The sequence below is a fragment of the Oncorhynchus nerka genome, linkage group LG18, assembly GCF_034236695.1.
Source record: "Oncorhynchus nerka isolate Pitt River linkage group LG18, Oner_Uvic_2.0, whole genome shotgun sequence".
NCBI classification, from domain to species: Eukaryota; Metazoa; Chordata; class Actinopteri; order Salmoniformes; family Salmonidae; genus Oncorhynchus; species Oncorhynchus nerka.
Genome location: NC_088413.1, coordinates 17,515,770 through 17,642,723, shown reverse-complemented (window position 1 = coordinate 17,642,723; position 126,954 = coordinate 17,515,770). Strand labels below are relative to the sequence as shown.

Here is a 126,954-nt window from a genome sequence, read left to right as displayed (position 1 = left end):
TAACACTATGTAACCCTAATCCTATAACACTGTGTAACCCTAAACCTAAACACTATGTAACCTATAACACTGTGTAAACCCTAATCCTATAACACTAATAACCCTAATCCTAAACACTGTGTAACCCTAAACCTATAACACTGTGTAACCCTAATCCTATAACACTATGTAACCCTAAACCTATAACACTATGTAACCCTAAACCTATAACACTATGTAACCCTAAACCTATAACACTATGTAACCCTAATCCTATAACACTGTGTAACCCTAATCCTATAACACTGTGTAACCCTAATCCTATAACACTGTGTTACCCTTAGCCTATAACACTATGTAACCCTAATCCTATAACACTATGTAACCCTAATCCTATAACACTGTGTAACCCTAAACCTATAACACTGTGTAACCCTAAACCTATAACACTGTGTTACCCTTAGCCTATAACACTATGTAACCCTAATCCTATAACACTATGTAACCCTAATCCTATAACACTGTGTAACCCTAAACCTATAACACTGTGTAACCCTAATCCTATAACACTATGTAACCCTAATCCTATAACACTGTGTAACCCTAATCCTATAACACTGTGTAACCCTAAACCTATAACACTATGTAACCCTAATCCTATAACACTGTGTAACCCTAATCCTATAACACTGTGTAACCCTAAACCTATAACACTGTGTAACCCTAATCCTATAACACTGTGTAACCCTAAACCTATAACACTGTGTAACCCTAAACCTATAAACCTATAACACTGTGTAACCCTAATCCTATAACACTGTGTAACCCTAAACCTATAACACTGTGTAACCCTAATCCTAACCCTAACACTGTGTAACCCTAATCCTATAACACTGTGTAACCCTAAACCTAACACTAACCCTAATCCTAAAACACTGTGTAACCCTAATCCTATAACACTGTGTAACGCTAAACCTATAACACTGTGTAACCCTAATCCTATAACACTGTGTAACCCTAAACCTATAACACTGTGTAACCCTAATCCTATAACACTGTGTAACCCTAAACCTATAACACTGTGTAACCCTAAACCTATAACACTGTGTAACCCTAATCCTATAACACTATGTAACCCTAATCCTATAACACTGTGTAACCCTAATCCTATAACACTGTGTAACCCTAATCCTATAACACTGTGTAACCCTAAACCTATAACACTGTGTAACCCTAAACCTATAACACTGTGTAACCCTAATCCTATAACACTGTGGGACCCTAATCCTATAACACTGTGTTACCCTAATCCTATAACACTGTGTAACCCTAATCCTATAACACTGTGGGACCCTGAGCCTATAATGGGGAGGCAGGTAGCCTAGATGTTAGAGTGTTGAACCTGTAACCGAAAGGTTGCTAGATCGAATCCCTGAGCTGACAAGGTAAAAATCTGTCGTTCTGCCCCTGAACAAGGCAGGTAAACCCACTGTTCCTACGCTGTCATTGAAAATAAGAATTTGTGTAACATTAACTCTAATCATATAACACTGTGTTACTTGAACCTGCTTACTTTACACGTGTGGCATTAAAAAGATCACGTTTTGACCACGTGCTTTAAGACCCGATCGGCGTTCCATAGCATTAAGCATTATCTGACCCTGAACTGATCAAGTGGTTCTGTTTTTCTAATGTTAAAGCATGGCCCTCATTCAACTGTCTGCACTAGTAATCTGCATCATCTCAATTAGTTCAGTAGCAGACCTTGAGTCCTCAGAGTTCTCATGTGGTGATGTCACAATATTTATTTTATTTTCTGGAGGGAAAACTATTTTACTTCAACTTTTTTTACTGAAACTATTTAACTGAAACACATTCTCTTGTCTGTTCACACTGTGAACTGTGTCACGCCCTGACCTTAGAGATCCTTTTTATCGTCAGTTGGGGTGGGCATTCTATGTTTTTGTTCTATGTTGTCTATTTCTATGTGTTTGGCCGGGTGTGGTTCTCAATCAGAGGCAGCTGTCTATCGTTGTCTCTGATTGAGAACCATACTTAGGTAGCCTTTTCCCACCTGTGTTTTGTGGGTAGTTGTTTTCTGTTATGTGTCTACAGCAGACAGGACTGTTTCTTTTGTTCTTTTTTTGTGCTGGTGTTAAGTGTTATTGAAAGTCATGAACACGTACCACACTGGACCTTGGTCCTCTCCTTCTTCCTCAGATGAACGTCGTTACAAACTGATACCATCCCTTGTTCCACTCACTTTTTGTAGGGAAAACTATTTTACTGAAAGATTCTGTTTGTAAATGCTAACAGGAAGAACATCAATGTTATACTCATCCAACAGAACATGAGGTATGGATTGTTCTGATGGGGGAGACTGGAGTTGGAAAGAGTTTAGCAGGAAACACCATTCTGGGGAGGAAAGATTTTGAATCAAATGTAGTTCTACATCAGGTTTACATCAGGCTGTGAAAAGGCCAAAGGAGAGGTGGATGGGCAAAGTTTAGCTGTTATATACTGAACAAATATATAAATGCTACATGCACAATTTCAATTATTTGATTGAGTTACAGTTAATATAAACAAATTAGTCAATTGAAATAAATAGCTTAGGCCCTAATCTATGGATTTCACATGACTTGGCAGGGGCACATCCATGGGAGGGCATAAGATCTCCCACTTGGGAGCCAGGCCCACCCCTGGGAAGCTCGGCCCAGCCAATCAGAATGAGTTTTTCCCCACAAAAGGGCTTTATTACAGACGTAAATTACTCCTCAGTTTCATCAGGTGTCCGGGTGGCTGGTCTCTGAAGATCCATATAGATGAAGAAGCCGGATGTGGAGGTCCTGGGCTGGCGTGGTTACACGTGGTCTGCGGTTGTGATGCAGGTTGGGCGCACTGCCAAATTCTCTAAAACAACATTAGAGAAGGCTTATGGTAGAGAAATTAACATTAAATTATCTGGACTCAGCATGCCAATTGCTTGCTCCCTGGGGCTGCAGGTAGCCTAGTGGTTAGAGTGTTGTGCCAGTAACCAAAAGCTTGCTGGGTTGAATCCTGGAGCTGACAAGGTACAAATCTGTAATTCTGCCCCTGAGCAAGGCCCACTGTTCCCCGGCCGAAGACGTGGATGTCGATTATGGCAGTCCCCCCGTACCTCTCTGATTCAGAGGGGTTGGGTTAAATGCAGAAGACACATTTCAGTTGAATGCATTCAGTTGTACTGTCTCAACTTGAGACATCTGTGGCATTGTGTTGTGTGCCAAAACTGCACATTTTATTGTCCCAGCACAAAGTGCACCTGTGTAATGATCATGCTGTTTAATCAGCTTCTTGATATGCTCATTTTATTGGAACTCATTAAACATAGGACCAACACTTTACATGTTGCGGTTATACATTCTGGATAATTATCATTCAGCTCTTTAGCATTTTACTCAGACATAAGGGATCAGATTCCCTCTCAGGTCGCTGAGCTACTTGAGAAGATAAACAACGTAGTCATGATAAATGAAGGAAGATACTACACCAATGAGTTCCAGGAGGCTGAGAGAGAGATTGAAGAAGAGAGGAAGAGATGATCCTGAGAGAGAATGAAGAGGAGGAAGAAGGGATCCTGAGAGAGAATGAAGAGGAGGAAGAAGGGATCCTGAGAGAGAATGAAGAGGAGGAAGAGAGGATCCTAAAAGAGAATGAAGAGGAAGAGAGGATCCAGAGAGAGAATGAAGAGGAGGAAGAGAGGATCCTGAGAAAGAATGAAGAGGAGGAAGAGGAGGAAGAGAGGGAATTACAGTGGAGGCAGTAGAAGGAATTACAGTGGAGACAGTAGAGGGAATTACAGTGGAGGCAGTAGAGGGAATTACAGTGGAGGCAGTAGAGGGAATTACAGTGGAGGCAGTAGAGGGAATTACAGTGGAGGCAGTAGAGGGAATTACAGTGGAGACAGTAGAGGGAATTACAGTGGAGGCAGTAGAGGGAATTACAGTGGAGGCAGTAGAGGGAATTACAGTGGAGACAGTAGAGGGAATTACAGTGGAGACAGTAGAGGGAATTACAGTGGAGACAGTAGAGGGAATTACAGTGGAGGCAGTAGAGGGAATTACAGTGGAGGCAGTAGAGGGGAATTACAGTGGAGACAGTAGAGGGAATTACAGTGGAGACAGTAGAGGGAATTACAGTGAGACAGTAGAGGGAATTACAGTGGAGGCAGTAGAGGGAATTACAGTGGAGACAGTAGAGGAATTACAGTGGAGGCAGTAGAGGGAATTACAGTGGAGGCAGTAGAGGGAATTACAGTGGAGACAGTAGAGGGAATTACAGTGGAGGCAGTAGAGGGAATTACAGTGGAGGCAGTAGAGGGAATTACAGTGGAGACAGTAGAGGGAATTACAGTGGAGACAGTAGAGGGAATTACAGTGGAGACAGTAGATGGAATTACAGTGGAGACAGTAGAGGGAATTACAGTGGAGACAGTAGAGGGAATTACAGTGGAGACAGTAGAGGGAATTACAGTGGAGGCAGTAGAGGGAATTACAGTGGAGTCAGTAGAGGGAATTACAGTGGAGGCAGTAGAGGGAATTACAGTGGAGGCAGTAGAGGGAATTACAGTGGAGGCAGTAGAGGGAATTACAGTGGAGACAGTAGAGGGAATTACAGTGGAGTCAGTAGAGGGAATTACAGTGGAGGCAGTAGAGGGAATTACAGTGGAGTCAGTAGTAAATAGATGCAGGACTCAATGAGAGTCCATAATTAACAGTGCTGTAATTCTACAAGTTGTTTGGCTTCATTACTAGATATCTATAGACTACAAACACTGAGTGTACAAAACATTAATGACACCTGCTCTTTCCATGACATAGACTAACCAGGTGAATCCAGGTGAAAGCTATGATCCCCTTATTGATGTCACTTGTTAAATCCACTTCAATCAGTGTAGATGAAGGGGAGGAGACAGGTTTAGGCTTGAGACAATTGAGACATGGATTATGTATGAGTGCCATTCAGAGAGTGAATGGGCAAGACAACATATGTAAGTGCCTTTGAACAGGGTATGGTTGCAGATGCGAGGTGCACCGGTTTGTGTCAAGTTATTTATGCTAAACAGTTTCCCGTGTGTATCGAGATCCACTATCCAAAGGACATCCAGCCAACTTGACAGAACTGTGGGAAGCATTGGAGACAACATGGGCCAGCTTCCCTGTGGAACGCTTTCAACACCATGCCCAGACGAATTGAGGCTGGGGGGGCAACTCAATATTAGGAATTTGTCCTTAATGTTTTGTACACTGTATATCAGGCAATGTTCTGACTTTGATTCGTGTCTCTGCTTTGCCTGTACCTGTTTAATGCTAGTTAAATAAAGGTTAAATAAAAAATAAAACATGTAACGCTTTAGAACAAGCCACTACACCAATGAGGTGTTTCAAGAGGCTGAGAGAGGGAAGTAGTAAACAAGGTGAATGCTGTGTACAATGAGAGTCTGTAACATTACCATCTGTCATTGTTTTGACTGGTTGGTTGGTTGATTTACAGTTCGTCTAAGGACTATCTAATGGACACATTCTAATGGTTTACACACTTTAGAGGAATTATAAACCAACCTCAACAATATAAAATTAATGTATGTTAAATAACTAAATTCCATATTTTGTTCAGTTTCTTTGTGTCTATTCCTGTAAACCACTCCCCGCACCCACCCGGGGAAACATCGCAGCACCCCCACCCCCAAACTACTTCCGGTGGCTATGGTCTCTAACTCTGAAAGCGTCTTTTCACTCCTTTCATTTCTGCTGTCTCTGCTATAACGGCTCAGGACCCATCAGCTCTACAAAGTCCTATGTCGTCACCTAGAGGAACAAATGAGTAATTACAACTGTAACAGGAACGTCAAAAACCCGATAAGAATACTGTATGTTTTCTGAGCTACGTTTGTTTGTATTTTCACTGATTTTAATAACCACGAGCTGAAGACACATTCCCACATCATTAAATAATTTGAATGAACAATAAATATTTTATTAATAGAGTTTGCGGCGTATGCCGATGCCAAGATGTATCAGATGTTTAGTGTTATTTACATGTTTTTAATACATTTGACCCTATCAATATTTTGACACGACAAACATTTCAAATATTAGAACTACACATTCTGCCTTTATAAAAAAACAGGTCTACGTTTTCTAAGCGGGAGTCGTTTGTCGAAGTTCTTTCCTGTTAGAAACTGAAAGTAAATTCGACAACTTTTCTCTCTTTCTGTGGCTTCACCCAGGTTGTTCGACTTGCAAGACAGCAGGAGAAATGGTAGGTTCATGTTTTTATTATTAAAGTCAGGTGTAAGATTCTTTGATAATCAATTATTATTTAACTCAACGAAACTTGCTTTTAATAAAGACCTGATTTTTCAACTTCTTTCTAATAAATGGCAAGTAAATAAATCTAGTACCCCACTAGGCCAACTAGCATAATGGCGAAGTGCGCACAAGGAAGACCACGAAAAGTGTTTTCTTTTACACAGCTACCTGACGCAGAGATGTAAGCAATTGAGCAGATATATTAATATATGTATCCTAAAATAAGACATACTTATGTAGAAAGAAACAATATACAATATTTCTGCACACTTTTGAGGAAGTAACACTGTACCCAAATGAACGGTGAGTCTAGTATGTTGGTATTTGTTGCTTACTGCATACATTTGTTGTAAACAGTACCTTTCTAAATAGTATATAGTACGATTAGTAGTACCCATTACGTAGTTTTAGTAAGTAGTAGGCAATATGGATTTCGGGCGAGGCCGATGGCTCCCTGGTGGAGCTGCTAACCGTCAAACCTGACCAAATAGATGCGTAAAAAGCGTTTGGGGACATAGAGATAGATAGAGGGCTCATTTTTGTATCTGTGCCATTCATTATAGCGTTTGTTCCAAAATGGGCAAGGACTTGGCTAGAAGGCATACATCTTTTGTCAAATTAACGTTTTGGCTAACCCCTTTTCTAACTGTAACCTAATTATTCTAACCTGCTATGTTAATTCTCCTAACCTGCTATGAAAAGTCAAATCTGATGGTAATTTGACAAAAGCTGGATTGTCAAGCAACGCCATTATATCAAATGTTATTGGTCACATACACATATTTAGCAGATGTTATTGCGGATGTAGTGAAATGCTTGTGTTCCTAGCTCCAACAGTGCAGTAATATCTAACAATACACAGAAATGTAAAAGTAAATGAATGGAATTAAGAAATATTAGGACGGGCAATTAGGTCTGAGTCCAGAATATAAATATATATGGGATGTATTGACATTATGGACAGTATACTACATATTCTATCCATATGTCTGAAGAATAGGTAGGACAGCATAGTATATGTACAGCAATAGTTGAATAGGATAGACTTGACTAGATTACAGTATATACATAGTAGAGGTCGACCGATTATGATTTTTCAACGCCGATACCAATTATTGGAGGACCAAAAAAGCCAATACCGTTTAATCGGCCGATTTTTATTTTTTATTTGTAATAATGACAATTAGAACAATACTGAATTAACACTTATTGTAACTTAATATAAAACATCAATAAAATCAATTTAGCCTCAAATAAATAATGAAATATGTTCAATTTGGTTTAAATAATGCAAAAACAAAGTGTTGGAGAAGAAAGTAATATGTGCCATGTAAAATATGTGCCATGTAAGAAAGCTAACGTTTCAGTTCCTTGCTCAGAACATGAGAACATATGAAAGTTGGTGGTTCCTTTTAACATGAGACTTCAATATTCCAAGGTAAGAGGTTTTAAGTTGTAGTTATTATAGGAATTATAGGACTATTTCTCTCTATACCATTTGTATTTCATATACCTTTGATTATTGGATGTTCTTATAGGCACTTTAGTATTGCCAGTGTAACAGTATAGCTTCCGTCCCTCTCCTCGCCCCTACCTGGGCTCGAACCAGGAACACATCGACAACAGCCACACTCGAAGCATCGTTACCCATCGCTCCACAAAAGCCGTGGCCCTTGCAGCCCAAGGGGAATAACTACTCCAAATCTAAAAGCGAGTGACATTTGAAACAGTATTAGCGCACACCCAGCTAACTTGCTAGCCATTTCACATTGGTTACACCAGCCATTAGGCTGATAGGCTTGAAGTCATAAACAGCGCTGTGCTTGCGAAGCGCTGCTGGCAAAACGCACGAAAGTGCTGTTTGAATGAATGATTACGGGCCTGCTGCTGTTCAGTGAGACTGCTCTATCAAATCAGACTTAATTATAACACAATAACACACATAAATACGAGCCTTTGGTCATTAATATGATAGAATCCGGAAACTATAATTTAGAAAACAAAACGTTTATTATATTATATATTATGAAATACGGAACCGTTCGGTATTTTATCTAACGGGTGGCATCCCTAAGTCTAAATATTCTTGTTACATTGCACAACCTTCAATGCATTACATTTAACATTTAAGTCATTTAGCAGACGCTCTTATCCAGAGCGACTTACAACATTAACAGGAGAGGTCTAGATACTACAATGTTAACAGATTAACAGGAGAGGTCTAGATAATACAATGTTAACAGATTAACAGGAGAGGTCTAGATACTACAATGTTAACAGATTAACAGGAGAGGTCTAGATACTACAATGTTAACAGATGAACAGGAGAGGTCTAGATACTACAATGTTAACAGGATTAACAGGAGAGGTCTAGATACTACAATGTTAACAGATTAACAGGAGAGGTCTAGATACTACAATATTAACAGGAGAGGTCTAGATACTACAATGTTAACAGATTAACAGGAGAGGTCTAGATAATACAATGTTAACAGATTAAGAGGAGAGGTCTAGATACTACAATATTAACAGGAGAGGTCTAGATACTACAATGTTAACAGATTAACAGGAGAGGTCTAGATACTACAATGTTAACAGATTAACAGGAGAGGTCTAGATAATACATTGTTAACAGATTAACAGGAGAGGTCTAGATAATACAATGTTAACAGATTAAGAGGAGAGGTCTAGATAATACAATGTTAACAGATTAACAGGAGAGGTCTAGATAATACAATGTTAACAGATTAAGAGGAGAGGTCTAGATACTACAATATTAACAGGAGAGGTCTAGATACTACAATGTTAACAGATTAACAGGAGAGGTCTAGATACTACAATGTTAACAGATTAACAGGAGAGGTCTAGATAATACAATGTTAACAGATTAAGAGGAGAGGTCTAGATACTACAATGTTAACAGATTAACAGGAGAGGTCTAGATAATACAATGTTAACAGATTAACAGGAGAGGTCTAGATACTACAATATTAACAGGAGAGGTCTAGATACTACAATATTAACAGATTAAGAGGAGAGGTCTAGATACTACAATATTAACAGGAGAGGTCTAGATACTACAATGTTAACAGATTAAGAGGAGAGGTCTAGATACTACAATGTTAACAGATTAACAGGAGAGGTCTAGATAATACAATGTTAACAGATTAACAGGAGAGGTCTAGATAATACAATGTTAACAGATTAAGAGGAGAGGTCTAGATACTACAATGTTAACAGATTAACAGGAGAGGTCTAGATACTACAATGTTAACAGATTAAGAGGAGAGGTCTAGATACTACAATGTTAACAGATTAACAGGAGAGGTCTAGATACTACAATGTTAACAGATTAACAGGAGAGGTCTAGATACTACAATGTTAACAGATTAACAGGAGAGGTCTAGATACTACAATGTTAACAGATTAACAGGAGAGGTCTAGATACTACAATGTTAACAGATTAACAGGAGAGGTCTAGATACTACAATGTTAACAGATTAACAGGAGAGGTCTAGATAATACAATGTTAACAGATTAACAGGAGAGGTCTAGATACTACAATGTTAACAGATTAACAGGAGAGGTCTAGATACTACAATGTTAACAGATTAACAGGAGAGGTCTAGATACTACAATGTTAACAGATTAACAGGAGAGGTCTAGATACTACAATGTTAACAGATTAAGAGGAGAGGTCTAGATAATACAATGTTAACAGATTAAGAGGAGAGGTCTAGATACTACAATGTTAACAGATTAACAGGAGAGGTCTAGATAATACAATGTTAACAGATTAAGAGGAGAGGTCTAGATACTACAATGTTAACAGATTAACAGGAGAGGTCTAGATACTACAATGTTAACAGATTAACAGGAGAGGTCTAGATAATACATTGTTAACAGATTAACAGGAGAGGTCTAGATAATACAATGTTAACAGATTAAGAGGAGAGGTCTAGATAATACAATGTTAACAGATTAACAGGAGAGGTCTAGATACTACAATATTAACAGATTAAGAGGAGAGGTCTAGATAATACATTGTTAACAGATTAACAGGAGAGGTCTAGATAATACAATGTTAACAGATTAAGAGGAGAGGTCTAGATAATACAATGTTAACAGATTAACAGGAGAGGTCTAGATAATACATTGTTAACAGATTAACAGGAGAGGTCTAGATAATACAATGTTAACAGATTAAGAGGAGAGGTCTAGATAATACAATGTTAACAGATTAACAGGAGAGGTCTAGATACTACAATGTTAACAGATTAACAGGAGAGGTCTAGATACTACAATGTTAACAGATTAACAGGAGAGGTCTAGATAATACAATGTTAACAGATTAACAGGAGAGGTCTAGATACTACAATATTAACAGATTAACAGGAGAGGTCTAGATACTACAATGTTAACAGATTAACAGGAGAGGTCTAGATACTACATTGTTAACAGATTAACAGGAGAGGTCTAGATACTACAATGTTAACATATTGTAGTATCTAGACCTCTCCTGCCAATCCGCCAACACCGTAGTATCTAGACCTCTCCTGCCAATATTAACAGATTAACAGGAGAGGTCTAGATACTACAACATCAACAGATCAACAGGAGAGGTCCAGATACCACAATATTAACAGATTAACAGGAGAGGTCTAGATACTACAATATTAACAGATTAACAGGAGAGGTCTAGATACTACAATGTTAACAGATTAACAGGAGAGGTCTAGATACTACAATGTTAACAGATTAACAGGAGAGGTCTAGATAATACAATGTTAACAGATTAACATTACATTTAAGTCATTTAGCAGACGCTCTCATCCAGAGCGACTCACAACATTAACAGGAGAGGTCTAGATACTACAATGTTAACAGATTAACAGGAGAGGTCTAGATACTACAATGTTAACAGATTAACAGGAGAGGTCTAGATACTACAATGTTAACAGATTAACAGGAGAGGTCTAGATAATACAATGTTAACAGATTAACAGGAGAGGTCTAGATACTACAATGTTAAGTTAGAGAAGTGCTTCCGCTGTGGGAATAAAATCAGCGGACATTTCAAGTGCACCACGTATAGTTTTTGATAAAACTCAAACTTTCATTAAAATTTACATACAATATACTGAATTAAAGCTACACTCGTTGTGAATCTATTCACCAAGTCAGATTTGTAAAATGCTTTTCGGGGAAAGCATGTGAAGCTTTTATCTGGTACCATGCACCCTCAAAAAATACTTCAACTTCACCTAACGACAGATTTTGCGTTAGCGTCACAAACGAAAAGGCTGGAATAAAATATAAAACATTTATTACCTTTGACGAGCTTCTTTCTTGACACTCCTAGATGTCCCATAAACATCATTTAGGGTCTTTTTTTCGATTAAATCGGTCCATATATAGCCTAGATATCGAGCTAGGAATACTTGTCTCTGTAGGATGTCATAATTACGTAAAATTCTGGCAAATTAGTTCGCAATGAGCCAGGCAGCCCAAACTGTTGCATAAACCATGACTCTGCGTGCAATGAACGCAAGATAAATGACACAATTTCACCTGGTTAATATTGCCTGCTAAACTGGATTAGTAGTTATAACTAGTGATTATGATTGATTGTTTTTTATAAGATAAGTTTAATGCTGGCTAGCAATTTACCTTGGCTTCTACTACATTCACGTAACAGGCAGGCTACTCGTGGAGTGCAATGTTTAGAGCGTTGGACTAGTTAACTGTGCGGTTGCAAGATTGAAACCCCTAAGCTGACAAGGTGAAAATCTGTCGTTCTGCCCCTGAACAAGGCAGTTAACCCACCGTTACTAGGCAGTCGTTGAATAAATAATAAATATTTTATTAATAGAGTTTGCGGCATATGCCGATGCCAAGATGTATCAGATGTTTAGTGTTATTTACATATGTTTTTAATACATTTGACCCTATCAATATTTTGACACCACAAACATTTCAAATATTAGAACTACACATTCTGCCTTTATAAAAAAACAGGTCTACGTTTTCTAAGCGGGAGTCGTTTGTCGAAGTTCTTTCCTGTTAGAAACTGAAAGTAAATTAGACAACTTTTCTCTCTTTCTGTGGCTTCACCCAGGTTGTTCGACTTGCAAGACAGCAGGAGAAATGGTAGGTTCATGTTTTTATTATTAAAGTCAGGTGTAAGATTCTTTGGGAATCAATTATTATTTAACTCAACGAAACTTGTTACATTGTACAACCTTCAATGTATGTCATAATTACGTAAAATTCTGGCAAATTAGTTCGCAATGAGCCAGGCAGCCCAAACTGTTGCATAAACCATGACTCTTGTTGATGATGGGATATGTAGATAGGGCGAGTCGGTCAAGGATCGATTCGGACAAGGTGGTAAATTGTATGACAAGCGACAGTTTATTCAGAGTAAAGATATCTGGTACAACGTATACGGGCTCATTCATTTGGCTCACAAGGAACCAGCAGAAAAAAAGCCCCGATAACAGATTGCAAGCATGTTATGTACAGTAAAGAAAGTGGGTTGAGTCTGGAAGTCCCGGTCTTTTGGTTGGCCACAGTTGAGGTGTTGTCTTCTTGGATTGGTCCTGTTGAGCCGTCCGTCGTTCCTCCGGGTCTCGTCGTGTCGTTCTCAGTCACACAATGTTCGGCTAGGAAGGAGATTGTGTGTGTGTGCTTGTGTCTGCAAGTCAAGGCTGTCTCTTCCTCCCAATGTGTGGGTGTATGTCTTATCTGTGTGTCCTCGGCAGTTAGTGTGTGTATGTGTGTGTGCTGTGTGTGTGGGTGTGGGAGATATCCTGTATGGGACCTAACATGTTTTACTGTGAAAATACGTTGTCTCAGTTATAGCAATGTGATAGCAGTAAGCTGGTCATTTGCATAAGAAATAGCACTTCCTTACAAATCCCTCTCTTCACATCTCCCCAGAGATGTGACACAACCTAACCAGATCCAGACACAAAAAGAAAACTTTTCCCAGAAGGAAAAGTTTTGTGATTCCCTCTCTTCACATCTCCTAAGAGATGTGACATAAACTAGGCAAGTCAGGCGGAATGGTCCACATGCCCCCTCTTCCCAATTCAGAAGAGGCACGACATAGAATGGAGAAGCTCAAAAAGCAGTAAAAGCAACGGGATCCTCCTCCTCATATTCGGGTTCCGTATCCCCTAAAAGGGGAAACATCTGGGAAGGGCTTGCTGGGTCAATGGCCTTAGATATAACTCTAGTAGTGAGTGAGCGAATACACGGAATGCAACAGCAGCCGCACAACACTAAAATGGCTGCAAAAACTGAAAGATGGGTCTCATGCTCCATACCGTTATCTCGCACCTGGCTCCTGTTATCTAACAAAAGACTGCTTGTTCTCGCAACCCCACGCTCTGAATGTGCCCTCCCTTCTGTATTTTTCCAGCATGAGAAAGTCCCCTGGCCCTGACACTTTTAACAATGTTTCAAGTCAGCTATGTTGCATAACACTTACATACATCAACACAAGCCAACAGCAGATAATATTCAATCATATATATGGTAATGGCTATAATGTAAAACACAGGATCCAACAATCCCTCTTTTGACACCCGCTAGGGTGTGAACAAAAATTCAGCAATGAATCATATAACAGTTACAAAGTTTAAAATACCTTCATGTCCTCCATTCGATCCCACTATGTACTAGATTGGCTACCAGCCACCTAGGAACTTACAACCCTCATGTCAAAAGAGAACAACAGCTCATTCAAAAACAGGACAAAAGAAAATGGTGTGAAATTTAAGTCCCCCTTTTGACACCCGCTAGGGTGTCACTCATTATCCTTTATTTTAGCAGTCCCAACATAGTAATATGTTAATAGCATTTCATGAAAATAATAAAAAGTTTATTATTAATAAAACATAATTATTATTATTTTTTTTTTTTTTACAGAAAAACAGAAAATAAAAATCAACCAAGAAAAAATAAAAATCAAGTGATATATGCTTATGTCTCCCCCTGTTGACAAAAACAGGATAAGACTTTATTGTTTATTGACATGTAAGATGTAGGATAAAACTTTGGTCATGGAAAACAGAGTAAAGAATTATTATAAACCATCTGGTCCTCTCAGCTACTCCTATCCTGTACCAGGTGGGCTCCTTGCCACCCAGGGACTCTAAACCTTCACAACAGGGAGAACAAACATACTGGAAAGAAAACCTATCATAAAAATGTATAACAAGGAACTGTGGTGGTGTAAATTTTATTCTACTACCTCACCCACAGCATACCATGTGTCATCCTCAGTCAGTCCCATCCTCCCCTGAAAGCATGCTTCAGTATCAGCATCTCCAACTGGAGCATCAAGCAACGGCATCATGCCTGAAGCCTTCACCACATCTGTAACAGACTTCTTAAAACACGGTATGATGCAAGCAGCACATCACATCAATAACAAATAATACAAGAATTAGGGTCAGAAATCCAGTAACCACCATACCAGTGTACTTACCTAACCAGGCTCCCAACTCATTTGAACAGTCAGACTCCTCCACCCCCGCCACGGTCCTCATCTTAGCAGATAGTGCATCAAGCCCATTAACAATTGGATGACGGATCATCACCCAACTGAACTCTGGCAATGCAAATGCGCTCACTAAATGCTAATAGTATTAGTTAAAACTCAAAAGTTCATTAAAATACACATGCAGGGTTGACAAAGCTCCATTGTGAATCCAGGCAACAAGTCAGATTTTTAAAATGCTTTTCGGTGAAAGCATGAGAAGCTATTATCTGATAGCATGTAACACCCTCAAAAACCAAGCGGGGACCGTTCCAAAATAATTAGCATTCATGCTCACAAACCGCACAATAAAATAGAAAACATTCATTACCTTTCACCATCTTCTTTGTTGGCACTCCTAGATGTCCCATAAACACTATTTGGGTCTTTATTTCAAAATCATCCATATAAAGCCTAGATATCGTTATATGTAGACTGTGTGATAAACCTTCATAGTTTCAAAACGTAACGTCATTTTTTTAAATTCAAAAAGTCCACTAAACTTTCACAAAACACTTGAAGCTACGTTTGTAATGCAACTTTAGGTATTAGTAAACGCTAATAAGCCTAAAATTCATCAGGAGGCGATGTAAAGATCATTAGCTGTCCGTCTGGAAAAATGTCCGGCTAGAAACTCAAACAAAATATCCGGTCCTAGACCTGAGGAGATACGGTGCCCTGCATGTGTTTGACCAGAAAAAAACTCGAAGGGTGACAAGACTCTAGACACTGTGTGGAAGCTGTAGGTACTGCAACCTCAGTCAATTAATTGTGGTTCACCTTTATCAATGGGTTCAAGTAGCGCATGGATATATTTTCCCATTTTCAGTGATCAGTTTTTCCTGTGCTTTTCGACCCCAATGCTCTTCTGGAAAGCCACAGCAGATGATTTAACCAGTTTTATAAACGTCTGAGTGTTTTCTATCCACACAGACTAAGCAAATGCATATACTATATTCCTGGCATGAGTAGCAGGGCGCTGAAATGTTGCGCGATTTTTAACAGAATGTTCAAAAAAGTAGAGGGTCGACTTAAGAGGTTAAGGGCCTTAGATATACTACCATCTGGACTGGTATTATTAGGAATATACGTGCAACATTGTTTACCGAACATCTTGCAGACGCCCCCCTGACTGGCAAGAAGCATATCCAAGGCAAGTCTATTCTGTCTGGAAACCCCAGATGTGGCCTCAAGCTGTTCAGACATACCAGTGAGTGCATCACGGGAGTAATTCACAAAACGCTGTTGATTATAGTAGATATAATTAATCCATGCAGTCTGTCTAGCATCCACTATGGCTGGACCCATAATAGGTAGTAAGTGCCAGAGTCCATCATTCCTACCCAAGGCCTGAAACTCATGAGGAACCCCCACTGGCACTCCCAACAGGTTAGTGTGTATGTCAACTACATCCTCTGTCCATGGAGCACTACGTCTATGTCTCCCATGGGATGGAATGTTTTCAGGCCCCCTGGATACAGAACCCAACAGCTGTTCAGCAGTAACATCAACAATGGTCAGTGGAATTATCAAACTGGTCAGACCACACGTACCTTGCCATTCTCCTCTAAGAATGGGTCTCAGCACTCTTTTGGCTCCACACATCCACCACACATCAGCCAGACCACTAGTTTGGTTTAGGCCTGTAACTGGCCAAGTGGAATTAATGGTTATGTTACTACTGCAATCAGCTTCAGGCAATCTCCCATAATCAATGCCATTACCTGTACCCGTGATGCAACTGTAATTGCCCTCATATGCCTCAACACCCCAAGAGGCCCGATGAGGAGGTACTGCAGGAAACACAAGGCTCAAAGAGGAACAGAGGGTTGAATTGGGCTTAACCTGGTAAAAACTTCTCAGAATACACAACCACCCCTCTCCTTCTCCTACAGCAAATGGGTGTGTAGCCAGAACAGGTCTAGCATGACTACAAATAATGCAGTCCTTTCTTCTCAGGGTTTTAGCTGTGTACCTCATATAAGACAGCCACAAATTGTCCCTACCATCAAAACCAGTCTCAGTGCCTAATTGATCAATAGCCGAATAGTCCCTAACATTAATTACCTGAATGGTATTTTTAACACAGTGGTGGTAGGTGGCAGGTTCGGTCCAGGGGTGGTAGAGGAGTGTGTCTGGTTCGTCTGGGACCTCTGGTTTTGGCAGCACCTTAATAGAAAACACACCCATCATGTCTGTCCTCGTCCTTTGTAGTCCGAGGGTGTAAGTGCCTGCATCAGAGAGCTTAATAGTTTTGATGGTTAGTAGGATTTCATCACCTTTACAAAGTTCAACAGTGCTCCCAGGTTTTCCCCATATCATGGAAAACCTATCCACCTTTGTGGGATCCCCTATGCTATAAGGATACCCTCTTCTCCAATCCTAGAACTGTCCGAAGTCGGTTATCATGTAATCTCTACTCTAACTTCCTGTCTACCCAGATCTAGGGATCTCTTATGCTTATTTTGGAACAAAATCCTCATCGTCTAAACCATGGGTCAAATTACCACTCTCCGCATACTCAAGTAGGAAGTGCTGTATCAGGAATATGTCACCCACGATAAGACAGCTCAGACGAACAGCTTCCATTTGAAGCCCCACCCTTTCCCCAAGAACACATCACTTAGCAAGAGCCAGACACATCTTCACTTCTATGAACAAAAACAGGGGTGACAGGACAGGGAGGGTTACTTCATTCGAGAGATGGCCCCCGGAATTCTGTTAATTCCAGTTCTCCTCCCGAACACTGTTTATTGTTCGACAGCGGAAGTGTCTTACCCTCCCGCCGTGCGATATGAATCTGGGTAGCTCTTTCAGCTAGCTGTCACCAGGAGCCCTTGGTATGGTCCCCAAGCCTCTGGGACTGGATTGAGTGACTTCACCTGTAGTTCACCTGTAATGCATAAAATCCTGGACATACAGGCTTGGTTAACAAACAATTTCTCATATGTTTTATCTGATTATATCTTTAACTTCTATGTCCATTTGTTAGCTACATTTTTAAAAAATGATTAGTTTCTTATCCAATAGGCCCCATCCTATCCTAGACCACAATTTACCCATCCCCCTTTTGATACCTGGCTCTGCCCAGGTAACAACCTTACCTACTCTAAATAATGACTTAGGTAAGATTAGTATATTATCCTTCTGTTCTGACATTATCATGTAGGAGCGCCCCCATCATTTTCCACATGTCCAACTCTCTCCCCTGTCTCCACTCAGCAACTGCTATCTTTGCCTGTCCTGGCTCCCCTTCCAAAACCTCTCCTCTGCTCTCCAACCTTCAAGGCCTCTGCAGTGCGGGGGAGGGCCCCTCCGCCTGCCTTTTCCCCTATCTGTCTTAAATACCCAGCCATTAGACACACACACACAACTGTGATAAACGTGCACTGTCCCTTTAACATAAAATCCTCAGCCTGCAATCCCCTCTGCGGGCCTTTCATTGTTCCCCATAATGAAAACAGATTCTAATGTTAGTATACCTTAACCTCCTGTTTAATTTCAGTGGTGTTATCTGAACAATCAAAACAAAATCAATAATCGGGAAGTACTTGTGTCAATTAATTAAAAGAACAAAATAAATCTACCTTATTTCTCAGCACTTGGTTAGAACACCACTCCCGTCTTACATCGACCACACCCGTCGCCCCGTACCTAGTGTATATCTTATCTATTACTCAGTGGCTCAATTAATGTTTAACGTAAGTATGTTCAGATGTTGATTATGTAATTCTACAATATTAGTATAGTTCAAACCTCATAATATAAATCTACACACAGAATTTTACGTTAATAGAGTTTAACACCTTTTCCAACAGTCATGCACACCCCCTCAATATTCTATGATATAACTCTCATCAGCCAGCCTGCGACTTTTTCAACATTCTCACCGGTACCGGCTCCAACTGAAATACCTAATGTACCACACTCGCTTGGTCCCCGACCTCATTCATACCGATATTAGTCCCCGACTGAATATCAAGCGTATTTCATGCACACGATTTGAGTCTCACAAATCTTCATTTACGCCAGTAAGCTTCAATTTACACCATACACACACAAATCTTCATTCTCCCCAGCAAGCAGACCAGTAGGAGATGCAATGGCCCCGCCTTCTGTCCATTCTCTGTACAGCTTCTCACCCCGTCTCCTCCACTCCTTGCCCTCTCTGCCTTCATTTAATTCTAGAGTGGACTTCAGCGTTCTCAACACCTTTTCCATTTCCAACGACATTCCATGTACACTACAATACTGCCAACAACCCACGCCTTTACTAAAACCCAAGGGGTACCCCTTCCCTACGGCCAAATCGGCCCCCAATTAGGTCTAAAGTAAGAACTCAATTATGCACTGTGGGTCCCCTAGGGTATTAAGAAGTCTAGTGTCCCCCGGATTATCACCTTTACTTCACTACCCCATGTACTTCACACACACCTATGCTTTGTTAGGACCTTAGAGAGACCCTTTCCCGAAGGCTAAATCGGTCTCAAGTCCGAGTAATCAATTTAAATATCCGTCATTCACACTTGGCCCTGCTTAATACATCACGTTCGCATCATATGGCTTTCTATTCGCACTTTGGTGATCACTCGTTACCCACCACTCATACATGTAGTCCCAGACTATCCAGTCACACTTTTATAATCAACTAGAATGAATCATACATGTAGTCACAGACTATCCATTCAAGCTTTGGTGGCCACCCGTTACCCACCATTCATACATGTAGTAAGTGTTCTCTGTCACCACCTACCAGCCAGGCATACTAGTACATCCCATACACAATGCACCATTAAGTATGGTTGATCAATAATAAAATTGCAGTTGCCAATGGAGATATTACTTTCTCAACTATTTTCCAATCTCACACATCATAATAGTTTAAATTTAGTAACTTACATCAAACAGGTGTCTCACAAAACTACATTTGGATAACTCCAATGTGCAGAACTTTAGTTTTTCACAACAGGTGTCTGCTTACCCTTTTTAGTTGACCGGTCAGGATTTGTGAGACACACCGTCCGACGACAGTACTGGCCAATCGGCTGGCACACCAATGTCCAGCGATGTCCTTTTACCAGATCACGTCGGGGTCACCATTTGTCATGTATTGTATGTTTTAGTAAATATATATGTATATTTTGACCAATTGAAATATATATTCAGACTAGTTGGATCTTTCGGTGAGGTATCCATTACTTCTTCCTCCTCCGTGGGGGTGGCCACTCCCATCATTTCTGTTTTTTTGTTCAGTTGTACCCTGCGTGTCTCTTCGATAGCCCAAGTTCCTATTTTTAGTTCAGCTTCTGCCCTTTCTCTCTGTTTAGTCCCTTCTTTCTTAAATAAGTGATTTTTGTTCTTTTCTGCCTCTTTATCTCTAGCTTCCTGCAGCGTCTCTCTTAACCCACATTCCATCGTACTCAGCTGAACCCCGGTTGGCGGCCCCCCTCCTAGATAACCTGCCTGTGTCCATTTTAACCTTAACCCCTCTCAAACCTTCTTTATAGACTTCCACTGTTCTTTTCCCCCTCAGATATTGTTCTCAATCTATCCCCTACTGTACTCAGACAGACCGGCCGCTACCGGTTTTAATGGATAGATTTACACAATAGAAATACAAATTAAATCTATCCCCTACTGTACTCAGACAGACCGCCTACGGTTTTAATGGATAGATTTACACAATAGAAATACAAATTAAATCTATCCCCTACTGTACACAGACAGACCGGCCGCTACCGGTTTTAATGGATAGATTTACACAATAGAAATACAAATTAAATCTATCCCCTACTGTACACAGACAGACCGGCCGCTACCGGTTTTAATGGATAGATTTACACAATAGAAATACAAATTAAATCTATCCCCTACTGTACACAGACAGACCGGCCTACGGTTTTAATGGATAGATTTACACAATAGAAATACAAATTAAATCTATCCCCTACTGTACTCAGACAGACCGCTACCGGTTTTAATGGATAGATTTACACAATAGAAATACAAATTAAATCTATCCCCTACTGTACACAGACAGACCGGCCGCTACCGGTTTTAATGGATAGATTTACACAATAGAAATACAAATTAAATCTATCCCCTACTGTACTCAGACAGACCGGTCGCTACCGGTTTTAATGGATAGATTTACACAATAGAAATACAAATTAAATCTATCCCCTACTGTACATAGACAGACCGGCCGCTACCGGTTTTAATGGATAGATTTAATACCACATATTTTTACTTCACTATCGTTAACTTGTCATTCGTATATATACATTTAGTCAAGAATTCATACTCACTCGGTCATACTGATCAAAATTTGGATAGACTATACGACAATATGCAAAGTTTGATTTAACAGGTTTTGCTTACCTTGTTTAAGGTCGACCCTTGTGATCAGTTTCCCGAGTTGAGCAGAATTGTTGTCCTCCCCCGAATGTCTTCACCTGTCCTCCGCGAACCGTCCTTTCACCAATTCGCCCCCTCACACCCACATCAACCACTCTGGACTGGGTTGTTAGTTAAACATCACTCTGCTACCATTTCTGTTGATGATGGGATATGTAGATAGGGCGAGTCGGTCAAGGATCGATTCGGACAAGGTGGTAAATTGTATGACAAGCGACAGTTTATTCAGAGTAAAGATATCTGGTACAACGTATACGGGCTCATTCATTTGGCTCACAAGGAACCAGCAGAAAAAAAGCCCCGATAACAGATTGCAAGCATGTTATGTACAGTAAAGAAAGTGGGTTGAGTCTGGAAGTCCCGGTCTTTTGGTTGGCCACAGTTGAGGTGTTGTCTTCTTGGATTGGTCCTGTTGAGCCGTCCGTCGTTCCTCCGGGTCTCGTTGTGTCGTTCTCAGTCACACAATGTTCGGCTAGGAAGGAGATTGTGTGTGTGTGCTTGTGTCTGCAAGTCAAGGCTGTCTCTTCCTCCCAATGTGTGGGTGTATGTCTTATCTGTGTGTCCTCGGCAGTTAGTGTGTGTAATGTGTGTGTGCTGTGTGTGTGGGTGTGGGAGCTATCCTGTATGGGACCTAACATGTTTTACTGTGAAAATATGTTGTCTCAGTTATAGCAATGTGATAGCAGTAAGCTGGTTATTTGCATAAGAAATAGCACTTCCTTACACTCTGCGTGCAATGAACGCAAGATAAATGACACAATTTCACCTGGTTAATATTGCCTGCTAAACTGGATTAGTTGTTATAACTTGTGATTACGATTGATTGTTTTTTATAAGATAAGTTTAATGCTAGCTAGCAATTTACCTTGGCTTCTACTGCATTTGCATAACAGGCAGGCTACTCGTGGAGTGCAATGTTTAGAGCGTTGGACTAGTTAACTGTGCGGTTGCAAGATTGAAACCCCTGAGCTGACAAGGTGAAAATCTGTCGTTCTGCCCCTGAACAAGGCAGTTAACCCACCGTTACTAGGCAGTCGTTGAAAATAAGAATGTGTTCTTAACTGACTTGCCTAGTTAAATAAAAAATATATATAAAAAAAAAGAAATCGGCGCCCAAAAGTACAGATTTCCGATTGTAATGAAAACTTGAAATCGGCCCCAATTAATCGGCCATTCCGATTAATTGGTCGACCTCTAATACGTATGAAATGGGTAAAACAGTATGTAAACATTATTAAAGTGTTCCATGTCTATGTACATCGGGCAGCATAAGTAACCAGGTGGTAGCCGGCTAGTGACGGTGACTAAGTTCAGGGCAGGGTACTGGGTGGAGGCTGGCTAGTGATGGCTATTTAAGTCTGATGGCCTTGAGATTGAAAAACAGCTTCTGTCTCTTGGTCCCAGTTTTGATGCACCTGTACTGACTGACTTCTCCTTCTGGATGATAGCACAGTGAACAGACCGTGGCACGGGTGGCTGAGGTCCTTGATGATCTTCTTGTAGATGTCCTGAAGGGCAGGTAGTTTGCTCCCAGTGATTTGTTGAACTGACCACACCACCATCTGGAGATCCCTGCGGTTGCGGACGGTGTAGTTGCCATAGCAGGTGGTGATACAGCTCAATAATGGTGCATCTGTAAAAGTTTGTGAGGGTCTTAAGGGCCAAGCCTAATTTCTTTAGGCTCTTGAGCATGAAGAGGTGATGTTGCGTCTCTGTGGGTGGACCATTTCAGATTGTCAGTAATGTGTACGCAGAGGAACTTGAAGATGTTCAACTTCTGCACCGTAGCCCCGTCGATGTGGATGGGGGCGTGCTACCCCCGCTGTTTCCTGAAGTCCACGATCAGCTCCTTTGTTTTGTTGACGTTGAGGTCATTTTCCTTGCACCACTCCACCAGGGCCCTCACCTCCTCCCTGTAGGCTGTCTCATCATTGTTGGTAATCAGGCCTACCACTTTCGTGCAATCTGCCAACTTTATAAATAGTTGTAGGCATGCGTGGCCACACAGTCATGGGTGAACAGGGAGTTTAGGAGGGGTCTGAGCATGCACCATTGTGTGCCCCTTGGTTTGAGGATCAGTGTGGTGGAGGTATTGTTGCCTGCCTTCACCACCTGGGGTGCGGCCCGTCAGGAAATTCAGTACCCAGGTGCAGAGGGCAGGATTCAGACCCAGGGCCCCCTTCACTTTTTCCACATTTTGTTACGTTCCAGCCTTATCCTAAAATTGATTAAATAGTTGTTTTCCTTTCATCAATCAACACACAATATACCACAAAGGTGAAGCAAAAACAGGTTTTTAGATTTTTTTGTGGATTTATTACAAATAAAAACTGAAATATTACATTTACATAAGTATTCATACCCTTTACTCAGTACTTTGTTGAAACACCTTTGGCAGCAATTACAGCATTTAGTCTTCTTCTTGGGTAAGACGCTACAAGCTTGGCACACCTGTATTTGGGGAGTTTCTCCCATTCTTCTCTGCAGATCCTCTCAATCTCTTGTCAGGTCGATGGGAATCGTCGCTGGTCTAGAGTTGTTGAAGGCAATCTCCATGTTGACGTAGTCAATTGGCTGACCCCTCCTGATGATCCGGTTGGACATGACTCCAACAGGGTCAACAGGAGGGATCAGCCAATGAAGTTGGAAGTCCCACCCAGTTGACTACATTAAAATGGTGGAAGACCTCAATGGTGCTGCACATGCTAATGTATCCTTTTGGCTTCTAGAGGCCTCTATCAAATCAAATGTTATTAGTCACATGCTCTGAATACCAGAGGTGTAGACCTTACAGTGAAATGCTTACTTACAAGCCCTAACCAACAGTTTAAAACAGCTTAAAAAATACAAGAATAAGAAATAAACGTAACAAGTAATTAAAGAGCAGCATTAAAATAACAATAGCAAGACTATATACAGGGGGTACCGGTTAGTTGAGGTAATTTAGGTAATATGTACATGTAGGTAGAGTTATTAACGTGACTATGCATAGATAACAGTATCAGTGGAATAAAAGAGGAGGGGCAATGAAAATAGTCTGGGTAGCCATTTGATTAGATGTTCAAGAGTCTTATAGCTTGGGGAAGCTGTTTAGAAGCCTCTTGGACCGGTACCGGTGCTGTTTGCTTATGGTGGAATACAGCTCATTGAGTGCGGTCTTAGTGCCAGCATTGGTCTGTGGTGGTATGTAGACAGCTACGAAAAATACAAGATGGAAACTCTAGGTATATAGTGTGGTCTACATCTTATCATGAGATGCTCTACCCCAGGTGAGCAAAACCTAGAGACTTCCTTACATATCGTGCAACAGCTGTTTACAAATATACATAGTCCGCCACCCCTTGTCTTTCCAGACGCCGCTGTTCTATCCTGCTGATACGGCTTATAACCAGCCAGTTGTATGTTGATAATGTCGTCGTTCAGCCACGACTCTGTGAAGCATAAGATATTACCGTTTTTAATGTCCCATTGATAGTTGAATCTTCCTCGTAGGTAATCATTTTTATTTTCTAATGATTGCACGTTAGCTAGTAGAACGGAAGGCAGAATGGGTTTATTCGATTGTCTATGAATTCTCAGAAGGCAGCCCGGCCTCCGCCCTCTTTTTCTCTGTCTTCTCTTCACGCAAATTACTGGGATTTGGGCCTGTTCACGGGAAAGCAGTATGTCCTTCATGTTGGGCTCATCAGACTCAAAGGAGAAAAAAAAGCTTCTGCTAGTTTGTGTTGCGTAATCCCAGTTCTGATGTCCAGAAGTTATTTTCGGTCATAAGAGACGGTAGCAACAACATTATGTACAAAATAAGTTACAAACAACGCAAAAAAAATAAAATAAACATAGTTGGTTAGGAACACGTAAAACGTCAGCCATCTTCTCCGGCGCCATCTTAGCACTGCTATAGTTGTCAGGTTTGGGTGTTGTGTCTAGAAGGGATACAGTTTATGTCAGAATTTACCATGATTTACATTTTTTGTAATAGGTTAGGAGAAATTACACAGCTGGTTAGGTAGTATAATTCATTTAGTAGGTTAGGACAAGTCAGGGGTAAGCCAAATAAAAATGTGATTCACATTAAAAAACAAGTATATATTTTATATATATAGAGTGGGGTAAAAAAGTATTTAGTCAGCCACCAATTGTGCAAGTTCTCCCACTTAAAAAGATGAGAGAGGCCTGTCATTTTCATCATAGGTACACTTCAACTATGACAGACAAAATGAGAAAAAAAATCCAGAAAATCACATTGTAGGATTTTTAATGAATTTATTTGCAAATTATGGTGAATAAAATAAAAACATTTATGTAGTTCTGTCATTGAGCTGTTGTCTATTAATGTTCTGTATTATGTTATGTTTCTTGTTTTGTGTGGACCCCAGGAATGGTCACAGCTAATGGGGATCCTAATAAAATACCAGGATGAGGTGTCTTGTTGAAAAGAATTTAAAGGGAAAAAAAACCTGCAGATACTATGCCATCCATTGAATGAGTTTGACACCCCTTCTATAGCCTGGGTGCCAGTTTGTTACTCGTTATGGAATTGTCATGCCAAACATTAGCAATGACACGGTGTACAATGAATAAAATGTTAACTAAATAGACTGGTACCCAGGCTACCAACAGGCAGCATCTTATGATAGTATTTTGGCATTGTATCTACCTCGATACAGTACATTGATTTGTTTTTATTTGTGTCATGTTTTTCACTCATTCATAATTTGTATGCTATTTGTGTATAAACCTTCTGGTTGTGTCAATATCTGGTACTTTTTTTATTTACAGATTGATATGGGACCAGACCAGTCCTCTTCAGGATTGTGAGGCCTCCTCTCTGAGAGTTATAATGAGTTATCATCAGATTGATATGGGACTAGACCAGTCCTCTTCAGGATTGTGAGGCCTCCTCTCTGAGTGTTAAAATGAGTTATCCACTGCCGGGACCTAAGAGGGGTGCCATTCCTAAAGAAAGACATAAGGACGAGTCTCCAAACAAGGGTCTTGGTAAAACCTTGGACCCTGATATTAAAAGGTTTGTGTGTGTGTGCGAGAGAGATAAACAGTGCTTATAGAAAGTCGACACCCCTTGAACTTTTTTCACAATTTGTTGCTTTACAAAGTAGGATTGAAATAAATCAAATCAAATGTTATTGGTCACATACATGTGGTTAGCAGATGTTAATGTGAGTGTAGCGAAATGCTTGTGCTTCTAGTTCCGACAGTGCAGTAACATCTAACAAGTAATCTAACAATTTCACAACTACTACCTTATACACACAAGTGTAAAAGGAAGAATAAGGATATGTACATATAAATATATGGACGAGCGCAGGCAAGATGTAGTAGATGGTATAGAGTACAGTATTTACATATGAGATGAGTAATGTAGGGTATGTAAACATTATATAAAGTGGCATTGTTTAAAGTGACTAGTGATACATTTATTACATCTAATTATGAATTATTAAAGTGGCTGGAGATTTGAGTCTGTATGTTGGCAGCAGCCACTCAATGTAAGTGCTGGCTGTTTAATAGTCTGATGGCCTTGAGATAGAAGCTGTTTTTCAGTCTTTCTGGATGATAGCAAGGTGTACAGGCAGTGGCTCGGGTGGTTGTTGTCCTTGATGATCTTTATGGCCTTCCTGTGACATCGGGTGGTGTAGGTGACCTGGAGGGCAGGTAGTTTTCCCCCGGTGATGTGTTGTGCTGACCTCACTACCCTCTGGAGAGCCTTACGGTTGTGGGCGGAGCAGTTGCCGTACCAGGCTGTGATACAGCCCGACAGGATGCTCTCGATTGTGCATCTGTAAAGGTTTGTGAGTGTTTTCGGTGACAAGCCACATTTCTTCAGCCTCCTGAGGTTGAAGAGGCGCTGTTGCACCTTCTGTGGGTGGACAATTGTGGGTGGACAATTTCTGTGTGGGTGGACAATTTCAGTTTGTCTGTGATGTGTACGCCAGGGAACTTAAAACTTTCCACCTTCCACTACTGTCCAGTCGATGTGGATATGGGGGTGCTCCCTCTGTTGTTTCCTGAAGTCCACAATCATCTCCTTTGTTTTGTTAACGTTGCGTGTGAGGTTATTTTCCTGACACCACACTCCGAGGGCCCTCACCTCCTCCCTTTAGGCCATCTCGTCGTTGTTGGTAATCAAGCCTATCACTGTAGTGTCGATTGCAAACTTGATGATTGGGTTGGAGGCATGCATGGCCATGCAGTCATGGGTGAACAGGCAGTACAGGAGAGGGCTGAGAACACACCCTTGTGGGGCTCCAGTGTTGAGGATCAGCGGGGTGGAGATATTTTTTCCTACCCTCACCACCTGGGGGCGGCCCTTCAGAAAGTCCAGGACCCAGTTGCACAGGGCGGGGTCGAGACCCAGTGTCTTAATGAAGAGTTTGGAGGGTATTATGGTGTTAAATGCTGAGCTGTAGTCGATTAACAGCATTCTTACATAGGTATTCCTCATGTCCAGATGGATTAGGGCAGTGTGCAGTGTGATTGCGATTGCATCGTCTGTGGACCTATTGGGTGATAAGCAGATTGGAGTGGGTCTAGGATATCAGGTAGGGTGTAGGTGATATGATCCTTGACTAGTCTCTCAAAGCACTTCATGATGACAGAAGTCATTGCTACGGGGCGATAGTCATTTAGCTCAGTTACTTTAGCTTTCTTGGGAATAGGAACAAGCCACATTTCTTGAAGCATGTGGGCACAGCAGACTGGGATAGGGATTGATTGAATATGTCCGTAAACACACCAGCCAGCTGGTCTGCGCATGCTCTGAGGACGCGGCTAGGGATGACGTCTGGGCCGGCAGCCTTGCGAGGGTTGACACGTTTAAATGTTTTACTCACGTTGGCCACGGTGAAGGAGAGCCTATAGGTTTTTGGTAGCGGGCTGTGTCAGTGGCACCGTATTGTTCTCAAAGCGACCAAAGAAGTTGTTTAATTTGTCTGGGAGCAAGACGTAGATTTTTTTGTTGTCATTGCTCTACACAAAGTACTCTAATGTCAAAGTGAAAATATGTATTTATTTTTATTAATAAATGTTTTATTAATAAAATATAGGTATTGGGTAAGTATTCACCAAATTTGTTTCGGCAAGCCTAAATGAGTTCAAAAGTCAAATTTGATTGACTAACCCTTCCTCTGTCCCTCATACTTACAACATTTTTAAGGTCCCTCAGTCAAGTATTGCATTTCAAGCACAGATTCAACTACAAAGCATCATGAAGAAGGGTAGTGATTGGTATATGGGTAACAGTAACAAATCAGACATCGAATATATATTTAACCATGGTCAAGTTAATAATTATGCTGTGGATGATGTATTAACACCCAGACACATCAAATATGCAGTCGTGATTCTGAACTGATCTGCAGGGATACTGAAAGGATACTGCTCAGGGATGTCATCATGAGGCGATTGGTGATTGTAAAACACCTACAGATGGTTCAACAACATTGTAGTGACTCACAATAACAACATAAAAAAAGAAACGTTCTCTCACTGCAACTGCGTTTATTTTCAGCAAACTTAACATGTGTAAATATTTGTATGAACATAAGATTCAACAAAAACTGAACAAGTTCCATAGACATGTGACTAACAGAAATTGAATAATGTGTCCCTGAACAAAGGGGCGTGGTCAAAACAAAAGTAACAGTCAGTATCTGGTGTGGCCACCAGCTGCAATAAGTACTGCAGTGCATCTCCTCCTCATGGACTGCATCAGATTTGCCAGTTCTTGCTGTGAGATGTTATCCCATTCTTCCAACAAGGCACCTGCAAGTTCCCGGACATTTCTGGGGGGAATGTCACCCATTGATCCAACAGGTCCCAGACATGCTCGATGGTATTGAGATCTGGGCTCTTCGCTGGCCATGGCAGAACCCTGACATTCCTGTCTTGCAGGAAATCACGCACAGAACGAGCAGTAAGGCTGGTGGCATTGTCATGCTGGAGGGTCATGTCAGGATGAGCCTGCAGGATGGGTACCACATGAGGGAGGATGATGTCTTCCCTGTAAAGCACTAAGTTGAGATAACCTGCAATGACAACAAGCTCAGTCCGATGATGCTGTGACACACTGCCCCAGACCAAGACGGACCCTCCACCTCCAAATCGATCCCGCTTCAGAGTACAGGCCTCGGTGTAACGCTCATTCCTTCGACGATAAACGCAAATCCGACCATCACCCCTGGTGGGACAAAATTGTGACTCACACTTTTTGCCAGTTCTGTCTGGTCCAGGACGGTGGGTTTGTGACGTTGTTGCAGGTGATGTCTGGTGAGGACCTGCCTTACAACAGGCCTACAAGCCCTCAGTCCAGCCTCTCTCAGCCTATTGCGGACAGTCTGAGCACTGATGGAGGGATTGTGCGTTCCTGGTGTAAATCGGGCAGTTGTTGTTGCCATCCTGTACCTGTTCCGCAGGTGTGATGTTCGAATGTACCGATCCTGTGTAGGTGTGGTTACACGTGGTCTGCCACTACGAAGATGATCAGCTGTCCGTCCTGTTTCCCTGTAGTGCTGTCTTAGGCATCTCACAGTACGTACATTGCAATTTATTGCCCTGGCCACATCTGCAGTCCTCATGCCTCCTTGCAGCATGCCTAAGGCCCGTTCACGCAGATGAGCAGGGACCCTGGGCATCTTTCTTTTGGTGTTTTTCAGATTCAGTAGAAAGGCCTCTTTAGTGTCCTAAGTTTTCATAACTGTGACCTTAATTGCCTACCGTCTGTAATCTGTTAGTGTCTTAACGACCGTTCTACAGGTGCATGTTCATTAATTGTGTATGGTTCACTGAACATGCATGGGAAACAGAGTTTAACCTCTAGCGTCGAGCAATCCTGTATCCGGGAGCGTAATCATAGCCTCAAGCTCATTACCATAACGCAACATTAACTATTCATGAAAATCGCAAATGAAATGAAATAAATATATTGGCTCACAAGCTTAGCCTTTTGTTAACAACACTGTCATCTCAGATTTTCAAAATATGCTTTTCAACCATAGCTACACAAGCATTTGTGTAAGAGTATTGATAGCTAGCATAGCATTAAGCCTAGCATTCAGCAGGCAACATTTTCACAAAAACAAGAAAAGCATTCAAATAAAATAATTTACCTTTGAAGAACTTCGGATGTTTTCACTGAGGAGACTCTCAGTTAGATAGCAAATGTTTAGTTTTTCCAAAAATATTATTTGTGTAGGAGAAATCGCTCCGTTTTGTTCATCGTTTGGCTAAGAAAAACCCCCGAAAATTCAGTCATTCCAACGCCAAACTTTTTTCAAAATTAACTCGTAGACAGAAACATGGCAAACGTTGTTTAGAATCAATCCTCGTGGTGTTTTTCACATATCTATTCGATGATAAGTCATTCCTGGCAGTTGGGTTTCTCCTCTGAAGAAAATGGAAAAATACACGCAGGTGGAGATAATACGCAATAATTGCAACGGAGGACACCAAGCGAGCACCTGGTAAATGTAGTCTCTTATGGTCAATCTTCCAATGATATGCCTACAAATACGTCACAATGCTGCAGACACCTTGGGGAAACGACAGAAAGTGTAAGCTCATTCCTTGCGCATTCACAGCCATATAAGGACACATTGGAAAACAGCGCCTTCAAAATCTGGGGCATTTCCGGTTTGAAATTTCATCTTGGTTTCGCCTGTAGCATCAGTTCTGTGGCACTCACAGATAATATCTTTGCAGATTTGGAAACGTCAAGAGAGTTTTCTTTCCAAAGCTGTCAATTATATGCATAGTCGAGCATCATTTCGTGACAAAATATCGCGCTTAAAACGGGAATGTTTTTTTATCCAAAAATTAAAAGAGCCCCCCCCTATATCAAAGAAGTTAACCTCACTAGGGTATGTGGGACTCTAGCATCCCATCTGGCCAACATCCAGTGAGATTGCAGAGCGCCAAATTCAAATACAGAAATGGTCATTATAATAATTCAGAACACAAAACATATTTTACATAGGTTTAAAGATGAACTTCTTGTTAATCCAACCACGGTGTCAGATTTATAAAATGCTTTTCGGCGAAAGCATACCTAGCCCAGAACATACCTAGCCCAGAACATAGCCCAGTTGACAAATTGTTACAAACAGTAACCAGCCAAGCAGAAGCGTTACAAAACTCAGAAATAGAGATAAAATTAATCCCTTACATTTACATTACATTTAAGTATTTAGCAGACGCTCTTATCCAGAGCGACTTACCTTTGATGATCTTCATATGGTGGCAATCAGAAGACATTCATTTACTCAAATGTTCCTTTTGTTCGATAAAAAGTATCTTTATATCCAAAAACCTCAGTTTTGTTTGCACGTTTTCTTCAGTAATCCACAGGCTCAAACGCAGTCAAAACAGGCAGACAAAAAAATCCAAATTGTATTCGTAAAGTTCATAGAAACATGTCAAAATATGTTTATATTCAATCCTCAGGTTGATTTTAGCCTAAATGATCTATAATATTTCAACTGGACAATAACGTTGTCAATATAAAAGGTAAACAAGAAATGCACTCTCTCGGGACTGCGCATGAAAAAGCTCTGCGACCACGGTAGGGTCCACTCATTCAGACTGGTCTTACTCCCTCATTTATAAGAATACAAGCCTGAAACAATTTCCAAAGACTGTTGACATCTAGCGGAAGGCATAGGAACTGCAAATTGAGTCCTAAGTCAATGGATACTGTAATGGCATTGAATAGAAATCTACAAATCCCCCCCAAAAACGACTTCCTGAATGGATTTTTCTCAGGTTTTCGCCTGCCAAATCATTTCTGTTATACTCACATACACTATTTTAACACTTTTGGAAACTTTAGGGTGTTTTCTATCCAAATCTACCAGTTATATGCATATCATATCTTCTGGGCCCGAGTAGCAGGCCGTTTAATTTGGGCACGCTTTTCATCCAAAAAACACTGGAGTTGCTTACCAAGAAGAAAGCGGCTCTTGAGTGGCCAAATTCCAGTTTTGACTTAACTATGATTTTTTTTTTTTTTTTTAACCTTTATTTAACTAGGCAAGTCAGTTAAGAACAAATTCTTATTTTCAATGATGGCCTAGGAACAGTGGGTTAACTGCCTGTTCAGGAGCAGAACGACAGAACGTCAACTCGGGGATTTGAACTTGTGACCTTCCGGTTATTAGTCCAACACTCTAACCACTAGGCTACCCTACCAACAACCTAAAAAAAAATGAACCACGGCGGAGTTAGTGCCTACAAAAAAATGCCATTCTTATTTCTCTATAGCGATTCTCACTGAAAAATAGTTGGTAATACTGCACGAGCTCTTGCTCTAGTTCTCTCATACTAGTCTTTTGAAAAAGAGAGATGCAACCATGAAGAACCATCGGACAAATATGATTTAAAAAACTTTATTTCTAAGGTGAGCGAGGTGAAAAGCACATGTAATGAAACAAAGTTATTCAGAGTCCAGATCTGTTATTGTTGTTCTGTTACATATTCATAGGTTAATTTGTTTTTCATATTGCTGCTAGCATCATCTAAAGCCTTGTTTCTAAATTTTAGTTACAGTTCAAAAGGAAAACTATTAACATTCCACCCATGAGGCCACTAGAGGGCGCCTTGGTCATTCAACTGCAGGATAGGGGTACCTGACACCTGGCCCAGAAAGACCATTTCCATACACAGCCACATAGAGAAGTCAGATTTAAAAATTCCTAATAAGACACTTTAGTCATTACCTTTGCACAAAACATCCATTGAATTATTCAAATAATTGTTACTAAAGTCAATTTTTCATAACTCATAGCCGACGATATACATGTTTTATATTCATCCAATATCTGCCATGATTTTGGATGATGTGATGATGGTGTTTCTTCAGACCCCTTCCCCTTTTCCACATTTCGTTACCTCTTAAGACTCTAGGGGCAGTATTTCATTTTTGGATAAAAAGACGTGCCCGTTATAAGCGCAATATTTTGTCACGAAAAGATGCTCGACTATGCATGGAATTGATAGCTTTGGAAAGAAAACACTCTGACGTTTCCAGAACTGCAAAGATTTTCACTGTGAGTGCCCTAGAACAAAAGCTTCAGGCAAAACCAAGATGTTTCTGCAACCAGGAAATGAACAGGATTTCTGAGGCTACGTTTTCCAATATCTCCTTATATGGCTGTGAATGTGACAGGAATGAGCCTGCCCTTTCTATCGTTTCCCCAAGGGGTCTGGAGCATGGTGACGTATTTGCAGGCATATCATTGGAAGATTGACCATAAGAGACTACATTTGCCAAGTGTCCGCACGGTGTCCTGCGTGGAAATTGGTGCGCAAAACTCAGCTGCTGGTATTTTTCCATGGGATTCTGAGAAAAAGCATGCTTCCACGAACGGCATATCAATGAAGAGATATGTGACAAAACACCTTGAGGATTGATTCAAACAACCTTTGCCATGTTTCGGTCGATATTATGGAGTTAATTCGGAAAAAAGTTCGACGTTTAGGTGACTGAATTTTCGGTTAGTTTCGGTAGCCAAATGCTTAGTAACAAAACGGAGCGATTTGTCCTACACAAAGAATCTTTCAGGAAAAACTGGACATCTGCTATGTAACTGAGAGTCTCCTCATTGAAACATCTGAAGTTCTTCAAAGGTAAATTATTTTATTTGATTCCTTTGCTGGTTTTTGTGAATAGCTAAATGCTAAGCTAGCCATCAACACTCTTACACAAATGATTGATTTTCTATGGTTCAAAAGCATATTTTGAAAATCTGAGATGACAGTGTTGTTAAGAAAAGGCTAAGCTTGAGAGCAGGCATATTTATTTCATTTCATTTGCGATTTTTAGAAATCGTTAACGTTGCGTTATGGTAATGAGCTTGAGGCTGTAATCACGATACCGAATCCGGGATGGATTGGACTATGAGGTTAAAGCCTGATTCTAAAATGGATTAAATAAAAAAAATGTCTTGTCAATCTACACACAATACCCCATAATGACAAAGCAAAAACAGTTTTTCAGAAATGTTTGCTTTTCTTTATTATACAGAAATATCTTATTTACATAAGTATTCAGACCCCTTTACTATGAGACTTGAAATTGAGCTCAGGTGCATCCTGTTTCCATTGATCATCCTTGAGATGTTTCTACAACTTGATTGGAGTCCAATTCAAATGGTTGGACATGATTTGGAAAGGCACACGTATCTATATAAGGTTCCACAGTTGACGGTGCACGTCAGAGCAAAACCAAGCCATGAGGTCGAAGGAATTGGCCGTAGAGTTCAGAGACAGGATTGTGTCAAGGCACAGATCTGGGGAAGGGTACCTAAAAATGTTTGCAGCATTGAAGGTCACCAAAACACAGTGGCCTTCATCATTCTTAAATGGAAGAAGTTTGGAACCACCAAGACTCTTCCTAGAGCTGTCTGCCCAGCCAGACTGAGCAATCAGGGGACAAGGGCCTTGGTCAGGGAGGTGACCAGAACCCGATGGTCACTCTGACAAACCTCCAGAGTTCCTCTGTGGAGATGGGAGAACCTTCCAGAAGGACAACCATCTCTGCAGCACTCCACCAATCAGGCCTATATGGTATAGTGGCCAGACGGAAGCCACTCCTCAGTAAAAGGCACATGACAGCCCACTTGGAGTTTGCCAAAACACCCCCAAAGGACTTTCAGACCATGAAAAACAAGATTCTCTGGTCTGATGAAACTAAGATGAAACTATTTGGCCTGAATGCCAAGCGTCACGTCTGGAGGAAACCTGGCACCATCCCTACGGTGAAGCATGGTGGTGGCAGCATCATCCTGTGGGGATGTTTTTCAGCGGCAGGGACTGGGAGACTAGTCAGGATCGAGGGAAAGATGAAAGGAGCAGAGTACAGAGAGATTCTTGATGAAAACCTGCTCCAGAGCGCTCAGGACCTCAGACTGGGTTTGAAAATTCACCTAAGCATACAGCCAACGCAGAGGGTAGGTAGCAACACATCTGCCACGCTGATCCTCAACACTTGAGCTCCCCACTGTTGCGTGCTTAGTCCCCCCCTGTACTCCCTGTTCACCCACGACTGCATGGCCAAGCACGACTCCAACACCATCATTAAGTTTGCTGACGACCCAACAGTGGAAGGCCTGATCACCGACAACGACGAGACAGCCTATAGGGAGGAGGTCAGAGACCTGGCAGTGTGGTGCCAGAATAACAACTTATCCCTCAACGTAACCAAGACTAAGGAGATGATTGTGGACTACAGGAAAAGGAGCACCGTGCACGTCCCCATTCTCATCAACGGGGCTGTAGTGGAGCAGGTTGAGAGCTTCAAATTCCTTGGTGTCCACATCAACAACAAACTAGAATGGTCCAAACACACAAAGACATTCGTGAAGAGGGCACGACAAAGCCTTTCCCCCTCAGGAAACGAAAAAGATTTGGCATGGGTCCTGAGATCCTCAAAAGGTTCTACAGCAGCAACATCGAGAGCATCCTGACCGATTGCATCACTGCCTTGTACGGCAATTGCTCGACCTCCGACCGCAAGGCACTTCAGAGGGTAGTGCGTACCCCCAGTACATCACTGGGGCAAAGCTGCCTGCCATCCAGGAGCTCTACACCAGGCGGTGTCAGAGGAAGGCCCTGAAAATTGTCAAAGACCCCAGCCACCCCAGTCATAGACTGTTCTCTCTACTACCGCATGGCAAGCGGTACCGGAGTGCCAAGTCTAGGACAAAAAGGCTTCTCAACAGTTTTTACCCCCAAGCCATAAGACTCCTGAACAGGTAACCAAATGGTTACTCAGACTATTTGCATTGTGTGCCCCCCCCCCCCCAACCCATCTTTTACACTGCTGCTACTCTCTGTTTATCTTATATGCATAGTCACTTTAACTATACATTCATATACATACTACCTCAATTGGCCCGACCAACCAGTGCTCCCACACATTGGCTAACCGGGCTATCTGCATTGTGTCCCACCACCTGCCAACCCCTCTTTTTACGCTACTGCTACTCTCTGTTCATCATATATGCATAGTCACTTTAACCATATCTACATGTACATACTACCTCAATAAGCCTGACTAACAGGTGTCTGTATATAGCCTTGCTACTCTTATTTTCAAATGTCTTTTTACTGTTGTTTTATTTATTTACTTACCTACACACACACACACACACACACACACATAGCTTTTTTTCCCACACTATTAGTAAGTAAGCATTTCACTGTAAGGTCTACACCTGTTGTATTCAGCGCACCTCACAAATAAACTTTGATTTGATTTGACAATGCAGGAGTGGCCCAGCCAGAGCTCGGACTTGAAGCCGATGTAACATCTCTGTAGAGGCCTGGAAATAACTGTGCAACGACGCTGCTCATCCAACTTGACAGAGCTTGAGAGGATCTGCACAGAAGAATGGGAAAACTCCCCAAATTCAATTGTGCCAAGCTTGTGGAGTCATACCCAAGAAGACTCAAGGTTGTAATCGCTGCCAAAGGTGCTTCAACAAAGCACTGAGTAAACGGTCTGAATACTTATGTAAATGTGATATTTCAGTTTTTATTTAATTTTTATAAATGTGCAAAAATGTGAAAAAAAATGATTTTGCTTCGTCATTATGGGGGAAAAACCTATTTAATAAATATTAGGACAAGGCTGTAACATAACAAAATGTGGAAAAAGTCAAGGGGTCTTCAGTACTTTCTGAATGCACTGCAGACAGTGCATGAATCGGCGTGAGTTGATTATCTTCAAAACAAGGCACGGACATCTTGGACACAGTTTCCAGTTCTTATTATATACTGAACAAAAATATAAACTCAATATGCAACAATTTCAAGAATTTTACTGAGTTACAGTTCATATAATAAAATCAGTCAATTGAAATACATTAGGCCCTAATCTATGGATTTCACATGACTGGGCAGGGGCGCAGCCATGGGTGGGCCTGGGAGGACATAGACCCACCCACTTGAGAGCCAGGACCTGCAAATCAGAATATGTTTTTTTCCCCACAAAAGGGCTTTATTACATACAGAAATGCTCCTCAGTTTCATCCAATGTCTGGGTGGCAGGTAAAGAAGGCAATCAGAATACGTTTGAGTGGCGTTTTATTGTCCCCAGCACAAGATGCACCTGTGTAATGATCATACTGTTTTTTGAGCTTCTTGATATGCCAGACATGTCAGGTGGAATGATTATCTTGGCAAAAGGAGAAATGCCCACCAGCAGTGATTAAAACCAATTTGTGCACAAAATTTAAGAGAAATCTTGTCGTATGGAACATTTCTGGGCTCTTTTATTTCAGCTCATGAAACATGGGGCCGACACTTTACATGTTGCGTTTATTTATTTTCTGCACCTCAGTGGTCCAGCCATAGCTCATCGAAAAACAGGAAGGTACCAAACCACAGAAGAAGATGAAAATAATGGTTTTATGTGATAGCTTGCAACTTGGAAACAATTGTAGTGCCTTCAGAAAGTATTCATACCCCTTGACTTATTCCACATTTGGTATTGTTACAGCTTGAATTCAAAATGGATTAAATATGATTTTTCTTTCACCCATCTACACGCAGTACCCCATAATGACAAAGTGAAAAACATGCTGATAGAAATGTTTGCGAATGTATTGAAAATTAAATACAAAAATATCTCATTTACATAAGTATTCACACCCCTGAGTCAATACATGTTAGAATCAACGTTAGCAGCTATTAGAGCTGTGAGTCTTTCTGGGTAAGTTTCTAAGTACTTTGCAAAATATTTCTACATTATTATTTAAAAAATGATTCTAGCTCTTTCAAGTTGGTTGTTGATCATTGCTAGCCATAGATTTTCCAGCTGACTTAAGTCAAAACTGTAACTAGGCCACTCAGGAAAATTCAATGTCATCTTGTTAAGCAACTCCAGTGTTAATTTGGCCTTGGTTTTAGGTTCTAGTCCTGCTGAAAGGTGAATTTGTCTCCCAGTGTCCGTTGGAAAGATGACGGAACCATGTTTTCATCCAGGATTTTGCCTGTACTTAGCTCTATTCTGTTTATTTGAACCTTGCCGTTGACAAGTATACACATAATATGGTGCAGCCACCACCACGCTTAAAAATATAAAGTGGTACTCCGTGATGTGTTGTGTTGGATCTGCCAATTTTTGGGCCGTTTTACATTAGTGCGTTATTACAAACAGGATGAATGTTTTAGAATATTTGTATTATCTACAGGCTTCCTTCTTTTCACTCTGTCAGTTAGGTTAGTATTGTGGAGTAACAACAATGTTTTTGGTCCATCCTCCAGTTTTCTATTATCACAGCCATTAAACTCTTTTAACTGTTTTAAATGCACCATTGGCCTCATGGTGAAATCCCTGCGTGGTTTCCTGTCTCTCCAGCAACAGATTTAGGAGGGATGCCTGTATCTTTGTAGTGACGGTGTATTGCTAAACCATCCAAAGTGTAATTAATAACTTCACCATGCAAAAAGGGATTTCAATGTCAATGTCTGCTTTTTATATTGTTACCCATCTACTAATAGGTGTCCTTCTTTGCGAGGCATTAGAATCCCTCCCTGGTCTTTGTGGTTGAATCTGTGTTTGAAATTCACTGTTCGACAGAGGGACTTTACAGATAATTGTATGTGTGGGGTACAGAGATGAAGTAGTCATTCAAAAATCATGTGAAACACTATTATTGCACAGTGAGTCCATGCAACTTATTATGTAACCTGATGATCAAATGTTCACTCCTGAACATACTTAGGCTTGCCATAACAAAGGGATTGAATACATTCGGCTATACATTTTTGAAATAAATTTGTAAACATTTCTAAAACATAATTACACTTTTGTCACAGATACCCTGGTACTGCTGCTCTTTCCATGCACCAGCTCTGGAGGTCTAATTCACTGGCCGCTAGGTGTCACTGAAATGTCTCATCACGCACACCTGATTCCCATTCCCCCGATTTGGTAATTGTATGTGCATTTGAAGTCGGAAGTTTACATACACCTTAGCCAAATACGTTTAAACTCAGTTTCACATTAAGAATGTGAAATGTCAGAATAATAGCAGAGAGAATGCTTTATTTCAGCTTTTATTTATTTCATCACATTCCCAGTGTGTCAGAAGTTTACATACACTCAATTAGTATTTGGTAGCATTGCTTTTGAATTGTTTAACTTGGGACAAACGTTTTGGGTAGCCTTCCACAAGCTTCCCACAATAAGTTGGGTGAATTTTGGCCCATTCCTCCTGACACAGCTGATGTAACTGAGTCAGGTTTTTAGGCCTCCTTGCTCGCACACGCTTTTTCAGTTCTGCCCACAAATTTTCTATGGGATTGAGGTCATTGATTTGGAATGGCCACTCCAATACCTTGACTTTGTTGTCCTTAAGCCATTTTGCCACAAGTTTGGAAGTATGCTTGGGGTCATTGTCCATTTGGAAGACCCATTTGCGACCAAGCATTAGCTTCCTGACTGATGACTTGAGATGTTGCTTCAATATATCCACATTATTTTCCATCCTCATGATGCCATCTATAATGTGAAGTGCACAAGTCCCTCCTGCAGCAAAGCACCCCCACAACAGGAAGCTACCACCCCTGTGCTTTACGGTTGGGATGATGTGTCTTCGGCTTGCAAGCCTCCCCCTTTTTCCTCCAAACATAACGGTGGTCATTACTCGTTTTACTGTGGATATAAATACTGTTGTATTTGTTTCCTCCAGCATCTTCACAAGGTCCTTTGCTGTTGTTCTGGGATTGATTTGCACTTTTCGCACCAAAGTATCTTCATCTCTAAGACAGAGTGCGTCTTCTTCCTGAGCAGTATTACAGCTGCGTGGTCCAATGGTGTTTATACTTGCAAACTATTGTTTGTACAGATGAATGTGGTACCTTCAGGCGTTTGGAAATTGCTCCCAAGGATGAACCAGACTTGTGGAGGTCTACAAAAAAATGTCTGAGGTCTTGGCTGATTTCTTTTGATTTACCAATGATGTCAAGCAAAGAGGCACTGAGTTTGAAGGTAGGCCTTGAAATACATCCACAGGTACACTTCCAATTGACTCAAATTATGTCAATTAGCCTATCAGAAGCTTCTAAAGCCATGACATAATTTTCTGCAATTTTCCCAGCTGTAAAGGCACAGTCATCTTAGTGTATGTAAACTTCTGACCCACTGGAATTGTGATAGAGTGAATTATAAGTGAAATAATCTGTCTGTAAACAGTTTTTGGAAAAATTACTTGTGTCATACACAAAGTAGATGTCCTAACCGACTTGCCAGAACTATAGTTTGTTAACAAGAAATTTGTGGAGTGGTTTTAATGACTCCAACGTAAGTGTATGTAAACTTCCGACTTCAACTGTATATGCCCTCTGTCCACCAGCGTATTGTCGGTTATTGTTCCCATGTCCATTGGTCTTGTGAGTAGCTGTGCTTTGTTGTTGTGGAGTGTACGGCTTAAAGTGGTCTTATGGACAGATACTCCAATCTCGCAAATGAATTACTTAAAAATCATACAATGTGATTTTCTGGATTTTTGTTTTAGATTCCATCTCTCACAGTTGAAGTGTACCTATGATAAAAAATTACAGACCTCTACATGCTTTGTATGTAGGAAAACCTGCAAAATCGGCAGTGTATCAAATACTTGTTCTCCCCACTGTATATATATATATGTTTTCTCATCAAAAATGAGTGAAAATGCCTTCTGGAACATATGAACTTTCATGTACCGTAATTTCCGGACTATAAGTCGCTACTTTATTCCCACACTTTGAACCTCGCGGTTTATACAATGACGCGGCTAATTTATGGATTTTTCCCTCTTTCACAAGATTCATGCTGCCAAAAAACTGAGCACCGTCACATAATGTGACGTAAATTGAGCGAGCTCAAACTTCCCATCATTCTGATTACGGTAGTAATTTTGTCACCCTCATCATGGCAAAGACACGGAGAAATGCATATGATGCAGCTTTCAAGTTGAAGGCGATCGATCTGGCTGTTGGAAAAGGAAATAGAGCTGCTGCATGGGAGCTTGGCCTTAATGAGTCGATTATAAGACTTTGTAAACAGCAGCGTGAGGAACTGACTCAGTGCAAAAAGACAACAAAAGCTTTCAGAGGGAAGAAAAGCAGATGGCCCAAAGTATTTGCAGCCACTCGACATCAGTGTAAATCGTGCATTTAAGGTGGCGCTCCTTGTTCAGTGGGAGGCTTGGATGACAAGTGGGGAGAAATCCTTCACTAAAACGGGCCGCATGCGAAGAGCAACTTATGGTCAAGTCTGCCAGTGGGTCCTGACAGCGTGGAGCATTGTCAAAAAATCCACTATCATCAACGGGTTTCGAAAGGCTGGACTGCTGCGTGTTGAAGGGGAAGCATGAGCTCAGCGGGGTATTTGCCTCCGGATGAAAGTGACGAGAGCGACAATGAAAACGATCCAACATCGGATGAAGCAATTCTGAGGCTATTCAACTCCGACACCGAAGGAGATGACTTCAGTGGTTTCAGTGCACAGGAGGAGGAAGATAGTGACCAATGACTTTCTTGGTAGGCTACTGTTTTAATTTTTGTTACAAGCCGTGTTTCGTTAAAGCCTATTTATTTTTGTTACAAGCCGTGTTTCGTTTAAAGGCTGTGTAAAGTTCATTTGTTTCAATGTACCGGTAGGCACCTGCGGCTTATAGACATGTGTGGCTTATTTATGTACAAAATACATATTTTTTAATAATTCAGTGGGTGCGGTTTATATTCAGGTGAGCTTAATAGTCCAGCAATTACGGTAATAGCAAACTTGTATGCCATCTGTAAATATGAATACAATTGTTAAATTACGAGCCTTTTTGGTTAAGCCACAGAAGAAGGCAGCAACCTTCCCACTAGCCATGATTGGCTGAGATAATGAGGGGGCTGGATATGCCGAGAGAGGAGTTCGGATTGGTCTGCCGTTTAGGCTTCTGTCTATTTTAGCTGGTCAGTCTCTGTTTGTAATCTTGTCGAATGCGGCTTTAAAAAAAATGTATTGTGTAGTGGAGCTGCATAAGTGCTGCTCTCCACTTTCTGGAGGATCAAGTTTTGAAATCAGTGGAATTAGAGTATTATAAAGAGATGGAGAAAACACCTATCTCCGGATTACATCTTCAAACTTGCACACTCTTGGCATTTTCTCAACCAACTTCACCTAGAATGCTTTTTCAACAGTCTTCAAGGAGTTTCCACATATGCTGAGCACTTGTTGGCTGCTTTTCCTTCACTCTGCAGTCCAATTCATCCCAAACCATCTCAATTGAGTTGAAGTCGGGTGATTGTAGCGGCCAGGTCATCTGATGCAGCAGTCCATTACTCTCCTTCTTGGTCAAATAGCCCTTACACAGCCTGGAGGTGTGTTAGGTCATTGTCCTGTTGAAAAACAAATGATAGTCCCACTAAGCGCAAACCAGATGGGTTGGCGTACCGCTGAAGAATGCTGTGGTTGCCATGCTGGTTAAGTGTGCTTTGAATTCTAAATATATCACTGACAGTGTCACCAGCAAAGAACCCCCCCACCATTACACCTCCTCCTCCATGCTTTGCTCCTGTTTCTTGGCTCAAGCAAGTCTCTTCTTATTATTAGTGTCCTTTGGTAGTGGTTTCTTTGCAGCAATTCGACCAAGAAGTGCTGATTCTCGCATTCTTCTCTGAACAGTTGATGTTGAGATGTGTCTGTTACTTGAACTCTGAAGCAATTCTTTGCAATTTCTGAGGATGGTAACTCGAATGAACACATCCTCTGTAGCAGAGGTAACTCGGGGTCTTCCTTTCTTGTGGCAGTCCGCATGAGAGCCAGTTTCATCATAGCGCTTGATGGTTTTTGTGACTGCACTTGAAGAAATTTGAAGATATTCATGCCTTAAAGTAATGATGGACTGTCATTTTCTCTTTGATTATTTGAGCTGTTCTTGCCATAATATGGACTTGGTCTTTTACTAAATAGGGCTATCTTCTGTATGCCACCCCTACTTTGTCACAACACAACTGATTGGCTCAAACGCATTAAGAAGGATAGAAATTCCACAAATAAGCTTTTAACAAGGCACGCCTGTTAGTTTAAATGGATACCAGGTGACTACCTCATGAAGCTGGTTGAGAGAATGCCAAGAGTGTGCAAAGCTGTCACCAAGGCAAAGGGTGGCTACTTTGAAGAATCTCAAATATAAAATATAATTTAATTTGTTTAAATTTTTTTTGGTTACTACATGATTCAATTTGTGTTTTTCATAGTTTTTATGTCTTCACTATTATTCTACAATGTAGAAAATAGTAAAAATCAAGGAAAACCCTGGATTTTATTTAACTAGGCAAGTCAGTTATGAACAAATTCTTATTTACAAAGCCTAGGAACAGTGGGTTAAGTGCCTTGTGCAGGGGCAGAACAACAGATTTTTACCTTGTCAGCTCAGGGATTCGATCTAGCAACCTTTCGGTTACTAGCCCAACACTTTTGACTGGTACTGTATAATATATATTATGTATTTTACACAGGTCTGTCTAACACCTCTCAATGTTTTGCATCACTGTACTTGTAGGGTTCATCCAGAGAGAGCAGAGTCACAAACTCAAAGTTTTGTATCAGCAAAGACTCACCAGTCAATGGATCTCCCTTACTCTTTCAAAGAGGAGACCTCTACTCAACAAGAAAAGTAAGATCATACACTGTGCTCTACATGTGTCTAACATGACAATACACTTCACAACAGTTTATGTACATGTCTCCATGAAGGTGTTTTAGCTACTTTGACCCCTTAACATTTTGCATTACTGGAACTTGTAGGGTCCATCTGGAGAGAGCAGAGTCACAGAATTAATTTAAAATGTGTGAATAGGATAACTTTGGTAATAAAGTCAGTATTTTCCAAAATAAGAATGTCAGAGATTTAAGGAATCGATGCCGTCTCCGTTTTCCTTGGGATATTTGAGGGTTGGGTTTGATTTCAAATAATGCCCTCTAACATGTGGATGTTCATTCGTAAATTATCTTAGAACACACGCTGAACCTGGTAAAGTTAGTCTGATATCTCCATGGGGCTAGTTAAGGACCATCAATAAATTACACAGTGTGGATGGAACAATATTTTTTACATTAGCTTCAAATTTCAATGACTTAACCACAAACCAACTATAAATTGTAATAATTCATATAAAAAATGTTAAGTATTTAATGAGAACTAACAGTTGTGCAACATGACAATATGGTCCCATGAACATTGTGTGATTTTGTGACGGTCCCTTACTAGCCCCATAGAGATATCCAACATTGAACCATCTTCACCACAGTCGCACACCGGCTGAAGCTAAATGGTTAACTTACAAGGAGTTGAACTGGCTGATTTCACCTTGTTATCCTCCTCCTCATTAAGACATTTGACTGAAAAGACAAGATTTGGGGTCAATTTCATTTCAATTCTATTCAATTGAGGAAGTACACTGAAATTCATATTGCATTTTCTTTCCTTCTTTTTTAATTTTTTAATATCACCTTTATTTAACCAGGTAGGCTAGTTGAGAACAGGTTCTCATTTACAACTGCGACCTGGCCTAGATAAAGCATAGCAGTGTAAACAGACAACAACCCAGAGTTACACATGGAGTAAACAATAAACAATAAACAAGTCAATAACATAGTAGAAAAAAAGAATCTATATACATAAATAAACAGGCCATAGGAGTGAATAATTACAATTTAGTAGATAACTACTGGAGTGATAAATGATCAGATGAACATGTGCAGGTAGAGATAGCGGTGTGCAAAAGGGCAGAAAAGTAAATAAAATAAAAACAGTATGGGGATGAGGTAGGTAAATTGGGTGGGCTATATACCGATGGACTATGTACAGCTGCAGCGATAAATTAGCTGCTCAGATAGCAGATGTTTAAAGTTGGTGAGGGAGATAAAAGTCTTCAACTTCAGAGATTTTTGCAATTCGTTCCAGTCGCAGGCAGCAGAGAACTGGAAGGAAAGGCGGCCAAATTAGGTTTTGGCTTTAGGGATGATCAGTGAGATACACCTGCTGGAGCGCGTGCTACAGGTGGGTGTTGCCATCGTGACCAGTGAACTGAGATAAGGCGGAGCTTTACCTAGCATGGACTTGTAGATGACCTGGAGTCAGTGGGTCTGGCGACGAACCTTTAGCGAGGGCCAGCCGACTAGAGCATACAGGTCGCAGTGGTGGGTGGTATAAGTTGCTTTAGTAACAAAACGGATGGCACTGTGATAAACTGCATCCAGTTTGCTGAGTAGAGTATTGGAAGCTATTTTGTAGATGACATCGCCGAAGTCGAGGATCGGCAGGATAGTCAGTTTTACTAGGGTAAGTTTGGCGGCGTGAGTGAAGGAGGCTTTGTTGCGGAATACAAAGCCGACTCTAGATTTGATTTTAGATTGTTTCATATGAGTCTGGAAGGAGAGTTTGCAGTCTAGCCAGACACCTACGTACTTATAGATGTCCACATATTCTAGGTCGGAACCATCCAGGGTGGTGATGCTAGTCGGGTGTGAGTGCGGGTGAAGGCAGCGAACGGTTGAAAAGCATGCATTTTGTTTAAGAGCAGTTGGAGGCCACGGAAGGAGTGTTGTATGGCATTGAAGCTCATTTGGAGGTTAGATAGCACAGTGTCCAAGGAGGGGCCAGAAGTATACAGAATGGTGTCGTCTGCGTAGAGGTGGATCAGGGAATCGCCCGCAGCAAGAGCAACATCATTGATATATATACAGAGAAAAGAGTCGGCCCGAGAATTGAACCCTGTGGTACCCCCATAGAGACTGTCAGAGGACCGGACAACATGCCCTCCGATTTGACACACTGAACTCTGTCTGCAAAGTAGTTGGTGAACCAGGCAAGGGAGTCATTAGAAAAACCGAGGCTACTGAGGCTGCCGATAAGAATATGGTGATTGACAGAGCCGAAAGCCTTGGCCAGGTCGATGAAGACGGCTGCACAGTACTGCCTTTTATCGATGGCGGTTCTGATATTGTTTAGTACCTTGAGCGTGGCCGAGGTGCACCCGTGACCGTCTCGGAAACCGGATTGCACAGCGGAGAAGGTACGGTGGGATTCGAGATGGTCAATGATCTGTTTGTTGACTTGGCTTTCGAAGACCTTAGATAGGCAGGGCAGGATGGATATAGGTCTGTAACAGTTTGGGTCCAGGGTGTCTCCCCATTTTGAAGAGGGGGATGACCGCGGCAGCTTTCCAATCCTTGGGGATCTCAGATGATACGAAGGAGATGTTGAACAGGCTGGTAATAGGGGTTGCGACAATGGCGGAGGACAGTATGCTTTTAAACAAGAAACATTTTGAATTGGAATTTGAGTGTACTTCCACAACTGACTGGAATTTAAATGAAATTGACCCCAAATCTTATCTTTTCAGTTGTTAGGTTCTAATTTTAAGAGTAAATGACTCCACGGACACTAGGAAAGCTTGACCAAGTTTAATTCTTCCCAAAGGGTGAATACAGCTGCAGTCAGACAAAAAAACATTTTCACACAAGCACTGGTATTTAACCGTTCCTCATTGGCTGAGTCTCCTCCTACCCATCTGTACAAACAACGTTCTTTACTGCTAGGCAGGACACTAGTGATACGGGCCATAAACTTCTACAACACAGTCAGTCACATGTCTTAATGAGGAGGAAAACAAGGTGAAATCAGCCAGTTCAACCCCTCTGCTTTCATGGTTTACCACATTGTCTATTTTTTTGTATTGTTTTATGTCAGGCTACTCAGTAAATCTATCAACATATCAAGTCATTTTTAAATAGCTTTTACTTGTACTGTGTTGTTTCTTACTCTTATACGTAACAGAATGCAACCAGGAGAGGTGGTCTGTGATATCTGCTCTGAAGTCAAAGCTGTGAAGTTCTGTCAAACCTGCAGTGTGTCCTACTGTGAGACCGATGTCAAGCAGCACTACACAGTAGCAGCATTGAAAAAACACTCACTGGTGGAGGTGACTACAGACCTTGAACGAAAGTTCTGTCTGTTATTTAATTTATTTAGATATAACATTTATATTTCACAGGAAGTCACAAAGATAGGGTATATTCAGCAGAACAGACTAGACACTCATTTGCATTCTGTATGGATTAACAACAAAGTCTAAATATTTTACAAAAAAATCAACAATGTACTTGACATTGACAATTTTAGCTATAAAATACCTCTTTAACGATAAGCTGATTAGTTAAGTAAATTATTGCAAATTATGAAGTACACTAAGTAGTACAACCTTTTTGCACGATCAACTAATAATCAGCTTTGTATTTTAATGACTTGTTTATTTGACAATTTATTCAATAAAGATTCCAGATGAAGACCAATACCAGAGACAGACTTCAGTTGAAGGTATAGGTTTAAAAAAATATATGATTGTTATTTTACTCAGTTTAAAAAAACAGAAACAAATGACATACCAAAGTTAATATACCATATCGAAATCTGTCAATGTTGTGATTCATGATTATTTCAAAGTTGGTGCAAGATGAATCAGGATTCAATATTGACAACTTCTACATAACAGCGGTTACTGAATAATAATTCACAATTAATTTCTGTATCAGTAATGTACACTTATTCACTCCTGTACCAGAGCTGCCCTCTCCTAGTGAGATCCAGTTCCTGTCGGTGACGTCAGACTCTGTGTCTCTGAGCTGGAGTTCTCTTCAGGGGGTTAAAGTACCACAGAAGTTCAGAGTGACCTGGGAATGTGATGGTGAAGCGAGCAGCCTAGAGGTGAAATACGCATATCAAATTGAAATAGATGGACTTAAACCTGGTGAAAACTATGAGTTCAGCGTTACCACAGAGGGAGAAGATGACAGCGAAAACAGAACAGTCTCAGCATCTGTATTCACAGGTACAGTGACTTGTGTTTGTCTTAAACAGCCAATCTAGGATTTACAAAATAACAAAGCCGTCACCCCGCCACTTGTTTTGGTAAACAGCTGAGGGATGGGGCTAGAGAAATGTAACTATTTTCAAAATCATAGACAGAGCTATGGATGAAAGAACTGACCACAAGATCAAAACGATAGGTTTAACCATGTTTTAAAGCTATACACTGTTTGTTTCCAATTACATTCTTTACAAATAATGGAGTAAAACAAAAGTATATTTTGGGTTCTGATGACGTACAGCAGTTTGTGAAACTAAGCTCATAAGTTGTATTCTTCAAGAATCAATGGCTATATATATTAATTTAAAGGTTCAAACATGTGATTCATACATAATATTATGTCTGTTATTATCTGCAAAAATGTTAATGAGCTATGCATCCTATTCTAGCTGTCCCAGCACCCAGAGAATTAAAGATAGACCAGACAGCAATTTCCTTCACACTCTACTGGTCCAAGGCTGAAGGGATGGAGAAAGTTCCACAACGCTTCCTCATATCCTACTGCAGCCCAGGAACAGAGCTCAAGGCAGCATATACTGACAACTGCTACAAAACATTTCCCAACCTTCAACTGGGCACTGAGTACACTATCAGTGTCTCAACTGTGCTGAACAATGGGAAACAGAGTGAACCAGTCTCTACAACCATCTGCACGAGTAAGAGATCTACCTCATCCAAGTTCCAAAATAATAATTTCTCATTTATATTAGTAATTTATTCCTGAAGAAATGTTTCACTCCTGTACACACACACCAGTGCCACCTTTGAGTACTGTAGTTATGCTAATAACAATACATCTTTCCCATAGTACTTCCTGCTCCAGACCAGCTGACTGTTGACTCAGTGGACACCACATCAGCTGCTGTTAGCTGGAACCAGCCACCAGGATTGGACCAAACCCAACATCATTACCAGATCTCCTACCAGTGTCCAAGAACAAAACCACACATCACTACCACATCTTCACACAGCATCACTCTCTCTGACCTGAAACCTGCTACTCAGTACTCTGTCACTGTCTGCACTGTGCTGGAAAATGAAGAACAAAGTCCACCTGTGTCAACAACCTTAACCACACGTAAGGAAGTACCCATCAGTTTTTTTTAAACTACCATGAGTTTCCAGCTAAGGTAGAACGTTTTATCTGTCCGTGCCACAAATTAATATTTTTTGATCTTGTAGATTCAATGGCATGGAGGTAAATTCTACACTACATTAATTCCAACTAAATTTGAATTTTGCTGCCTGTGGGGTCCAATTCCAATTAATGTCAATTCATTCAAAACTTTGGGTTGTTCTTGATTTAAGGTGGCATTTGGGCATTTCAATAAAAATCAATTGTTTCAGTAAATTTATTTGGGTACATCTTCCCATTCTAAGTGAACTGATATGGCAGCTTATTGATAAAAAAACCCATTATAATAAGATTGTGCTACCAGTAGGAGTAGTAACACCAATGACAAATTTAAGATAACTGAGAATTTTCTTAAAAGGAAACCACAAATGCTCAAATCTAAGGTCATTAACCATTTAAAAATAATTTCCTCAATAACAGTTTGCCACTGGAGGGAATGCTCAAGGTCCTTGTATATCTTTGTAATGAGTGATTTTAATAGCCTTTGTTTTTATTGATCTATACAATATATTACATACTTTTGTTTACTTTATAGTATTTAAAATAGGTAGGTATATCTAAATCCCCAAAACATGTCACCACAACTCTACTCATCACTACTACAATTATATTTTATACAATCCTTTCATTCACTTGAGAATTATGGGTAATGTAGGAATTCAAAATTGGCCTACAAATGCTTAATCATTTTAGTAATTTAGCAGATGCTCTTATCCAGAGAAATGTACAGTAGTGAGAGCATACATTTTTACTTGTTCCCTGTGGGAAACAAACCCAGAACCCTGGTGTTGCAAGTGCCATGCTCTACTAACTGAGCCACACGGATCACACATTAAATACATTATGACAGCATGGTATCCCAGGGATACTGGACATTCCAAAAAACAGGAAAATAAACAGCAGAAAATAATGTGGACAGCTCGAGTGCTTCTTTTGAGCCTGAAATGAATAAAATTGTCACAAAACGTTAGGAGTAGACCCTCCTGCAGCTGAGAGACTATATTATAATATAGATGGTCCAGAGGGCCAAATTTCACAGATCAATACCATCTGGGGTGGCAAAGTCAAATGATCATTTTCATAAATGTCCATGTCTGTGGATTATATTTTGGTATTATAAACACTTATCGGAGGTAACTGCATTCATTTCATGACCCCTATGAGGTTAGTTGGGGCAACTGGATTGATGGTATGAAATCTTCTCAAAATAAGGTATTGATATGTTATTAATCTTGGCCACACAGAACAAAAATCTTGTGTAATTGCCTTAGATGCTTACATTCTGTGGGGAGACGTGTTAGAAAATGTACTAACGGTAAGTTTATGGGCCAAATGTTCCTTCCCCGTCCGGAATTTGAAAGACGCAAGCACCTACGAAATCGTGATTTTCACATGCTGCATCAGGAAATTCAAACGAGCCTCGTGAGTCCCAGAAAATGAGCAGTTCTCTGTCTCTCCATGTGGGGGCAGTGTTTGGGATCAGGGCTTTCTCTCAAAATAATGTTCTCTCTTGCTTGCTCAAACGCTAGGCCATGGTCGATTAATGCAACATTCAAATGTAGAAAAATGTATCTGAAATGCAGCATTAACAACCGTTATATATAGCTTAATAACACAAGGTAGATATTGATCTCCACTAGGCTACGACATACAGTACAAGTGTCAAGTCAAATCAAACTTTGTCACATGCATCGAAGAGTGTAGACCTTACTGTGAAATGCTTACTTACAAGCCTTTTAAAAATGTATTTTATTTTTATTTCACCATTATTTAACCAGGTAGGCTAGTTGAGAACAAGTTCTCATTTACAACTGCTACCTGTCCAAGATAAAGCAAAGCAGTGCGACACAAACAACAACACAGAGTTACACATGGAATAAACAAACATACAGTCAATAGCACAATAGAACAAGTCTATATAAAGTGTCTGCAAATGAGGTAAGATAAGGGAGGTAAGGCAATAAATAGGCCATAGTGGCGAAATAATTACAATTTAGCAATTAAACACTGGAGTGATAGATATGCTATTTACAGATGGGCTATGTACAGGTGCAGGAATCTGTAAGCTGCTCTGACAGCTGGTGATTAAAGTTAGTGAGGGAGATATGAGTCTCCAGCTTCAGTGATTTTTGCAATTCGTTCCAGTCATTGGCAGCAGAGAACAGGAAGGAAAGATGGACAAAGGAGGAATTGGCTTCGGGGGCGACCAGTGAAATATACCTGCTGGAGCGCGTGCTACGGGTGGGTGCTGCTATGGTGACCAGTGAGCTGAGATAAGGCGGGGCTTTACCTAGCAAATACAAATAGATGACCTGGAGCCAGTGGGTTTGGCGACAAATATGAAGCAAGGGCCAGCCAACGAGAGCATACAGGTCGCAGTGGTGGGTAGTATATGGGGCTTTGGTGACAAAACGGATGGCACTGTGAGAGACGGCATCCAATTTTCCATTTTATAAATGACATTGTCGAAGCCAAGGATCGGTAGGATATTCAGTTTTACGAGGGTATGTTTGGCAGCATGAGTGAAGGATGCTTTGTTGCGAAATAGGAAGCCGATTCTAGATTTAATTTTGGATTGGAGATGCTTAATGTGAGTCTGGAAGGAGAGTTTACAGTCTAACCAGACACCTAGGTATTTGTAGTTTTCCACATATTCTAAGTCAGAACCGTCCAGAGTAGACGGGCGGGCAGGTGCGGGCAGCTATCGGTTGAAGAGCATGCATTTAGTTGTACTTGCATTTAAGAGCAGTTGGAGGCCACAGAAGTAGAGTTGTATGGCATTGATGCTCGTCTGGAGGTTATTTAACCAACAATGCAGTTCAAGAAGTGTTAAGAAAATATTTATCAAATAAACTAAAGTATAAAATAAAAAAATAATACAATTGTTACGCCCTGACCTTAGAGATCCTTATTATTCTCTATGTTTGGTTAGGTCAGGGTGTGACTCGGGCGGGAAAGTCTATGTTTTCTATTTCTTTGTTTTTGGCCGAGTGTGGTTCCCAATCAGAGGCAGCTGTCTATCATTGTCTCTGATTGGGGATCATATATAAGTTGTCATTTTCCTTTTGGGTTTTGTGGGATCTTGTCCTCTGTATAGTTTCTTAGCCTTACTGTACTGTGCGCTTTCGTTTTTTTGTCTTTGTTATTTTGTTTTGGTGTCATCAATAAAAAGACAAATGTACGCATACGACGCTGCACCTTGGTCTAACAACGGACGTAACAGAAGATCACACCACCAAAGGACCAAGCAGCGTGGCCAGGAGGAGCAGACATCTTGGACATGGGAGGATATACTAGACGGTAAAGGATCCTGGATGTGGGAGGAGATCCAGGCCAGAAAGGATTGCCTTCCATGGAAGCAGGTGGAGGCAGCGAGACTGGAACGCCGGCGAAACCAGGAGTCCAGGAGACAACGGAAGCCTGAGAGTCAGCCTCAAATTTTTGGGTGGAGGCACACGGGGCACCGAGCGGAGCAAAGGTGGGAACAAGAACCAACTCCCTGTAATTATGATGAGGAGTTGGTCACGGTTCAGATACCATGTTTTCCGGTTCTGCGCACTGTGCCTCCAGTGCTCACCCTTAGCCCGGTGCGTTCTGTGCCTACTTGTCGGGCTAAAGTGAGCATCCAGCCAGGACGGGTTGTGCCGGCTCAGCGCTCCTGGTCTCCAGTACGCCTCCGCGGTCCAGGATATCCTGAGCCGGCTCTACGCACTGTGTCGCCAGTGGCCTTCACAGCCCAGTGCGACCTGTGCCAGCGCCCCGCACTTGCCGGGCTAAAGTGAGCATCCAGCCAGGACGGGTTGTGCCAGATCTACGCTCCAGACCTCCAGTGTGCCTCCACGGCCTAGTATATCCTGCGCCAGCTCTATGCAGGGTATCTCCAGTGTGCCTGCACAGCCCAGTGTGCGTTCTGCACTTGCCGGGCTAAAGTGAGCATCCAGCCAGGACGGGTTGTGCCAGCTCTACGCTCCAGACCTCCAGAGCGCCTCCACAGTCCGGTCTATCCTGTGCCAGCTCCATGCACCCGGCCTCCAGTATGTGTCTCCAGCCTAGTACATCCTGTTGCTCCACGCACAAAGCCTGTAGTGGTGATCCATGGCCCGAAGCCTCTAGTGATGATCCATGACCCGAAGCCTCCAGTGATGATCCATGACCCGAAGCCTCCAGTGACGATCCATGGCCCGAAGCCTCCAGTGATGATCCATGGCACGAAGCCTCCAGTGATGATCCATGGCACGAAGCCTGCAGTGATGATCTATGGCACGAAGCCTGCAGTGATGATCCATGGCACGAAGCCTGCAGTGAAGGTCCACGGTCCGGAACCTCCTGAGACGGTCCGCAGTCCGGAACCTCCTGCGATGGTCCGCATTCCAGAATCTCCGGTGCAGACGAGCCACAGTCCGGTTCCAAGGAAGCGGCGGGATCAGCGTACGGAGCGGGGGCTACGTCCCGAACCGGAGCCGCCACAGAGGATAGATGCCCACCCGGACCCTCCCCTATAGAGTCAGGTTTTGCGGCCGGAGTCCGCACTTTTGGGGGGGGGGGGGATACTGTCACGCTGACATTAGAGCCTTTTTATTTCTCTATTTGCTTAGGTCAGGGTGTTATTTGGGTGGGCATTCTAGTTTGTATATTTCTTTTTTTCGCCGGGTATGGTTCCCAATCAGAGGCAGCTGTCTATCGTTGTCTCTGATTGGGGATCATACTTAGGCAGTGGGATCTTGTTTTTGCACAGTTACTTTACGTTCATTTATATTTTGTTGTTTTTTGGTGTCATTTTTAATGAAAGAAAAATGTATGCCTACCACGCTGCACCTTGGTCTCATTCTAACGACGGACGTAACAACAATAACATAACAATAACGAGGCTATATACAGGGGGGACCGGAGCCGAGTCAGTGTGAGGTGGTACAGGTTAGTTGAGGTCATTTGTACATGTAGGTAGGGGTGAAGTGACTATGCATATATAATAAACAGTGAGTAGCAGCAGCGTACAAAACAAATGGGGGTCAATTTAATAGTCCGCTGGCCATTTGATTAATTGTTCAGCAGTCTTATGGGTTGGGGGTAGAAGCTGTTAAGGAGCCTTTTGGTCCTAGACTTGGCGCTCCGGTACTGCTTGCCGTGCGGTAGCAGAGAAAACAGTCTATGACTTGGGTGACTGGAGTCTCTGACAATTTTATGGGCTTTCCTGTGACACGCCTATTATATATGTCCTGGATGGCAGGAAGCTTGGCCCCAGTGTCCTGGGCCATACGCACCACCCTCTGTAGCGCCTTACGGTCAGATTGCCATACCAGGCAGTGATGCAACCGGTCAGGATGCTGTCAATGGTGCAGCTGTAGAACTTTTTGAGGATCTGGGGACCCATGCCAAATCTTTTCAGTCTCCTGAGGGGGAGAAGGTGTTGTCATGCCCTCTTCATGACTGTCTTGGTGTGTCTGGATGATGTGGACACTAAGGAACTTGAAACTTTCGGCCTGCTCCACTACAGCCCCGTCGATATTAAATTAAAATTTCACAGATCCGCTTGTTGCAATTTCAATGAGGCTCTCTTGTTCCGATATCAGTAAGTGGAATGGAAGCAGGGCATGAAAGTGGTAACGAATCCAGTTGTTCGTGTCATCCGTTTCGGGAAATTAACTGTGTAATTGCGCAATTCACTCAGGTGCATTGCTATATCGCATTTGACCTTGTCCGTAAGCTTGAGTTCATTTGCACACTAAAAAAATCATACAACGATGGAAAGCTGGTCAACTAGATAAATCGCCTTAGTCTGTTAAAAAAGGACTAAGTTGTTCTGATGACAATACCAACCAGAGGGTGAACATATCTTGAAAGACTTTGGTTGTGTAGCCATCTCTTCTGAGGGACCTGAGTTCATATCAGTTTGGATCTAGTATTTCAATGTGTGGCAACAGGGGCGCAACTTTGGTTTTAGAAGTGTGGGGGTACATAATATATATTTATTTTTTCCTGCTGGATGAACACTCAAAACAGCCTACCCAACCGCTCGGAGGCGTCCACATGGTCCTAAAGGTGGGGTTACCTAGTCAGTTGCACAACTGAATGCATTCAACTGAAATGTGTCTTCCACATTTAATCCAATCCCTCTAAAGGACACCGTTGCCTCATTTTGTATCACATTCCAATGATAATACTGGATAATAATGCAGTTTCAAAATGTGGAGTGTCCCCGTGCCCCGTCCCCAGTGAAAGTTGCACCCCTGTGTGGCAATAATAGACTATGTGGTCTGTAAGCAGGCAGAATGTGAAAATGAGTGTGTGGACTGGGTGGGCTCAACCATATATAAAATAGTGCAGTGCTTCCACCTAGTGGGTAAGATATCCCTGACAAAAAAATATATAAATTCAGCAAAAAAAGAAACATCCCTTTTTCAGGACCCTGTCTTTCATTCGTAAAAATACAAATAACTCACAGATCTTCATTGTAAAGGGCTTGAACACTGTTTCCCATGCTTGTTCAGTGAACCATAAACAAATAATGAACATGCACCTGTGGAACGGTCGTTAAGACACTAACAGCTTACAGAGAGTAGGCAATTAAGGTGACTGTTATGAAAACTAAAGAGGCCTTTCTACTGACTCTGAAAAACACCAAAAGAAAGATGCCCAGGGTCCCTGCTCATCTGTGTGAACGTGCCTTAGGAATGCTGCAAGGAGGCATGAGGACTGCAGATGTGGCCAGGGCAATAAATTGCAATGTCCGTACTGTGAGACGCCTAAGACAGCACTACAGGGAGACAGGACGGACAGCTGATCGTCCTCGTAGTGGCAGACCACATGTAACAACACCTGCGCAGGATCGGTACATCCGAACATCACACCTGCGGGACAGGTACAGGATGGCAACAACTGCCGAGTTACACCAGGAACGCACAATCCCTCGATCAGTGCTCAGACTGTCTGCAATTGGCTGAGAAAGGCTGGACGGACTGAGGGCTTGTAGGTCTGTTGTAAGGGGGGTCCTCACCAGACAAACACCGGCAACAACGGTTTGTGCTATGGGCACAAACCCAGCATCCCTGGACCAGACAGGACTGGCAAAAAGTGCTCTTCACTGATGAGTCGCGGTGTTGTCTCACCAGGGGTGATGGTCGGATTTGCTTTTAACGTCGTAGGAATGAGTTTACACTGAGGCCTGTATTCTGGAGTGGGATCGATTTGGAGGTGGAGGGTCCGTCATGGTCTGGGGCGGTATGTCACAGCATCATCGGTCTGAGCTTGTTGTAATTGCAGGCAATTTCAACGCTGTGCTTTACAAGACATCCTCCTCCCTCATGTGGTGCCCTTCCTGCAGGCTCATCCTGACATGACCCTCCAGCATGACAATGCCACCAGCCATACTGCTTGTTCTGTGCGTGATTTCCTGAAAGACAGGAATATCAGTGTTCTGCCATGGCCAGCAAAGAGCCCGGATCTCAATCCCATTGAGCACGTCTGGGACCTGTTGGATCGGAGGGTGAGGGCTAGGGCCATTCCACACAGAAATGTCAGAGAACATGCATTTGCCTTGGTGGAAGAGTGGGGTAACATCTCACAGCAAGAACTGGCAAATCTGGTGCAGTCCATGAGGAGGAGATGCACTGCAGTACTTAATGCAGCTGGTGGCCACACCAGATACTGACTGTTACTTTCAATTTTGACCCCCCCCCTTTGTTCAGAGACACATTGTCTGTGGAACTTGTTCAGTGTATGTCTCATTTGTTAAATCTTGTTATGTTCATACAAATATTTACACATTAAGTTTGCTGAAAGTAAACGCAGTTGACAGTGAGAGGACGTTTCTTTTTTTGCTGAATTGATTTAGTTACCCACTAGGAAATATAATATAATATGCCAACACAGTATTGAAATGCACACCAATTAGATATCCCTTGAGTTATGCTAAAGAATAATCCCAAACAAACAATGTACAGTTATAAATTATTACTAAAAGGCAAACATGTCAGTTTCAATAAACAACTCAAGTTTAAACATGTTATACACCTATAAATATGATCAGCCCCTTTGAATCGCTAGATCAATCACAGATATATACACATTAATTAGTAAAGACCTGGTACCATGGTTTAACGCCATAGAGTGCTCAAAGATACTTTAAAATTGGGATCCACCCCCTTCAACACAATAAAAGAAACAAGAAAAATGGGTCATCCCAAGTAAACTCACCGCCCAGTTTTCAAGAATCCATTCCACGCTTTATTGGCGCTTCACCCGAGGCGCAGCTCGTGAATGGAAATCACTTGCGTCTGTCCCAATAAAGTTCAAACACTGGAGTGTGAGATATAATCTACACCTCGATTAGGGTGATAGAAATCCTTATTTTGATTAATGACAACATGCAACCATTTTAAATATTTTTTTTAGTTATAAGGAAGTCAGTCAATTGAAATAAATTCATTAGGCCCTAATCTATGGCTTTCACATGACTGGGAATGCAGATATGCATTTGTTGGTCACAGATACCTTTAAAAGAAAAGGTAAGGGCATGGATTAGAAAACCAGTCAGTATTGTCATGGAGAATCGTTTCAAAATATAACACTTACAAGAACTTGTGAATTCAACATAGGCTTTTAATACAAACATATCAGAAGCCTAGATGGTCTGCGGAACACACACTTTTCCAAAGCACTGGCTCTGTATTTATACACATACAACATATGAGTCCATCCCACATGCAAATTAAGTTACTTCCCTCAGTCCATCTGCCACCATTATCTTTCAATCTGTGCTTCCTGCTTGTTCACGCCCAATAACGCCCATATCTGCTTTTAGTTAAGTTATAATGGTGGCAGGACCTCTTCATGTCCCAAAAATAATACATGCCCATCTTATCCTATGGGCCCCTTATGTTTAGCTTGGTGTGTTCTTTGGTATGTATGTCCTTATTAGAACTCGTAGACTATGTGTCTCTTCTGACATTCCTTCAGCATCTTCATGTCCTAAAAGTAATATATTTACTATGTCTATAGTCCATCCGTTGGTCATTTGGCTGACCCCCTCCTCTGTGTGTCCCTCTGACCTCGGTATGTCCAGCTGTCCTATGCTCTCATGCTTTGGTTTCCTGTCCTCTACAATAGACAATGCATTTTACCCTAAACATTTATGCATTTTATGGCTTTGGCCATAACGTCTGTTATTTCTTGGTTTCCTGTTTTTACCAGAATGGCAAATGCACTCTAAGTGTATCCTCTTCCTCTTGTGGTCTAATGTACACCTTTGCTCTACAGTATTATGTTTGTCCCTATATGTACCGCTTGCTCCCACAGTATCTGGTATGACCACCATTTGCCTCAAGCAGCACGACACATCTCCTTTGTATAAAGTTGATTGTGGCCTGTGGAATGTTGTCCCACTCCTCTTTAATGGCTGTGCGAAGTTGCTGATTATTGGAAGGAACTGGAACACTGTTGTGCATGTCAATCCAGTACATTCCAAACATGCTCAATGGGTGACATGTCTGTTGAGAATACAGTCCATGGAATTGTGTACAGATCCTTGCAACATGGGGCTGTCCAGGTGAACATGAGGTGATGGTGGCGGATGAATTGCACGACAATGGGCCTCAGGGTCTCTTCACGGTATCTCTGTGCATTCAAATTGCCATCGATAAAATGCAATTGTGTTCGTTGTCTGTAGCTTACGCCTACCCATACTATATCCCCACTGCCACCAGTGGGCACATAATGTTGACATCAGCAAACCGCTCGCCCACATGACGCCATGCACGCTGTCTGCCATTTCCAGTACAGTTGAAATCGGGATTCATCCGTGAAGAGCACACTTCTCCAGCATGCCAGTGGCCATCGAAGGTGAACATTTGCCCACTGAAGTTAGTTACCACTCCAAACTGCAGTCAGGTCAAGACCATGGTGAAGAGGACGAGCACGCAGATGAGCTTCTATGAGACGGCTTCTGACAGTTTGTGCAAACCCACAGTTTCATCAGCTGTCCAGGTGGTTGGTCTCAGATGTTCCCGCAGGTGAACAAGCCGGATGTGGAGCTCCTGGGCTGGCACGGTTACATGTGGTCAGTGGTTGTGAGGCCGGTTGGATGTACTGCCAAATTCTCTAAAACGACGTTGGACGCGGCTTTTGGTAGAGAGATTAAAATTAAATTATCTGGCACCAGCTCTGGTCGACATTGCTGCAGTCAGCATGCCAATTGCACAGTCCCTCAACTTGAGACATCTGTGGGATTGTGATGTGTGACAAAACTGCACATTTTAGACTGGCCTTTTATTGTCCCCAGCACAAGGTGCACCCGTGTGATGATCATGGTTTTTAATCAGCTTCTTGATATGCCACACCTGTTAGGTGGATGGATTATCTTGGCAAAGGAGAAATTTGCACTAACAGGGAGGTAAACAAATGTGTGAACAACATTTGAGAGAAATAAGATTTTTGTGCGTATGGAACATTTCTTGCATATTTTATTTCAGCTCATGAAACATGGGACCAACACTTTACATGTTGCGTTCATATTTCTGTTCACTATATATTCAACTGAATTTCTAACCCGAGTGGGGCGGTGTGTCTTGTGAAAATGATCAAGAGCAGGTTGTCTGAATTTGACACCTCCAAAGCAGTTACACCACTGACACCGCCAAAACATCAGCTGTTGGTGTCATCACCGGTTAACACTTGATCTGATTGAATCTAGGCCACCAACTTGCGATAGTTTAGTCTATTGCCATCGTTGGTTGCAATAGGTCTCTTGTTATTTGATTATATTCCAACAGGCTACATTCTATAGGTTACCCTTTAGCCTATCCATTGTGACGTAATGAAAGGTGTGAACCGACAATAGGCTACTTTTTGAGTTTCCCTGGCTGACTTCAAATCAAATTTTATAGGTCACATGGTTAGCAGATGTTATTCAGAGTGTAGCGATTTGATGAGCTGATTGACAGATATAGGCTTTCCGATAAACTTTCCTCTAGTGTGGGTGCTCACCCCTTTTTTTTAGGTTAGGAACAATGTAGGTGTAATATGCGGGATATGAAGCTCGTGAATTCTGTAAAACATTGTTAAACATACAATGTTGTCTTGGTAAGCAACTCCATTGCAGATTTGGCCTTGTATTTTAGGTTATTGTCCTGCTGAGTTGTGAATTTGTCTCCCAGTGTCTGTTGGAAAGCAAACGAAACCAGGTTTTCCTCTAGGATTTTAGCTTAGCTCTATTCCATTTATCTTCATCTTATAAAAAAATCCCTTTTCCTTGCCGTTGAAAAGCATACAGTGCATTGGGAAAGTATTCAGACCCCTTCACTTTTCCACATTTTGTTACGTTACAGCTTTATTCTAAAATGCATTTTTTCCCTCAATCTACACACAATACCTCATAATGACAAAGCGAAAACAGGTTTTTAGAGTTTTTAGCTGCCCATAACATGATGCATCCACCAAAACCATGTTTTCCTCCAGGATTTTGCCTGTACTTAGCTCTATTCTGTTTATTTTATCCTTGCCGTTGACAAGTATACGCATAATATGGTGCAGCCACCACCACGCTTGAAAATATAAAGTGATGTGTTGTGTTGGATCTGCCCCAAACATAACACTTCCTATTCATGACATTACGTTAATTTCTTTGCCACATTTTCGCAGTTTTACTTTAGTGTGTTATTGCAAACAGGATGCATCTTGTGGAATATTTTTATCCTGTAGCGATATCCTTCTTTTCACTCTGTCATTTAGGTTAGTATTGTGGAGTAACGACAATGTTGTTGATCCATTGGCCTCATAGTGAAATCCCTTACTAGTTTCCTTTCTCTTGTCGTGGTAATTTCCTGTATTACTAAGTGAAAGGAGAGTTTACAAACCACACACAAGTCAGAGTTATACTTTAAACTTGAGCTTCACCATAGCCCTGTGACTCTCAGATCAATTCATTGTCTATAAATGCATTCTGAGAGTTTCATAATGGCATAATTGCAACTGAGATCTTTTATAGCAAAGATCCACCCCTCTCAGCTCACAATGACGAACCACAGGTCTTGGGAAAACTGCACAAAGGAAGACTTTTACTTGAGAGAGGAGTATCCCATAGCCAGATAGCATTAGCTATAAATTATTGTTCAGTTTTGTCTCCTAAACCAAGATTGTAATCTCGTTCCTGGTACTTCTTAGTACCAAAATATTACCTCATCCAATGGCATATATCAATTGTCAATTCTAGATACTCCCATCTCAAATACACTCCCTCCTGGATAAACTCACAGAGGGGAGTGACTGGCACACAGACATTGTGGAGCCCTTCACATGGTTTAACTGATACATTGGAAGTCACTGTTCAATTCTGACTTCTCCCTTTCTGATATTCTGCATATTACCAGACAGATAAAAGACAAGCCTGACCTCTCCCCTCTCTGGGCCCCAAGTGACTTTCCATGGAGAAGAAAGAGCAAAATGCAACTGCCAACAGTATTATCCAAAAGAAGATATTCTAATGACAAATATCTCACATAAGCATTATTATGTAAATAAAACATCTTATTTATCAATGTTACCTAACTAATTCTGATTCATCCCCAACACTCTCCAGCAACTGAGTTAGGAAGGATGCCTTTATCTTTGTAGTGAGTGGGTCTATTGATACACCATCCAAAATGTAATTAATAACTTCACCATGCTCAAAGGGATATTCAGTGAAGGTTTTTGTGTGTTTTTCACCTATTTGCCAATCGGTGCCCTCCTTTGTGAGGCATTGAAAAACCTCCCAGTTTTTGTGGTTGAATCTGTGCCTGAAATTCACTGCTCAATTGAGGGACCTTACAGATAATTGTTTTTGTGGGGTACAGAGATGGGGTAGTCATTAAAAATCATGTTAATAATTATCATTGAACACGGAATGAGTCCTTGCAACTTATTATCCGATGACATTTTTATTCCTGATCTTATTTAGGCTTGCCATAAAAAAGGGGTTGAATACTTATTCACTCAAGACATTCCAGCTTTTAATATTTTATTAATTAGTAAAAATATCCAAAACCATTATTCTTCTTTGACATTATGGGGTGTAGGTCAGTGACAAAATACCTTTGTAAAAAATAATTAATTTCCGTCCTCAATTAAACCCTAATAACTCAACTTGTCTTCGCTCTTTCAAATTGAAACTTGTAACATGTGGGGGATGATGTACAATCCTTTCATGATTATTTTCAGTCTTCTCATAAGCCAGCCATTTTATTGTTACTTGCAGCTAAACGTATTATTCTATTTCATGATTCCAGTTCAGTTTTAATGACAATGACTGATGATTGGCTGAGAGAAATTGGTGATAAAAAGATTGTGGGGGCTGTTTTGTTAGAATTCAGTGCAGCTTTTGATATTATCGAATATTTGGTAGTCTGCTGCTGGAAAAATGTATGTGTTATGGTGCTACACCCTCTGCTATATTGTGGAAAAAAGTTATTTGTCAAACAGAACATGGGGTGTTTTTTAATGGAAGCCTCTCCAACATAATCTAGGTAGAATCAGGAATTCCCCAGGGCAGCTGTCTAGGCCCCTTACATTTTTCAATCTTTTCTAATGACATGCCACTGGCTTTGGATAAAGTGAGTCTGTCTATGTATGCAGATGACTCAACACTTTACACGTCAGCTACTACAGCGACTGAAATGACTGCAACACTTAACAAAGAGCTGCAGTTAGTTTCAGAATGGGTGACAAGGAATACGTTAGTCCTAAATATTTCTAAAACTAAAAGCATTGTATTTGGGACAAATCATTCACTAAACCTCAACTAAAACTTGTAAAAAAAACAATGTGGAAATTGAGCAAGTTGAGGTGACTAAACTGCTTGGAGTAACCCTGGATGGAAACTGTCATTGTCAAAACATTTTCATACAACAGTAGCTAAGGTTGGGAGAAGTATGTCCATAATAATGCGCTGCTCTGCCTACTTAATACCGTAACATCAAACCATTGCCAACCCAGATGGTACCAATTTTCATTCTGGTCCATGGACTATTATAGGTAAAGTAGTCATTCTATAGTTTACACGTGGCCTACAAATGGAACATTATAAAGTCCTCTCACTGTCAACTGCATTTATTTTCAGCAAACTTAACATGTGTAAATATTTGTATGAACATAGCAAGATTCAACAACTGAGACAAACACTGAACAAGTTCCACAGACATGTGACTAACATAAATGGAATAATGTGTCCTTGAACAAAGGGGGGGTCAAAAGTAACAGTCAATATCTGGTGTGGCCACCAGCTGCATTAAGTACTGCAGTGCATCTCCTCCTCGTGGACTGCACCAGATTTGCCAGTTCTTGCTGTGAGATGTTACCCCACTCTTCCAACAAGGCACCTGCAAGTTCCTGGACCTTTCTGTGGGGAATGGCCCTAGCCCTCACCCTCCGATCCAACAGGTCCCAAACGGGCTCAATGGGATTGAGATCCGGGCTCTTAACTGGCCATGGCAGAACACTGACATTCCTGTCAGTGTTCACACACAGAACGAGAAGTACGGCTGGTGGCATTGTCATGCTGGAGGGTCATGTCAGGGTGAGCCTCCAGGAAGGGTACCACATGAGGGAGGAGGATGTCTTCCCTGTAGCGCACAGCTTTGAGATTTCCTGCAATGACAACAAGCTCAGTCCGATGATGCTGTGACACACCGCCCCAGACCATGACGGACCCTCCACCTCCAAATCGATCCCGCTCCAGAGTACAGGGCTCGGTCTAACACTCATTCCTTCGACGATAAACGCAAATCCGACCATCACCTCTGGTGAGACAAAACCGCTTCTCGTCAGTGAAGAGTACATTTTGCCAATCCTGTCTGGTCCAGCGATGGTGGGTTTGTGGTTTGTGCCCATAGGCGACGTTGTTGCCGGTGATGTCTGGTGAGGAACTGCCTTACAACAGGCCTACAAGCCCTCAGTCCAGTCTCTCTCAGCCTATTGCGGACAGTCTGAGCACTGATGGATGGGTTGTGCGTTTGTGGTGTAACTCAGGCAGTTGTTGTTGCCATCCTGTACCTGTCCCGCAGGTGTGATGATCGGATGTACCGATCCTGTGCAGGTGCTGTTACACGTGGTCTGCCACTGCGAGGATGTCAGCTGTCTGTCCTGTCTCCCTGTAGCGCTGTCTTAGGCGTCTCTCAGTACGAACATTGCAATTTATTGCCCTGGCCACATCTGCAGTCCTCATGCCTCCTTGCAGCATGCCTAATGCACGTTCACGCAGATGAGCAGGGATCCTGGGTATCTTTCTTTTGGCATTTTTCAGAGTCAGTAGAAAGGCCTCTTTAGTGTCCTACGTTTTCATAACAGTGACCTTAATTGCCTACCGTCTGTAAGCTGTTAGTGTCTTAGCGACCGTTCCACAGGTGCATGTTCATTGTTTGTTTATGGTTCATTGAACAAGCATGGGAAACAGTGTTTAATCTGTTTACAATGAAGATCTGTGAATTTATTTGGATTTTTACAAATTATCTTTAAAAGACAGGGTCCTGAAAAGGTACGTTTCCTGTTTTGTGATGTCGTTGTTGCTCTGGGTTATGAAGAGTCCGAAAAATCACAGAACTGGAAAATAAACACAAATATTAGCACTGTTGAATATAAAGTGGCCAGTGGCTCGTAACAAGACGGTTTCTTTTGAGCCTAAAATGAAGAATATTGGTGCCAAATTGTAGAATTAGATCTCGCCTCAGTTTTTAGGCTTATTATATTATAATATAGATAAATGCCTCATGAGCTTAGTTCAACTGTCATTACACCCTCAAAACCTAAAATGTAATCTTGTTTTACTTCTTTGGTTGTAAACAATGTAATTGTAAACATACAGGTGCCATTTTTGCGAACATTAGAAAATGCTTAAATTTGAAGTTAATGTTTAAGCATCAGCCAATTTATAAACGTTGATGTAGTGTCACGTGATAGAACGACATCACAACTTCCCTGAGATCTTAAGCCAACTGTCGTTCATGCAAAGAATAATCCTTTTTCACTTGGATAAAAAAATGCAATCCCCTTTCAACCCTTTCATCTATACTAATAATTCCTGTGATAATAGGTTTATAAGGTAAAATAAATATAAAGTACAATGCTACCTTGATTGATCAGCCAATGACAATGGTGGTCACAAAAATACACTAACCATCTACATTTTTTTTACCACAGGCCTAACTCTGCAAATCATGATAGACACATTGGGACTTGGAAGACACCTGATTAATAAACTAACACCAGAGATTCTGCGAGAGATTGATGAAGATTCTGGGACAGACAAACCTTTAACCAGTCTTGTATTAAGGAGGTTATTGAAAGCGAGAAGTCTCAAGTGTGACAATGGACAAGTTTCCGATAGTTCACAAGAGGTAAACCCTCTAGACCTAATCACTGCCCTGTTTCTGTGCTCAGATGGCTTACTGCAGCAGGAAATGGCTTTAAAAATGTCCATGTGTCAGTTTGCTGTTCCTCTCCTGCTGCCCAACTGTGATACAGAACAAACCACGTTGATGCTGTGGGCCATGAGGGACATTGTGAAGCAGTTTAGACCCTGCTCTTCTGATGACCGAAGTGAGTTTGTTGAGAACAGTATTGTACTCACTGACCTCCCTATGGTGTCATTTGTTAGACTAGGCAACAGCACCTTGTCAAAATCTCAACTTTTGAATGAGGTTCTAAGCAATTCTCAGAACTATAACACCTTTGTCCACAAGAACATGCCAGCTGGCAACATACCAAGGATGATCTCGGATGGCTTTGTGGAAATGAGCTGGTACCTGCCCAGTGGCAACCCAAACATTGACGTCTTTATTGAACCTGTGGCTGTAGCTAATCTTCATGGGGATATTCGGGATTTTCAGACCCAGTTTGCTTTCCTCTGCCAGACGTCAGCTGCAGTGTTTGTGTTCTGGGATGATTTGGACTCTGACAGCAGTATTCTGAACCTCCAGAAGATGAAAGATCAACTCTTTATTGTATGCAACTCTGAGGCTAAGAGCTATGATGCAGTCAGTTTTGAGAAGCTTTCGCATGGGCTCCAGAAACACTCGCACCACATACTAATGAAAAACAGGCACATGAATGATGCACAGCTTGTGAAGAAGCTCCACTCAACAATCACAGATGTAATTAAGGCAAACCCACCCAAAAAAGTGGAGGGAATGTCTGTTGATGCACGTAAGTTGGGTATCCATGTAGATGAAGATTATGATCCCTGTCTAAGAGCCAAGACAAGGGCAGCTTTGATTACAGATGAAATATGTTGCATACCAAGCTACAAGGACAGCCAGCTACCATTACAGGGGGAGATATGGAAAATACTAACTACACTGGAGAAAGAGGAGTGTAAGCTACAAAAAGGAGGTGATAAGGATATTGAAATGTACAAGAAAGGACTCAAGCAAAATAAACGTGAACTCAGGAAGAAGCAGTTGGCTCATGGCCTGAAAAAGAACATGTCCATTTTCATTGATGGTTTGAAGAGTTCCAGAGAGGAGCGCAACTACTTCCTTAAGTGGATGAAGCTCAATCTGGACAACCTGTCAAGAACACACCTATCTGAACTTAGGAAGATGTACAAAGAACGGTATCAGCATTCCCCAGAGAGGAAAGACCTCATTGGCGATTTAAACAAACAGATTTCAGACAGTTCCTTAGGAACTGAACATTTCCTAAGGGAAGTTGGTCAGCTATATGAGTCGTCCTGGTACTCAGATGAAAGCGGTGCGATTGAAAAGCACGTACAAGAACTGCCAAGAATCTGTGCCCAGTTAATGTTGGATGGGTTTCCATTGGAGCTGATGGATGGTGATGCATCAAACATCCCAATGATGTGGATATCAGATGTTCTGCAGGAGCTCCACTCCTTGACAAAGTCTGACTGTAAAATCCGGGTGGTTTCTGTGCTAGGAGTACAAAGCTCAGGGAAGTCCACTCTCCTCAACACCATGTTTGGGGTCCAGTTTGCTGTCAGCAGTGGAAGATGCACCAGAGGGGCCTTCATGCTACTGATTAATGTCAAAGAGGAATTTAAAAACAAACTACAGTGTGACTTCATCATGGTCATTGACACAGAAGGCTTAAAAGCACTTCAGTCAACCCAGCCTACTGACAATTTTGAGTATGATAATGAACTAGCCACACTTTTGGTAGGACTGAGTGACATCTCAATTGTGAATATTGCTATGGAGAACACCACAGATATGAAAGACACCCTGCAGATTGTAGCCCATGCCTTCCTCAGGATGAAAGAATTAGGAAAGAAGCCCAGTTGTCAGTTGGTGCACCAGAATGTTGCAGATATAGCAGCTCATGGCAAAAACCTTATGAACAGGAAGCACCTTCTTGAGCAGCTGAATGAGATGACAATTGTAGCAAGCAGGATGGAAAATACAGGCGACAACACTAAGTTTACAGACATCATAGACTACAATCTTGAGGACACATGCTACATCCCAGGTCTCTGGCATGGCAGTCCGCCAATGGCACCTGTCAATGAGGGTTACAGTGAAGCTGTGGCCGATTTAAAGAAAAAGTTGATTAATGCATTCAAAAAGGAGGAAGCCTCAAACGCACAAACATTCCCAGAATTCCAGCATGAGATCGGAAGTTTATGGACCTCAGTTAAATATGAGAACTTCATCTTCAGCTTCCGCAACAGCGTTGTGGCTGAGGCATATACCAAGCTGTGTGTGGAGTTTGTTCGATGGGACAGAGCCTTCGAAAAGCACATGTACACCTGGCTGATCAAAGCAGAAACCAGGGTGGCAAACTATGGCATAAAGGGGTCAAAACAAGAGTCTAGCCTGGATGACCTCTTAAACAGTATGAAGAGGGAGGCTTCAGATGAGCTAGATAGAGAGGGAAACATTTTTCTCAACAATGTGAATTCCTATTACAATAGAGAAGAAGGGAATGTGGGTCTGGTCGAGAAGTATAGGAGTGAATTTCTCATATGTGCAAAGAGTCACAAAAATGAGACAGAGAGTGTTGTCAGAAAAAAACTAGAGATTGCGGTGGACATAAAAAAAGGCACAATCCAGGTAGACTATATTAAGAAACATAATAGGGATACTCTTGACAAGAAAGTCTCTGACCTTGTTAAAAAATTTAGTGGATGTGATAATCCATTGAATAACCAACAGCTTGAGGAAGAATTTGCTAAAATGTGGAATAAAACCGTTGGGGAGCTGCCATTCAGGTGTCCAGAGAAGCAAAATATCACCTCAAACGCCTATCAGCAGCTGCATCAGAACATGGCAAGGGAAAGCGGCACAGTTCTGGAAATGTTAGCAAAAGCAGGCCCTCTTGAGAAATGTGGACTTAAAGAATTTCAAGTAAAAAGTGGGCACAACATGGTGGAGAAGTTTGTGAAGGGATTGAGGAAGAGACTACACAAGAGTGCATATCAATCGCAAAAATCATTAGAGCACAAAACTCAAATGATAGCCAACTACATCATAGAACACAGTAGGCGGTTTGTGATGAACAAGGTTAATGCAAAGACAGATTACCATAGCACATACATCACAGAACTACTGGAATTGATTGAGGAGGACCTTAAACGAGATCATGAATTGCATTTCAGTCCCGAATTTTATGCATCTCTCAAGATACACATCTGTGGGCATGCCGTAAGAGAGTTCCAGCAAATGCATGATGCTTTCATCAGCAACAATGATCCCCAACAAAGCCTGGAGAAACTGAAACCACAGTTCTTGGCTGACTTCAAGGACCTATTCTACAAGAGAGACCAGTGCAAAAGGAAGGCTGAAGAGTTCACCAAACACTGTTTGGAACCTGCAGTGAAGAAGTACATAACCAAATCCCTTGGACCAGATATATATGATGAAATGCGTTCTAACTGTGTTGATGTTTTCAGTACAAAGAGATCTTTCCAGTGTTCCATGCTAAAACGCCTATTATGTGGAGATTTTCAGACATTCTTAAAGTACACAGACTACTATGAGGGATTTGTATTTGAGTTCATTTTGAGTAATACAGTTGAATACCTTTCAAAGGGAAGCAGGACAGCAAAGGACATCAGCATCATTACAAACATGGAGGTCCAACACTTGAAGACAATCAGTAGACAGATAAAGGAAGCTGTTGAGAAATCACTGCAAACTGGCTCTGACAGACCAGATGAAGATGGTGAGGGTGATGTCAATTTTAATCTGTTTATTCAGAATTTACGCTCAGAATTCTCTAGCTTGCTGGTTATTCCTACTAATACAACAGGGATGACATTAGAGAATTCCAAGACCAAAGAGTTTTCTGACATGCTATTATCATCTGTTGAAGAGATGGAGAGCCGTCTCAGTGAAGAATTTCACAAAGATCAAGATATGTTCAAGAAGTTGTCCAGTCTACCTGACCCTCCTCAGGAAAAACTTTTTAATATGTTGTTTGGTTGTGGTAGACTGTGTCCATTCTGCAAGGCCCCCTGTGATGAAGAAATGGATCATTCAATGCACTCTGCTTCAATTCATCGACCTGATGGGCTTGGTGGGTATCAATGGAATGACTCAGATAAACTTAGCACAGACATATGCTCATCTCTCAGCAACAACAAAAATCAGTTCCGTAGTGTTGAGACAAAAGGGAAATTCTGTTCATATAAGAAATATCAGACCATTTTCAGAGACTGGAACATCAAGCCAGACATCACTCAGACCTCCGCAGACTACTGGAAGTTCCTCTTTGTGAAGTACAATGAGGAGTATGCAGGGATGCATGAAGTCTTGCCAGCTGATGTGCCAGAAGATTGGAGATCAATCACAATGAAACAGGCTGAGGACAGCTTGAAATTAACATTTGACCCCAAACCAAAGGGGAATAAAAGTCACGTGCCATAATCATCCTAGAAAAGGCAGCATGGTATGGTGTAGCTTCACTGGAATTGATGTAAATGTATATAATTTAGCTACAATATGAAGAGAGATTGAAAGAAGATTCATTGAAGTTACCGTCCACAAACATAAAACAATATGAGACCCTGATGTTAACACTGTAAATAACTCCCCTCTTGAGTAGAAGATGTGCTAAAAGGAAGGACGAAAAATGTACATCACTTCCAAACATGACTTTCAGGCCAGTTGTGAATAATGAAGAAATGAAGAAAACACTGTAACTCCATAGCATAGGCATAGGACAGACACACAGTACCAGTGAAAAGTATGGACACCAAGGAAAATGGTTTTCTTTATTTCTACTATTTTCTACATTGTAGAATAATAGTGAATACATCAAAACCATGAGATAAAACATATGGAATCATTTAGTAACCAAAAAAGTGTTTGCCTCCCTTTGCCTTGGTGACAGCTTTGCACTCTCTTGGCATTCTCTCAACCAGTTTCACCTGGAATGCTTTTCCAACAATCGTGGAAGGAGTTCCCACATATGTTGAGCACTTGTTGTTTGCTTTTCCTTCACTCTGAGGTCCAACTCATCCCAAACCATCTCAATTGGGTTGAGGTCGGGTGATTGTGGAGGCCAGGTCATCTGATGCAGCAGTCCATCACACTCCTTCTTGGTCAAATAGCCCTTACACAGCCTGGAGGTGTGTTGGGTCATTGTCCTGTTGAAAAAGAAATGATAGTCCCACTAAGCACAAACCAGATGGGATGGCGTATCGCTGCAGATTGCTGTGGCAGCCATGCTGTTTAAGTGTGGCTGGAATTCTAAATGAATCACTGACAGTGTCACCAGCAAAGCACACCAACACCATCACACCTCCTCCTCCATGCTTCACGGTGGGAACCACACATAAGGAGATCATCCATTCACCTACTCTGCGTCTCACAAAGACACGGCGGTTGGAACCAAAAGTCTCCAATTTGGACTCATCAAACCAAAGGACAGATTTCCACCGGTCACCAATGTCCATTGCTCGTGTTCCTTGGCCCAAGCAAGTCTCTTCTTATTATGTGTCCTTTAGCAGTGTTTTCTTTGCACAAATTCGACCACGAAGGCCTGATGCACGCGATCTTCTCTGACGTTGAGATGTCTTTTACTTGGACTTTATGAAGCATTTATTATTTGGCCTGTAATTATTTGGGCTGTAATTTCTGAGGCTGGTAACTCTAATGAACTTCTCCTCTGCAGCAGAGGTAACTCTGGGTCTTCCTTTCCTGTGTCAGTCCTCATGAGAGCCAGTGTCATCATAGCGCGTGATTGTTTTTTTGCGACTGCACTTGAAGAAACTTTCAAAGTTCATGAAATGTTCTGCATTGACTGACCTTCATGTCTTAAAGTAATGATGGACTATAATTTCTCTTTGCTTATTTGAGCTGTTCTTGCCATAATATGGACTTGGTCTTTTACCAAATAGGGCTGTCTTCTGTATACCACCCCTACCTTGTCACAACACAACTTATTGGTTCAAACGCATTAAGAAGGAAAGAAATTCTACAATGACCTTTTAACAAGGCACACCTTTTAATTGACATGCATTCCAGGTGACTACCTCATAAAGCTGGTTGAGAGAATGCCAAGAGTGTGTCACTTTGAAGAATTGCAAATATAAAATATATTTATATTTTTTGGTTACTACATTATTCCATATGTGTTATTTCATAGTTGTGATGTCTTCACTATTATTCTACAATGTATGAGTAGGTGTGTCCAAACATTTGACTGGTACTGTAGGTATGTCATGGATGACTGTATATGTTGAATAGCTTTGCTGCATATCATACTATTGCCATACCGGAAGATGATAGTCATTGCGAAACATCTGCCTTTGCGTCTGCCTTTAAGAGGGCATTTTTGATACAGAACCTGTCGAAGATTACAAGGACTCAATGATGTATCGGAGTTTGGTATGAGATTATGTGGAATGATACATTTTGTAATTAACTTTTTTTGATGCAATGGTTGAAGTCGATGATCTATGTATTATGAGAATGATTATGTTGGACAAAGTAACCCTCGTCCATTTGGGAATCCATCACTCCTGCATATTTTGTATTTTTGTTGTTTTTGAAACCATTCATTTTCTAGTGTTTGTATGATTCATTTGTATTATTTTTTAAATGATTTAAAGTACATTGTTTATTGTAAAGGATGACATATATGTATGTATCTATGTATGTATCTATTTCCACACACCACCCATGAGCTGCATCTCCAGAGATCAATTATGTATATTGTATTTTCTTTTGCTAATACTTTTTAAATAAAATTGTTTATACATTGGTTGCAAATGTTAAAACCAGAAACAACTGTAAAGGTTTGAAAAAATAAATAACTAAATGTAACAGGGTTGGTTATGTTTCCACTTGCCTCTAAAGAAATGTGTGTTTAAGTACTCTTATTGGTTGGTTCAATTCCGATGCCAATAAGGTGTGTTGTTATTGGCCCTGCTTGCAGATAGGGGGAGATGGTGAACGTCAGGTCTCCCCAGTATGAAAATGTGATGCAAGGGGTAAGTCATGTTCTGAATACTGTATTCTATTTTTATATTTTACAATGTGTACAAGTTTGCTGTACATTCCTTATTTATACATGTGTGGGTATATGGCAATTTGAAAAATAAGCCACAGGAGTTTTTTTTAAAGAGAATTAAGATGACTTTTGAGTATTAAGTAAGACATGTATAAAAGCAACAGATACCATTAATAAGAAGGGTCTAGAAGTGTCTTATATGGTGAGCTACTGAGTGGCTAGGACAGGCAAGCCACATACTATTGTGGAGGACTTAATTATTCCTGCTGCCGCGGATATGGCTGGGACAATGCTGGGGGAAAAGGCCATTTTTTTTGCAGACTATTCCTTCATCGAACAACAATGTTTCACAACACATCAGTGACATGGCAGGAGATGTTTTGAAAAAATGACTGCTTCACATACAAGCCAGTGAATTCCATGCGTTACAGCTGGATGAGTCATCAGGCATGGCGGGCCTTGTATATGTCTGTTACGTTTATGGGGGTCAATTAAGGAAGACATCCTCTTCTGCAAACCACTGGAAACCAGGACAACAGGATAGGATATTTTTAAAGTACTGGACAGCTTTGTGACATCAAATGGACTTTGGTGATCAAGATGTGTTGGTATCTGTACTGATGGTGCAAAAGCCATGACAGGGAGAAAAGCAATTGCTCCCGACGTAACTTGGGTACACTGCAGCATCCACCGAGAGGCTCTTGTTGCCAAGGGAATGCCTGACAGCTTGAAAGACGTTTTGGACACTACAGTGAAAATGTTTAACTTTGTTAAAGCAACTCTCGTGTATTTTCTGCACTATGCAATGATATGAAGCACCTGAGTGAGTTGGGTGCGCAATTACGCAGGTACTTTCCCGAAAATGATGACACAAACAACTGGATTCGTTATCCCTTTCATGCCCTACCTCCAGTCCACTTACCGATATCTGAACAAGAGAGCCTCATCGAAAAGCGGTTCTGTGAACATTGAATTTAATCAGAAGCCACTGCCAGATTTCTGAATCAGAGTATCCTGCCTTGGCAAGTCGAGCTGTTAAGACACTGATGCCCTTTCTAACCATGTACCTATGTGAGAGTGAATTCTCGGCCCTCACTAGCCTGAAAACTAAATACAGGCACATACTGTGTGTGGAAAATGATTTAAGACTGAGACTTTCTCCAATACAACCCAACATTGCAGAGTTATGTGCATCCTTTCAAGCACACCCTTCTCATTAACCTGTGGTGAGTTATTCACAATTTTTGATGAACAAATAAGGTTTTATATGTAAGATGACTAAATAAAGAGCAAAAATATTAAATATTATTATATTATTATTTGTGCCTTGGTCCTATAAATCAAATTTGTATTTAAAAAAAAAAAATTAATTTAACCTTTATTTAACCAGGTAGGCCCGTTGAGAACAAGTTCTCATTTACAAATGCGACCTGGCCAAAATAAAGCAAAGCAGTGCGACAAAAACAACAACACAGAGTTACACATAAACAAAAGTACAGCCAATAACAAAATAGAAACATCTATGTACAGTGTGTGCAAATGTAGAAGAGTAGGGAGGTAAGGCAATAAATAGGCCATAGAGGCGAAGTAATTACAATTTAGCATTAACACTGGAGTGATAGATGTCCAGATGATGATGTGCAAGTAGAGATACTGGGGTGCAAAAGGATAAATAACAATATGGGGATGAGGTAGTTGGGTGTACTATTTATAGATTGGCTGTGTACAGTTACAGTGATCGGTAAGCTGCTGACAGCTGATGCATAAAGTTAGCGAGGGGGATATAAGACTCCAGCTTCAGTGATTTTTGCAATTCGTTCCAGTCATTGGCAGCAGAAAACTGGAAGGAAAGGCGGCCAAAGGAAGTGTTGGGTTTGGGGATGACCAGTGAAATATACCTGCTGGAGCGCGTGCTACGGGTGGGTGTTGCTATGGTGACCAGTGAGCTGAGATAAGGTGGGGCTTTACTGAGCAAAGACCTATAGATGACCTGGAGCCAGTGGGTTTGGCGACAAATATGTAGTGAGGACCAGCCAACGAGAGCATACAGGTCACAGTGGTGGGTAGTATATGGGGCTTTGGTGACAAAACAGATGGCACTGTGATAGACTACATCCAGTTTGCTGAGTAGAGTGTTGGAGGCAATTTTGTAAATGACATCGCCAAATGCAACAGGTGTAGAGTGTAGACCTTACAGTGAAATGCTTACTTACGAGCCCCTAACCAACAATGCAGTTAAAAAAATACAGATAAGAATAAGAGATACAGGAACAAGTCATTAAAGAGCAGCAGTAAAATAACAATAGCGAGACTATATACAGGTGGGTACTGATACAGAGTCAATGTCCGGGGGCACCGGTTAGTTGAGGTAGTATGTAAATGTTGGTAGAGTTATTAAAGTGACCATGCATAGATGATAACAACAGAGAATAGCAGCAGTGTAAAGAGGGGGGATGGGGATACAAATAGTCTGTGTAGCCATTTGATTAGATGTTCAGGATTCTTATGGCTTGGGGGTAGAAGCTGTTTAGAAGACTCTTGGACCTAGACTTGGCGCTCCGGTACCGCTTGCCGTGCGGTAGCAGAGAGAACAGTCTATGACTAGGGTGACTGGATTCTTTGTAATCTTTTTTAGGGCCTTCCTTTGACACCGCCTGGTATAGAGGTCCTAGACGGTAGGAACCTTGGCCACGGTGATGTACTGGGCCGTACGCACTACCCTCTGTAATGCTTTGCGGTCGGAGGTTTTTCCATACCAGGCAGTGATGCAACCAGTCAGCATGCTCTCGATGGTGAAGCTTGTCATGACGGTCCTGACCAGGTCAGGTTACAGGAGACCACAACCCTACAGATTATCTCTCAACCCCAACAGAGGAGGAGAGATCTAGGGGTCTGAAGATGTGGGGGGTTTATGACCCCTCACGCCCCTGGTGAATCTCAGGCCACAGACTAATTCCTTTGTCCTGTTACTATGAAGAACCAGCCTCAGAACATTAAACATGAAATAAAGGGACTTTAGAACAATGGTTTCCGTCAGCCACAATGGTGGTCATGACGATAGATGGGATATGAAAATGTATGTCATTTTTGTTTTGTTATTAAAGGTTAATAGATGACCTTATTACGAAAACATTGTAATGTGAAGAGTTTTCCTAGTATATGTTTGATGTTTATACATTGTACGTTGTGTGGAAAATGTCCAAATCAAAGGGAATGTTTTGGGGAAGATGACATGCTAAGTTAGTTGTCTAAAATTGGATTTGAGTGAAATCTAGACCTTGCCCTCATTAACTTGGTTACACCCACTTCTGACCCAAGGGTATAAAACCTGTGAGGAAAGAATTCACAGAGAAGACTACGTGACCCAAGCTGCAGCCAAGGTCTAAAAAGTCAACGATCCCAGAACGCAACACAAGTTTGAAGAAATCCTTTTCTACCCAAGCTACGAATGAGTAGCTGTGTCTAAGCGGGTGAAGTCAAGCCGAACCCCCTTAGCATCCAATCCCAGCGAATCATGGTATCTATAAGGTTGAATTCCTATGCTGTGAGCTCTGAGCTACAGAGTTGTCTGTCCTCAGAAGACCCATTCCAGAGCAAAGGGTGAGGGAACAGACTCCTAAGCCAAAAAGACACTGACATCGGAAGGACGATCAGAGAAGTGTGCCGGAGTAGTGTGTCATCGAGCAGCCTGAACGGTCCCCTGAACGATCCATGCAGAGAATCCTCGGAGATCATCCCCACGTAATTACATCATTATATTCTGACCCATAAGAGAGGCAGTTTGGGGCAAGGCTAGGGTTAGAATAGCATAGCTGACAAATTCACCCAAATGTATATTTCTCTCGTGTACTTTCTCGTTTTCTCTCTCTTTGAAATCCCCATTTTGGGTAACACGAGCCAAGGTGTGTTTGCCCGTTATACTAAGTTCTAATCAATAGCCTATAATGTGTTTTTGTCTATGTGTATCTTTTATCATAATTTTAGCTTTTTAGTAAATAAATATTCAACTAAGATTGGTGTGGTACGAACTCATTGGTGAGACCCGGGTTCGTGCAGATTCACGGGCTATACGATGTTCAGAACGAGATTGGTAGAGGTAACTGGTTAACCTCTGCGCACGGAACCCGGGCTGAAATTCCACAACATACGGTGATCGCTACTTAAATAGTCATATTAAACATTCATGAAAATACAAGTGTCTCACGTGTATCGAAAGCTTAGAATCTTGCTAATCCAACTGCGTTGTCAGACTTAAAAAAGGATGTACTGCGAAAGAATACGATGCGATTATCTGAGCATTGAGCCCCATAAAAAAATACAATTTTAACCAGCACAGGTGTAACATAATCACAAACTGCATTAAAATAAATTGTTTACCTTTGACGATCTTCGTCTGTTTGCAATTCCAATGCTCATTGTTACACAATGAATTATCTTTTGTTTGATAAAACCCGTTTTTATAGCCTAACACGAAACATTTTGTGAACCGCTTGTGTAGTGAATTCCATCTCATTCCATTTTCGACGACACATTCCAGTTAAATAACCCACACAGAACGTGACTTTTCCAGTCATATTTGGTTTCACTGCAGTCAACTGGTTTGTTTGTAACACAATCAAACGTGATGGGCCATTTCGCGGGACGTATTGACTGAAAGAAACCGATTTGAAGACAACAAGTCATGACATCATTGTGCCCGCTGTTTCGTTGAATGACTGTCTTTTAACCCAATGATCACTGATCGTCTTGAAATCTAGCTGGGTAGATAGCCAATGAGCTGAGCTAAACGGCAATAGGTCATGTTTATGTGTTGCAAAACCAACCCACGTAGTAAGCTTCGCTATTGAAGTTTCATACCGGAAGGAGAAACACATATTACGCACTGCATTGTTTGTTGAACGCACAGATTCAGCTGTTTATATATCAATCATTATGGCGACTAAGTCAGGGAAAGCTAAATCTAAGTCTAGATATACAGATGTACACACCATTTTAGAATAAATTGATTGGGAAAGTGAGACAGAGATTGTTGTAGGACGATTCATTTAGCGATTGTGGAGGAATATTTTTTGAACGGGAGAGGACATCGTTTTGGACTGGTAAGTTCTTATCATGCAAATGCCCTTGTTTGAAATTAATAATCTAAAATATTATTTGTGATTTTTTTACATTTTAGAGGCAATAAATAAACATGTAATGTCATGAAATGTGAGATGCGTGTGTCTGCCGCCCCACCCCAACCCACATGAAATAGCCTGTTTGAGGCTGTTGAGGAGAGGGCAGGCCCACAACAATGGCCAAAGTGAAATGGAAACAGTAGATACAGCTAATCTGTTGTAATATAATAGAGACAGTAGATCTAGCAGGTCATAATAATATATTCAACCTTATCTTCCCTGTACTCTCTATATATCTCTGTTTATTATACCTGTTGATACAGGGCTCATATGTGAAACTATTCTAACTGAACATTTTCTTTCACAGTGACATTGACTCCGAATGGGAGTCTTATCCGGTGTCCTGTGTGAATTTAAGTATGCTCTAATTCTCTCTTTCTCTCTCTCGGAGGACCTGAGCCCTAGGACCATGCGTCAGGACTACCTGGCATGATGACTCCTTGCTGTCCCCAGTCCACCTGGCCTTGCCGCTGTTCCAGTTTCAACTGTTCTGCCTGCGGCTATGGAACCCTAAACTGTTCATTTTTACTCGCTGTCCTGTTGCACCCTCTACAACCACTGTGATCTCCACCCGGCACAGCCAGGAGAGGACTGGCTACCCCTCATAGCCTGGTTCCTCTCTAGGTTTCTTCCTAGGTTTCTGCCTTTCTAGGGAGTTTTTCCTAGCCACCGTGCTTGTACATCTGCATTTCTTGCTGTTTGGAGTTTTAGGCCCTACACTTCCGGGTTGGAGCGAGCGGTCGCATCCCCACTTCGGTCCGCAGGTAGTATAACTTTTTCATTACATTTCATTACATTTCATTATAGTACAACGGTTTGATTTGTCTAATCTTAGCAATTTCTTCTTAGCTAGCTACATAGCCGTCTTTGTATCAAAGATAATTGCGTAATTATCGTATTTCGTCGTCCTAACGTAGTCTACACTGCTATCTGCCCAGCAGCTAGCCAGCTAGCAAACGTCCACCGTCTACCGAACATTTCATTACATTTCATTATAGTACAACGGTTTGATTTGTCTAATCTTAGCAATTTCTTCTTAGCTAGCTACATAGCCGTCTTTGTATCAAAGATAATTGCGTAATTATCGTATTTCGTCGTCCTAACGTAGTCTACACTGCTATCTGCCCAGCAGCTAGCCAGCTAGCAAACGTCCACCGTCTACCGAATAGCAGCACTGTAGAAACTACTACACTCAACTGAACGACTTGATTAGTGTAGTGTTAGTTAGCTAGCTACATAGTTGTCTTTGCTGTCTTCGTATCCAAGATAATTGTGTAGTTTAGAGTGTGTAGTTTTAGAGTGATTATTTTAATTTACCGAGGTTAGCTAGCCAGCTACTTGTCGTCCTTAACGTAGGAGACACTGCTAGCTAGCCAACAGCTAGCCAACGTCTACCGAATAGAACTTCCGCACTCGCTCCACAGGTAGTATCACATTTTCATTTCATTTCATTACAGTACAACGGTTTGATTTGTTTGATCGTAGCTAGCTACATAGCTAGCTACATAGCCGTCTTTGTATCAAAGATAATTGTGTAGTCTAGAGCGATTTTCTAGGTTAGCTAGCCAGCTATTGTCGTTCTTTTAACGCAACGTAACGGTTGGTGGAACAAACTCCCTCACGACGCCAGGACAGCGGAGTCAATCACCACCTTCCGGAGACACCTGAAACCCCACCTCTTTAAGGAATACCTAGGATAGGATAAAGTAATCCTTCTCACCCCCCTTAAAAGATTTAGATGCACTATTGTAAAGTGGCTGTTCCACTGGATGTCATAAGGTGAATGCACCAATTTGTAAGTCGCTCTGGATAAGAGCGTCTGCTAAATGACTTAAATGTAAATGTAATATTAAAAAAAATTGTGACTCTCTTTTGCTGGAAAATGGCTGTGTGTGTTTTTGTGACTTGACTATGACCTAACATAATCATATGTGGTGCTTTCGCTGTAAATCATTTTTGAAATCGGACACCATGGGTAGATTAACAAGATGTGTATCTTTAATTTGCTGTATTGGACTTGTTAATGTGTGAAAGTTACATATTTATAAAAAATATTTTTGAATTTCGCGCGCTGCCTTTTCAGCGGAATGTTGAGGTGGGGTTCCGCTAGCGGAAGATTATTGAGATGATTATTGAGTTTGATAGTAATGATGTTCATAGTCATTCTCAGCCTTTTCATTGTATCATTTGCAAAGAAACAACTGTGTTTTCATCAAAATAATTGATTCTTACGGTTTCCACAGCTCAAGACAAGTGATAGAGAGAAATATCAAAGCCCAAGGCTGACGTCAGTTGACGGTAGGTGTACAATCAAGTAATACATGACACAAACAGTGTACATTGTGTTTAACAACATACATACAATTTTAAGACCATTAAAAATGAAGATGAATTCATTTAGATTAATCATTCTTATTCCATAATGATTGTTTGATTAATATGTCGTTTTCTTTTTAGTAATTATTTTTCTCTTCCATTATTTCTTTAGTTCTGCCCCCTCCTGGAGACATCCAGTTCCTGTCAGTGATGTCAGACTGTGTCTCTGAGCTGGGGTTCTCATGAGGGACTGACAGGAGCACAGAAGTTCAGTGTGACCTGGGAATGTGAAGAGAAAGAGAGGAGCCTGAGGGTGGAAGAATGTTGAAATAGATGGACTCCAAACTGGTAAAAAGTAGCAGTTCAGTGTGGCTACAGAGGGAGAAGATGGAAGACAAAGCAGATGCTGATGCTGATCAGCATCTGTATTCACAGGTACAGTATCTTGAGTTGGTTTTTTCTTTGGTTATGTGCTTCTAGGGATGTAGCTTTTTCATGTGATGTCCAAACAAGACATTATCTATAGGCCTATCCTATATTTAGTTTCATAAAACATATGCTTTTTCTTTTTAGTGGTCCCAGCACCCAGGAACTTACAAATAAACCAGTCAGGAGCGACCTCCTTCACTTTCAGTTGGTCCAAGGCCTGAAATAATGGAGAAAGTTCCACAGAGCTTCCTCTTACAGTATCCTACAGCAGCCCAGGAACAGAGCCATGTGCAGCCAATACTGAGGACTGATACAGAACTCTCTCTGGCCTGATAATCAGTACACCATCAGTGTCTCAACTGTGTTGAACGATGAGGAACAGAGTGAACGGAATTGAACAAATCTGGACTAGACTGAACTTTTTTCCTGAAGATAAATTATGTGCTTGTTTCAGCTGTCCAAAAAGTATTTTTATTGTTAAGGACGTGGTACCGAAGTGGGGACCACAATCAGCGGAAATGCCCAAGAGCGCCACCATAGAGGTTGATAAACCTCAAACTTTCATTAAAATTGACATACAATATACTGAATTAAAGCTACACTCGTTGTGAATCTATCCACCAAGTCAGATTTGTAAAATGCTTTTCGGGGAAAGCATGAGAAGCTATTATCTGATACCATGCACCCTCAAAATACTGCAACGTCACCTAAAACGACAGATTTTGCGTTAGCCGTCGCAAACGAAAACGCTGAAATAAAATATAAAACATTCATTACCTTTGACGAGCTTCTTTCTTGGCACTCCTAGATGTCCCATAAACATCATTTAGGGTCTTTTTTCGATTAAATCGGTCCATATATAGCCTAGATATCGAGCTAAGAATACTGTGCGAGTAAAGAAAAAAATTAGCATTTCATAACGTAACGTCATTTTTTAAAATTCAAAAAGTCGACGATAAACTTTCACAAAACACTTCGAAATACTTTTGTAATGCAACTTTAGGTATTAGTACACGTTAATAAGCGATAAAATACCTCAGGAGGCGATGTGAAATGTTTAGCTTGTCCGTGGAGAAAAAGATGTCTTGAAATGGTCGAACAAAAATCTGGGCGGGGACAGTAGGGAAGGAGTTCCCTTGTTTGGGTTAGACCAAGAATCAATTGCGAAACAAATCACGTGACTCTAGACAACCTGTGGACGCTGTAGCCAATGTAAACTCGGCTCTATTTAATTCGGTTCGCTTTGAACAATTGCCTGTAGTCGCGGAAGGATATATTTTTCCATTTTCAGTGAACAGATTTTCATGCACTTTTCGATGAAACGCCCGTTCTGTAAATGCCACAGGCGTGATTTAAACAGTTTTGGAAACGTCTGAGTGTTTTCTATCCACACATACTAATCATATGCATATACTATATTCCTGGCATGAATAGCAGGGCGCTGAAATGTTGCGCGATTTTTAACAAAAAGCTGCGAAAAGCAGCTTGAATTCTCAACTTCCTTAACAGGTTTTAAGAAGTTTATAATTGTAATTGTTAGAGCCTAGTGTTATAAAATGTAGGCTAGTGTAATAGTAGTAGTGTTTATAATTGTAATTGTTAGAGCCTAGTGTTATAACATGTAGGCTAGTGTAATAGTAGTAGTGAGTAGTACCTCAGTACCTCCAGGCTCTGATCTAGTGTAACCTCTGGCCTGCTCGCCTCCCTACCACTGTAGTTCCCGCTCAGCCCAGTCAAAACTGTTCGCTGCTCTGGCCCCCAATGGTGGAACAAACTCCCTCACGACGTAATCACCACCTTCCGGAGACACCTGAAACCCCACCTCTTTAAGGAATACCTAGGATAGGATAAAGTAATCCTACCCCCTCCCCTGAAAAGATTTAGATGCACTACTGTTCCACTGGAGGTCATAAGGTGAATGCACCAATTTGTAAGTCGCTCTGGATAAGAGCGTCTGCTAAATGACTTAAATGTAATGTAAATGAGTAGTGACTCTAACTAGCTGCAAGTAGTATTGGGATATTCTACTATAGAGGAATAGTAACAGTAGAATGGAAGTCAACAGGGCTACATATGATCAGCTACTATTAACCAAATTAAACCCGTCCACTAGTTATCCCTGCCCCGATAGGACTGATTGTTAACTCAGTAGACATCACATCAGCTGCTGTTAGCTGGAGCCAGCCACCAGGATTGGACCAAACCCAACATCATTACCAGATCTCCTATCACTGTCCAGGGACAGAACCACACATCACTACCACATCTTCACACAGCATCACTCTCTCTGACCTGCAAGGTGGTACTCAGTACTCTGTCACTGTCTGCACTGTGCTGGAAGATGGAAGGCAAAGTCAACTGGTGTCAACAACCATCATTACAAGAAAGGATGTTCCCTAATTATAAAAAATGTAAAAAGTAAGATGTTTATTTACACGGAACCCAAACCGGCTGCGCGCATGTGCTATCGTGCATACATTTATTTTGTCCTGCTACACCAAACTTGATCACAACACGCAGGTTAAAATATCAAAACAAACTCTGAACCAATGACATTAATTTGGGGACAGTTCGAAAAGCATTAAACATGTATGGCAGTTTAGCTAGTTAGCATTCACTTGCTAGATAATTTGTCCTATTGAGCTAGCTTGCTGTTGCTAGCTAATTTGTCCTGTGATATAAACATTGAGTTATTTTACCTGAAATGCACAAGGTCATCTACTCCTACAATTAATCCACACATAAAACGGCCAACCGAATCGTTTCTAGTCATCTCTCCTCCTTCCAGGCTTTTTCATCTTTGAACTTATATGGTGATTGGCATTTAAACTTTCATAGTATTACCACGACAACCGGCAAAACATTTCGTCTTTCAATCACCCACGTGGGTATAACCAATGAGGAGATGGCACGTGGGTACCTGCTTCTATAAACCAATGAGGAGATTGGAGAGGCAGGACTTGCAGCGCCATCTGCGTCAGAAATAGAAAGGAGTTCTATTTTAGCCCTTGGCATCGCAGACGCTCGTTGGCGCACGCGAGCAGTGTGGGTGCAATAATTGAATAACATGGATTTCTACATTTATTTTGCGACGCTCGCGCACGTGACGTGTTCGGTCTGGTCAGCATGTTAACCCATCCACCACCCACCTCTTCGGATGACATCTTTGTGTTTTTTTACAGCTTTTCTGCTACGCGTACATACATTTTACATATACATTCTACACATACATTTTACATACCTGATACTTTTATATACAGCAATCACAATAATACATTACCAAACATAAACTCTTTAATGCCACCCCTCAGCCACTCTCAGCCCATCCCACCTATCACCATAGACCTCAGCTCTTTAATGCCACCCCTCAGCCACTCTCAGCCCATCCCACCTATCACCATAGACCTCAGCTCTTTAATCCCACCCCTCAGCCACTCTCAGCCCATCCCACCTATCACCATAGACCTCAGCTCTTTAATGCCACCCCTCAGCCACTCTCAGCCCATCCCACCTATCACCATAGACCTCAGCTCTTTAATCCCACCCTCAGCCACTCTCAGCCCATCCCACCTATCACCATAGACCTCAGCTCTTTAATCCCACCCCCTCAGCCACTCTCAGCCCATCCCACCTATCACCATAGACCTCAGCTCTTTAATGCCACCCCTCAGCCACTCTCAGCCCATCCCACCTATCACCATAGACCTCAGCTCTTTAATCCCACCCCTCAGCCACTCTCAGCCCATCCCACCTATCACCATAGACCTCAGCTCTTTAATGCCACCCCTCAGCCACTCTCAGCCCATCCCACCTATCACCATAGACCTCAGCTCTTTAATCCCACCCCTCAGCCACTCTCAGCCCATCCCACCTATCACCATAGACCTCAGCTCTTTAATCCCACCCCTCAGCCACTCTCAGCCCATCCCACCTATCACCATAGACCTCAGCTCTTTAATCCCACCCCTCAGCCACTCTCAGCCCATCCCACCTATCACCATAGACCTCAGCTCTTTAATCCCACCCCTCAGCCACTCTCAGCCCATCCCACCTATCACCATAGACCTCAGCTCTTTAATCCCACCCCTCAGACACTCTCAGCCCATCCCACCCATCACCATAGACCACCATCGTTTGGTTTCCATGTGCCATATATTTTTCAATTGTGCTGTGATGTTTTACAAACATTTAGAACCTTTCTAGTCAGAGTATCCACAGATTGTGAGTTTAAGATGAAAACCTTTCCTACGAGTATTATTCTATCATTTATTGAATATGGCTTTTCATATCACCCAACACTGTTATTTGTAAGGTTCATTTTAAGCGAATGTTGTAATGAAGTAACCTACTTAAGTATTATCTCTGGTGTCAAACTGACTAGTTATCTAAATGACTGTAATGTAAATGAAATAATCATAATGGATGTGTCAGAGTGGGATGTAAAGGTACAGTAGCTTCTCTGATGAGAAATATATGATGGTGATTTTCCTGAATATTTCATATTTCCTGATCTTCCTTTCTATTTACAGGATCCTATCTGATGGAGCTGTTGTCAAAGACTGGACTGGAAGATCATTATGAAAACAAGCTGACGTTAAGTACTGTCCTTGAGATAAATGCTGATACTACATCAGATGAACCTCTTACCAATATGCAGTCACTTCCAGGGGCCTTCCTGAAGAAGTTAATGATGGCAAATCTGAATGCTAGGAGTGTCAAATGTATGTCCACTGATGCAGAAGTTTCATTTCCGGGTACAGACCGTTTTGAGAATCTAAAAAGTGACTCTGCTAACAATGATGTCATTAATCCACTGGACCTGATTTACTGCCCTGTTTCTGTGCTCAGATGGTTTCCTGCAGCAGGAGATGGTCCAGAAAATGTCCATGTGTCAGTTTGCTGTTCCTCTTCTGCTGCCCAACTGTGACACAAAACAAAGCACTTTGATGCTGTGGGCCTTGAGGGACATAGTGAAGAAGTTTAGACTCTCTACCCAAACAGACACAAAGGCTTTTGTGGAGGAGAGAATTGTACTCTCTGATATTCCCATGGTGTCCTTTGTTAGATTAGGTGAGATTAGAGTGTCAAAGTCTCAGATCTTGAACAAACTGCTTAGTAACCCTCAGCAGTACCATGACACATTTGTTCATCATGATATGGAATGTGGCGACATCCCCCATAGAATTTCAGATGGTCTGGTTGAAATCAGCTGGTACCTTCCATGTGGGAACAGAAACATAGACATCTTCACTAAGCCTATGGTGGTGGCCAATCTCAGAGGAGACATCAGGTCCTTTGAAACACAGTTCTCCTTTCTGTGTCAAACATCAGCTGCAGTTTACATTTTCACTGATGATTTCAAGGCATATCTCAATTTGTTGAAAAGCAAAAACACAAAAGCAGAGATATTTCTGGTCGTCAACTCTCAAAGAAAATCATTCAGAGTAGACACATTAAAACAAATGATCACAAACTGCAGTATCAGTGACCAAAATGTGATTGTCAAGAACAAGAAAAACGATGCAGAATTTGTCAAAACCCTGCAATCATCTGTTGGTGACATCATTGAAAATAGTCCAGACCGGTTGACAGTGGAAAACATGACTGACATAGCTCGTCACAGTGGGATTCTGGTTGATGAAGACAGGGATGACTGTCAGAGTGCCAGGAAGATGGCAGATGAAATCACCAGCAACATCAGAGAGACAGTCAAATTTAAAGACAAACAGCTACCCTTACAGGGGCAAGTCTGGAAAGAGCTTTCCCAGTTGGAGAAAGAGAGATGTAGACTGAGAAAACAAGGGGATAAAGACATTGAACACTACAGGAGCTCTCTGAAGAAAAAGGAGGAAGAGCTGAGAAAGAAACAATATACATTTTACATGTCAGATGCAATGAAAAGCTTCATTTTAGGATTGTCAGGTTCAGGAGCTGAGCGTTCCTATTTCCTCAAATGGATGCGGATAAATCTGGACAATCTGTCACGTCAGAACCTGTCTGCTTTGAGGGACCAGTACAAAGATCTTTGCCAAAATTCTCCTGAGAAAAAAGACGACATTAAAGATTTGGATAAGCAATTATCTGACTGTTCCTTGGGTCTTGAACACTTCCTGCGTGAGTTGGGCCAGTTATATGAAGCTGCCTGCTCCCTCCCTGAAGACAGCCCTCAAAGGGAACAGATGGAGAATCTCCCTGGATTGTGTGCTCAGATGCTGTTGGATGGTTTCCCCATTGAGCTTGTGGATGGAGATGCATCAAATATCCCTCTGAAATGGATATCAGCTGTTCTAACTCGGCTGCATAATCTTGTGGACTCTAACAGCAAGATCCGGGTTGTGACAGTTTTAGGGGACCAAGGTACTGGGAAGTCCACTCTCCTCAACACCATGTTTGGAGTCCAGTTTGCTGTCAGCAGTGGAAGATGCACTAGATGGGCCTTCATGCTGCTGATTAAAGTCAACAAAGAACTCAAGGAGGAACTGAAATGTGACTTCATCATGGTGATTGACACAGAGGGGTTGAAATCACCAGAGTTGGCTCAACTAGATGAGAGTCATGAACATGACAATGAACTGGCCACACTGGTGATAGGACTCAGTGATGTCACTATCATCAACATGGCCATGGAGAACAACACAGAGATGAAAGACATTCTGCAGATTGTTGTTCATGCTTTTATCAGGATGAAGGAAGTGGGGAAGAAGCCGATATGTCATTTTGTGCACCAGAATTTGTCAGACATGTCTGCTCATGACAACAACATGAGAGAGCGGAAGAAGTTGTTGGAACAGTTGAATGAAATGACCCAGGCAGCAGCCAGAATGGAGAAGAAGGAGAATATCACCAAGTTCACTGATGTGATGGAGTATGATCCAGACACAAGCAGCTGCTACATCCCAGGACTCTGGCATGGGACTCCCCCTATGGCTCCAGTCAATGCTGGCTACAGTGAGGCTGTGTATGATTTTAAAAAGAGCTTGATGCAAGACTTAATCACATGCCAGAGTAATGATGACATGACACATTTCCTGAAGTGGACAGAAAGCTTGTGGGAGTCTGTCAAATTGGAGAAATGAATTGTAAGTGTCAAACAGCTTGGTTGCAGATGCACACACCAGTTAATGCTTTAAGTACAATGGTTGGAACGGTCCTTCAAGAAGGACATTTATTCCTGGATAATGGGTGCTGAAAGCAGAATGTAAAACAGATCCAAACCCCCAAATGAGCATATGAAACGTGCTGAAGGACTTGTCCTGTCATCCCAATGGTGGAAGCAGTTTATTACGGTCACTAGGACAGCAGAACCCCTGCCCATCAGGTTCTACGTGTTCTAAGTTACCAGTTAGAATAGTAGAATACACAAGGTGCCATTTAGAAATGTGGTTTTATATCAGCAGTTTTTCTCTTGTTATGTAAGTCACTGACAGTCAGTCATTTAGCCCATGTCAGCAAAACAAAGATTGCTAAGTTAGTTTAGCGGCCAGCTATCTAAACTATTATGGTTGAATTACCTGCTGGGGTCTCCTATTGATTTTGTCAGTCTAACGCCGATATTATAATTTTAAAAATGTAATTAAAAAATGATATTATATTAAATCAAATGTATTTATAAAGCTCTTTTACATCGGCAGATAATTATACACAAACCCAGCCTAAAAGCCCAAACAGCAAGCAATGCAGACGTAGAGTCACGGTGGCTAGAACAAACTCCCTAGAAAGGCAGGAACCTAGGAAGAAACCTAGAGAGGAACCAGGCTCTGAGGGGTGGCCAGTCCTCTTCTGGCTGTGCCGGGTGGAGATTATAATCATACTGTTGACTACTAGTTGACTTGGACTGGAGTATGAAGACAAATCTCAACATTAGAAAAAATATATTCATATAATTTGTATAAACAGCTGGATTAAAATTAAATGAAGATTATGCTCATTGGGATGAAACAAGGATATATATTTACAAGAGGGAAGTGTAACTAATTATTAAAGAAAGGTCATTTTGTTTGTTTGAGCTTCGATATTGTATGTTATCTTTGGTTTGATTTAGTTTTATCTTGTATATCATTCATGCAGTCTTTGAAGGACTAACCCAGTGATGGACTAAAGGGATCCATAGATCAGTGCAGACTGTACATACTGTGATTGTAAATATTGTCCATTAGATTTACATCCATAGAGATGTGATTCTATATGTAATGCTATGTTTTACACCTTTACAAAAAGCCTCTAAAACAGATACATACATACTTGTTTAAGGCTTTTGTATGTTTGTAAGCAGAGAACATCTTAGTCCTCATCTTATGAAAGGAAGTTGCATTAAGGGCTACTTTAGTTGCATGCATGTTAAAATATTCATTTCCGTCATGTAACAAGTTAATTATTCCATTGTTTGTTTATTTGTCTGAGATTTGTCAAATGTAAAGAATGTATACACATCTGATTTCATTAAAAAATATCTGCATTATTTTACTTTAGAAAAATGCATAACCAATGATTCATCACCTACTTAATGAACATCAACATTTATCATTGAAATATTTTTTATATATCTAATTTCAAAATCCCAGCATTATTTTATTGTAGAAAAATCCATGTATCATATCCTATGATTATCCTATGATTAATCTACTTATCATCATACTAACAACAATGTATACCACTTATCATTGAAATATTTTTTATATATCTAATTTCAAAATCCCAGCATTATTTTATTGTAGAAAAATCCATGTATCATATCCTATGATTAATCTACTTATCATCATACTAACAACAATGTATACCACTTATCATTGAAGGACTTTTTAAATAAAAACTGTTCATTGAGATTAAGTTTATTTTACTTCATTCCCTCATAGATATATTTTAAGTTAATAAAAATATTATAATTAACATTTTAAAACTCTTGAAATATTTGTATTATACAGTAGGATGAACCCCCCCCCCCTAATCTACCTTATATTATACAGTATAATCATACCACAAACCTTTTCTTTAAATAATGAATCTATATTTATTAATTGACTATATGGCGTAGTGCTATTAAAATGCATGAAAAGTGCTTTACAAATCATTTTATTATTACAATGTAGGTTATGCAATTAAAACAGACATTAAGTATTGTTAGGGATTGTTTCTATAGCAATGAAAATCAGTAAGAACAAATACACCCACAAATATATTAAAGTGAGTGAGAGAAAGAGAGAAGAGAAGTAGAGGAAGACCAGGTTTGATTGAGGAAATAAGTGAATTGCTTTGATATTAGGTGATTCTACACTGACAACAGATGTAAACAGTCATGTTGACTCCATACCTCTGAAAGCATCCATTCACTCCTATCCAGTGGGGAAATTAACAGGTCAATCTTGGTGGGGCAAAAAAAAGTGGGCTGCATCCCAGCAAAGACACTGCACAACACTAAACAATACATTAATTGCACTATAACGGTGACAAACGGTGCACACAAACTGTTAGGGTTTACATAAAGCTGTCCCAACATCTTACCACTGTTACACCTGGCTATCAGCGGAGCCTTGTCTGGCAGCGAAACAGTTCTTTCAGCCTCATTTACTGCCTTTTAAAAAACATAGCTGATATGGCTGTCTTGCTTAAACAATTGTGGTTTCTAATGACAATTGAGATGTACAAACTATGGCATGAGGGGACGATAAGCGAATAAGAGGATAAGAGGCAATCTGTAATTTCGAATAAGACATTAATGAGCGAGCTAGGATGGACGTAATCAATATAACTATTTGTTTAGCACTTTTGAAATGTACAGCGACAGAGTTCAGAACATGGGCCATTCTTAGTGTTCTCCCTCTACACCAAGTCAGAACCATAGGATAAAGAAAGGAGGCATATAAGCAGACAATGAAAGCAACATTTTATGATTACATTTCTCAAACAGGTTATTGGCTACATGTGCACCACCAAGTTAGAACAGTAGGTGAAATTAGAGGGGTAAATAGACCAAATTATTAGGGTGAGGCACATGGGCTACTAACAGCATACTACACAACATACACTTAGTATCTCTCACGTCACCCCGCTCCTCCGCTCTCTCCACTGGCTTCCAGTTGAAGCTCGCATCCGCTACAAGACCATGGTGCTTGCCTACGGAGCTGTGATGGGAACGGCACCTCAGTACCTCCAGGCTCTGATCAGGCCCTACACCCAAACAAGGGCACTGCGTTCATCCACCTCTGGCCTGCTCGCCTCCCTACCACTGAGGAAGTACAGTTCCCGCTCAGCCCAGTCAAAACTGTTCGCTGCTCTGGCCCCCCAATGGTGGAACAAACTCCCTCACGACGCCAGGACAGCGGAGTCAATCACCACCTTCCGGAGACACCTGAAACCCCACCTCTTTAAGGAATACCTAGGATAGGATGAAGTAATCCCTCTCACACCCCCCTTAAAAGATTTAGATGCACTACTGTTCCACTGGATGTCATAAGGTGAATGCACCAATTTGTAAGTCGCTCTGGATAAGAGCGTCTGCTAAATGACTTAAATGTAAATGTAAATGTAGTATTACTTTCTTAGCTACAGTATACATATCTCCCTGGCATATTACATTATTTATGCAGCAGCATGCTGTGTTGTTGTGCTGTGCTCACCTTGTTGTGCTGTGCTCACTTGAACAGGAAAGTGGCACGGTGGTCTTTCAACGACAAATTTTGTTATCAAAGTTTGGCATTCTCTGGATTTATGGTTCTTTCAAGACAACTGGGAACTCTGGGGGAAAAAAGGTCAAACCATGATGACGTCAGTGATCTTCAAGTCTTAGCGCTAGAAAGAGGCCCGAGTTCCCGATGTACAATTCCGAGTTGGATGAACGTTCAAAACGTATTTCCCCGTCTGAGCTAGTTTTTCCAGGAATTCCCAGTTGTCTTGAACCCACCGAAGTCAAGTTTTCGCAGTTTCGAGTTAAGTTGTTTTGAGCGCAGCACAAATCCTGCTTCATTGACAGCATGGCCAATGTTGAATGTTTATCATTTTAAACTTGGAAAAGAGACACTAAATCCCAGATTTGGGACCACACAGACACTCCAATGAATATCAGGTTATTGATTGCTTTGCAAGGCTTGCAGTTACCCACAGTCTCTGATTCCTTCCACACCACTCATTGTTGAATTTGCGATTTCCAACTTGTGTAATGTTTATGTCCAATGGCCGATGAGCGCTGATATTATCTATAATTTCCTTCATTATTTATCTTCATATGACAAGGATTAAAAAGTATTTTGTCGACTTGATTCATGATGATGACTGCTAGCCAATATTTTCAAAGTATTATGTAAACACAATCAGTCCAATCAAAGCTACTGTAGATATTACGTGATTTGACGTAATTTTATCTGTGGCCAATGACCTTGAGCCTTTCCAACACCTACGCTCCATATTTTCCGCTGGCTGCCCCACCACCACAGAAAGCACTGAGCTCGGCTGAAACACCTGCATTTTGGAGCTGTCTTACTCAAGAAAGCATAAAAGAGACAATGTTTGTATGCGGCTTTATTAACTCAATATTATATATTTTTTTACATTGTTTGCAAACTGATAAGTATTAATGCCAAAATAACATGCAAAACAGGTAAGACCTCCCCCCTCCCCCCAAAAATGTGGGGCTCATAATGACGGGTCACCACTGCTCCTATCATGTCTGCTGTCTCTGCCAACATCTAAGTTCTGACCCATCATCTCCACAAAGTCCATAAAGGTCCCTCTGCCGCCAACTAGAGGGAAAATGCCATTGACTGGAAGCAGAGAGGGATAGTGGAGGAGAAAAACAGATGACATTTATGGTGGTACAGTCTCATGAACCCAACCTGTTTTAAAAGAACACACAGTTTATTGAGCTCTGTTTACAGTCAATGTTAGCAGAGAACTGGCATAGAAAGTCTAGTCGGTCAAGAGGAAATGGCATCGGGTGGGCTTAGGTTTGTATGGCCAACACACTGACTCAACTCCAGCCACTTTAATAATGGGAATTGATTTAAAATATATCACTAGCCACTTTAAACAATGCTACTTAATATAATGTTTACATACCCTACATTATTTATCTCATATGTATACGTATATACTGTACTCTATATCATCTACTGCATCTTTATGTAATACATGTATCACTAGCCACTTTAAACTATGCCACTTTGTTTACATACTCATCTCATATGTATATACTGTACTCGATACCATCTACTGCATCTTGCCTATGCCGCTCTGTACCATCACTAAATGCTGCCTACAGCCCATATTAATATGCAAAATATGAATAGTTGATATTTCATTCATTAATACATGATTGTGTTTCTATCTCTGCCTTGGTATGAGGCCTGAGATTAACTGGCTATTATAAACTAGCTGGTTCCAGCTCTGGAATTAATTGCCCATTATAAACGGGGTGGTTCGGGCTCTGAATGCTGATTGGGTGACAGCCGTGGTATATCAGACTGTTAATCACACTGTATTATTGATCTACTAGTGCTGTCATGTTAATCACACTGTGTTATTGATCTACTAGTGGTGTCATGTTAATCACACTGTATTAGTGATCTACTAGTGGTGTGTCATGTTAATCACACTGTATTATTGATCTACTAGTGGTGTGTCATGTTAATCACACTGTGTTATTGATCTACTAGTGGTGTCATGTTTAATCACACTGTATTAGTGATCTACTAGTGGTGTGTCATGTTAATCACACTGTATTATTGATCTACTAGTGGTGTGTCATGTTAATCACACTGTGTTATTGATCTACTAGTGGTGTCATGTTAATCACACTGTATTAGTGATCTACTAGTGGTGTGTCATGTTAATCACACTGTGTTATTGATCTACTAGTGATGTCATGTTAATCACACTGTTAATCACACTGTTAATCATTATTGATCTACTAGTGGTGTGTCATGTTAATCACACTGTATTATTGATCTACTAGTGATGTCATGTTAATCACACTGTGTTATTGATCTACTAGTGATGTCATGTTAATCACACTGTATTATTGATCTACTAGTGGTGTCATGTTAATCACACTGTGTTATTGATCTACTAGTGGTGTGTCATGTTAATCACACTGTGTTATTGATCTACTAGTGATGTCATGTTAATCACACTGTATTATTGATCTACTAGTGGTGTGTCATGTTAATCACACTGTGTTATTGATCTAGTGGTGTGTCATGTTAATCACACTGTATTATTGATCTACTAGTGGTGTGTCATGTTAATCACACTGTATTATTGATCTACTAGTGATGTCATGTTAATCACACTGTATTATTGATCTACTAGTGATGTCATGTTAATCACACTGTATTATTGATCTACTAGTGGTGTCATGTTAATCACACTGTATTAGTGATCTACTAGTGGTGTGTCATGTTAATCACACTGTGTTATTGATCTACTAGTGGTGTCATGTTAATCACACTGCATTATTGATCTACTAGTGGTGTGTCATGTTAATCACACTGTAATATTGATCTACTAGTGATGTCATGTTAATCACACTGTGTTATTGATCTACTAGTGATGTCATGTTAATCACACTGTATTATTGATCTACTAGTGGTGTCATGTTAATCACACTGTGTTATTGATCTACTAGTGGTGTGTCATGTTAATCACACTGTGATTACTAGTGATCTACTAGTGGTGTGTGTCATGTTAATCACACTGTGTTATTGATCTACTAGTGATGTCATGTTAATCACACTGTATTATTGATCTACTAGTGATGTCATGTTAATCACACTGTGTTATTGATCTACTAGTGGTGTGTCATGTTAATCACACTGTGTTATTGATCTACTAGTGATGTCATGTTAATCACACTGTGTTATTGATCTACTAGTGATGTGTCATGTTAATCACACTGTGTATTATTGATCTACTAGTGGTGTGTCATGTTAATCACACTGTGTTAGTGATCTACTAGTGATGTCATGTTAATCACACTGTATTATTGATCTACTAGTGGTGTGTCATGTTAATCACACTGTGTTATTGATCTACTAGTAGTGCCATGTTAATCACACTGTATTATTGATCTACTAGTGATGTCATGTTAATCACACTGTATTATTGATCTACTAGTGATGTCATGTTAATCACACTGTATTAGTGATCTACTAGTGGTGTGTCATGTTAATCACACTGTATTATTGATCTACTAGTGATGTCATGTTAATCACACTGTGTTATTGATCTACTAGTGATGTCATGTTAATCACACTGTATTATTGATCTACTAGTGGTGTCATGTTAATCACACTGTGTTATTGATCTACTAGTGGTGTGTCATGTTAATCACACTGTGTTATTGATCTACTAGTGATGTCATGTTAATCACACTGTATTATTGATCTACTAGTGGTGTGTCATGTTAATCACACTGTGTTATTGATCTAGTGGTGTGTCATGTTAATCACACTGTATTATTGATCTACTAGTGGTGTGTCATGTTAATCACACTGTATTATTGATCTACTAGTGATGTCATGTTAATCACACTGTATTATTGATCTACTAGTGATGTCATGTTAATCACACTGTATTATTGATCTACTAGTGGTGTCATGTTAATCACACTGTATTAGTGATCTACTAGTGGTGTGTCATGTTAATCACACTGTGTTATTGATCTACTAGTGGTGTCATGTTAATCACACTGCATTATTGATCTACTAGTGGTGTGTCATGTTAATCACACTGTAATTATTGATCTACTAGTGATGTCATGTTAATCACACTGTATTATTGATCTACTAGTGATGTCATGTTAATCACACTGATTATTGATCTACTAGTGATGTCATGTTAATCACACTGTATTATTGATCTACTAGTGGTGTGTCATGTTAATCACACTGTGTTATTGATCTACTAGTGGTGTGTCATGTTAATCACACTGTGTTATTGATCTACTAGTGGTGTGTCATGTTAATCACACTGTATTATTGATCTACTAGTGGTGTGTCATGTTAATCACACTGTGTTATTGATCTACTAGTGATGTCATGTTAATCACACTGTATTATTGATCTACTAGTGGTGTGTCATGTTAATCACACTGTGTTATTGATCTACTAGTGATGTCATGTTAATCACACTGGTGATCTACTAGTCATGTTAATCACACTGTATTATTGATCTACTAGTGGTGTGTCATGTTAATCACACTGTATTATTGATCTACTAGTGATGTCATGTTAATCACACTGTATTATTGATCTACTAGTGATGTCATGTTAATCACACTGTATTATTGATCTACTAGTGGTGTCATGTTAATCACACTGTATTATTGATCTACTAGTGGTGTGTCATGTTAATCACACTGTATTATTGATCTACTAGTGATGTCATGTTAATCACACTGTGTTATTGATCTACTAGTGGTGTGTTAATCATGTTTAATCACTACTGTTAATCACACTGTATTATTGATCTACTAGTGGTGTGTCATGTTAATCACACTGTAATATTGATCTACTAGTGATGTCATGTTAATCACACTGTGTTATTGATCTACTAGTGGTGTCATGTTAATCACACTGTATTATTGATCTACTAGTGATGTCATGTTAATCACACTGTGTTATTGATCTACTAGTGGTGTGTGATGTTAATCACACTGTATTATTGATCTACTAGTGATGTGTTAATCATGTCATGTTAATCACACTGTATTATTGACCTACTAGTGATGTCATGTTAATCACACTGTATTATTGATCTACTAGTGGTGTGTCATGTTAATCACACTGTGTTATTGATCTACTAGTGGTGTGTCATGTTAATCACACTGTGTTAGTGATCTACTAGTGATGTCATGTTAATCACACTGTATTATTGATCTACTAGTGGTGTGTCATGTTAATCACACTGTGTTAGTGATCTACTAGTGATGTCATGTTAATCACACTGTATTATTGATCTACTAGTGGTGTGTCATGTTAATCACACTGTGTTAGTGATCTACTAGTGATGTCATGTTAATCACACTGTGTTAGTGATCTACTAGTGATGTCATGTTAATCACACTGTATTATTGATCTACTAGTGGTGTGTCATGTTAATCACACTGTGTTAGTGATCTACTAGTGATGTCATGTTAATCACACTGTATTAGTGATCTACTAGTGGTGTGTCATGTTAATCACACTGTGTTAGTGATCTACTAGTGATGTCATGTTAATCACACTGTATTATTGATCTACTAGTGGTGTGTCATGTTAATCACACTGTGTTAGTGATCTACTAGTGATGTCATGTTAATCACACTGTATTATTGATCTACTAGTGGTGTGTCATGTTAATCACACTGTGTTATTGATCTACTAGTGGTGTCATGTTAATCACACTGTATTATTGATCTACTAGTGATGTCATGTTAATCACACTGTATTATTGATCTACTAGTGATGTCATGTTAATCACACTGTATTAGTGATCTACTAGTGATGTCATGTTAATCACACTGTATTATTGATCTACTAGTGATGTCATGTTAATCACACTGTGTTATTGATCTACTAGTGATGTCATGTTAATCACACTGTATTATTGATCTACTAGTGGTGTCATGTTAATCACACTGTGTTATTGATCTACTAGTGGTGTGTCATGTTAATCACACTGTGTTATTGATCTACTAGTGATGTCATGTTAATCACACTGTATTATTGATCTACTAGTGGTGTGTCATGTTAATCACACTGTGTTATTGATCTAGTGGTGTGTCATGTTAATCACACTGTATTATTGATCTACTAGTGGTGTGTCATGTTAATCACACTGTATTATTGATCTACTAGTGATGTCATGTTAATCACACTGTGTTATTGATCTACTAGTGATGTCATGTTAATCACACTGTATTATTGATCTACTAGTGGTGTCATGTTAATCACACTGTGTTATTGATCTACTAGTGGTGTGTCATGTTAATCACACTGTGTTATTGATCTACTAGTGGTGTGTCATGTTAATCACACTGTGTTATTGATCTACTAGTGGTGTGTCATGTTAATCACACTGTGTTATTGATCTACTAGTGATGTCATGTTAATCACACTGTATTATTGATCTACTAGTGGTGTGTCATGTTAATCACACTGTGTTATTGATCTAGTGGTGTGTCATGTTAATCACACTGTATTATTGATCTACTAGTGATGTCATGTTAATCACACTGTATTATTGATCTACTAGTGGTGTGTCATGTTAATCACACTGTATTATTGATCTACTAGTGGTATGTCATGTTAATCACACTGTGTTATTGATCTACTAGTGGTATGTCATGTTAATCACACTGTGTTAGTGATCTACTAGTGGTGTGTCATGTTAATCACACTGTATTATTGATCTACTAGTGGTGTCATGTTAATCACACTGTGTTATTGATCTACTAGTGGTGTGTCATGTTAATCACACTGTGTTATTGATCTACTAGTGGTGTGTCATGTTAATCACACTGTGTTATTGATCTACTAGTGGTGTGTCATGTTAATCACACTGTGTTATTGATCTACTAGTGATGTCATGTTAATCACACTGTATTATTGATCTACTAGTGGTGTCATGTTAATCACACTGTATTATTGATCTACTAGTGGTGTGTCATGTTAATCACACTGTATTATTGATCTACTAGTGATGTCATGTTAATCACACTGTATTATTGATCTACTAGTGGTGTGTCATGTTAATCACACTGTATTATTGATCTACTAGTGGTATGTCATGTTAATCACACTGTGTTATTGATCTACTAGTGGTATGTCATGTTAATCACACTGTGTTAGTGATCTACTAGTGGTGTGTCATGTTAATCACACTGTGTTATTGATCTACTAGTGGTGTCATGTTAATCACACTGTATTATTGATCTACTAGTGGTGTGTCATGTTAATCACACTGTGTTATTGATCTACTAGTGGTGTGTCATGTTAATCACACTGTAATATTGATCTACTAGTGATGTCATGTTAATCACACTGTATTATTGATCTACTAGTGATGTCATGTTAATCACACTGTGTTATTGATCTACTAGTGGTGTCATGTTAATCACACTGTGTTATTGATCTACTAGTGGTGTGTCATGTTAATCACACTGTATTATTGATCTACTAGTGATGTCATGTTAATCACACTGTATTATTGATCTACTAGTGATGTCATGTTAATCACACTGTATTATTGATCTACTAGTGGTGTGTCATGTTAATCACACTGTGTTATTGATCTACTAGTGGTGTGTCATGTTAATCACACTGTGTTATTGATCTACTAGTGGTGTGTCATGTTAATCACACTGTATTATTGATCTACTAGTGGTGTGTCATGTTAATCACACTGTGTTATTGATCTACTAGTGATGTCATGTTAATCACACTGTATTATTGATCTACTAGTGGTGTGTCATGTTAATCACACTGTGTTAGTGATCTACTAGTGATGTCATGTTAATCACACTGTGTTAGTGATCTACTAGTGATGTCATGTTAATCACACTGTATTATTGATCTACTAGTGGTGTGTCATGTTAATCACACTGTGTTAGTGATCTACTAGTGATGTCATGTTAATCACACTGTATTATTGATCTACTAGTGGTGTGTCATGTTAATCACACTGTGTTAGTGATCTACTAGTGATGTCATGTTAATCACACTGTATTATTGATCTACTAGTGGTGTGTCATGTTAATCACACTGTGTTAGTGATCTACTAGTGATGTCATGTTAATCACACTGTATTATTGATCTACTAGTGGTGTGTCATGTTAATCACACTGTGTTATTGATCTACTAGTAGTGCCATGTTAATCACACTGTATTATTGATCTACTAGTGATGTCATGTTAATCACACTGTATTATTGATCTACTAGTGATGTCATGTTAATCACACTGTATTATTGATCTACTAGTGATGTCATGTTAATCACACTGTATTATTGATCTACTAGTGATGTCATGTTAATCACACTGTATTATTGATCTACTAGTGGTGTCATGTTAATCACACTGTATTATTGATCTACTAGTGGTGTGTCATGTTAATCACACTGTATTATTGATCTACTAGTGATGTCATGTTAATCACACTGTATTATTGATCTACTAGTGGTGTGTCATGTTAATCACACTGTATTATTGATCTACTAGTGGTATGTCATGTTAATCACACTGTGTTATTGATCTACTAGTGGTATGTCATGTTAATCACACTGTGTTAGTGATCTACTAGTGGTGTGTCATGTTAATCACACTGTGTTATTGATCTACTAGTGGTGTCATGTTAATCACACTGTATTATTGATCTACTAGTGGTGTGTCATGTTAATCACACTGTGTTATTGATCTACTAGTGGTGTGTCATGTTAATCACACTGTAATATTGATCTACTAGTGATGTCATGTTAATCACACTGTGTTATTGATCTACTAGTGGTGTCATGTTAATCACACTGTATTATTGATCTACTAGTGATGTCATGTTAATCACACTGTGTTATTGATCTACTAGTGGTGTGTCATGTTAATCACACTGTATTATTGATCTACTAGTGATGTCATGTTAATCACACTGTATTATTGATCTACTAGTGATGTCATGTTAATCACACTGTATTATTGATCTACTAGTGGTGTGTCATGTTAATCACACTGTGTTATTGATCTACTAGTGGTGTGTCATGTTAATCACACTGTGTTAGTGATCTACTAGTGATGTCATGTTAATCACACTGTATTATTGATCTACTAGTGGTGTGTCATGTTAATCACACTGTGTTAGTGATCTACTAGTGATGTCATGTTAATCACACTGTATTATTGATCTACTAGTGGTGTGTCATGTTAATCACACTGTGTTAGTGATCTACTAGTGATGTCATGTTAATCACACTGTTTAGTGATCTACTAGTGATGTCATGTTAATCACACTGTGTTATTGATCTACTAGTGATGTCATGTTAATCACACTGTGTTAGTGATCTACTAGTGATGTCATGTTAATCACACTGTATTATTGATCTACTAGTGATGTGTCATGTTAATCACACTGTGTTAGTGATCTACTAGTGATGTCATGTTAATCACACTGTATTAGTGATCTACTAGTGGTGTGTCATGTTAATCACACTGTGTTATCTACTAGTGATCTACTAGTGATGTCATGTTAATCACACTGTATTATTGATCTACTAGTGGTGTGTCATGTTAATCACACTGTGTTAGTGATCTACTAGTGATGTCATGTTAATCACACTGTATTATTGATCTACTAGTGGTGTGTCATGTTAATCACACTGTGTTATTGATCTACTAGTAGTGCCATGTTAATCACACTGTATTATTGATCTACTAGTGATGTCATGTTAATCACACTGTATTATTGATCTACTAGTGATGTCATGTTAATCACACTGTATTAGTGGTGTGTCATGTTAATCACACTGTATTATTGATCTACTAGTGATGTCATGTTAATCACACTGTATTATTGATCTACTAGTGGTGTGTCATGTTAATCACACTGTATTATTGATCTACTAGTGATGTCATGTTAATCACACTGTATTATTGATCTACTAGTGGTGTGTCATGTTAATCACACTGTATTATTGATCTACTAGTGGTGTGTTAATCATGTTTATTGATCTACTAGTGGTGTGTCATGTTAATCACACTGTGTTATTGATCTACTAGTGGTGTGTCATGTTAATCACACTGTGTTATTGATCTACTAGTGATGTCATGTTAATCACACTGTGTTATTGATCTACTAGTGGTGTGTCATGTTAATCACACTGTGTTATTGATCTACTAGTGGTGTGTCATGTTAATCACACTGTAATATTGATCTACTAGTGATGTCATGTTAATCACACTGTATTATTGATCTACTAGTGGTGTCATGTTAATCACACTGTGTTATTGATCTACTAGTGATGTCATGTTAATCACACTGTGTTATTGATCTACTAGTGGTGTGTCATGTTAATCACACTGTATTATTGATCTACTAGTGGTGTGTCATGTTAATCACACTGTAATATTGATCTACTAGTGGTGTGTCATGTTAATCACACTGTGTTATTGATCTACTAGTGGTGTGTCATGTTAATCACACTGTGTTATTGATCTACTAGTGGTGTGTCATGTTAATCACACTGTATTATTGATCTACTACTAGTGGTGTGTCATGTTAATCACATTGATCTACTATTGATCTACTAGTGGTGTGTCATGTTAATCACACTGTGTTATTGATCTACTAGTGATGTCATGTTAATCACACTGTGTTATTGATCTACTAGTGGTGTGTCATGTTAATCACACTGTGTTATTGATCTACTAGTGGTGTGTCATGTTAATCACACTGTATTATTGATCTACTAGTGATGTCATGTTAATCACACTGTATTATTGATCTACTAGTGATGTCATGTTAATCACACTGTATTAGTGATCTACTAGTGGTGTGTCATGTTAATCACACTGTGTTATTGATCTACTAGTGGTGTGTCATGTTAATCACACTGTGTTAGTGATCTACTAGTGATGTCATGTTAATCACACTGTATTATTGATCTACTAGTGATGTCATGTTAATCACACTGTATTAGTGATCTACTAGTGGTGTGTCATGTTAATCACACTGTGTTATTGATCTACTAGTGGTGTGTCATGTTATGTTAATCACACTGTGTTAGTGATCTACTAGTGATGTCATGTTAATCACACTGTATTATTGATCTACTAGTGATGTCATGTTAATCACACTGTATTATTGATCTACTAGTGGTGTCATGTTAATCACACTGTGTTATTGATCTACTAGTGGTGTGTCATGTTAATCACACTGTGTTATTGATCTACTAGTGGTGTGTCATGTTAATCACACTGTGTTATTGATCTACTAGTGATGTCATGTTAATCACACTGTATTATTGATCTACTAGTGGTGTGTCATGTTAATCACACTGTGTTATTGATCTAGTGGTGTGTCATGTTAATCACACTGTATTATTGATCTACTAGTGGTGTGTCATGTTAATCACACTGTATTATTGATCTACTAGTGGTGTGTCATGTTAATCACACTGTGTTATTGATCTACTAGTGATGTCTACTGTGATTATTGATCTACTAGTGATGTCATGTTAATCACACTGTGTTATTGATCTACTAGTGGTGTGTCATGTTAATCACACTGTATTATTGATCTACTAGTGGTGTGTCATGTTAATCACACTGTATTATTGATCTACTAGTGATGTCATGTTAATCACACTGTATTATTGATCTACTAGTGGTGTGTCATGTTAATCACACTGTATTATTGATCTACTAGTGGTGTGTCATGTTAATCACACTGTGTTATTGATCTACTAGTGGTATGTCATGTTAATCACACTGTGTTAGTGATCTACTAGTGGTGTGTCATGTTAATCACACTGTGTTATTGATCTACTAGTGGTGTCATGTTAATCACACTGTATTATTGATCTACTAGTGGTGTGTCATGTTAATCACACTGTGTTATTGATCTACTAGTGGTGTGTCATGTTAATCACACTGTAATATTGATCTACTAGTGATGTCATGTTAATCACACTGTGTTATTGATCTACTAGTGGTGTCATGTTAATCACACTGTATTATTGATCTACTAGTGATGTCATGTTAATCACACTGTGTTATTGATCTACTAGTGGTGTGTCATGTTAATCACACTGTATTATTGATCTACTAGTGATGTCATGTTAATCACACTGTATTATTGATCTACTAGTGATGTCATGTTAATCACACTGTATTATTGATCTACTAGTGGTGTGTCATGTTAATCACACTGTGTTATTGATCTACTAGTGGTGTGTCATGTTAATCACACTGTGTTATTGATCTACTAGTGATGTCATGTTAATCACACTGTATTATTGATCTACTAGTGGTGTGTCATGTTAATCACACTGTGTTATTGATCTACTAGTGATGTCACACTGTTAATCTACTAGTGATGTCATGTTAATCACACTGTATTATTGATCTACTAGTGGTGTGTCATGTTAATCACACTGTGTTATTGATCTACTAGTGGTGTGTCATGTTAATCACACTGTGTTATTGATCTACTAGTGATGTCATGTTAATCACACTGTATTATTGATCTACTAGTGGTGTGTCATGTTAATCACACTGTGTTATTGATCTACTAGTGATGTCATGTTAATCACACTGTATTATTGATCTACTAGTGGTGTGTCATGTTAATCACACTGTGTTAGTGATCTACTAGTGATGTCATGTTAATCACACTGTATTATTGATCTACTAGTGGTGTGTCATGTTAATCACACTGTGTTATTGATCTACTAGTGATGTCATGTTAATCACACTGTATTATTGATCTACTAGTGGTGTGTCATGTTAATCACACTGTGTTATTGATCTACTAGTGTGTCATGTTAATCACACTGTATTATTGATCTACTAGTGATGTCATGTTAATCACACTGTATTATTGATCTACTAGTGATGTCATGTTAATCACACTGTATTATTGATCTACTAGTGGTGTGTCATGTTAATCACACTGTTAATCTACTAGTGATGTCATGTTAATCACACTGTGTTATTGATCTACTAGTGATGTCATGTTAATCACACTGTATTATTGATCTACTAGTGGTGTCATGTTAATCACACTGTGTTATTGATCTACTAGTGGTGTGTCATCTACTAGTGATGTCATGTTAATCACACTGTATCTACTAGTGATCTAATCTAGTGGTGTGTGGTGTGTCATGTTAATCACACTGTGTTATTGATCTACTAGTGGTGTGTCATGTTAATCACACTGTGTTATTGATCTACTAGTGGTGTGTCATGTTAATCACACTGTATTATTGATCTACTAGTGATGTCATGTTAATCACACTGTATTATTGATCTACTAGTGATGTCATGTTAATCACACTGTATTATTGATCTACTAGTGGTGTCATGTTAATCACACTGTATTATTGATCTACTAGTGGTGTGTCATGTTAATCACACTGTGTTATTGATCTACTAGTGGTGTGTCATGTTAATCACACTGTGTTATTGATCTACTAGTGGTGTGTCATGTTAATCACACTGTAATATTGATCTACTAGTGATGTCATGTTAATCACACTGTGTTATTGATCTACTAGTGATGTCATGTTAATCACACTGTATTATTGATCTACTAGTGGTGTCATGTTAATCACACTGTGTTATTGATCTACTAGTGGTGTGTCATGTTAATCACACTGTGTTATTGATCTACTAGTGGTGTGTCATGTTAATCACACTGTGTTATTGATCTACTAGTGGTGTGTCATGTTAATCACACTGTGTTATTGATCTACTAGTGATGTCATGTTAATCACACTGTGTTATTGATCTACTAGTGGTGTCATGTTAATCACACTGTGTTATTGATCTACTAGTGGTGTGTCATGTTAATCACACTGTATTATTGATCTACTAGTGGTGTGTCATCACACTGTTAATCACACTGTGGTTAATCACACTGTATTATTGATCTACTAGTGATGTCATGTTAATCACACTGTATTATTGATCTACTAGTGGTATGTCATGTTAATCACACTGTGTTATTGATCTACTAGTGGTATGTCATGTTAATCACACTGTGTTAGTGATCTACTAGTGGTGTGTCATGTTAATCACACTGTGTTATTGATCTACTAGTGGTGTCATGTTAATCACACTGTATTATTGATCTACTAGTGGTGTGTCATGTTAATCACACTGTGTTATTGATCTACTAGTGGTGTGTCATGTTAATCACACTGTAATATTGATCTACTAGTGATGTCATGTTAATCACACTGTGTTATTGATCTACTAGTGGTGTCATGTTAATCACACTGTATTATTGATCTACTAGTGATGTCATGTTAATCACACTGTGTTATTGATCTACTAGTGGTGTGTCATGTTAATCACACTGTATTATTGATCTACTAGTGATGTCATGTTAATCACACTGTTATTGATCTACTAGTGATGTCATGTTAATCACACTGTATTATTGATCTACTAGTGGTGTGTCATGTTAATCACACTGTGTTATTGATCTACTAGTGGTGTGTCATGTTAATCACACTGTGTTAGTGATCTACTAGTGATGTCATGTTAATCACACTGTATTATTGATCTACTAGTGGTGTGTCATGTTAATCACACTGTGTTATTGATCTACTAGTGATGTCATGTTAATCACACTGTATTATTGATCTACTAGTGGTGTGTCATGTTAATCACACTGTGTTAGTGATCTACTAGTGATGTCATGTTAATCACACTGTGTTATTGATCTACTAGTGATGTCATGTTAATCACACTGTATTATTGATCTACTAGTGGTGTGTCATGTTAATCACACTGTGTTAGTGATCTACTAGTGATGTCATGTTAATCACACTGTATTAGTGATCTACTAGTGGTGTGTCATGTTAATCACACTGTGTTAGTGATCTACTAGTGATGTCATGTTAATCACACTGTATTATTGATCTACTAGTGGTGTGTCATGTTAATCACACTGTGTTATTGATCTACTAGTGGTGTGTCATGTTAATCACACTGTATTATTGATCTACTAGTGATGTCATGTTAATCACTACTGTAATTATTGATCTACTAGTGATGTCATGTTAATCACACTGTATTAGTGATCTACTAGTGGTGTGTCATGTTAATCACACTGTATTATTGATCTACTAGTGATGTCATGTTAATCACACTGTGTTATTGATCTACTAGTGGTGTGTCATGTTAATCACACTGTATTAGTGATCTACTAGTGGTGTCATGTTAATCACACTGTATTATTGATCTACTAGTGGTGTGTCATGTTAATCACACTGTATTATTGATCTACTAGTGGTGTCATGTTAATCACACTGTATTATTGATCTACTAGTGGTGTGTCATGTTAATCACACTGTATTAGTGATCTACTAGTGGTGTGTCATGTTAATCACACTGTATTATTGATCTACTAGTGGTGTGTCATGTTAATCACACTGTATTATTGATCTACTAGTGGTGTGTCATGTTAATCACACTGTATTATTGATCTACTAGTGGTGTGTCATGTTAATCACACTGTATTATTGATCTACTAGTGATGTCATGTTAATCACACTGTATTATTGATCTACTAGTGATGTCATGTTAATCACACTGTATTATTGATCTACTAGTGGTGTCATGTTAATCACACTGTATTAGTGATCTACTAGTGGTGTGTCATGTTAATCACACTGTGTTATTGATCTACTAGTGGTGTCATGTTAATCACACTGTATTATTGATCTACTAGTGGTGTGTCATGTTAATCACACTGTGTTATTGATCTACTAGTGATCTACTAGTGATGTCATGTTAATCACACTGTATTATTGATCTACTAGTGATGTCATGTTAATCACACTGTGTTATTGATCTACTAGTGGTGTGTCATGTTAATCACACTGTATTATTGATCTACTAGTGGTGTGTCATGTTAATCACACTGTGTTATTGATCTACTAGTGGTGTGTCATGTTAATCACACTGTATTATTGATCTACTAGTGGTGTGTCATGTTAATCACACTGTGTTATTGATCTACTAGTGATGTGTCATGTTAATCACACTGTATTATTGATCTACTAGTGATGTTAATCACACTGTATCATGTTAATCACACTGTGTTATTGATCTACTAGTGGTGTGTCATGTTAATCACACTGTATTATTGATCTACTAGTGGTGTGTCATGTTAATCACTACTGTGATTATTGATCTACTAGTGATGTCATGTTAATCACACTGTATTATTGATCTACTAGTGGTGTGTCATGTTAATCACACTGTGTTATTGATCTACTAGTGGTGTCATGTTAATCACACTGTGTTAGTGATCTACTAGTGGTGTGTTAATCACACTGTTTAATCACTAGTGGTGTGTCATGTTAATCACACTGTTATTGATCTACTAGTGATGTCATGTTAATCACACTGTATTATTGATCTACTAGTGGTGTGTCATGTTAATCACACTGTGTTATTGATCTACTAGTGGTGTGTCATGTTAATCACACTGTAATTATTGATCTACTAGTGGTGTGTCATGTTAATCACACTGTAATATTGATCTACTAGTGATGTCATGTTAATCACACTGTGTTATTGATCTACTAGTGGTGTCATGTTAATCACACTGTGTTATTGATCTACTAGTGGTGTGTCATGTTAATCACACTGTATTATTGATCTACTAGTGATGTCATGTTAATCACACTGTATTATTGATCTACTAGTGATGTCATGTTAATCACACTGTATTATTGATCTACTAGTGGTGTGTCATGTTAATCACACTGTGTTATTGATCTACTAGTGGTGTGTCATGTTAATCACACTGTGTTAGTGATCTACTAGTGATGTCATGTTAATCACACTGTATTATTGATCTACTAGTGGTGTGTCATGTTAATCACACTGTGTTAGTGATCTACTAGTGGTGTCATGTTAATCACACTGTATTATTGATCTACTAGTGGTGTGTCATGTTAATCACACTGTGTTAGTGATCTACTAGTGATGTCATGTTAATCACACTGTGTTAGTGATCTACTAGTGATGTCATGTTAATCACACTGTATTATTGATCTACTAGTGGTGTGTCATGTTAATCACACTGTGTTAGTGATCTACTAGTGATGTCATGTTAATCACACTGTATTAGTGATCTACTAGTGGTGTGTCATGTTAATCACACTGTGTTAGTGATCTACTAGTGGTGTCATGTTAATCACACTGTATTATTGATCTACTAGTGGTGTGTCATGTTAATCACACTGTATTATTGATCTACTAGTGGTGTGTCATGTTAATCACACTGTGTTATTGATCTACTAGTGGTGTGTCATGTTAATCACACTGTGTTATTGATCTACTAGTGATGTCATGTTAATCACACTGTGTTATTGATCTACTAGTGGTGTGTCATGTTAATCACACTGTGTTATTGATCTACTAGTGGTGTGTCATGTTAATCACACTGTATTATTGATCTACTAGTGATGTCATGTTAATCACACTGTATTATTGATCTACTAGTGGTGTCATGTTAATCACACTGTGTTATTGATCTACTAGTGATGTCATGTTAATCACACTGTGTTATTGATCTACTAGTGGTGTGTCATGTTAATCACACTGTATTATTGATCTACTAGTGGTGTGTCATGTTAATCACACTGTAATATTGATCTACTAGTGGTGTGTCATGTTAATCACACTGTGTTATTGATCTACTAGTGGTGTGTCATGTTAATCACACTGTGTTATTGATCTACTAGTGGTGTGTCATGTTAATCACACTGTATTATTGATCTACTAGTGGTGTGTCATGTTAATCACACTGTGTTATTGATCTACTAGTGGTGTGTCATGTTAATCACACTGTGTTATTGATCTACTAGTGATGTCATGTTAATCACACTGTATTATTGATCTACTAGTGGTGTGTCATGTTAATCACACTGTGTTATTGATCTACTAGTGGTGTGTCATGTTAATCACACTGTGTTATTGATCTACTAGTGGTGTGTCATGTTAATCACACTGTGTTATTGATCTACATGTTAATCACACTGTATTATTGATCTACTAGTGATGTCATGTTAATCACACTGTATTATTGATCTACTAGTGGTGTGTCATGTTAATCACACTGTGTTATTGATCTACTAGTGGTGTGTCATGTTAATCACACTGTGTTAGTGATCTACTAGTGATGTCATGTTAATCACACTGTATTATTGATCTACTAGTGATGTCATGTTAATCACACTGTATTATTGATCTACTAGTGGTGTGTCATGTTAATCACACTGTGTTATTGATCTACTAGTGGTGTGTCATGTTAATCACACTGTGTTATTGATCTACTAGTGATGTCATGTTAATCACACTGTATTATTGATCTACTAGTAGTGCCATGTTAATCACACTGTGTTATTGATCTACTAGTGGTGTGTCATGTTAATCACACTGTGTTATTGATCTACTAGTGGTGTGTCATGTTAATCACACTGTGTTATTGATCTACTAGTGGTGTGTCATGTTAATCACACTGTGTTATTGATCTACTAGTGGTGTGTCATGTTAATCACACTGTAATATTGATCTACTAGTGATGTCATGTTAATCACACTGTGTTATTGATCTACTAGTGGTGTGTCATGTTAATCACACTGTGTTATTGATCTACTAGTGGTGTGTCATGTTAATCACACTGTATTATTGATCTACTAGTGGTGTGTCATGTTAATCACACTGTGTTAGTGATCTACTAGTGATGTCATGTTAATCACACTGTATTATTGATCTACTAGTGGTGTGTCATGTTAATCACACTGTGTTATTGATCTACTAGTGGTGTGTCATGTTAATCACATTGTGTTAGTGATCTACTAGTGATGTCATGTTAATCACACTGTGTTATTGATCTACTAGTGATGTCATGTTAATCACACTGTATTATTGATCTACTAGTGGTGTGTCATGTTAATCACACTGTGTTATTGATCTACTAGTGGTGTGTCATGTTAATCACATTGTGTTAGTGATCTACTAGTGATGTCATGTTAATCACACTGTGTTATTGATCTACTAGTGGTGTGTCATGTTAATCACACTGTGTTAGTGATCTACTAGTGATGTCATGTTAATCACACTGTATTATTGATCTACTAGTGGTGTGTCATGTTAATCACACTGTGTTATTGATCTACTAGTGGTGTGTCATGTTAATCACACTGTGTTATTGATCTACTAGTGATGTCATGTTAATCACACTGTATTATTGATCTACTAGTGATGTCATATTGATCACACTGTATTGGTTGATCATAGTTAATCATGTTAATCACACTGTGTTATTGATCTACTAGTGGTGTGTCATGTTAATCACACTGTGTTATTGATCTACTAGTGATGTCATGTTAATCACACTGTATTATTGATCTACTAGTGATGTCATGTTAATCACACTGTATTAGTGATCTACTAGTGGTGTGTCATGTTAATCACACTGTATTATTGATCTACTAGTGGTGTGTCATGTTAATCACACTGTGTTATTGATCTACTAGTGGTGTGTCATGTTAATCACACTGTGTTATTGATCTACTAGTGGTGTGTCATGTTAATCACACTGTATTCTACTAGTGATCTACTAGTGATCTACTAGTGATGTCATGTTAATCACACTGTTAATCACACTGTGTTATTGATCTACTAGTGGTGTGTCATGTTAATCACACTGTATTCTACTAGTGATGATCTACTAGTGATGTGTCATGTTAATCACACTGTGTTATTGATCTACTAGTGGTGTGTCATGTTAATCACACTGTGTTATTGATCTACTAGTGATGTCATGTTAATCACACTGTATTATTGATCTACTAGTGGTGTCATGTTAATCACACTGTGTTATTGATCTACTAGCGATGTCATGTTAATCACACTGTATTATTGATCTACTAGTGGTGTGTCATGTTAATCACACTGTAATATTGATCTACTAGTGGTGTGTCATGTTAATCACACTGTGTTATTGATCTACTAGTGGTGTGTCATGTTAATCACACTGTGTTATTGATCTACTAGTGGTGTGTCATGTTAATCACACTGTATTATTGATCTACTAGTGGTGTGTCATGTTAATCACACTGTGTTATTGATCTACTAGTGGTGTGTCATGTTAATCACACTGTGTTATTGATCTACTAGGTTGATGTCATGTTAATCACACTGTTAATTATTGATCTACTAGTGGTGTGTCATGTTAATCACACTGTATTATTGATCTACTAGTGGTGTGTCATGTTAATCACACTGTGTTATTGATCTACTAGTGGTGTGTCATGTTAATCACACTGTGTTATTGATCTACTAGTGATGTCATGTTAATCACACTGTGTTATTGATCTACTAGTGGTGTGTCATGTTAATCACACTGTATTATTGATCTACTAGTGGTGTGTCATGTTAATCACACTGTGTTATTGATCTACTAGTGGTGTGTCATGTTAATCACATTGTGTTAGTGATCTACTAGTGATGTCATGTTAATCACACTGTATTATTGATCTACTAGTGATGTCATGTTAATCACACTGTATTATTGATCTACTAGTGGTGTGTCATGTTAATCACACTGTGTTATTGATCTACTAGTGGTGTGTCATGTTAATCACACTGTATTATTGATCTACTAGTGGTGTGTCATGTTAATCACACTGTGTTATTGATCTACTAGTGGTGTGTCATGTTAATCACACTGTATTATCTACTAGTGATCTACTAGTGGTGTGTCATGTTAATCACACTGTAATCACACTGTCATGTTACACTGTGATCTACTAGTGGTGTGTCATGTTAATCACACTGTATTATTGATCTACTAGTGGTGTGTCATGTTAATCACACTGTGTTATTGATCTACTAGTGGTGTGTCATGTTAATCACACTGTGTTATTGATCTACTAGTGGTGTGTCATGTTAATCACACTGTGTTCTACTAGTGATCTACTAGTGTTGATGTCATGTTAATCACACTGTGTTATTGATCTACTAGTGATGTCATGTTAATCACACTGTATTATTGATCTACTAGTGGTGTGTCATGTTAATCACACTGTGTTATTGATCTACTAGTGATGTCATGTTAATCACACTGTATTATTGATCTACTAGTGGTGTGTCATGTTAATCACACTGTATTATTGATCTACTAGTGGTGTGTCATGTTAATCACACTGTGTTATTGATCTACTAGTGGTGTGTCATGTTAATCACACTGTGTTATTGATCTACTAGTGGTGTGTCATGTTAATCACACTGTATTCTACTTGATCTACTAGTGGTGTGTCATGTTAATCACACTGTGTTATTGATCTACTAGTGGTGTGTCATGTTAATCACACTGTATTATTGATCTACTAGTGATGTCATGTTAATCACACTGTGTTATTGATCTACTAGTGGTGTGTCTACTAGTGGTAATCACACTGTGTTATTGATCTACTAGTGGTGTGTCATGTTAATCACACTGTGTTATTGATCTACTAGTAGTGCCATGTTAATCACACTGTATTATTGATCTACTAGTGATGTCATGTTAATCACACTGTATTAGTGATCTACTAGTGGTGTGTCATGTTAATCACACTGTATTAGTGATCTACTAGTGGTGTGTCATGTTAATCACACTGTGTTATTGATCTACTAGTGGTGTGTCATGTTAATCACACTGTGTTATTGATCTACTAGTGATGTCATGTTAATCACACTGTATTATTGATCTACTAGTGATGTCATGTTAATCACACTGTATTAGTGATCTACTAGTGGTGTGTCATGTTAATCACACTGTGTTATTGATCTACTAGTGGTGTGTCATGTTAATCACACTGTATTAGTGATCTACTAGTGGTGTGTCATGTTAATCACACTGTGTTATTGATCTACTAGTGGTGTGTCATGTTAATCACACTGTGTTAGTGATCTACTAGTGATGTCATGTTAATCACACTGTATTATTGATCTACTAGTGATGTCATGTTAATCACACTGTATTATTGATCTACTAGTGGTGTGTCATGTTAATCACACTGTGTTATTGATCTACTAGTGGTGTGTCATGTTAATCACACTGTGTTAGTGATCTACTAGTGATGTCATGTTAATCACACTGTATTATTGATCTACTAGTGGTGTGTCATGTTAATCACACTGTGTTATTGATCTACTAGTGGTGTGTCATGTTAATCACACTGTGTTATTGATCTACTAGTGATGTGTCATGTTAATCACACTGTGTTATTGATCTACTAGTGGTGTGTCATGTTAATCACACTGTGTTAGTGATCTACTAGTGATGTCATGTTAATCACACTGTATTATTGATCTACTAGTGATGTCATGTTAATCACACTGTGTTATTGATCTACTAGTAGTGCCATGTTAATCACACTGTATTATTGATCTACTAGTGATGTCATGTTAATCACACTGTATTAGTGATCTACTAGTGGTGTGTCATGTTAATCACACTGTATTAGTGATCTACTAGTGGTGTGTCATGTTAATCACACTGTGTTATTGATCTACTAGTGGTGTGTCATGTTAATCACACTGTATTAGTGATCTACTAGTGATGTCATGTTAATCATGTTAATCACTAGTGATGTGTCATGTTAATCACACTGTATTAGTGATCTACTAGTGGTGTGTCATGTTAATCACACTGTGTTATTGATCTACTAGTGGTGTGTCATGTTAATCACACTGTGTTAGTGATCTACTAGTGATGTCATGTTAATCACACTGTATTATTGATCTACTAGTGATGTCATGTTAATCACACTGTATTAGTGATCTACTAGTGGTGTGTCATGTTAATCACACTGTGTTATTGATCTACTAGTGGTGTGTCATGTTAATCACACTGTATTATTGATCTACTAGTGGTGTGTCATGTTAATCACACTGTGTTATTGATCTACTAGTGGTGTGTCATGTTAATCACACTGTGTTAGTGATCTACTAGTGATGTCATGTTAATCACACTGTATTATTGATCTACTAGTGATGTCATGTTAATCACACTGTATTATTGATCTACTAGTGGTGTGTCATGTTAATCACACTGTGTTATTGATCTACTAGTGGTGTGTCATGTTAATCACACTGTGTTATTGATCTACTAGTGATGTCATGTTAATCACACTGTATTATTGATCTACTAGTGGTGTGTCATGTTAATCACACTGTGTTATTGATCTACTAGTGGTGTGTCATGTTAATCACACTGTGTTATTGATCTACTAGTGATGTGTCATGTTAATCACACTGTGTTATTGATCTACTAGTGGTGTGTCATGTTAATCACACTGTGATTACTAGTGATCTACTAGTGATGTCATGTTAATCACACTGTATTATTGATCTACTAGTGATGTCATGTTAATCACACTGTGTTATTGATCTACTAGTGGTGTGTCATGTTAATCACACTGTATTATTGATCTACTAGTGATGTGTCATGTTAATCACACTGTATTAGTGATCTACTAGTGGTGTCATGTTAATCACACTGTATTATTGATCTACTAGTGGTGTGTCATGTTAATCACACTGTGTTATTGATCTACTAGTGGTGTGTCATGTTAATCACACTGTGTTATTGATCTACTAGTGATGTCATGTTAATCACACTGTTAATTGTATTGATCTACTAGTGATGTCATGTTAATCACACTGTATTATTGATCTACTAGTGGTGTGTCATGTTAATCACACTGTGTTATTGATCTACTAGTGGTGTGTCATGTTAATCACACTGTGTTAGTGATCTACTAGTGATGTCATGTTAATCACACTGTATTATTGATCTACTAGTGATGTCATGTTAATCACACTGTATTATTGATCTACTAGTGGTGTGTCATGTTAATCACACTGTGTTATTGATCTACTAGTGTTAATCACACTGTGATCTACTAGTGTGTCATGTTAATCACACTGTGTTATTGATCTACTAGTGATGTCATGTGTCTACTAGTGATGTGTCATGTTAATCACACTGTGTTATTGATCTACTAGTGGTGTGTCATGTTAATCACACTGTGTTATTGATCTACTAGTGGTGTCATGTTAATCACACTGTATTATTGATCTACTAGTGATGTCATGTTAATCACACTGTATTATTGATCTACTAGTGATGTCATGTTAATCACACTGTATTAGTGATCTACTAGTGGTGTGTCATGTTAATCACACTGTATTAGTGATCTACTAGTGGTGTGTCATGTTAATCACACTGTATTAGTGATCTACTAGTGGTGTGTCATGTTAATCACACTGTGTTATTGATCTACTAGTGGTGTGTCATGTTAATCACACTGTATTATTGATCTACTAGTGGTGTGTCATGTTAATCACACTGTGTTATTGATTTACTAGTGGTGTGTCATGTTAATCACACTGTGTTATTGATCTACTAGTGGTGTGTCATGTTAATCACAATGTGTTATTGATCTACTAGTGGTGTGTCATGTTAATCACACTGTATTATTGATCTACTAGTGGTGTGTCATGTTAATCACACTGTGTTAGTGATCTACTAGTGATGTCATGTTAATCACACTGTGTTATTGATCTACTAGTGATGTCATGTTAATCACACTGTATTATTGATCTACTAGTGGTGTGTCATGTTAATCACACTGTGTTATTGATCTACTAGTGGTGTGTCATGTTAATCACACTGTGTTATTGATCTACTAGTGGTGTGTCATGTTAATCACACTGTGTTATTGATCTACTAGTGGTGTGTCATGTTAATCACACTGTAATATTGATCTACTAGTGATGTCATGTTAATCACACTGTGTTATTGATCTACTAGTGGTGTGTCATGTTAATCACACTGTGTTATTGATCTACTAGTGGTGTGTCATGTTAATCACACTGTGTTATTGATCTACTAGTGGTGTGTCATGTTAATCACACTGTATTATTGATCTACTAGTGGTGTGTCATGTTAATCACACTGTGTTAGTGATCTACTAGTGATGTCATGTTAATCACACTGTATTATTGATCTACTAGTGGTGTGTCATGTTAATCACACTGTGTTATTGATCTACTAGTGGTGTGTCATGTTAATCACATTGTGTTAGTGATCTACTAGTGATGTCATGTTAATCACACTGTGTTATTGATCTACTAGTGATGTCATGTTAATCACACTGTATTATTGATCTACTAGTGGTGTGTCATGTTAATCACACTGTGTTATTGATCTACTAGTGGTGTGTCATGTTAATCACATTGTGTTAGTGATCTACTAGTGATGTCATGTTAATCACACTGTGTTATTGATCTACTAGTGGTGTGTCATGTTAATCACACTGTGTTAGTGATCTACTAGTGATGTCATGTTAATCACACTGTATTATTGATCTACTAGTGGTGTGTCATGTTAATCACACTGTGTTATTGATCTACTAGTGGTGTGTCATGTTAATCACATTGTGTTAGTGATCTACTAGTGATGTCATGTTAATCACACTGTATTATTGATCTACTAGTGATGTCATGTTAATCACACTGTATTATTGATCTACTAGTGGTGTGTCATGTTAATCACACTGTGTTATTGATCTACTAGTGGTGTCATGTTAATCACACTGTATTATTGATCTACTAGTGATGTCATGTTAATCACACTGTATTATTGATCTACTAGTGATGTCATGTTAATCACACTGTATTAGTGATCTACTAGTGGTGTGTCATGTTAATCACACTGTATTAGTGATCTACTAGTGGTGTGTCATGTTAATCACACTGTTTTAGTGATCTACTAGTGGTGTGTCATGTTAATCACACTGTGTTATTGATCTACTAGTGGTGTGTCATGTTAATCACACTGTATTATTGATCTACTAGTGGTGTGTCATGTTAATCACACTGTGTTATTGATTTACTAGTGGTGTGTCATGTTCATCACAATGTGTTATTGATCTACTAGTGGTGTGTCATGTTAATCACACTGTATTATTGATCTACTAGTGATGTGTCATGTTAATCACACTGTGTTATTGATCTACTAGTGGTGTGTCATGTTAATCACACTGTGTTATTGATCTACTAGTGATGTGTCATGTTAATCACACTGTGTTATTGATCTACTAGTGGTGTGTCATGTTAATCACACTGTGTTAGTGATCTACTAGTGATGTCATGTTAATCACACTGTATTATTGATCTACTAGTGATGTCATGTTAATCACACTGTATTATTGATCTACTAGTGGTGTGTCATGTTAATCACACTGTGTTATTGATCTACTAGTGGTGTGTCATGTTAATCACACTGTGTTATTGATCTACTAGTGGTGTCATGTTAATCACACTGTATTATTGATCTACTAGTGGTGTGTCATGTTAATCACACTGTGTTATTGATCTACTAGTGGTGTCATGTTAATCACACTGTGTTATTGATCTACTAGTGATGTCATGTTAATCACACTGTATTATTGATCTACTAGTGGTGTGTCATGTTAATCACACTGTATTAGTGATCTACTAGTGGTGTGTCATGTTAATCACACTGTATTAGTGATCTACTAGTGGTGTGTCATGTTAATCACACTGTATTATTGATCTACTAGTGGTGTGTCATGTTAATCACACTGTGTTATTGATCTACTAGTGGTGTGTCATGTTAATCACACTGTATTATTGATCTACTAGTGGTGTGTCATGTTAATCACACTGTGTTATTGATTTACTAGTGGTGTGTCATGTTAATCACACTGTGTTATTGATCTACTAGTGGTGTGTCATGTTAATCACAATGTGTTATTGATCTACTAGTGGTGTGTCATGTTAATCACACTGTATTATTGATCTACTAGTGGTGTGTCATGTTAATCACACTGTGTTATTGATCTACTAGTGGTGTGTCATGTTAATCACACTGTGTTATTGATCTACTAGTGATGTCATGTTAATCACACTGTATTATTGATCTACTAGTGATGTCATGTTAATCACACTGTATTATTGATCTACTAGTGATGTCATGTTAATCACACTGTGTTATTGATCTACTAGTGGTGTGTCATGTTAAATACACTGTATTATTGATCTACTAGTGGTGTCATGTTAATCACACTGTAATATTGATCTACTAGTGATGTCATGTTAATCACACTGTGTTATTGATCTACTAGTAGTGCCATGTTAATCACACTGTGTTATTGATCTACTAGTGGTGTGTCATTTTAATCACACTGTAATATTGATCTACTAGTGGTGTGTCATGTTAATCACATTGTGTTAGTGATCTACTAGTGATGTCATGTTAATCACACTGTATTATTGATCTACTAGTGATGTCATGTTAATCACACTGTATTATTGATCTACTAGTGGTGTGTCATGTTAATCACACTGTGTTATTGATCTACTAGTGGTGTGTCATGTTAATCACACTGTGTTAGTGATCTACTAGTGATGTCATGTTAATCACACTGTATTATTGATCTACTAGTGATGTCATGTTAATCACACTGTATTAGTGATCTACTAGTGGTGTGTCATGTTAATCACACTGTATTAGTGATCTACTAGTGGTGTGTCATGTTAATCACACTGTTTTAGTGATCTACTAGTGGTGTGTCATGTTAATCACACTGTGTTATTGATCTACTAGTGGTGTGTCATGTTAATCACACTGTATTATTGATCTACTAGTGGTGTGTCATGTTAATCACACTGTGTTATTGATCTACTAGTGTGTGTCATGTTAATCACACTGTGTTATTGATCTACTAGTGGTGTGTCATGTTAATCACACTGTATTATTGATCTACTAGTGATGTGTCATGTTAATCACACTGTGTTATTGATCTACTAGTGGTGTGTCATGTTAATCACACTGTGTTATTGATCTACTAGTGGTGTGTCATGTTAATCACACTGTGTTATTGATCTACTAGTGGTGTGTCATGTTAATCACACTGTGTTATTGATCTACTAGTGATGTCATGTTAATCACACTGTATTATTGATCTACTAGTGATGTCATGTTAATCACACTGTATTATTGATCTACTAGTGGTGTGTCATGTTAATCACACTGTGTTATTGATCTACTAGTGGTGTGTCATGTTAATCACACTGTGTTATTGATCTAGTGATGTCATGTTAATCACACTGTATTATTGATCTACTAGTGGTGTGTCATGTTAATCACACTGTGTTATTGATCTACTAGTGGTGTCATGTTAATCACACTGTATTATTGATCTACTAGTGATGTCATGTTAATCACACTGTATTATTGATCTACTAGTGATGTCATGTTAATCACACTGTATTAGTGATCTACTAGTGGTGTGTCATGTTAATCACACTGTATTAGTGATCTACTAGTGGTGTCATGTTAATCACACTGTATTATTGATCTACTAGTGGTGTGTCATGTTAATCACACTGTATTATTGATCTACTAGTGGTGTGTCATGTTAATCACACTGTATTATTGATCTACTAGTGGTGTGTCATGTTAATCACACTGTGTTATTGATCTACTAGTGGTGTGTCATGTTAATCACACTGTATTATTGATCTACTAGTGGTGTGTCATGTTAATCACACTGTTATTGATCTACTAGTGATGTCATGTTAATCACACTGTATTATTGATCTACTAGTGATGTCATGTTAATCACACTGTATTATTGATCTACTAGTGGTGTGTCATGTTAATCACACTGTGTTATTGATCTACTAGTGGTGTGTCATGTTAATCACACTGTATTATTGATCTACTAGTGGTGTGTCATGTTAATCACACTGTGTTATTGATCTACTAGTGATGTGTCATGTTAATCACACTGTGTTATTGATCTACTAGTGATGTGTGTCATGTTAATCACACTGTGTTATTGATCTACTAGTGGTGTGTCATGTTAATCACACTGTGTTATTGATCTACTAGTGGTGTGTCATGTTAATCACACTGTGTTATTGATCTACTAGTGGTGTGTCATGTTAATCACACTGTATTATTGATCTACTAGTGATGTGTCATGTTAATCACACTGTATTATTGATCTACTAGTTAATCATGTTAATCACACTGTGTTATTGATCTACTAGTGGTGTGTCATGTTAATCACACTGTGTTATTGATCTACTAGTGGTGTGTCATGTTAATCACACTGTATTATTGATCTACTAGTGATGTCATGTTAATCACACTGTATTATTGATCTACTAGTGGTGTGTCATGTTAATCACACTGTGTTATTGATCTACTAGTAGTGCCATGTTAATCACACTGTATTATTGATCTACTAGTGATGTCATGTTAATCACACTGTATTATTGATCTACTAGTGGTGTCATGTTAATCACACTGTGTTATTGATCTACTAGTGGTGTGTCATGTTAATCACACTGTATTATTGATCTACTAGTGATGTCATGTTAATCACACTGTATTATTGATCTACTAGTGGTGTGTCATCACACTGTTAATCACACTGTGTTATTGATCTACTAGTGGTGTGTCATGTTAATCACACTGTGTTATTGATCTACTAGTGGTGTGTCATGTTAATCACAATGTGTTATTGATCTACTAGTGGTGTGTCATGTTAATCACACTGTATTATTGATCTACTAGTGGTGTGTCATGTTAATCACACTGTGTTATTGATCTACTAGTGGTGTGTCATGTTAATCACACTGTGTTATTGATCTACTAGTGATGTCATGTTAATCACACTGTATTATTGATCTACTAGTGATGTCATGTTAATCACACTGTATTATTGATCTACTAGTGATGTCATGTTAATCACACTGTGTTATTGATCTACTAGTGGTGTGTCATGTTAAATACACTGTATTATTGATCTACTAGTGGTGTCATGTTAATCACACTGTAATATTGATCTACTAGTGATGTCATGTTAATCACACTGTGTTATTGATCTACTAGTAGTGCCATGTTAATCACACTGTGTTATTGATCTACTAGTGGTGTGTCATTTTAATCACACTGTAATATTGATCTACTAGTGGTGTGTCATGTTAATCACACTGTATTATTGATCTACTAGTGATGTCATGTTAATCACACTGTATTATTGATCTACTAGTGGTGTGTCATGTTTATTGATCTACTAGTGGTGTGTCATGTTAATCACACTGTGTTATTGATCTACTAGTGGTGTCATGTTAATCACACTGTGTTATTGATCTACTAGTGGTGTTAATCACACTGTATTATTGATCTACTAGTGGTGTGTCATGTTAATCACACTGTGTTATTGATCTACTAGTGGTGTGTCATGTTAATCACACTGTATTATTGATCTACTAGTGGTGTGTCATGTTAATCACACTGTATTATTGATCTACTAGTGATGTCATGTTAATCACACTGTATTATTGATCTACTAGTGGTGTGTCATGTTAATCACACTGTGTTATTGATCTACTAGTAGTGCCATGTTAATCACACTGTATTATTGATCTACTAGTGATGTCATGTTAATCACACTGTATTATTGATCTACTAGTGATGTCATGTTAATCACACTGTATTATTGATCTACTAGTGGTGTGTCATGTTAATCACACTGTATTATTGATCTACTAGTGATGTCATGTTAATCACACTGTGTTATTGATCTACTAGTGGTGTGTCATGTTAATCACACTGTGTTATTGATCTACTAGTGATGTCATGTTAATCACACTGTGTTATTGATCTACTAGTGGTGTGTCATGTTAATCACACTGTGTTATTGATCTACTAGTGGTGTCATGTTAATCACACTGTATTATTGATCTACTAGTGATGTCATGTTAATCACACTGTATTATTGATATACTAGTGGTGTGTCATGTTAATCACACTGTGTTATTGATCTACTAGTGGTGTCATTTAATCACACTGATCTACTAGTGGTGTCATGTTAATCACACTGTATTATTGATCTACTAGTGATGTCATGTTAATCACACTGTATTATTGATCTACTAGTGGTGTCATGTTAATCACACTGTATTATTGATCTACTAGTGGTGTCATGTTAATCACACTGTATTATTGATCTACTAGTGATGTCATGTTAATCACACTGTATTATTGATCTACTAGTGGTGTGTCATGTTAATCACACTGTGTTATTGATCTACTAGTGGTGTGTCATGTTAATCACACTGTATTATTGATCTACTAGTGGTGTGTCATGTTAATCACACTGTATTATTGATCTACTAGTGATGTCATGTTAATCACACTGTATTATTGATCTACTAGTGGTGTGTCATGTTAATCACACTGTGTTATTGATCTACTAGTAGTGCCATGTTAATCACACTGTATTATTGATCTACTAGTGATGTCATGTTAATCACACTGTATTATTGATCTACTAGTGATGTCATGTTAATCACACTGTATTAGTGATCTACTAGTGGTGTGTCATGTTAATCACACTGTATTATTGATCTACTAGTGATGTCATGTTAATCACACTGTGTTATTGATCTACTAGTGGTGTGTCATGTTAATCACACTGTGTTATTGATCTACTAGTGATGTCATGTTAATCACACTGTGTTATTGATCTACTAGTGGTGTGTCATGTTAATCACACTGTGTTATTGATCTACTAGTGGTGTCATGTTAATCACACTGTATTATTGATCTACTAGTGATGTCATGTTAATCACACTGTATTATTGATCTACTAGTGGTGTGTCATGTTAATCACACTGTATTATTGATCTACTAGTGGTGTCATGTTAATCACACTGTATTATTGATCTACTAGTGGTGTCATGTTAATCACACTGTATTATTGATCTACTAGTGATGTCATGTTAATCACACTGTATTATTGATCTACTAGTGGTGTCATGTTAATCACACTGTATTATTGATCTACTAGTGATGTCATGTTAATCACACTGTATTATTGATCTACTAGTGGTGTCATGTTAATCACACTGTATTATTGATCTACTAGTGGTGTGTCATGTTAATCACACTGTATTATTGATCTACTAGTGGTGTCATGTTAATCACACTGTAATATTGATCTACTAGTGGTGTGTCATGTTAATCACACTGTATTGATCTATTGATCTACTACTAGTGGTGTGTTATGTTAATCACACTGTATTATTGATCTACTAGTGATGTCATGTTAATCACACTGTATTATTGATCTACTAGTGATGTCATGTTAATCACACTGTATTATTGATCTACTAGTGATGTCATGTTAATCACACTGTATTATTGATCTACTAGTGGTGTGTCATGTTAATCACACTGTAATATCCATGTTTTTTTTAACTTCTTGCAACTGCTACATTTCTGGCAGCGTTCCAGGTAGTATTTTTTGCAGTTGCGCTGCGAGTCTCAGAATATTGCAATATGATAATGTCACATGAATGGGTTTCCTGTGACATTCTTCTCCAAACGTTGTGAGATCTGATCATTTTCGTATGCAGAAAAATACAATCTTTCTCTCACTATAGTTGTAGGCCTAATCCCCTCAAATTCAAATCTGGACCTCTAAACTAGTTACACTGCTTGTTTTTAATTCTTCCCCTCTAATCAAGGACTGATTTATACCTGGGACACCAGGTGACTGTCATCAATTATCAGATAGAACAAGAAACCAGCAGTAGTCCAGTCCTTGTAGGGTAACGTTTGAATACCCCTGGCCCCTAATTAATTGCTATAGCTACACGTGGAGTTAATAGTTGTGCACATAATCCTAATAGGTCAACCTCTTCATGGAACCTCTTCATACATTGGAACATTTTCTTATTTTAGGGCAGGGGTATTCAAATCTTGAAATGTGTTCCTGATTGTGATCCAGCTGGGTAGATTCACACCTGAGGAGAAGGAAATACTGGAGATCATTCAGACAACCTTTGGAGAACGGGCTGCAAACTATACAATGGTCCTATTTACCCATGGAGATCGTCTCAAGGGAACGTCAATATAAGAATATCTGGATGATTCTCCAGATCTTCAACATTTCATAAAACAATGCCATGGGGGATATCTGGCTCAGGTCATTATAAGCTGCTTGAGAACTTTCAGGCTCGTGAGCACTACTCTTTAAACTACTGGCTGAAACTCTACAAAAGCATTACTAACTGATAACATAGTGTAGCACTGAACATAATACATGAAAAGCACTTTACAAATATTATTATTATTATTACAATGTTACAGTTAGACAACAAAAACATACAGTACTAGGAGGGATTGTTGCTATAGCAATACATAAGTACCAACAAATACCCTAAAAACAACATGAAATATTTGTACATCAATAATACTATAATTACATGTACAACAACATACTGAGGACTGGTCCATAACATCTAACAGAGGAGGTTTTGTTGTTTACTAGTCTCTTATAGTCATGTCATCACGGTCTTCTGGCCAGGATAGTCAGCGGGACATCATCCTGACAAACTCTGTGGAAAGAACACAAAATATGAGTATGAGTATGGTGAAACGGGATGAAAGTAGTATTGGTAGTAGTAGTGAGCAACCTTCACCATATCTCACTGTTCTTCTCATATTCTCCTCTCTGATCTGATTCAGAGGGGTTGGGTAACTGGGTTAAATGCGGAAGACACATTGGAATATCCCCCTTTCCTTTACATTTACATTACATTTAAGTCATTTAGCAGACGCTCTTATCCAGAGCGACTTACAAATTGGTGCTTTCACCTTAAGACATCCAGTGGAACAGCCACTTTACAATAGTGCATCTAAATCTTTTAAGGGGGGTGAGAAGGATTACTTTATCCTATCCTAGGTATTCCTGAAAGAGGTGGGGTTTCAGGTGTCTCCGGAAGGTGGTGATTGACTCCGCTGTCCTGGCGTCGTGAGGGAGTTTGTTCCACCATTGGGGGGCCAGAGCAGCGAACAGTTTTGACTGGGCTGCGCAGGAACTGTACTTCCTCAGTGGTAGGGAGGCGAGCAGGCCAGAGGTGGATGAACGCAGTGCCCTTGTTTGGGTGTAGGGCCTGATCAGAGCCTGGAGGTACTGAGGTGCCGTTCCCCTCACAGCTCCGTAGGCAAGCACCATGGTCTTGTAGCGGATGCGAGCTTCAACTGGAAGCCAGTGGAGAGAGCGGAGGAGCGGGGTGACGTGAGAGAACTTGGGAAGGTTGAACACCAGACGGGCTGCGGCGTTCTGGATGAGTTGTAGGGGTTTAATGGCACAGGCAGGGAGCCCAGCCAACAGCGAGTTGCAGTAATCCAGACGGGAGATGACAAGTGCCTGGATTAGGACCTGCGCTGCTTCCTGTGTGAGGCAGGGTCGTACTCTGCGGATGTTGTAGAGCATGAACCTACAAGAACGGGCCACCGCCTTGATGTTAGTTGAGAACGACAGGGTGTTGTCCAGGATCACGCCAAGGTTCTTAGCGCTCTGGGAGGAGGACACAATGGAGTTGTCAACCGTGATGGCGAGATCATGGAATGGGCAGTCCTTCCCGGGAGGAAGAGCAGCTCCGTCTTGCCGAGGTTCAGCTTGAGGTGGTGATCCGTCATCCACACTGATATGTCTGCCAGACATGCAGAGATGCGATTCGCCACCTGGTCATCAGAAGGGGAAAGGAGAAGATTAATTGTGTGTCGTCTGCATAGCAATGATAGGAGAGACCATGTGAGGTTATGACAGAGCCAAGTGACTTGGTGTATAGCGAGAATAGGAGAGGGCCTAGAACAGAGCCCTGGGGGACGCCAGTGGTGAGAGCGCGTGGTGAGGAGACAGATTCTCGCCACGCCACCTGGTAGGAGCGACCTGTCAGGTAGGACGCAATCCAAGCGTGGGCCGCGCCGGAGATGCCCAACTCGGAGAGGGTGGAGAGGAGGATCTGATGGTTCACAGTATCGAAGGCAGCCGATAGGTCTAGAAGGATGAGAGCAGAGGAGAGAGAGTTAGCTTTAGCAGTGCGGAGGGCCTCCGTGATACAGAGAAGAGCAGTCTCAGTTGAATGACTAGTCTTGAAACCTGACTGATTTGGATCAAGAAGGTCATTCTGAGAGAGATAGCGGGAGAGCTGGCCAAGGACGGCACGTTCAAGAGTTTTGGAGAGAAAAGAAAGAAGGGATACTGGTCTGTAGTTGTCTTTAGTTCTCCCCTCATCCCCTCTCTCCCTCACCCTCTCCCCCTTCATCTCACCCTCCCTCTGCCTCTTCCCCATCCTCCCCCTTTCTCCCTCACCCTCTCCCCTTCATCTCACCCTCCTTCTGCCTCTTCCCCATCCTCCCCTCTCTCCCTCACCCTCTCCCCTTCATCTCACCCTCCCTCTGCCTCTTCCCCATCCTCCCCTCTCTCACCTTCGAAGTTCACCAAACCGTCCCCTTTTCTCGTTGAAAGCATCCCTGAGCTCCTTCACTCCTATCATGTCTGCTGTCTCTGCCAACATCTTAGGACCCATCAGCTCCAGAAAGTCCACTCTGCTGCCACCTAGAGGAATATTCACTTGACTGGGGGCTGAAA

At 39.8% G+C, this 126,954-nt stretch overlaps 2 protein-coding genes across 3 annotated transcripts; both read left to right on the top strand.

The window, feature by feature from the left end:
* The first annotated feature begins 6,206 nt into the window (after positions 1-6,206).
* LOC115121406 (interferon-induced very large GTPase 1-like) lies at positions 6,207-72,609 on the top strand. Of its 2 annotated transcripts, XM_065003576.1 has the most exons (11): positions 6,212-6,282; positions 12,451-12,482; positions 14,625-14,741; positions 26,077-26,323; positions 43,854-43,967; positions 47,133-47,277; positions 47,630-47,672; positions 47,917-48,183; positions 48,612-48,878; positions 49,031-49,300; positions 65,522-72,609. In XM_065003576.1, the coding sequence occupies exons 4-11, from the start codon at positions 26,214-26,216 to the stop codon at positions 70,204-70,206; spliced, it is 5,901 nt and encodes a 1,966-aa protein (XP_064859648.1). In that variant the 5' UTR covers positions 6,212-6,282; positions 12,451-12,482; positions 14,625-14,741; positions 26,077-26,213; the 3' UTR covers positions 70,207-72,609. The 2 variants fall into 2 exon arrangements, with proteins under 2 accessions (XP_064859647.1, XP_064859648.1); XM_065003575.1 differs by lacking the exon at positions 14,625-14,741 and having other exon boundaries at positions 6,207-6,282.
* An 11,964-nt stretch (positions 72,610-84,573) lies between these two features.
* On the top strand, positions 84,574-89,540 carry LOC135561767 (up-regulator of cell proliferation-like). The gene is given in 2 exon segments (XM_065003581.1): positions 84,574-85,543; positions 85,545-89,540. Coding segments are annotated over 2 exon segments (2,535 nt in total). The 5' UTR covers positions 84,574-85,258; the 3' UTR covers positions 87,795-89,540.
* Positions 89,541-126,954: the final 37,414 nt, after the last annotated feature.

Bases quoted from the DNA above. Each gene is read 5' to 3' on its own strand.
- LOC115121406 (XM_065003575.1), top strand. From the start codon at position 26,214: ATGAGTTATCCACTGCCGGGACCTAAGAGGGGTGCCATTCCTAAAGAA. The intron at 47,278-47,629 runs GTGACTACAGAC...TATTCAATAAAG, and splicing joins AAAAACACTCACTGGTGGAG to ATTCCAGATGAAGACCAATA. The intron at 48,879-49,030 runs GTAAGAGATCTA...TCTTTCCCATAG, and splicing joins CTCTACAACCATCTGCACGA to TACTTCCTGCTCCAGACCAG.